This window comes from Castanea sativa, chromosome 7 (assembly GCF_040712315.1).
Source record: "Castanea sativa cultivar Marrone di Chiusa Pesio chromosome 7, ASM4071231v1".
Classification (NCBI taxonomy): domain Eukaryota; kingdom Viridiplantae; phylum Streptophyta; class Magnoliopsida; order Fagales; family Fagaceae; genus Castanea; species Castanea sativa.
Window position 1 is genome coordinate 4150683 of NC_134019.1, and position 144179 is coordinate 4294861.

General features: G+C 33.3%; 11 protein-coding genes, 1 non-coding gene and 1 pseudogene across 21 annotated transcripts in view; 7 read left to right on the forward strand and 6 right to left on the reverse strand.

Moving 5' to 3' along the window:
- The window catches only part of LOC142644715 (putative disease resistance protein At4g27220), a 19848-nt gene extending 18136 nt beyond the window's left edge, over positions 1-1712 (reverse strand). Inside the window, exons 1-4 of the mRNA XM_075819291.1 lie at positions 1586-1712; positions 1359-1398; positions 210-350; positions 1-51 (exon numbers count right to left, since the gene is read on the reverse strand). The exon at positions 1-51 is cut by the window's left edge and continues 44 nt beyond it. The gene's annotated coding sequence lies outside the window, so the exon portion shown is untranslated. The remainder of the gene's footprint in view (positions 52-209; positions 351-1358; positions 1399-1585) is intronic.
- An 8999-nt stretch (positions 1713-10711) lies between these two features.
- Positions 10712-19390, forward strand: LOC142644752 (putative fructokinase-6, chloroplastic). The gene is made up of 7 exons (XM_075819325.1): positions 10712-11202; positions 13365-13573; positions 14355-14567; positions 15048-15245; positions 15377-15514; positions 16372-16488; positions 19049-19390. The coding sequence occupies exons 1-7, from the start codon at positions 11055-11057 to the stop codon at positions 19181-19183; spliced, it is 1158 nt and encodes a 385-aa protein (XP_075675440.1). The 5' UTR covers positions 10712-11054; the 3' UTR covers positions 19184-19390.
- A 3100-nt stretch (positions 19391-22490) lies between these two features.
- Positions 22491-22745, forward strand: LOC142642217 (polcalcin Ole e 3). The gene has a single exon (XM_075816556.1). The coding sequence runs from the start codon at positions 22491-22493 to the stop codon at positions 22743-22745; it is 255 nt and encodes an 84-aa protein (XP_075672671.1).
- Positions 22746-23516: 771 nt separating this feature from the next.
- Positions 23517-27967, reverse strand: LOC142642101 (putative serine/threonine-protein kinase PBL7). The gene is made up of 6 exons (XM_075816452.1): positions 27164-27967; positions 26818-27075; positions 26557-26732; positions 26367-26446; positions 26097-26244; positions 23517-24129 (listed from the first exon to the last, which is right to left on the reverse strand). Exons 1-6 carry the CDS (start codon positions 27681-27683, stop codon positions 23776-23778), a joined length of 1536 nt encoding a protein of 511 aa, XP_075672567.1. The 5' UTR covers positions 27684-27967; the 3' UTR covers positions 23517-23775.
- Positions 27968-38730: 10763 nt separating this feature from the next.
- On the reverse strand, positions 38731-43632 carry LOC142642462 (F-box protein CPR1-like). The gene is made up of 4 exons (XM_075816823.1): positions 42141-43632; positions 40894-40995; positions 40140-40229; positions 38731-38990 (listed from the first exon to the last, which is right to left on the reverse strand). Exons 1-3 carry the CDS (start codon positions 43331-43333, stop codon positions 40196-40198), a joined length of 1329 nt encoding a protein of 442 aa, XP_075672938.1. The 5' UTR covers positions 43334-43632; the 3' UTR covers positions 38731-38990; positions 40140-40195.
- A 9503-nt stretch (positions 43633-53135) lies between these two features.
- On the reverse strand, positions 53136-57216 carry LOC142642443 (uncharacterized). 2 transcript variants are annotated; one of them, XM_075816791.1, is made up of 3 exons: positions 54711-57216; positions 54416-54525; positions 53136-53612 (listed from the first exon to the last, which is right to left on the reverse strand). In XM_075816791.1, exon 1 carries the CDS (start codon positions 57148-57150, stop codon positions 55024-55026), a length of 2127 nt encoding a protein of 708 aa, XP_075672906.1. In that variant the 5' UTR covers positions 57151-57216; the 3' UTR covers positions 53136-53612; positions 54416-54525; positions 54711-55023. The 2 variants fall into 2 exon arrangements, with proteins under 2 accessions (XP_075672906.1, XP_075672907.1); XM_075816792.1 differs by lacking the exon at positions 54416-54525 and having other exon boundaries at positions 53137-53612.
- Positions 57217-61753: 4537 nt separating this feature from the next.
- LOC142642917 (F-box protein CPR1-like) lies at positions 61754-69844 on the reverse strand (annotated as a pseudogene).
- LOC142605439 (small nucleolar RNA snoR2/U65) lies at positions 64194-64324 on the forward strand. Its single transcript, XR_012839059.1, has one exon. It is a non-coding gene; the product is annotated as a small nucleolar RNA snoR2/U65 (small nucleolar RNA).
- Positions 69845-73414: 3570 nt separating the features above from the next.
- LOC142643870 (zinc finger BED domain-containing protein RICESLEEPER 1-like) lies at positions 73415-74604 on the forward strand. Its single transcript, XM_075818598.1, has 2 exons — positions 73415-74297; positions 74405-74604. Exons 1-2 carry the CDS (start codon positions 73415-73417, stop codon positions 74503-74505), a joined length of 984 nt encoding a protein of 327 aa, XP_075674713.1. The 3' UTR covers positions 74506-74604.
- Positions 74605-79371: 4767 nt separating this feature from the next.
- On the reverse strand, positions 79372-87751 carry LOC142641994 (small ribosomal subunit protein mL103 (rPPR7)-like). Of its 8 annotated transcripts, XR_012845569.1 has the most exons (4): positions 86038-87751; positions 80206-80261; positions 79904-79955; positions 79372-79717 (listed from the first exon to the last, which is right to left on the reverse strand). XR_012845569.1 is itself a non-coding variant. In XM_075816330.1 (2 exons), the coding sequence occupies exon 1, from the start codon at positions 87616-87618 to the stop codon at positions 86038-86040; it is 1581 nt and encodes a 526-aa protein (XP_075672445.1). In that variant the 5' UTR covers positions 87619-87751; the 3' UTR covers positions 79374-79717. The 8 variants fall into 8 exon arrangements, 6 of the variants coding, with proteins under 6 accessions (XP_075672445.1, XP_075672448.1, XP_075672446.1 ...); XR_012845568.1 differs by lacking the exon at positions 79904-79955 and having other exon boundaries at positions 79373-79717; XM_075816330.1 differs by lacking the exons at positions 79904-79955; positions 80206-80261 and having other exon boundaries at positions 79374-79717.
- Positions 87752-94948: 7197 nt separating this feature from the next.
- Positions 94949-100687, forward strand: LOC142642697 (uncharacterized). Of its 2 annotated transcripts, none has more exons than XM_075817110.1 (4): positions 94949-95215; positions 96031-96491; positions 96592-96913; positions 100289-100687. In XM_075817110.1, the coding sequence occupies exons 2-4, from the start codon at positions 96320-96322 to the stop codon at positions 100359-100361; spliced, it is 567 nt and encodes a 188-aa protein (XP_075673225.1). In that variant the 5' UTR covers positions 94949-95215; positions 96031-96319; the 3' UTR covers positions 100362-100687. The 2 variants fall into 2 exon arrangements, with proteins under 2 accessions (XP_075673225.1, XP_075673226.1); XM_075817111.1 differs by having other exon boundaries at positions 94950-95215; positions 96081-96491.
- A 7553-nt stretch (positions 100688-108240) lies between these two features.
- Positions 108241-109981, forward strand: LOC142642511 (putative transcription factor bHLH086). The gene is made up of 5 exons (XM_075816879.1): positions 108241-108882; positions 109117-109218; positions 109317-109382; positions 109526-109591; positions 109692-109981. Exons 1-5 carry the CDS (start codon positions 108241-108243, stop codon positions 109812-109814), a joined length of 999 nt encoding a protein of 332 aa, XP_075672994.1. The 3' UTR covers positions 109815-109981.
- Positions 109982-133805: 23824 nt separating this feature from the next.
- Positions 133806-137263, forward strand: LOC142643711 (uncharacterized). The gene is made up of 2 exons (XM_075818419.1): positions 133806-134376; positions 136167-137263. Exons 1-2 carry the CDS (start codon positions 134048-134050, stop codon positions 137020-137022), a joined length of 1185 nt encoding a protein of 394 aa, XP_075674534.1. The 5' UTR covers positions 133806-134047; the 3' UTR covers positions 137023-137263.
- Positions 137264-144179: the final 6916 nt, after the last annotated feature.

A 144179-nucleotide genomic window follows, 5' to 3' on the forward strand; every position in this document is an offset into this window, starting at 1 on the left:
AGAAACGCACTAACTGAAGCAGAGGAGATAATAAAGCGGCCGCAAACCTTCCTGCCAAATGTATATGTTTGTTTCGTGAGAACATGGAAATTTGTAGTCAAAAAATCAAAAACATATAAAGCACAAGCATTAAATGTTAAAAATACTAAATACTAAAATATGTAAAACTGTGCCATTCGACAAAAGCTTTGGAAAAGAAAAGTGATAACCTTTTCTTATGTCTTTGTGTTCATATTTGAGTCTGTTTTGCAACTGGGTAAAACTAAATTCAATGTCCAAATTGTCCAACTGGGTAAACTGGGTTTGATAGCTCTCAGTCACGACCTTGATCAGATTTTTCTTAGTAGAACCTGACAGTGGACATATAGCAATGAGATTAAAACATGACAAGGTCATCGGTTTCTTTCTAAGCCCAATGAGAAGTAGATCGAACAAACAATACCATATGATGAAAAGGTGAGTAAAGTACCAATACAAGGAAAATCACATGGAAAGGGGGGGGGGGGGAGCTTTAAAGAAGTCTTCTTTAAAACTTTTTCTTCCACTCTATCTTTCAATAAAAATTTGTCACATGTCCACCTAATTAATTAAATACTACTATTAATTAATAACGGTAGCATTAATAAGTCAATAATGATAGTATTTAATTAATTAGGTGAACACGTGACAAGTTTTTATTGGTGGAGTATAGAGTGGAGTAGGAAAAGTGTGACAGAAGATTTGGACTCGCTTTAAAAGAGATAAATTACTCCAGAAAGGAATGGTTCTCTCCGTTTGCTTTCAAATGGAAATGATTAATTTTACAGTAAAAGATTAAAATTTTCATAAATCTAAAGATGTACAAGGTACTATCACAGTGAATCATCCCTCAAATAACGAATAATGAGTAAATTTAAATGTCTTAATTTCACATATTCATATAGATTCATAAAAAATTAAATCTAATTTATGAAACGTTTCTTCTCCATCTTATAAAAAAATGGAAACGATGAAAAAAATTGAATTCCTTCTTTACAAAATGTTTAACCCTAAAAGAACAATTTTTCTGTCCTTCGATTTTATTTTATATTAAACCATAAGCAGGTTAAAGAATCAAGTAATGACCCTGTACATAAAAGAAAGGTCACGTTTTCTTTTACCTGAACGAAAATTTTAGTGAAAAGACAGCTAAAATAAAAAATAAATAAAAAGAATATATTAGAGTTCCTTCTAAAATTTTACAATATAATCTTGTAAATAAATAAAAACATGTACAGTCATCTACTCCTATAAATATCTACAAGATCTGCTTCAAGTAACAACCTTGTTTATTTAAAAAAACACATAAAAGGTTGAATAAGACCAGATCTGGAACTTACCTGAGAAATGTGGTATTCTCAGACAGCAAATCTAACATTCCTAAGAACCAAAATGTTACAAAGCATGAGACCATAGAACATTTTAAAACAACCCAAAAGAATAAATATTTAAAAGGTGGTTACAGATTTGTGAAACAGGAAAAATATGTATGTATGTATGTATATGTGTGTGCGTTAGAGAGAGAGAGAGAGAGAGAGAGAGAGAGGAAAAAAGGAAGAAAATGTACCATTGAGTGAAAGTGAGATCGCTTGCAAGCCAAGGAAATGTGATCTAAAAGCTCCACCGATTTTCTCTTTTTTTTGGTTTTTTTTATTTTGCTTTTTGTGCTTTGCTTTGCTTTTGCTTTTGCTTTTGTTTTTGTTTTTGTTTTCTTTCAGTCTCACTTCACCGTACCGTACTCTCACATCAAAATTATATCTGAAACTGAAAAAATAAACCAGAATTTAGATATTGGAAAAGGATGTGGTGTGGACGGACTCACAATACAAAGCGTGGAGTGTTTTTTTTTAGGCCGTTGAAGTAATTTTGACCAATTTAAAAGGACAAAATACAAGAGAAGAATGCTTAAACTACTCTAAGTTACTGTGTACAGGCTAATAAATTAATTTTTAAATTTTTTTTATGGGTGACACTTAAACGATAAAATTTGTATTATTTCTAGCATTATTTAATGTAGATAAAAAAAGACCATGAACTTTGGTTTGCAATATGCAAACTGAACCATGTGCTAATAATTTTGTATTTGTATTATTTCTAATATCATTTAATGTAAAAAGGGATCATGAAATTTGGTTTATAGTTTGCAAACTGAATCATGTGTTTACAAATGGTAAGGTTCGAATACTTTGTCTAACCCGCTTAGGTTCGACTCTCACTACTAGCAATTCTTCATTAGTGGGCATTTATAAGGATTGGCTTGCAAATCTTAACCTAAGCACTCTGTCCTTGAGCTAGCGTAACTTAGCTAACCCTTATTTTTTTTCTTAAAAAAAAATAGACAATTTTTACATTATTGACTTGTGAGGTTTAATAATAGTCTAACTTAACTCCAATTATCCATATTTTATCTAACTATACTTGATAAAATATTACCATATACAATACACGTATTGTATTTTAAAATAATTTATTTTTATAGGAGTGGTTACACACCATGTGACTCTTTTGTTATCAGTTATAATTTATAGTTAACAAAATTAAAAATAAGGACTCAATTTAAACAATTTTTAAATCTCAGAGTCAATAATACAAATATTTTTTAGAAAAGTCAATAATACAAAAAAAAAATGATAACCCAAGCTCCAAGTTCATTTGATTAAAAAATAAATAAATAAATAAAGGTATTTTTGCATTTGATTTGATCAATCTAAAGCCAAGAGTTGGAAAAAGAAAGAAGATCAGACGACTGAGGATGATAGCGTGTGGTGTGGGCGAGTGCAGGGAGTTGTCGCTGTTGGATAAATGAGGAGGGTGTGTGTTGGGGGAGAGTCCCCAGTGCAGTTACTCTTTATTTCGAAGCATTGTGAAATTACTTCCTTGCCCTAGTACCAGAACCTTTTAGTCCGACGCGCGTTAATGCGCGTGCGAAATCTGAGCCTTATACTTGGAAGTTAGTGCGTTGCATGCGTGCATGCGATTACAGACACGCTGGACTGAGCGCGTGAGTGTGGGGAGGAAACAGAGGTAAAAGTTGCGATGGACTTGTGTACTAAATCTAAAAAAAATGATGATGCTCTGCCCCGCTCCACCTGTCCTGCTCCCACGTTGTATTACATGGTCACAACAAAATCGCCGCTGCAAAAAAAACTCATAAATGTCTGAGTCCGATAGCTCTAATATTTTCTTTGTATATTATCCTTCTTTTTATTATTATTTTTTCTTATTTTTTAAATATATTTTCCTTTTTTTAATAACTCAATAGTTATAGTTACATTATTGCCATAAAAAAATAAAAATAAGGTTAAAATATATTAATAATCACTAGCCTCATTATACATGCTTCACGCGTGTGATAAGACTTTTTTTTTAGTAAAAAAAAAACGTGCAAGGTTTTTTTTTTTTAAAGAAAAAAAAACCTGTGTTTTATTATATATATAATTTTTATTTTATGAATCTAATTTATAAGTGGATAAAACAATTTGAAAATTGGCAAAGGAGTGGTCCTATATTTTTAAACAATGTTTTAGTGGGAGTTAAAATTACTTTTTTACCAGATTATCCTTTAGTTTTGTCTCTACTTAAATATAGGAGTATATAGGCAGTTTTGAACTAAAAAATGAAAAATCTAAACAGAAAAAGCTCCTTAAATCGGAGTATAAATAGATAAACCAAAAAATAAATAAATAAATAATTTCATATGCACAATCGGTAAAGTGTGATATTGAGAAGTAGTTTATCACTTGCTCAACGACACTAATTGCCGCATGCAGTTTGGTATTGACGTATGAGTGTATTCCATTTTCTCACCCCCTTCCCATATATATATATATATATATATATTTTTTTTTTTTCACAAACCAAAACTTACTTTTGCTACTTTAATATAGTATTTAAAATACTTGTATAGTAGTATTTTTGGTATTTAGTGTCTAAATACTAAATATTTAGTATTTAAAACACCTAATGCTAGTACTCTAATATTAGGTTGACTAGGATTTTTTATTTTTTATTTTAAAATTTTGTTTTTGTTAAGTTTTTGAGTTGGGTAGTTGCTAATTGGGCTAGGCTAATTAAAAGAGAGGGTCTAAGTTTTTGGAAGAGTAGGGCTAGAGATAAAAATAATATAACCATTAAAAAAATTTCTTTTTTTTTCTCTGGGCTAGGGGGGCCCAATTACTTTTATCTTTTTTTTTTCTTTGGGCCCAAGGGGCCCGAGCTCTCCTGTAGGTCTGTCCCTAGTTTGATTTGGATTAATAATTAGTTATTTTGCAAGTTAAAATTGATTTTTTTAATAATCCATTTAGAATCTTAGATGCTAAACTATGAGACTTTACTAAATTTTGTTTATTTTTTTTATCCTTTTGGGTTGACAAATTTGTAGTTTTGTAGTATTTACTGTTACTATACTCATGTTGTGCCACCTCATCTACTACGTCATTAGCCATATAATTATTCATTTTCTAATTTATTTTATATTCCTAAATTTTCTTGACACTATTAAATATATAAATATATTGACTTTACACATTCATCTTGAACGGTTTTAAATTTACATATAATTTTGTCTTTACATACTTATCTACTTTAATTTAGATGTTTATAACTAAAAAATAAAATCAATGAATAATTAAAAGCCGAAAACAATGTTTATACACATCTATCTATAGTATATATCAAATAGAAGTTTTGCAATAAATTTTACAAATTTCTTTTTGCACCACGTCATTAACATCTTCTTTTTTTTTCTTTTTTCTTTTTTGCAATTTGTACTTTATTGTTCAACCTTTCATCTTCTTCAACCAGTGTTTTCTTAGTTCAATTTTTTTATCTTTTCCAATCATTGTTTTTTTTTTAATTTCATTTTATTCCTTTATATATTTTTAAATTTTCTCCATTTTCTTAAATTCTACCATTTTTAAATTTTCTCAATCGATGTCTTTTTGAATTTTCAAATTTCAACCTTTTTTTTTCTCGCTAATGGTGTTTTTTGTTATTATTAATTTAATTGTCACATCACATTTGTTTCTCTTTTTGACAAATTTGTATTGATTTTTGTGCATATTTATGTATTTTGGTATTCTAATTTTTTATCACAAGTTCTTTTTATTTATCCCATTGGTTTGATTCAGGGGCGGACCTAAGATTTTAAGCTAGAAGGGGCGAATTATAAGAAGAAAAAAATATTCAAATAGGTATCCATATAGTACTAACAAACTATTAACCAAGATCAATACACAAAATCAATGATTTTTTATACATTAAGATGCAATTATCTACCAATAAAGATAAAAAACACAAAATAATATTGTTCTTAAGAACATCAATTGTTGCAAAAATAAAAATAATTTTTTTCACAAACAAAAACTTACTTTTGCTACTTTAATATAGTATTTAAAATGTCTCGTATAGTAGTGTTTTTGGTAGTTTTTGTTCTAAATACTAAATATTTAGCATTCAAAACACCTAATGCTAGTACTCTAATATTGGGTTGACTATGATTTTTTATTTTTTATTTTAAAATTTTGTTTTTGTTAAGTTTTTGAGTTGGGTAGTTGCTAGTTGGACTAGGCTGATTAAAGGGAGGGGTCTAAGTTTTTGGATGAGTGAGGCTAGAAATAAAAATAATATAACCATTATTAAAAAAAATTTCTTTTTTTTTTTCTTTGGGCTAGGGGGCCCAATTATTATTTTTTTTCCTTTTTTTTCTTTGGGCCGGGGGGGGGGGGGGGTAGAGCCCCCTTGGCCCCCCTATAGGTCCGTTCTTGGTTTGATATTTTGATTTGGATTAATAATTAGTTATTTTGCAAGTTAGAATTGATTTTTTTAATAATCCATTTAGAATCTTAGGTGCTAAACTGTGAGACTTTACTAAGTTTTGTTTATTTTTTTAATCTTTTTGGGTGGACAAATTTGTAGTTTTGTAGTATTTATTATTGCTATATTCATGTTGCGCCACCTCATCTACTACGTCATTAGCCATATAATTATTCATTTTCTAATTTATTTTTATTCCTAAATTTTCTTGACACTATTAAATATATAAATAGATTGATTTATTCATCTTGGACAGTTTTAAATTTACATATAATTTTGTACATATTTATCAACTTTAATTTAGATGTTTATAACTAAAAATAAAATCAATGAATAATTAAAAGCCAAAAACAATGTTTATACACATCTATCTATAGTACATATAAAATGGAAGTTTTGCAATAAAATTTTCAAATTCCTTTTTGCCCCACGTCATTAACATCTTATCTTTTTATTTTTTGTAATTTGTACTTTATTCAACTTTTCATCTTCTTCAACCATTGTTTTCTTAGTTCAATTTTTTTATCTCTTCCAATCATTGTTTTTTTTTTTAAATTTCATTTGATTCCTTTATATATTTTTAAATTTTCTCCATTTTCTTAAATTCTACCGTTTCTAAATTTTCTCAATCGATTTGATTTGATTGGTTTGATTTGATTTTATTTGGATTAATAATTAGTTGTTTCGCAAGTTAGAATTGATTTTTTTTAATAATCCATTTAGAATCTTAGATGCTAAACTATGAGCATTTACTAAGTTTTGTTTATCTTTTAATCCATTTGGGTGGACAAATTTGTAGTTTTGTAGAGAAAATACTCTTAATAGTTGTATTAGTACCCTATATTGCCACTTATTTAGACAAAAAAAAATATTAGTCAAACAAAAATAATTGGATGAGTGACATATTTTAACTTTTGTAATTGTATTATTGTGGGGAGTAAAAAGACCCTGATGGGGATGTGGGCCTTTGGGCCATGCTAAGGAAGGCCGACCTGCTCTTGGTTTTAGAACTTATTAGTACTACGGGTCGGCCCATATGCCGAGGATCCGAGGATCCAGCCGAGGGTGATTTTCCCCTCGGACGGACATCGGAGAACCTGGGATTTCATTGTAAAGGTTAGGGAATGACACGGTGAAGACCAATGGTTGAAGGGGGTAAACCCTTGAATGTCCTAGAAACATCTATGTTAAAGAAATACCAAAGATAAAGGCTGCCACCTCCACATTAAAGACCCTGTACCTACCACTCTGGCCGCATTAATGGGGAAGTGACACCTGAATAGTGGAAGGGAAACTTCTGGTTACTATTCAAAGGCATTGAGAAAAGAAATATCTAGGCTAAGGGGGAGTTGGGACAACACGTGTACAAAGTATCAAAAAGAGGAGTATTTAAGGAGTAACCTAGAACAGGAAAAGGGACGGACTTTTTTGTAATCAAAAAGAAAAAGAAAAAAGAAAAAGAGATAATTTAAGAACAGCTCTCGGCTTACGTCTGAGCAGGTTGATTAACAATATTCCTTGTTGTGTCCAAGTGTTTGTAATCTTTGGCTTGTCATTTAATCCTCAAACACTTCTAACCTGGGTTTCAAGCCCACACTCTACAAATTTATATTGTTTAAGGCTCATTGGGCCTGAGCCTGTAACTGTTCTTGGGGCCAGGTGCAATTGTGCACTTACAATTATTATTATTATTATTATTATTATTATTATATAAGGATGCATATAGAAACTTAATTAGTAGATTTTGCAAATAATTTTTTATTTTGTAAAATAATCTCAATATATTATGAACGAAAAATTGTTTTCCTTATTAGTCTAATTAATCATTGTTAAGCGACGATTGATATGACATTTTCTTTGCTTGCATAGCATTTTCATATGGGTATGTTTTGATTTGAAAATATTTATAATTGTATTGAGATAAGCACTATATTTAAAAAGAGAGAAATCATGATCTTACTTTGTATACTTCAAAAAAAAAAGTTTAGGATTAAAGATCCATTAAAAAAATTTAATGGTGGGAAACTTTACTTTTATCATTCATTTCTGACTATCGTTATTGGAAAAACTTAAATCCCCCTCATTATTCTATCACTAGAAAATTATCTTATAATATGAGTAAATGAAAATTTAAATATAAAAATAAAGTATATATATATATATATAATTTTTGTTTTAATAGAGAACAAAGAATTCATTATTTAAAGAAAGAATATGACATTGTTTATTTTAGAAAAAAAAAATCATTGCCCTTTGTCAATTTGGTAAAGGGTGTTATATATATATTAAAAAAAATTCTTAATTAATAGTTTAATACATCTAAAATTAAATTCTCTTATGAGAAAAATGCTTTATTACAGATTAGTAATCCTCATATATGATTTTATGAATATTTTCAAAAATAAATTATATTTTATTACAAAATAATTAGATATTTCCACGCATCGTGCAAAGTTGCAACTAGTTCTATATAAATAACCCATGATTTGATTTTTTTTTTTTTCCTCCCACTTTACCAGGGGATCAATCAATCCATGTATATGAGCTTATTAGAAAATTGGGGCATGCTCTTCCAAAGGTATTTGCATAATGTTGTGAACTTGTGATGGTCAACACTTAACTTCTTTCATTGTTAAATCATTGAAACTAGTGTTGTTACGCATTTCATGATCGTAAATGGTGTTCCTTGTGCTTACAAAATTTCCAGACATAAAGCTTGTAGTTGAATCATTAAATAGCAACTGGCTTACTTTTCCTTTTATTCATTGTGTGATACACTCATGTAAAAATACTAGAGTTTGTGTAACTTTTGCTCTTCCTTACATGAATCTGAATATATACGTGCATTTTTACAATGATGATATTGCTTACATTAGCATTAGTCCTGCTGAAACGTTCTTATTCTGATTTTGGGATATGTATTTGCTTCCATCTACAGAATTTTCAGGGCATCCTTGCTCTTCAAATTCTCATGTGACTCATCCATCAAACATATTCAACTAAAATTATTTCATATGATAAAATTGTGGAATATTCACTGAAAATTAATGCTGGTTATTCACAATGCTTCTGATAATATTATAAATGCAACAAACATTTGTATTAGTTTTTCTATACTTGATGCTGCATGTCTTTACTTATGTAGGGACTTTTTAATTAATCATTCTAATTTGGTTTTATGTTATTTATCGTTGCATAATCTCTTTTGGTTCTTTCTTCTTTAAACAGTGTGAAGGAAAATGTTGGGAGTAAAGTGTAGTTCAATTAAACATATTATGCAATAAATAGTACTAAAGTATTTGGTTTTACTTTTGTGCAAAGAAGTGGTTCTTGTTTGCATTGCAATTTTTCCATGGATCACAATCATCACGATTAAATCCATCGATGGAACTTAGGAATTTTTCCTAAGGGGACCAAAACATGAAATTTTCTTAACCATTCAAGAATAAGAAATGTACTAAAATTCCAAGCTAAATTAATATATGGAAATAAACATACCCGTTAAAATATCAATTAAATGATTAAATTCAACATTTTTTAATAATTTAAATTTTTAGAACAATTGATAATTTATCAAGATATCATAGCACGCGGTATTGAGTTTGAATATTGTCTCCATTCATGTTTTCATTTACAAAAGTTAAAAGTTTCATGTGTTTGAACTTTTAAATGATTATTATATGTTTGATGGCTAATAGGCAAATACCATGAGTTTTATGAATGCCAATTACTAGAAAAATTTTGCACATAATTTTCATTTCACTTGGCTCGGCATCTGATGATTCAATTTCCATTCTTGTAATCACTGTATAGTGAAACACATACATACTATTTCAAAGCTTGGAACCGAGCGCACATTAGAGCTAGGGGCAGCAAGAAGTAGAAAAAGAGAGAGAAGCAGAGAATTGAGAGAGCAAGGAAGGCAGAAAGGAGAGAGAGGCAAAAAAATATGAGTAGTGGAAAGGAGAGAGAGGCAGACAAATGTTAAAGCAAGGTCTCTAACATGCCTTTGCATGGTAATTCAATGACCAAATCAAAATGCCTAAAACTTAGACAATGTGAGAGCAATAATAAGAAGAGAGATACAGACAAATGTAAATATAGTAAATAATATCCAATTAATACAAAATTTGATGTGTATTAAAAATATAAAGAACATGTAATTCAACTGTTAGACTTTCAAAATATATAATAATAATTATTTTATTGAGTAAAGTTACAGCGTTAGACTACAACTAATTTTGTAGTTAAACTTTGTTTATTTAAATATTCAGTTATAAGCTGGTTGAAACCCATTAATCATATTTATTAAGACAAAATTTAACTACAAAATTTGTTGTAATCTTAGGTTACAACCTTACTCAATATTTTTTTTATTGGAGGTGAATTTTGACAAATCCACCATTGAAAATTATACATAAAATATAAGCTTATAGATTATATAGTAAATAATATCCAATTAATAAAAATTTTGACATATGTATTAAGAACATAAAAAACTACAATTCAATAGTTAGACTTTCAAAATAGGTAGTAATGCGTATTTTATTAAGTAATGTTGTAGTGTTAGATTACAACTAATTTTGTAACTAAACTTTCTCCATTTAATTATTCAGTTATGAGCTGGTTAAAACTCATTAATCATATTTATAATCAGTCTATTACATCAATCTAAATATTCAAGTGTTTTAGCATTTTCCATCTATAAATATTCTTGAAAAAGTTTTTGGCATAGTTTAACTATTCATCAAAAAGTCCACATGGCAAGAGCTAACCCAGTTAACGGTCCAAAAAAGCATTAAGAAAATAGTAAGTGAGAGAGACAATAAACTGCTTTTATTATTCTCCCACTTTAGCTTTGTCCCGTATAAAGTATTGTACGCAGGATCAGTTATCCAGTCCAAGTGTCCAACACTGTTTGCTGTTCTGTTCTTCACAACCTACGACAAAAACAAAAGCCAATCTTCCTTCAATTTCTCGGCAATTCCAATGCCAAATCTCTTGGCACAAACCCTTTATCCGAATCTTCCTTCATAACCCATCAATTTCATCGCCTTGTCTATACTAAAAACTCAATATTATCATATAGTCAAACGCTGATCCCACTTAAGTGCTTGTTAAATTTTTGTGTTTTTTTTTTTTTCTTCTTCAACCAATTATTCTCATGCCCAGAAGTGCTTTTGAGGAATCAAGATTATTCTGACTAAACTTTTGCTTGTTTGATGGCTCTTCATTTAAGTGTTTTCTGCTTTAGCAATACTGTGGCCTCTGGCCCCCACAATGGAGTCAGATTTTTCAGTCAACGGACTGTCAAAGCTTCTGGCTTTTCATGTCAACCGTTGGCTCCAATTTCTCGAGTGAATTTGAAAGGTACCCTTTTTTCTTTTTTGGGTAGAACTTTCTTTTTTCTCTTTATAGTTACAAAAGACTAGAGGGTTGTTTTAGTTTGCTCGGTTTTGTGTATGTGTGTTTTGGTCTGTGTATTTGGATTGGCAATTTCATGGCTGATCTTAATATTTACATTGCTTATGAACAATAAGTCTAAATGGGGATTTTTTTTTTTTTTTTAAGAAAGAAGAAGAAGAATTTATACACATGTTCTTTAGTCCAGCAGCACATGAGGGAAATAGATTACAGGTTCCTAGTTGGTTTTGGAATCTCACATTGGCTAGAAGAATAATAAGGAGGTGAATAAATTAAGAAGTATAGAGGTGCTCTAGTTCCTGTAAATAGAGTGGTAGTGTAGCTTTGTTGTGTGTGAGAGAGGTAGAAGACAAAACTTTGTGTAGTTAGAGAGTTACCTAATTTTTGTGTAATGTGTGAGTATGAGAGTTAGTGTGGGTATATTGGGGATTTGGGTTATTTTATGTTTATGAGGTTTGTGTGTAGTTAAAGTTCCCATTATTGATAATGGATTTTTGTTTGCATTGTTCATTGATGTAGGCATAGAGTTTGTCAAACCACGTTGAACTTTGTGTTGCCTTTATTGTTTTGTATGTTTTTCACAACTAATTAGTATCGGAATTTTCACTATCACAACACATGTTTTGCTTTTATAAATGTAAATGTAATGTAATAAGTGCATTGAATAACTAAAGGACAATCTTTAAGATGGGAGAAGGTAAAGAGGCTGAATATGAAGAAACGGTGATATGGTTATTGCAACTGCCCCTTGTTTAATGGATATTTAATCAGAACTTCTTGTGCAATTCTAGGACTGATATTCTTTGATTTTGAATGAACCAAGCTGGGTGAAAGTAGATGGAGATGTGGCTGGGGGAGCATCTAATACACCTATTTATGGGGAAAGGAATAGAGAAACGTAGACTCCACCTATTTATGAATTTTAGATGACAAAGGGGAGAAAACTTGAGAACATCAACATTTTATGAGGATTTCTAGTTAGCATATAATTATCGTCATCCCGTCCACTTTCTAAACAAAAGAGAAGCTGCATTAGAAGATTTTGAAGTAGAAAACTAATGACAACAAAATGCATGGTTATCAATGTCTAACAGTTGAGAACTTAATTCGGAATGTATGGACTGACTGACCAACTCTGTAGAGAGGATAAAAGTTCATGGTTCACTGTTGAATGTTAAAGAAATGTGGTCTGATTAGTTTATTTCTGAAAATAACTTGGACTTAATAGGTTTAAAAATTCAGCATTGGGTTTGTTTTTTGAAACTGAAGTCTCATTATTCCAAATTCCATCATCCTTCTTCTTATTTTATATTGTTTTCCCTGAATATGAGCATGTGCAATTACTATTATGTCAAAAAATAGATTAAAATTTTTAGAAAGTTCATCTAAGTTGATCTGTTCTCGCTTATTCTGTTTATGTTGCTCATTTAGATGAGCTTCAATGCCAAGTTTCTAAGAAGTTCTTGCTGGAGGAACATAGATTGCCTTTGTCCTGCATATCCTGGATCCTATTAATTCTATAAGATTACTTATATTCTGTAACTTAAAAGTTCAAACAACATGGCTTGTAAAAAAAAAACCAATGGGCAATTGCCATTCACATAAATCCTTCCCCCTCTTTGGCCTTCAAAGTTCTCACTTGAATATTTGCTACTGAACCATGATCCATACTGATGGCAAGTAGAGAAAAGGAGGGGATACGCTTTTATCTCACAGCATTTATTTAGTCCTTAGCTATTTTATATGACTGATATAATATTTCAAGCATGCCCATACATGTTAATATAATCAATAGTTATATGAGGTTTTTGGGTTATATTTTGATATATTAAAGTCACTGTGCCCATGGTAAACAAATTAATTCATAAAGAGTTAGTTGTATGTGTCGCCCATTTCTATCTTTTTTTCCTTTTTTTTTTTGATAAGTCACCCATTTCAATCTCTTTATTTAAATCTTTTATGTAGCCAATAAGGCATGGCCAAAGGGGTAGGCCAGATAGAATCAAAACTGTTATAAACTGACTGTTTTAATCATCTAGTTCTATGTGCACTCCTTTTTTTCCCCATGCAAACTGAACTTCTCTGTTGTTAACTTTTATGTGTTTTAGGCAAAGCATTTCCAGGTGATGGGGTACCTGAAACCAAGGAATCCTCCCTAGTGGTTTGTTTTGGGGAATTGCTGATTGATTTTGTCCCAACTATTAGTGGGCTTTCATTGGCTGAAGCACCTGCATTTAAAAAGGCTGCCGGAGGTGCACCTGCTAATGTTGCTGTTGGAATAGCTCGTCTTGGTGGCTCATCAGCTTTTATAGGGAAGGTATATTTTTTAATATTGTGTCTACATGTTTTTGGTTTTCATGGTTTGTAAGGTATAAGAGAGCAGAAATAATCAAATGCTCAAGTGATTATGTAGCCTTTTTACTTGAAATCAGCTTCCCCATAGTCTCTTCCCTTTTCTCGGTCTCCACTGTATATGTCTGAATGTGGTAGTTTGAAGAAAATCCTATCTAACACTGGAGTTTTTATGCCTAAAGTAGCAACTTTATCATTAATGTCCAGCCCATGACCATTTCTGAAATTTTCGGTCTGCCTTCTTTAATAAATTTTTTCTACCAACTAAACATAAGGTCTCTGTTTCCAATGATTTTGTTGTATTGTACTCGTGGGTGGCTCATGAGATTATGTTTCAAGCACACGGGTTTTCTTTTTTTCTTTTTCTTTTTGGGAGAGGGGGGTTTTGGTTATGATTTGGTGTACAGGGAAAAAAAAAAAAAATCTCACCAACCACAGTAATGTAGTCCCTGAATGTCTTGCTCATCCATAGAGCAGGATTTTAGGAAATTGGCCATGGGATTGATCAGTTAAATCAGAAATCAAAATATTAGGGAACTGTCCAAGTTGGTGATCGGGAAATTTCTTGTTCCTCAATAGAGTGAAATTAGAAAACTGGACCATCAAATGCTCATGTACTTTGCACTTGTTGAAATTGATGCATCCAAACCTGTTTCTTATATACTTTTGGAAAAGTTATTTGAAAAACAAATCAATTTATCATCGATATTATCTTGTAACCTTAATTTTTTATGCAATGTGAACAGGTTGGTGAAGATGAATTTGGGTACATGCTTGCAGATATATTAAAGCAGAATAGTGTGAATATTGAAGGGATGCGTTTTGATCCTGGTGCACGAACTGCTTTAGCATTTGTTACACTTAGGAGCAATGGGGAACGTGAGTTCATGTTTTTTCGTAACCCTAGTGCTGATATGTTGCTACGAGAGGCTGAACTTGATTTTGATTTAATTAGGAAGGTAAGTTAGATTTTCTATTGTAAAACAAAACATTATAAATATATGAGAGTTGATAGAAAGAAAGTTTGCAACATATATCTCTTAAGCAAAAGGTTATAGATTATATCTCATATGATAAGTTGTTAGATTCAAGAATGCTATTGGTTACACTTAAACTAACTTATTTCACTTACAAGCAATCCACATAATGTAATGAGGACCCTCCAATTTTAAAATTCTTATTATGTCATTTCTGGAAACATGTATATATAGACATCCTCTTGGTAATAAAAATTATAAATAAATAAATATATAAAAAAGGGGTTTGTTTCCATACGGGGCCACCATGTCATGTGCCACTTTTCTGTGCTCAACATTGACACCCGGGTCTATATTTTTGTCCTCATTACATGAATCTAAAATTGTTTCCAAAGTGTTTGCCATTTTTTTGTATTCGACTCATTGGGTTTTCCTGCTTACTAACCCCCTATCCTGTGGCAGGCAAAAATTTTCCATTATGGTTCTATTAGTCTTATAACTGAACCATGCAAGTCAGCCCACATTGCTGCCGCAAAAGCTGCAAAGGATTCTGGTGCAGTTCTTTCATATGATCCAAACCTGAGGCTTCCATTATGGTCTTCTGCAGAAAGTGCCAGGGAAGGGATTTTGAGTATATGGGAGATGGCAGATATTATCAAGGTATCCATCCTTTTAGAAATGCAGATTATGTGTTTTGGGATTCACAATTGATTTTTCTTGTCCCTTTTCTAGAAGGCTGAGTTACAAGGCAATGCAAAGATTGACATCTCTGATTATTTCAATGAATTCAGGTGAGTGAGGAAGAAATTTCTTTTCTAACGCAAGGGGAAGATCCATATGATGATGCTGTTGTTCGTAAATTGTTCCATCCAAATCTTAAATTACTCCTTGTCACAGAGGGCCCAGATGGTTGCAGGTACTACACGAAGGTAAGCTTTGCCAAAATTCTTTTTTGTTTTGCTACAAGAGAGGATATTTTCTTTTTGTCAATGCATGGATCTCTCTCTCTCTCTCTCTCTCTCCAAATGTGTGTGTATGTAATAAGTAATGTGGTTTTACTTGCTACTGCTTTAACTCTAGCTCCTTTGAAAGTGAAGATGCATTGAAGCTCAATAGAGGAAAGTTAATCAAGATATCTTCATAAAAAATAACTCACTAGATCAACAATTTGGAGGATAGACAGTGCTTTATTATCCTAGATCGAATTTGCATGAACCTTGGAGGAAAATGGGAAGACAGTATCATGTCATGGGTGTGTGTGTGTGTTCTTCTCTGAATAATGAGACCTGGGACTTGCTGGACTATGGATTAAAGAGATGTATTAGTTTTCATTGGCAGAGATGATTAGAATATTACCTTGGTAATGGTCAGTGTGCAGGATTTGTTGTCATCTGCCAACTATTATCCGTATTCTAATCTCAAGTAGTAGTCAAATCATTAAAAATGTGAAGATTTACCCTATATTTAATTTGCAAAAGTCTTATATGATGGGTAAAAAGACAAAGGATCAACTTCTATGAGTTTGAGTTTGTTCATACGGCATTCCATTTTCCCATACTCCATAGGGTCTTCTCTAGCAAGAAACGTATGGTAGCTTAGAAAACCCTGGAGAAGTTATATATTGATGAAGTGCTGCCATAAATCAATATATAAGTGGTCTTATTATGTGCAAATCTAATGTTTGCAATTCTTTGTATTATTTTTTTTTTACAATAATCATGATAGTAGTTATTAAGTTTTCTAATAATTGTGAATTTGAAATTGCATGATGTATATTTCTCTTCAGAACTTCAGCGGGAGAGTTAAGGGTTTGAAGGTAGATGCAGTGGACACCACTGGTGCTGGGGATGCCTTTGTTGCTGGAACGCTATCCCAATTATCTCTTGATCTCTCTTTGCTTCAGGTACTGCTTTTCAGATACAGATGCCTAATATGCTTCCTTCAAGTCAGTACTTCATTATCTTTATGTATATCTGGAATAACTATTTTGGTTTTGAAATGATTTGTATATTTCTATCACATAATAACCTCTTGCAGACCTTGTAGAAACGGAAGCCATATGCACTGAGTACTTAAAAACTTTTTATTGGATTAATATTTTTAAAATTCCACTATTAGATTCACTCTCTTTGTTCTAAACACAGACGGCAAATTTCATCAATATGATATTATTTTGTGTATAATTTCAAATACAAAAAAGGTTAAATTACATTTGAGTATTCCAACTATTGGAAAAGGTTATTAATTGTGTCAATTTAGTCCCTCGACTTGATTTTAAAAACTGAGGGACTAAATTAAAAAAATTAATAATTGAGAGATCAAATTGACATAATTATAGTTGAGGGACGAAATTAGTAATTTAACTTATGAAAAACTTGAAATTCAAGTATTTTATAAATGAGATAGCTATTGATCTTCTAATAATCTAGATATTTTGCAAGAATGGAGTTGTAAGGAGACAAATGCAATATAATGGTGGATTTATCAAAAAATTCATGCAATAATAATTTATAATTTATTAAGTGGTGTAATATTAAAAAAAGTTATACCAAGTGTAAACTTTAATCAGAATTTATACTTAGTAATAATTTACTTTGGAAAGGTTATATAAATCAATTATAGCAGCGGAGGGCTATAAACTAATAATATTTTTATGATAATATAGTACTGTGTGGTGTAAATATTATTGTAATCACATTTATGTTACCATAGAGATTACAACCTCCACGTAGTTGTTAAGTACGGTACCCTCGCTCATAGCTGCAGTCTTGGATCAGCAAACCCTGATTAATGGCCTTTGCAACACTCTCTTCCCCCCCTCCTCCCGAAACGTAAATAATTGCAAACATGTGCAAAAGCAAAAGCCCTACCAACTAAATGCTGCTCCTGATATATGTTATGTATAAGATGGCAGATATATTTAACGTATATTTCATGTAGATTGACATGATGAAGGTTTCAAATTATCCTGTTTCTGGAATAATTAAGCATGCTCTAAATAGTACTACTGCTCAGTACCCTATTTTAGGGAAAAGTTTCTCTGGGGATCTTGTGTCTTTACTAAACAGAGAAACATAAACCCCTGCAATCCCGACATCAGAACTGATTGCTAATGATGCCTAAAAAACTCCAAATTTTCAAGTCCAGCTCTACATGAAAAAATTCACATCAGCCACCAAGCATATATAAGAACGAAAAGGCTGTCCGTGTAAGAATTTCTTTTTATTCTTTTTTTTTTTGATCTCCTTAAAAGCTCTAAATCTTCAGTTTTAACTCTACATGAAAAAAATTTACATCAACCACTAAGCATATATCAGAACAAGAAGTCTGTCCTTGTAAGATTTCCTATTTCTTTCCTGGCAAATATGGTGCTCAGCTGCAGCCAAAGCAACCGCTTAAATAATAAGCCGCTCTAGACTAGCAGTTCAACTGATGGACTTTTCAGTTTCAGACTGCGGCTGCTTATTGATACCACTGCTATTCGTTAACCTCTTCCAATTGCATCGGTGAAATTGCTGGAGAACACAAATAGTATATGCTTTCTACAGAGTCGCCTAAGAAACAAATGGTAGCTTTTGCAAGAACCAGTTAGTTTTTTTATTAGCAAATTTTAAGTTGGAGGTTCATAGATATCTAGTTTCTAAACAAAAATCATACCCGAGTATGGAGCTGCGGACAATGAGTTTATGCCAATTTACCTCAGGCAAATGATCTCTCTTAACTGCACTCTCTGATTTTACGGAAATTGAACCTTAGACTCTGATACACATTCTATAAAAGCAGCATTAGGCTCAAAGTTGTGTCACGCTGCAGTGATCAGTTGTAAAAACTTGAGTAAATTTCAATCTGCAGTTCTGCACACACTCATTTCCATTTCCATTACTAACATTGCTGACTTTATCTGTACTGACCAACTTCTCAATGGTAATTTTGAAATGCATGCAAAGATTTCATTTTTGGTACACTAGTACAACATCTTTATGATTTTGTTACTCTTTAGAAGGCATCTTTTAACCCACGTGCATCACTCACTAGCCCATGGGTGTTCATCATTCACCAGATACCTTATATCATAAGTAACTCTTGCATTATGGTGAAATTGGCATGAATACCGCATCAATAGGATAAATTCCATATTGAGAGTTATTTGGTGTTTTTGTTGAATTATTTGAATAATCTTCAGACACCAATGATGATGTCTTTTTTCCAATTTTAATTATTTATTGTAAAAAATTAGTGTGCTTTGCTTGCTTCTTAACCTACAAGTTCTTTCTTTAACATTGTTTGCAATATTATCTTACTCGATTCTCATATTCTAATTCTTACCATGAACAAGTTTGAGTCCCTAATTTGTCGCATTGGCTAATAGTCTTGGTAAATTTGCATAACTAGGATCTCCTTTAACAATGATGCATTTTTATATGCCACCGAAATAAATTGATGTATGTGGTTTTGAATTGCAGAAAGAGGACTTACTGAGAGATGCTCTCAAGTTTGCCAATGTTTGTGGTGCATTGACTGTGACGGAGAGAGGTGCAATACCAGCTTTGCCAACTAGAGAAGCTGTGCTGGATGCTATGCTTCAGTCTGTAAAATAGATTTACATTCCAACATCTGTTAAGTACCTTCTTGTGTGGCTATTTGTTGGAAGATGATGATGATAGTACAGAATAAAGCAAAATTTCAGAAGAGATGAGTTAAGTGTAACATCTGAAATTATTTTTATTGAGCAGATTCATAGATCTTGTATAAGAGACTTCAAAATACAAATAATATGGTTGGTGTGTTTGTGATTTCTGGTAAAACACGCATCCATGCTGCCCGTTCATCTTCTTTATTTTCACTGAATTGAACTTGATGAACATTTTCACAAGTTGTTGAATGACTTGCATTATATGCTTGACCAGGTTTTTTACACGGTTAGGTATGCGTACGTCCAAAGTGACCTCCAGGGCGGGGGGATCCAGTTGGCTATGTTCAACACATTAACAAAATAGTCTAGTATAAATGTTTAATGATGTCATTTTCACTTAAGTAGGCAATTTCCTTCACAAGGACAGTCATGATTCCTGGGAAGAATGGTGGCACTGGTCTGTAAATGCATTATAAATATTGACACGGCATGTGATGTAACTCTTTCCAACCAAAGTGTCATATGCAGTGCAGCAACTACCTTCCCTAACATCAGAGATTTGGGGCACTTGGGTCTTTTTAACCCTTATGTTATCAAAAAATGCTCATGAACATTGACAATGTTTTACATGGGAAAGTATCACCTCCAATTCACTATCATTTTTAGTGCAACATGTGTCAATTATTTCATTTTTAAATGCCATGTCTTATAACTACTCAACTACTCAAAAATTAGAGGATTCAATAAGAGTGGATCTTATCTTATTTTACACTAGTAGGTTATCTCTAGAAAAACGGTATAACTAGAGATATACAACAGTGACTCGTGTTGTGTCATCCTGTTTTATACTAGTAGGTTATCTCTAGAAAAACGGTGGAACTAGAAATACACAATAGTAAATCGTGTTGTGTCATGGTGGTGGTAAAAATTACTATGACAAATACAATGAGTGGGCCTATTTTAATTTTACGAGGTCTTTTATAGCACACCAAACTATGATAGTCTTCACATCAATAAATTCAGGCCTTCCTTTTAACTCAGAAGAGGATAAAACCAATTTTTGGGCCTTGGGACTAAAAAAGTGTTAGGTAAAACCAGCAATTTTCTATCAAACCCAAACTTCTCACCCTCTTGGCGGAAGCAGACTCAAACCTGAAAACAGCAGCAACACTTTTCTTTCATATTGATATATCTAACATTTTATAGTGAAAATCAGATTGAGCTCGCCCAAGTATGCATATGATTTTTTTTTTTTTTTAGAGTTTCAACTTATGGCGTCCATTCTTGATAATAGCTCTTTTATGATCGGACCAAGTCACAGTCAGATTTTTGTTTAGACAAGAATTGAATCTCAAATCTCTTATTCAACCATCAAATACTTTACTAGCTGAGCTAACTGGAGCCCACATAAATTTAGTACAACCCAAATGGGGTTGGCCTCTCCTCTTAAATAAAACAATAAATTTAGTGACAATTTCTTTTTAATTTTTATAATTACTGAAATAACATATGATTGGTGTCTAGAAATCAATAATAAAAGAGATATCAATAATTCCTGCACATGAAAATTGTGGGGAGTAAAAAGATCTTGATAGGAATATGGGCCGTTGGGTCTTGCTAAGGAAGGCCGACCTGCTCTTGAGTTTAGGGCTTGTTAGTACTTCGGGTCGGCCCATACGCCGAGGATCCAGCCGAGGATGTTTTTCCCCTCGGACTGACACCGAAGAACCCGAGACTTCATGGTAAAGGTTAGGGAAGGACATGGTCAAGACCAATGGTTAGAGGGAGTGAACTCTTGAATGTCCTATAAGCACCGATGTTGGAGAAATATCAAAGATAAAGGCTGCTACCTCCACATTAAAGGCCCTGCACCAACCACCCTGGCCGCATTAATGGGGAAGTGACACTTAAATAGTGGAATGGAAACTTCTAGTTACTGTTCAAAGGCACTAAGAAAAGAAATATCTAGGCTAAGGGAGGAGTTGGGGCAACACGTGTATAAAGTATTAAGAAGAGAAGTATTTAAAGAAGGACCTGGAACAGAAAGAGGGACGGACTCTTTTGTAATCAAAAAAGAAACAGAAACAAAAAGAAAGAGATAATATAAGAACAACCCTTGGCTTACGTCCGAGGAGGTTGATTCATAACGTTCATTGTTGTTTTCAAGTATTACTAGTTTTTTGGCTTGTCATTTAATCCTTACATACTTCTAACCTGGGTTTCAAGCCCACACTCTACAAATTCATATTGTTTAAGGCTCATTGGGCCTGAACCCATAACTGTTCTTGGGTCTAGGTGCAATTGTGCACTTACAAAAATGATATTCCTACCTTAACAAATTGTAAAAAGCATTAAATGTCTTAGAAATAAAATTATATTCCTCCCCAAAATCGATGTAAAGTGGAGCCAATTTATGAAAATTAATGTATGGTCCTACACTCCTACTACCACGTGTAATGAATATAATGGAAAATTATGTAAGACAACCCAAAGTTCAAATCCTATTTCCTTCTTCTTTTTTCATTTTTCCAATTAAAAGACTCAATCTTAGCGAAAATTGCGTCATTAAACAAAGAAAATGAAAAAGTTGTTACTAAAACTTGTATTTCACCTAAGCAACCAATTTCAATTTTTTGTCAATCACTTTCTTATTTTAGATTTTAAGTGAAGCATTCTCTCTCTACCATCTCTGTTCAATAGCTGTCAAAGTAAAATAGATCATTAATTCAATGATGTCCCAATTTTCTCTATTTTGTTACTGTCCATAATAAAGGAAATGAATAACCGCGATGAACAAAATTCATAAATTTAAAACTTTAAATGACAAATTAAATGCTTAAAATTTAGTATGAAATATGATATAAATTGCTGGTGATTTTATGTAATTAACCCTAAATAATAATAAATTAATAATGGATGATGATTTTGTTTCTGCATCCTAATCTGAAAAGAACATAATCCAAGTCATTCCTTCCATTCCATATCTCCCACCATTCATCGTATGACTGATATAATCTCGTTGTTTCTTTTTACCTTAATTTGGCAACCGTTGGAACTTAGGAAGTTACATTCTTTAGGTGATCCAATCCTTACGCTAAATCCCCTAGCTTCATGGACTACCTTACCCTTTGGAAAAAAAATCTCTTTAAAATCCAAAGACTTAATGCTCCAAACTCTACTCTCACACATTCAATTGTAAACCAAACACCCCCCCCCCCCCCCCCCCACCAAAAAAAAGCAAATTTAGAAAACTATCACAACAACAACACACAATGGCTGATAATGCACAGGTCAAGGCTGAACATGAACGCATTTTCAAGAGCTTTGATGCCAATGGCGATGGCAAAATCTCTTCAACGGAGCTCGGGGATGCCCTCAAAACACTTGGCTCAGTCACATCCGAGGAGGTGAAACGTATGATGGCCGAGATTGATACTGATGGTGATGGGTTCATTTCATTCCAAGAGTTCACTGAATTTGCATCTGCAAACAGTGGCTTAATGAAGGATGTTGCTAAGATATTTTAATGTATCTCTTTTCATATTTTTTTTTTTCTCCCATATATTCTATATGTTATTCATTTGCATGACACCACGAGAGCCATAAGGAGGCTATTTGGATGTTTATCAAGATAGAATTGTTTTTATAGTTGAACTGTTTGAACCTACTGATTCAAATATAAACACAGTATTCTTTTTCTTAAACAAGTGGTTCCTTGGCCCAAGTAGACTTTTTTCTTTCCTTGGTAAGCTACACTACATGGAAATGTGCTATAAATTGTGTGCATGTACGTCAAACAAAAGGACATAATAGAAAACTACTTGTGGACTCCTGTGCAAGACTGATCTTTTTCTTTTGCTTAAAGTCTCGTGACTCTCGTCCTACTTCATCAGTGTATCCTCATCTTATCTTTGTCTTTATACTTCAAATTAGTCATGCATGATCTAATGCATTTGCCTTCCATGCGTAAGACGTAATTGTTTTATTTTTTGTTTTGTTTATTTACAGTTGACTTGATGCTAGCCATTGTTTGCGAAAATGACAGCATATTGTGCTTCTGAATGATTCCTCTCTGTTACCAAATAATGAATATTATCATATTTCGATTATCTAGAAAGTACAAAACCCTTTTCATGTTCCATTTTCCAATGCCTTTGCAAGTTTCAGGCTTGCAGATTAAGTCTTAAATCTTACATAATTTCTTTTCTTAGTTGAAACAAGTTTCTGAATAATTATCTACCTATGCAAGACCGTCTAAAACATGTCACAAATATATCAATCATAGACAAAACAATCCAAGTACCAATTATACAACCACGTTTCAAAAATCTTGTGAATTGAGGTTCATGGGAACTCTGGACTTGAAAATCTATTACACTTTTCCCTCTGAGAATAGGGGCAGGTAAAATGGAAGATATGTACACACCAACCGTTTGTTAGAATCCTATACCTATACACAAATTCAACAATTTTCCAGTTCTAATTTCTAGCACTCTCATCAAGCAAAGCTACATAAAAATTAATGGGAAATTTCCAGAATGTGCAATTAATAATGCTTCAACGACAGAAAAAGTTATCATCGTCCTCAAACTCAGAAACTCCTAGCATTGCCAAAGCTAAGTGACTCCTCCTCTCACTATTTGTTTGTTGTAAGTGAGAGTAACAATCAATAACGCATCCATTTCCCAGAAAACCAGACTTCTTTCTTTTAGAGACAACAGGTGATTCTTCACCTTTTAATATTGCAACAACCTCACCAATGCCTGGCCTCCGAGATTCTTCGTTAGTTATGCAGGAAGCTGCAGCTGCGATCATCTGTGCTATTTTATCTGAATTTTTCAAAGTACATTTGAGCCGTGGATCAAGCAACTCTTCAATGGCTCCTTTCCCTTTCTGCAAAAGGGGTTTTGCCTGCAAAAACAGTACCAAGTTTATCATTTCCAATCTTCACTTTCACAAGTGTATCAAGCAGAGACATAACAATAAGCACTTGAATGCCCCACCCCACAAAAATTAAACACCCCCATAGATGTGGCAAACCCTTTTGCAAGCAAATAATACCTTAAACAGAGATATACTGCCTATAAATACATAGAGTTGTTTAAATTTATATCTTCGTGTTTAAACACTGAGTGAAATTTCATAGAAATTATGCTCATGCACTATATTCATCGAAAAAGATCTAATAAAGTAGAGTTTTTTTTTTTTTGCTACAGTAAGTTTTTAAGGGGTACTAGCCCCCAGAATCGAACACCTTGAGCCAAGGAGCTTGTGGTTACTGAAGTAGAGCTTCATAGCAATTGAGAAACAACCATTCAGTCAGTCAATCTATATAAAGTCACAAGTTTTTAAGTGAAGAACGCTCTGTAATCACAATTGGTTCATGCTCACCACATCATTTTATTCTCAGATTTATCCTAGTCAACTTTCAAAAGTAATAGGTTTATATATTCTGACCCCCACAGCATAAATGCCATGGAACTCAGAAGGAAACGTACAAAAGTAATACTCCTAGATTGGATGCTTTATGAAGTTTTTGGAGACATTGTTCTCATACATGGTTTCTATTTGCAAACACTAGTCAGTTGCTTAACTGTTAAGAGAAGCACAATTTATACTTCATCACTCCTTTTTTAACTCCAATCAATTGGATTTAAACCCATAACATCCAACCTATAATGCCACAAGGTCAAGATACCCATAAATTTTTACTTCATCAAATTCCATAACCTCAAGATAGAGGCTTCATTTGTTCCAAGAGAATAAAAATAAAGTATAAAGAATGCTTCAGATTTGTCCGATGGAATATTGAGCATTATATGTTTTGAACATCAAATCATTTAAGTAAATTACCCATGCAAATATAGCCAGGCTATAAATCTCATAAATAAATGAAGGAAGATGCAAATACTAATAAATTTGACAACTTTATAAGTTTATGATATTTAGTCCAGTAAAAAAATTAGTACGATACAAATTTCTAAATCTAAAATTCAAGATCTCGTTAATTCTAATGTGAAAACTACATTGTGTTAGTCTTATGTCATAATTTGTTTGAAGCATGAAAGCTGTGTAGTTTAAATGTTAAAAACACTTCCTAGCCTTTCAGGAATCTATAAGGCACGATTCATGAAGAAGCTAAATATTTTTGAGCTATACAAGTTAAAATAACATAATTTTAGGTTACACCAATTACAAACATTCAAGTGCAGTTAGAACAAACTTTAGGTTACCGAAATGAAAGAACAGCTTGTTTTAAAGAAAGCCTTATATTCTGTATAAATGGTGCCATCACTAAAACTAAAACTGTACAATGTGGGTATCTCTGGGATTCTACAATACAGAACAGATGGAATCTTTGCTTCTGTGTGGACTTTAAAGGAACACCAAAACTTTTTTGCTTTAATATACAAAATTCAAGGTGCAGCACCAACTAATTTGGCAGTGCACAAATAATCCCATACTCTTAGTCATGAAAAGATTTTTTATGAAATTTAATCTCTAATTCTCTATACATGTAGGTCATATATGCTGTGCACCATTTATATTGGTCACATATGCGTGCAACCTTAAAACAAAGAAAAAAATGTCCTATCACAATAACAAAACACTACTCAAAATCGACCAATGAATAAGATTATCTACTACATCAGAAACCGATGCAGTGTTTTGACTCCATTGCTAAAAAAAAAAAGAAACCTTTATCAATTAAATGGCCCACATGATTAAATCAATATATCTATTGGTCATTTGGGCTATTGTCACAATTAGCTATTAGGAAAACTTCCTTTTCCCCACATCAGAAGCAAATAGGGGACACTCACTGTAACCATCACAAAGTCAAAGGCAACTATAAAAGAAATTGAACTTTAACCTACCCATAGGACCAAATTCTCCTCCCCCGGAGGCCTTCTCGCTTCAATTGGCTTCCGGCCAGTTATGAGTTCCAGTAGAACCACTCCAAAAGCATATACATCGGTTTTATCAGATACTTTCCCATGCTGGAAGTACTCAGGAGCCAAATAACTGTGCATATGGTATCAATTCAGTTAATGGAGAGAAAACAAGACTTCATGTAATAATCAACCAAAAAGATTTCCTTTCTTTATGCTTTTAGAACATTATAATAAGTTTCCTAGATAGCATACCCAAATGTTCCTTTGACAGTTTTGCAAAGGAAAGGAACTGAAGGTGCAGAAGTCCATGTAGCTAATCCAAAATCACATAACTGTAAACACCATTAACACATATAACAATCCATCAGAATGAATTGTATTTACCATAGAACAAATTGAGTGTGATACCAACATGAAATTTAAAAGAAAATAGCCCTTTTACCTTGGGTATCTTCTTTGAAGAAAGAAGAATATTAGAGGGCTTAATGTCTCTATGAACAACACATCTCTCAGTTCCATTATGTAGATATGCTATTGCCTCTGCAATCCCTATGGCAACCTTATACCTCACAGACCATGGAAGTGAAGAACCACCTTTTACACCCTTCTTCTTCTTCCCTGCCAACGTGTATGTCACATAATCAATTCAAGTTCATCAAATCCAAATCAAATTCCCAATAAAAATACAAATATAAGAACATACCATGCAAATGGCGCTCTAAGTTTCCACCAGAGACATACTTATAGACTAAGAAAAGACCCTCTTCTGGATCAATACAAAAACCCACAAGAGGAACAACATTTGGGTTGTGAAGAGAGCTAGCAATCATCAATTCTCTACAGAATGCCTTTGCAGCCTCCTTATCTTCCTTGTCCAATTTCTTAATTGCCACAGCTGTCCTCAAAACCCCAACTTTCCCCCTAAAAACACAGCTCAAAGCCCCTCTTCCCAAAACTCTGCCTACCCATCACAACAAAATCAATCAGAAATCTCATACAATATAACATAAACCAAATTTGATCCAAACAAAAGAAACCCATTGAAGTACCTTTGGAGAAATTGCGAGTAGCCGAAAGAATTTCACCATAGCTGAATCTGATAAGAGTATTGGCCACAGGTGATATGCTTCTCTCCAATGACTCAATTCTTCTCCACTTAAGCTCTTTAGCTCGAGACTCAGTCATTCCATTATCCAAATTCACCATTAAAACAGTAGCAGCAGTTGAAGAATTCATGTTCAATGACTCAAGCTCAACCTGAGAGCAAAAACTGAACCTGAAAGATGAGTGCACAGATTGTGGGTCAGCATTTGTCAACTCTGCACCACACCCACCAGACTCTGCTAACAACCATGCCTTGTTGTGTTCCAAATTCTTGTTCCCACCATTGTTGTTGAGAATGTCAGCCTGGCTCTGGTTCTTGCTAGAGATTCTCCTCAGGCGAGCTGGGAGGAAACAAGATAACCCAAGTTGCCAAAACATCTTTCTCAAAATGTACTTGACTTTGGGCTCATTATAGTCAGAGTAGTCCTCACTAGAGCTAGTGCAAGTGCCTTGATAAAAACCCATTTTTTTGATATTTGAAGCAGATCTCAAATCTCAATGAGAGGAGCACAAAAACCCAGAAACGAATTGGGAAAAGAAAGATTAAAGAAAGAAAAAAAAAAGGTGAAAGCTGACAGCTTTGCTTGCAGGGTGGGAGAGAATATCAAGAGAGATGTGTATTTGGTATAGGCTATATGTATGTATATAAAAATGGAATTTTGGTTAAAGAAATGTTACATGGTAGTGGGATAACAAGAAAATGTAGGGTGGAGGGGTGTAAAGACTATGGTCCCCAAAGAAGATTTCATACGAAAGACAAGGAATGGTTTATCACTTTATACATATATTATATGGGTTTGGTTTGTAGGTGGTGCAAATATTCTTAAGGTAAGTTGATTCTTTTAGAGAGAGAGAGAGAGAGAGTGAGTGAGATTCTTAAATCATAATGTTAATGGGAAAAAGTGGACAAAGAGTAACCCACAAAATGGTACCATTTGTGCATAATTTGGATGGTGACAGAGGAAGGAGAGAGAGTTGTGGGGACTACCCAAGTTTAGGGAAAAGGAGAAGCTTGTAGCTTTTTTTGGGATTTTCTTGCAAGATTGAATTATGAGATTGATATTAGTATTACTCAATAATCACCAATGAGGAGAGAGATTGAGTAAGGATTTTTCATTTTTATGGTACATAAAGGAGGTGGTGGCCTATGTTTATGATGATGGGAGGTGGAAAAGGTTGAGGTTGTGGCTTTGGGAGATTCTTTTAGAGAATAAGTAGATAACTAGTACAAAAATTATACTAAGATAACTATGTAGTTTGGTGACTGGCCACCGCCATCCAACCCCCCAACAACCCCACTCTTAGAGTCTTAACAGCTTAGCTTAGCCTTTATAAGCTTGGAAAATGAGCCCTTTTGATAATTGACCTTCTTCACAAACCCATAGCTCTTGATTTCCTAGAGCTTTAAATTTTAACAGCAATCAAAATTCAATTTGTTGTGCCCAAATATGTGTATCAAATTTGTCAATTCAACTACAAAGTTATGTTCCAAGGACATGTTAGGTATAATAGGTCCGGTATTAGAATGATTATTGATGATTAATAATTATTCGATTATTTAATTATATCTTCATTACAATGACTAGTTATTTATTACGAATAACTATTATTTAAATTGAGGAATAATTATTCATTTTCCAAGAGGACTGTAATAGATCTTCCTTAACACGTAACAAATTGTAAAGTTTTCCACAAAAGAAAAAAAAAAGTTTTCCTCAAAATAAAAAAAACAAATTGTAAAATTAATACATTTCCAAAACTCTAAAAATTATACGCATCACCTTTTACAAAATTTCCATATTTAAAAATTATATCAAAATTTTCATTTCGTGTACGAAACGTGTTCCAATTAATGTTGTATTCAATCTTTCATATTTATTCTGATTATTACACAATTTAATTAATATTCCAATTTTAATTTGATCGTATCTCATCTCTAGTTATATTTGAATACATCTAATCCTGATTGTATCTAACAATTATAATATGCAGATAAAAGAGTGATGTTAAGAATACTAAAAAATTTACTACCCAAATCTTACAAATTGATTTGTACATTGTCACAAATTAAAACTTTGCTACACATACAATACCAACTAATGAAACACTACGAATATAAAATGTTTTACATTGTCACAAATTAAAACTTTGCTACTACTTAATATCCGAATTATAGTTGAAATTATATTATTTGAGTTAATTTACATTTATGAAATTGTAAAAATTAGATTCACCAACCTTATATTATTAAAAATTAATATACTAAAATATTGTTTGTCCCTAAAGTTTGTACTAATTTTGTTTTTTGTCCCTAAATTTTTTTTTTTTTCATCTCTAAATTATTGAAAATATTATACTTTCTAGCCACTTGGGTCAAAGTTCACTAATTTTTATTTTAATAGTTTAACAGTTAAGGAAAAAGTGATTTAAACTCCTGACATCTACGACAAAAAGTCCAACAAAGTATCACTTTACTAATGTTACCTAAGCCATATTCAAGTTAGGATCTTCCTAAGTTTTATTTTATTTTATTTTATTTTATTTGAGTTAAGGATCTTCCCAAGTTGATTCCTAGAGTAGACATACAAACATAATGAGTGGCGAAAGTATTAAAGGAAAAGATATAGAATTCAAATCTTGAAAAAAAAAAAAACCAAATAAATTCAAATTGAGACAAACAAAGAAAGTTGATTAGTTGGAGAATATTTCATCAAGTCACTACTTAAGTACTTATTAAAGTGCCTTATTCATGAAAGACTAAGTTTGAAGCAGATTATGCTCAGGGACCAATTCCATTTAAAGGAAAAAAGGAATTCATATGAAATGATCATATCTCCAAAAAAGAAAGAGTCATATCAAATCTAAAAAAGAAAAGAGAATCCATTGGTAATTCTAATATTCTTTTTTTAGAAAAAAAATCTAATTGTCTTAATCATAGGATTAGAGTGCAAGTGTTGAATTAAAATCAATCATGTTACTGATCACTGATTAGACATTCAATTTTTTTTTTTTTGGGGGATAAGACTAGACATTCGATTAAATGGGCAACAGTAGAAGTTGGGCACTCTCTCTCTCTCTCTCTCTCTCTCTCTCTCTCTCTCTCTCTCTCTCTCTCTCTCTCTCTCTATATATATATATATATTATCTAAATTGAATTTCAATTGGAGTCACCCTCTAACAAAAATTTCAATTGGAGTCTAATTGTGCTCCATGTGTCAAGTTTAATTTTTAATTTTTGTGGCAAGTGAATTATTGGATGCAAAAACAAAAGAATTTAAATACAATTAAATTCTTAATAATATATATATATATATATATATATATATATATATATATATATATATATAATGAGAAACCATCACATATTTAAAAAAATTTATGATTAAAAAAATGTGTAAACTAATACCATGAATAATTTTATTTTCTAAAAAATAAAGTAAATTGTCTATGTAATTGTGTTTTTTTTTTTAATTGTACATGTGCATATGTACAAAGTTACACATTGGTTGGTATAATTGGCCAAGCTTCCTTAAAAAAGAAGTGTTTGAAAAATAAAATGAAAAAAAAAAATTCAAACAATACCCTTTTTTATTTTCTTAAGAGTAATGAGTTCAATTTATGGGTACATATAGGGACGGAACCACAAGGGCGTCGGGGCCTAGCCGCCCAAACCAAATAAAATAAAAAAAAGGAAAAAAAATTGGGCCCCCCTAGCCGGCTAGCCCAAAGAATTTTTTTTTTCTAGAGTTGTACCTCACTCTTCCAAAGATTTAGACTCCCTTTCTTTTAATTAGTTTATCTCAACTAGCAACTACCCAACTCAAAAACTTAACAAAAATAAAAATCTTAGCCAGCCCAGTATTATAGTACTAGTATTAGATGTTCTAAATGGTAAATATTTAGTATTTAGAACACCAAATACTAGGAACACTACTATACGAGACATTTCAAATGCTATATTAAAGTAGCAAAAGTAAGTTTTAATTTGTAAATATATATATATATAGCAACAATTGATGCTCTTAAGAAACTATATTATTTTGCATTTTTTTTCTTTGTTGGTAAATGGTTGCATCTTAATGTATTAAGAAATAATGATTTTGTGTATTGATTTTGGTTGATAGTTTGTTAGAACTATATGGATACCTAGTTAGATTTTTTTCTTCTTATGCTTTGGCCCCCTAGCTTGAAATCATAGGTCCACCCCTGGGTGTATATCATATAGTTGGGTATATACATGTGAGTGAAAGTTTCACATTGAATAATGACAACAAATATAAAGTGGTTAATACAACATAATTAAGCTCAAATTCATAGGTTTAAGTTTGTGGGTAAAATGATGAAAAAAAAAATTCAAACAATACCCTTTTTTATTTGCTTAAGAGTAATGAGTTCAATTTATGGGTGTATACAGGGGGGCGGGGGCCTAAATAAAAAAGAAAAAAAAAATGGGCACCCCTAGCCGGCTAGCCCAAAGGAAAAAAAAAGAATTTTTTTTAATGATAATATATTTTTTTTCTAGAATTGCACCTCATTCTTCCAAAAACTTAGACTCCTCTTTTAAGGCCCTCAGCCCCCTGCCCAAATAAATAAATAAATAAAAATTTGGGCCCCTCTAGCCAGCTAGCCCAAAGGGAAAAAAAAAAAAATCATAATATATATATATATTTTTTTTTTTCTGGAGTTGTACCTCACTTCTCTAAAAACTTAGACTCCCTCTCTTTTAATTAGTCTCTCCCAACTAGCAACTACCCAACTCAAAAACTTAACAAAAATAAAATTTAAAAAATAAATAAAAATCTTAGTCAGCCCAGTATTATAGTACTAATATTAGATGTTCTAAATGGTAGATATTCAGTATTTAGAACATTAAGTACCAAAAACACAATTGTACGAGACATTTCAAATGCTATATTAGAGCACTCACAACAATGGTGGTATATTGTTATATTGGTATTTTTTAGCTCCTTAAATATCAAAAAGCTTGCTCCAGCAGTGGAGCTAAATCTATTTTTTTTTTGCTCTCATGAACAGTGCACATCTATCAATAGATGTGCACTGTTCATGAGAGCTAAAAATAATAATAATTTTTTATTTCAGCTTCCGATTAAAATAATCCCAAATCCCACCGTGCCTCTCTCTCTCTCTCTCTCTCTCTCTCTCATCACATCTGAACCTCATCTCTCTCAACTCCGAAGCTCGACGTCACCGATCCACTGCCGATCAGCCTCAGACCTACGCCGCCGATCCGCCATCCGCCTCAGACCCACGAGTAGAGCGATGAGATCGAAGCCAAGAGAGAGTTGTAGCGTAATCGGAAACCAAAGCATCGGCGACTCACCTCAAATCGAAGCACTCCGTTTCGCTTTGCACTCATCATCACTATCTATGATCATTGATTGATGATTGGCGCAAGTCTCGTCGGCCGGTACCAAATCGAACGGAGAATCGGGCATGGGTTTCGGTTTGGCTGTGTTGAATCCACTGTGTTGCCTTGCTCTGATTTCGATCGTGAAGGATCGAGCCACGCCGTTGGCAGCAAAATCGAGCGGTCCGTATCAGTTAAGGCTCGATTCGTCGGTGAAGACCATGAAACCGTGCCCCTCGGTGCAGGTACCGTCCACCGATATTGAATCGGATAGAGTATCGGGCATGCGTCTCGTCCACCGATACTGCAACCCTGCCCCTCGGTGCCGTGTTGATTTTTCTAGGTTTTTGTTTTGTTATTCTTCACTGGTTTTGATGGGATTTGATGGGCACGATGGGGTTGTGGTTGTACAGTAATTTTTATGGGTTTGACGGTGGTTGTTGTTGTGAGTTGGTGGTTAAATAAAATATTATTTTATTGTAGTGTTTATATTATTTTATTCTGTTAAAAGTTAAAAATAGCTCCACTGCTATAGAATGTGAGAAGGTAAAATAGATAAAATAACTTTTTGTGTAGCTAAAAAGCTAAAAATTTAGCTCCACTGCTGTGGATGCTCTTATAGTAACATAAGTAAAATTTGGTTTGTAAATAAATAAATAAATAAATATATATATATATATATATATATATATATATATATATATATATATATATATATATATTTGTACACATATTGCAACAGTTGATGCTTTTAAAAAACAATATTATTTTGCATTTTTTTCTTTGTTGGTAAATGATTGTATCTTAATGTATTAAGAAACAATGATTTTGTGTAATAATCTTGGTTGATATTTTGTTAGTACTATATGGATACATATTTGGATTTTTTTTCTTCTTATGCCCCCCCCCCCTCCCCCCAAAAAAAAAACTTGAAATCTTAGGTCCACCCTTAGGTGTATGTCATATAGTTGGGTATATAGATATGAGTGAAGGTTCCACATTGAATAAGGGCAACAAATGTGAGTGGTTAATATAACATAGTTAAGCTCAAATTCATAGGTTTAAGCTTGTGGGTAAAGTGATGGCCCTATATGTTATATTATTAACTATTTAATTAAAGTCTTCTCAACGTGTTATCTTCTCAATAAGTAGAATTAGAGCATGTAGTTTTGTAGATTTTTTTTCTTCTTCTTCTTCTGATTTGTGGATTTTGAACTTGGGTATAATTCTCATCATATTTCAATTTTTAATTAAAAATAAAAATAAAAACAAAACGAGAGAGGATTCATGATCCACGCTTCAAAATTGTGAGTATAATTTAAATTTTGATTTTAAGACTGTAGGGTTAGTAATAATAGGGAAGACTCAAGCCAAGCTCAGCTAGCTGTACCTTAGATTATTTATTGGCAACCATTAATAATCACAAAAGGACCCAATTAGGTACCCTTAAGCAATCAATCAGTGATGTAGATGATGGCCAAAATATTGGGTGATAATGAGGGCTCTGGTATGGTTGGTCACTTCTAACTTCTAATAATAAGTTGTCAAAACACAGAGAGTTAATTGGACAATCATGCATGAATGCTCTTGCACGTGTAGTAGAATTAGGTGCTCAAAAAGGACCTATAGGTAGCTACCAAGAATAATGATCATCTTTAAAACTATAAAACTTTGTCTATAATAATACTCCCCTTTCAAGGTACAAAATCAAGAATAGATACATGGCACATATTCAGTGGTTGTGTTGATTCCAATTAGGTGAGAGAGAGAGAGAGAGAGTGTGCAAATTTTTCTTTTCTTTTTTTTTTGTTCAGAGAATGCTATATTAAAGACTTTTCTGTTTTTGTATAAGTAAACATTAATTGTGGAATAAAAAAAACATTAATTGTTCATCTACCTAGCAAAAAAAATCAACAATAATTCTAACTTTATTTTAAAAATCTTTTCCTTTTATTGCAATTTGGTTTGGATTTTTCTATTAACTCTTTGGGACATTTTTAATACAAATTCAATACCAGCAGCTGGTTAAGGTGTGCGGCCAAATTCATGGCTCTTTTTTTTTTCTTTAATTTAATTTTTTTGGGTTAACAGTATAAGGGTATTTTTTTTAGTTGAATAGTTGGGTGAGGAAGTTTTGAATTTTGAATGTTTTTGTTAAAAAAACTTAAAAAGTGTTAGTTGAGCTACCTGAATTTTGCGGTATTTTGACTATTTAGTTGGCGGTAAAAAGTACTCAGATCACAATTATGTGTTATGAATCCAACTCTTATATAGCAAAGATAAAAGAAAAAAAAAATTGAAAGAAATTTTATTTAAAAAAGCAAAACTTGAAACAACATTGTTTTTGTGGCCTTGATGGAAAATTCTTTAAAGGCAATGAATGTAAAGATCATATTTATAACAAAATTGACAAAAAACAAAAACCACAATTTATTTAAACTTTACCATTTTAGTCTAAAAATTAAAAAAAAAAAAAAAGAAAAAAGAAAAAGAAAGAAAGAAACTACCTTGGGCTTCTTGGTGGTATTTGATTTAATGAATAACTAAACAGAAATAAATAAATAAAGAGAATAGCATAATAGGTCAAAACTGTGTACATGTTAATGGTTAAGGCCCAGGATAAATCGACCAGAAAGAATGGAAGGAAATGTCGTTTTGGGACAAAGTAGCAGATACAGTATCAACGTTGGTTGTGTGCTTCCTTGCCCACTGACATTACATTTTCCAAATCTTGTAAATATTAAACCAGTCTGCTAGCTTCCAAGCTCTTAGTAATGAATCTGCGTTGAAAATAAAAAATGTAAATAATTTCTTTCATAAAAAATTAGCCATTAAATTATGAATTTCATTTAGCTCTTTCAAGCCATCGAATAAGAGATCTGAGATTTGATCTCCATCTATAAAAAAACTAATTAATATTTTGATATGATGATAAAGAACAATTATTACAAAAAGAATGTCATAAATTTAAAATTTTCTTTTAGCTTGAGATATCCCAAATAAGTATTCATTTTCTAGAAGAAAAACATTAGTCTCTTTATTTTTTTTATTTTAAAAAATTCATAAAAGATCGTGCCTTACTCCTCTATAATACCAAGTAAGCATTATTTTAAGGTTTCATTTTGAACCCAAGACTTATTTTGAGATGCACAAAGCATTCTTTTTTATTTATTTATCCTCCTATACATGTCTAATTATACTTGTGTCGTTTAGCAAAATTGGATCAATAGTACGGTTATGCTTAATGCTTGAGCAACCTCCTACACTTGCCTATGCAATTCCAGTACATAGAACTATTTGATTGTACATATTTCAAAATTGGATTGTGTCGTTTAGCAAAATTGGATCAATAGTACGGTTATGCTTAATGCTTGAGCAACCTCCTACACTAGCCTATGCAAATCCAGTACATAGAACCATTTGATTGTACATATTTCAAAAAATAAATTTAAAATATTATTCTATACTTTTTTTTTTTTTTTTTAGTTTCAACCTATGACGTTCACTTCTAATGATAGTTATTTATCATTAAACCAAAACATCAATGATTTTTTGTATAGGTAGAGATTGAATCTCAGATTTCTTATTCAAGCATCAGAAACTTTACCAGTTGAGTTAACTAGAACCCACCTTATGCCCATTTTTTTGTTAGTGAATAAATACTTTATTGATTGTGCAAGAGAACAGCACAAAAGGACCTGGACCTGGACCTGGACCTAGGGCCATCTCCTTCCTATAAATGCCGGTTTAGATGTAGCAACTTTGTGTAAAATATGCTAGTCCAGGAATGGAGCAAGTATATTATTAGTGATAGTTTTAATTCCCTTTTAACAATTGCCTATATTCCTTCTGCCCCTTTAGAGCAACACCATTGAATGTGGACCATGTGCTATAGGGAGTCTGAGTTTCTATGATTCTTCTTCTATTATCAGGAGGAAAAAAGGCCTATGGTTCTCCAACGCTAGCTGATGCATTTGACCTCAAAGCACAATTATGGAGATGCTTTAATACAATTGATTATTTACTGTTTAAAATTCCTAGATTAAAAAAAAATGAAATATATTAGAATTGTCTGCTTTGACTCAAGCATTTATGTGCTTATGGTTCAATAATTGTTTTGGGATTAACTTTAATGATTTTTATGTTCCCTATACAGTGTGGATCACATCCGAGTTAGAACAATAGAACCACCGTTTGTTCTCTTTTGTTTTTGTTTGTTTTTTTTTAATTGGGCTCCGATTTTGATTAGGTTCTTTTTATTATTATTATTTTTAAATAATTATAAAGCACAATATTATTATTAAAAGCTAGACTAAAATCACTTATTACATGGAATAAACCACTTATTTAAGCAAAAGCATACGTAGCCAGCTTGAGCAATACAATTTGCATCCCTTCCATCCCAAACTAAAATCACAAGAAACAAATCTACCACTAAGCTCTAAAACATTGCTCAATAGTGTAGATATAGACCACTCTACATTAGACAACCTAGACTTCAAAACATCAAAACAAGTTTTAGCATCTCCTTCCACGATGATTTTGTGAAATTCCTCAATATAACTGTGAGGCCCAGAGTATGGCCGTAGCTTCTACCCGCACTGGGTCACAAAGAACATGCTGCCTAGCCCAAGTAGATGTGACCTTAACTTTTTCATCTTGACCCACCACAGCCAATGTTGTGAATTTATCCATGATAGTCCCATCAACATTTAGCTTCAGTGCTTCACTATTTTTGTTGTGGGAGGTTTCCATGGATTTTTTTTGATAAATTTCAATCAATTGACAAGGAAAGGAAGAACACTAGTGGGTTTTTTGTCTAGAAACTTGGACTTGAAATTGTGCTGGATCTATATCTAGTATATATATATTCTTGCCTTCTTGTTGATGTTGTTGATGATAACTGGAATATTCACCTTTTTTTTTTCTTATGAGCAACAAAGTTCTTGAGATTCCAAATGAACTCAAGAATTAAAACCATAAACAAGGTATACCGATGAGAAATGAGAATCTTCCTTTGCCCACCGAGAATGCCCCATTAACTGCATTGGAAGATCTAAGAAAAATCTTATTGTGTCTTGAAGGTTGGATATTGTTTTACTATCAGTCATGATTAATTAGAGCAACCATAATTTGACACGGCCATAATTAAGGAGAGTCAAATGATCACTTAATGTTGCTATATGTTATTCTATCTTTTAACTTTCCAAAAATTACAACATATTGATATTATTCAAATTCCCACTCCTCTAACTATCAAATTATTAATAAATAAATAAATAAAAGTCCCAACAAAGCAATGTTGCAAATAGGGCTTTTCGAATTCCTCCCATTTCCCTCAATTGAACTCACTAAAATCTTTTTTTATTATTTGTAATTTGATAATTACAATGGGAAATGGATGATTTAAATCCTAAATATCTTAAAAATATTAGGAAGCGCAAACTAATTGAATTATAAGGCTTTGGATGAATCCACTAAAACTCTAAAATACTAATGGTATGCTAGTTTGATCCATGGATAAATCAAGAATCATATATATATATATATATATATATAAGCAAAACATTGGTCCTAAACCTAGAGAAGAAGTCAAAGTCTCTTCATTTGAGGCCTGTTGATAAATTCCCAAGAGAAAATGTGAGAAGTGTAGGCTTTGTTCATATCTGGGGATATAACCACAACACATCACATTATTGTTTGAAAAAGGGAGGTCTGAGACTTGTTCTCACTTAATATTGAGTTGTCTTTTTGCATTGATTAGAATTTTAACTCAATCATCCATCATTGAGAATTTGCCACACATTTTCGAGCAATTGATGAAAACAAATTTAAAAATACATGGCACAAATTCAATGGTTGTGTTCATTCCATAGATACCTTTAAACCCATTACATAGATACAACTCTTATTAGATGGTAAAAATACACCCCCTCCTTCCTGTCATCTTAAATGTAAATATCCTAAGATTAAAAAAAAACAAATTTAAAGATAGTTTCCATAGAAACCTGTAACCCCATTACATAGATATAACTGTTATCTAGTTCATTCACTATAAAGAAGAAATTTAACATACTAAGATGGAAGAAATTTGACATGTGAATACATGTGCGCAAACACACACAATGCAAGCATGGCAGACAGTTTAGCGCTTAATCATTTTATAAACAAACTGAAACCAAACTACATATCATCCAGAATTACAAACATAGGAGTGATGTAGCCTAAATGAGTTTAACGAAGTAAATTCACATAATAACTACTACAATCGATTTTGACATAAAAACTAATGCCAATACTAAGAAACTAAACACCATCAAAACGCTTTGTTGAATATTTTCTTTCCCTGAGTTAAAGTTTGTTACTTACGTACAACTCATCATCAAGCATGATTTCAAAAGGTCCTGCAAGAATTTAAAAACTGTAAGAGCATTCTTGTTCATGACTTAGCATAAGATAAAATAATACTAATCAGTTTAGTAATCATATAGAAAAACAAACACTAAGATTTGCCTTAACCACATGAACATGTGCAACAATGGGGATGGGGGACTGGGGCAAATGATCTATGAAGGTTCCCATGACAAGAATTATATAATAAGAAGATATCTTGCTACTTAACTAGGGACAATTGTAAAGAGAAGACTGTTCCAAAAGAAAATACGGGAGTAGAAATATTGTAAAAGTTCATAGTAATAGAAAGAACACAAACACAATATGAAATCAACTGTTAATTACAACCAAAACAAATAATTTCAAAGTAAAGCTCTAGATAACCACAAATCACTATTATGACTATGAGACAAGTTTTGTATCATCCATCAACGTACTCTAAAACTCTAAGTGATACATTGCTGGATGCAGGGTTTTTTTTCCCAATCCTTTTTAATAGTATATCCTTAAGCGTTCAATGTTTTATGTGGAGGGTGTTGTCCCTTGCTCAACAATAATTGATCACTTGTGTTCTCTACATTCATAGCATCAATGTCCTCTTTCTCTAAGAGAAATATTTTAACCATTCTCTGAGGGATAACTTTGATCTAAAGAACCAAGTACGAACATTATCACTATATATGATGAAAAGATTTTCAGCTTATAAATCACATAAGAAAAGTTGCCAACTTAGCTTCTTGGTAGATTTTTTTGGGAGTGGTGTTATATTTGGATTGAGTTTCACCTTCACAAGGGATGAGAGGAATGTCTATAAGGATTGATTTTTCCATCAACATGTTTTCATTTATAGAAAAAGAAAAGCCTAAAAAGATGCTAACTACCATGAACTTTCAGAATGATCCCTTCCAAGTAAGGGAATATATTCATCAGTGAGCACAGTGGGGCAAAAACTCTTGTATGCTTGCATAGAACAAGAATTATCACACAAATTTAGCGCTTATACACATTTAAAGAAACATTAGTGACCAAATGTTGTAAGATGAAGACAATACACACAGAGCACTGGCAAGCATCTTCATCCCAATGCATGGCGGACATGTCTCAAAAAGAGTTATTATTATTATTTTCCTAAACACTGGGAATCCTATGTTTGAACTCACCAAGTTAGGCCACTCCATTTCTAAGGAAAAGTATGAATGCTGTCCCAGAGAAAGCCTTATGAATTCCTGCCTCCAAGGTTGCTGCCTTTCCTGTACATAGAAAGAAGGCCTTCAATTTAATGTTTCAAGTGAGGCCATCTGATCAACAAGTCCATTTGGTTTTGTCTCTTAAACTCGCTATCATTGCAGGATATTAACATAATATTTAAATTTTATGTGCAATACAAATGACTAGAAAAATAAAATTAAACTTCTGTTGCCATTTTTTTGTTGTTGACAATTTGATAGTTATACTGTTATAGAGGGGGAGGGGGAATTTAAACCCAAGTTCTTCTAGGTGACATATGTTGCGGTTTGAATGTATCCAGCAAAGCCCTTATTAGATGGTGAAATGTAATATCCAATCCCACCCTATCAATGTAAATATCCTAAGATTAAAGAACAGGTTTATAAGCAGTTTCCATAAATACCTTTACACCCATTACATAGACATAACTGCTATCTAGTTCACTGAGAAAGCATAAATTTAACACAAACACAATGCAAACATGGCAGACACTGTTTTGCATCTACTTCATACAATTGTGTAATAGAAAATACTAAATCATTCACAGATGAAGAGAGGGAAAAGAAAAACAATGGAAGGAAACAAAGTCAACAAAACAAAAGCATTTTTACTTTATTGGGATAAAAATACTCAAATTAAGCCAAGGAACGAAAGTTAAAAAATATTAATTCAAGAAGAGGATTATACCTGAGTTTGGAGCGTTTGGACCAAGAGCGATTCTGTGTTTTGCATCTCGAGAAGAACCAGAACCTATGGATCTTATATAACATTGGTCCACAAATCTGTATTCTGCAATTACATTTTTATTTTTATTTTATATTTACTTATCCGGGGGAAGGAAAAAAAAGAAGAAGAAGAGGAGGAGGATTATAAAAAAGTCATTTTCAATTCTTAACCACCCAAAGGTTAGGAACCTCATGTGTAACTAAACATTAAGAAGTTGATGCATTGGGGGGATTGTGCAGAGGAAACACTAAGCTGAAATTAGAAGTTAGAAGTTGGTAGTATTATGATATGTACTTCCTGTGCTATGTTGGGATGCATGTCTTACAGGTATATGTGCAAATTACAAGTGTTAAAGAAGTCAAGTGATAGGCTGTTACTAGTAGAAACAGTGATGTCAGCTGGTTATTGTTAGAGGTGTTTGAGGTAGTCAGTTAGTTGTTACAGCTGATTAAGTAATTAAAAATTGATCTGCCAATTGTATTGCTGTATAATGATCAATTGATGAATAAACTAGTTTTACCTTTTAGTCTTTCATTCTCTCTCTCTCACATCTTAGGAGGCAACGCTACCCTCAAATCTAGCCATCGCCTTAATTTTCATACTCTTAACTACCCAATGTCCAAGATCCTAACACCAAAGCTAGCAATGACAAGTGGTGAGCTGCCTTCTCAATGAACATGGCTCTATGGGAATGTTTGCGGTAAGAAGATAGGCATCTAAGGTAGTAGAAGATTTAAAATGTACAAGCATTATCTTAAGCATATACAGATCATAATTGATAAATTAAGCAATTTTTTAATAATCCCAAGAGAACACAAACATTTAGTACAAGTGTGAAAACATGAAGTTAAAAGAGGCCACCGTAACATTATCAAGAAAGAATAAGTTGAGTACATCTATCTTTAACCAATATAAGTGGCAGGAAACATGATACTCACACAGTCCAAATATCTTCAACCAATTGATAAATAAGCATGCTAAAAGTTCATAACCAACACAAACCACTTTGTTTTCTCAATATAACCAAAATCAACCACAACTTTGATCAGCTATCTATTCTAAATATAAAGCCACTCAATTAAGGTAATCAATCAACAATAAGAACTTATAGAATTACATTCATATTGAACTCATAATCAAAGCCAGGTATATATGAAGAGCAAAATGGAAAACCACAAAAATAAGCTTGACAATAAAATTTATCTTGCCTGCTGTTGTTCCTCTTTCTTTTCTGTCTTTTCCCTTGTTGGTTGGGTTTGTCAAGTAGAACTAGGCTCTCAACATAAGAATCAACAAAAGTATATGCACATCCACGAATTCTAAGATTTTTAAAGTCTTTGGTCTCAAGGTCTCGTGAGATGAGGTATCCTCCATACAATTCCAGGATAACCTCACCACTCTTCCTAAAACCCTTAGGTATACAATGTGACCTTGGTACGCCCTCTACGAGAAATGCATCAGGCAAAGTTCTAATTTTGGTCCATGATGACGCATCTGCATAGTCTTTCATCACCCAAATACTGAGACGGTGAATAGAAAACCCCTGTTGAAACAGGGCAAGGGAATTCCCATACGCTGAAATAGACACCCTCACCCAATACTCATCTCCATTTTGATCTGAAAGTTTCGGCAGCGCTATCTCACGGAAGACCTCGTCCCCCAAATCAAACACCATAACAAAATTAAGAAATTTGTTCCCAGTCTTCCTCAAAGCAACCCAATGCAGAGCCCCATTGACAAAAGCCTCCGGCTCACGACCTCGTGCAGCACCTATAGGAGGTGAAGCAGTAACCATTCTCCATTTTCCAGTGGAGAGTGAGTAAACCTCCACCTCCGGTGGAGACTTACCCTTTTGGCCTTTTTCTTTAAGAGTCACAAACCTCACCACCTTATAGTCATTGGTTTTGGAATCAAATCCAAACCCAACAGTGGCGTCGTAGCCACCATGTGAAAAGAAGGTAATATTGGGTATAGGAAGTTTGACAAACTTTCTAACACAAGGGTTCCAGAGAAAGAACTTACAAAGGTACCCATATAAATCATCAGCAAGGAAGATGAGGCCATTACAAGTACCCACTACATTAAATATTCCATCAAAGCTTGGACCATGAAAAGGGAAGTCATCAAACCTGGTGTACTCATTGAAATCTTGGTTGTCAAAATGCAAAACGTAATGTTCTTTTTCCGAAGAGCAGAGTCTGAAGAGGAGTAGCGGGTGTTTGTTGTTGTTGTTGGAGGAGTGGTGGAGATGGTTGGAAATGAAGGTTGGGTTTTGGATGAGAGATTTCCATGTTTTGCAGACTGCTGTGCATGTTACTATGGATTTTATAGGTAGGCGAAGGAAAACATTGGTCAAGATTTCATGAGGTAGAGAGTCCAATGTAGATAAATTGTCTGACATTGCTTCCTTCAACCTTGAAAAACAGTGAAAATGGGTACTGAATCCACAAATGACAAGTGACCCAGATTTTTGTTTTTCGTTTTTAGTAGGAAAGTGCGAGAAACAAAAAAATGAGAGTAAGAGAGAAACTCACTTTCACTTAGGTGAAAATGGAGAGCGAGTTGGATCGGATGAAAATCCCTATCGTCTAAAAACAGAACCACGACTCTGTTGTTGTAATAAAGAAAACAATAATGGCGTTGGAGATGGGTTTAGGTGTGGGTTTGGTCGTAGTGATTGATTTTGGGTGTGAGTTTCTTGTATTTTGGCTATGGTGGTGGTGTGGTGTATAAGTTTCAAGTAAAGTAGTAGCGGTGCCAAAAAAAAAAAAAAAAAAAAAACTAAGAAGTTAAAATAGATTATGTGGCTTTTTTTTGTGTTAAAAAGTTAAAAATTTGCTTTCATGCTCATATATATATATATATATATGAAAATGCTAATGGATATTTTTAGGATAACGGTTAATAATTCATTCTATTCCATTCCATTCCATTCCTTTGTCCCAAACGAGGCTTAAAAGTTGTGTCAAAACTTTCTTAAAATAGATTGTTAACTATTACCTTAAGGACACCCGTTAGTATGACCCATATATATCAAAAGTTTTGACTTCAAAATTAGGAAAACATTTTACACCATTGAGAGTGATTGGGTACACATGAAATTACGGTCAAACTGAAAATAAATTTCTGTTGACTGTAAAATAGAGGCTTTACCTCAAAATAAATTTCAGTTGACTGTAAAATAGAGGTCCTATCCCAGCAAAACCAATTACATAGCCATTTTACCTTCAACCCATTTCTACCCTCCTTCACAACTCAGCAACCCAGAGAGAGAGAGAGAGCAATAAATCATCACATAATAAAAATATGTTAGTGATTAACCCTAATAAACGTGATGTTGCTTCATTCATAACAAGTTATGTTAATATCAATAATTATGAAAAATAGTGTAACTAATGTTACTCTATTTATTATCGCAAGGTTTCATTTGGTTTAGCTTTGACATGTAAACCTTTCTTTCTTTTTGTACCTAATTATAATAGAGATCCGGAACATATACCATACCTCATACACCCATTGGCAACATATAAGCTAAAAAACAAGGCATTAAGCTAGTAAAATTGTGATGATTTGGGAATACATATACCAGTTTGGACAAAGGGTGCATCAACTTGAACAACTTCAAAACTATACAACATGCATCAAAGCTCCTAGAATATGTATGTAGCAATATTTCAAAGTTAAAATCATAACAATTTGTTTATAGTTGTATAGATATGACACAATAAAGCTCGTTGTTGTCAGAGGAAGAGAAGGAGATGAGGAATTTGAAGATTGATTTACACCAATTGTTGTAAATATTGTGTGAGGGGCAAACAAGTTTGAATAGGGAGAGAGAGAAAGATGGTCACAAGCCAACAACTAAAGAAAATATGATGGATACACTTATTATAGTTATTTTGAAATTTTATTAGAGAAAAATGAGAAAACACTCTTTAATCAAATTAATCATTGTACTTCTAATTTATGAGTCCAAATCTTCTGTCCCACTTTTCCTGCTCCACTCTATACTCCATTAATAAAAACTTGTCACGTGTTTACCTAATTAATTAAATACTACTATTAATTAATAACGGTAGCATTAATAAGTCAATAATAGTAGTATTTAATTAATTAGGTGAACACGTGTCAAATTTTTATTGGTGGAGTATAGAGTGGAGTAGGAAAAGTGGAACAGAAGATTTAGACTCCTAATTTATAATTATACCTCTTATCAAGAGTTTTGTAGTTAAGTGGAATAGTCTACTCTTTTTTATTAGAAGAACCGGATTCGAATTCCCCTCCTTATTATTGTACTATAAAAATAATAATAAATCTTTGAATTTTAATAAATACCCATCTCATACCTTCACACCTTGTGTTACCATTCCGTTAATGGACAATAAATGCAAGCATTTAATAGAAAAATTAATTAAAAAAGTATTTAAATAAATTTAATTAAAAAATACTTTTATTGCTAATTAATTTCTTTTCTTTTCTTTTCTTTTTTCTCTCCATTCATGGTGGCACCATAGCCCAACTACCAGCGCTGAAATCTGTACCCAACTAGCATTGCATCTAACCATTATCTTTATTGATAAATTACACACCTCAATGAATCTCGAACATATAACCTCACATTCTGCGTAACACTTATTACGAAGAGGTATCAATTAAGCCAAAAATGATTTGCTCAAAGTTGAGAAAACCATTACCAAATTTCATTGATTTCATAGCTGTTGAAAGATTGAATTATTGCAATATGGAATCTATAATGCAAAAACTGTTTGTATTTGTAAACTATTGATTACAAGAATATATAGGTTATTCTTATCGTTATTCATCCCAACATTAATTTTTTTTTTTGAAATAAAATAAATAAAGGACTTTTTTTCTTTATTAGGCTACGAATACAATGAATGGTTCAGCATAACCAAATTTGCCTTAGAAACTTCCCCATATATGAAAGCCATTATAGCTCAAGGCTTTTGCTGATAAATTGATGGACAATTTCTACACGACATGGATGGAAGTAAGGAACACCTACAAATTACGGCGGCCATGGAATATCTTTCATATAGAGTTTTTTTCATTCTCGCTTTAAAATCCAATGACAACATTACAATCATTACTAGATCAATCCTCACTTCTTTCCAATTTCCGTTTAGAAGATAGGAACCTGGTGAGATGACAAGTTTCCAATAAATTCAGATTGCCTACTAAAGCTCTCAACAAACAAATAAGAAAGTAAGGATATCAACCCCACCTAATAAAAAATTTATGAAAATAATGAGGAACAAAAGTCACTAAAAAGAGACTACCCAGAGGAGCAACGCATATAACTATAAGAAAAGTTAACAATTGCTCTAAGAGCATTGGTTTATATATGCATTCATGCATAACAAAAATGTCTAGATCTGATCAGAACACGTGAAACACTAAAGTGAAATTTTCTTTCTTTCTTTCTTCTTTTTTTTTTTTTTTTTTTCCTTTCTTTTTTGATAAGTTACTATTAAGTGGAAAGTTGGAACAACTGGACTAGGAGCCCTCTAGACTTCAGAGAAAAACAAGGATACCATTTTCCTTCAACTAGAAAGTTGATAATGTTTGCTTGCTTCCCAAGGGAGATAGGATAAATGAAAAACTTTTTCGAGACCCCATGTTCGTAGCAAGTTATGCACTTCATAAACCATTAAGCTTACCTTTGAACTCCAGGATCTTCATCTATGCCAAAGGCATGACAATTTATAGGTCATGCCCGCCAAGTACATTTTTTCAAAAAAATAAATTCATTTCATTTTGGACACATACAGTTTAATAATTTAACTACCCTCGCACAATCACCAAGTGGTTTTCGGAGTCACGACGAGATTCATATATTGCTCCCATCAATTTAAGCATAAACCACCACTCATTTCGCCTCAATATCTTTGATCTTTGATGACACTTGAAGAAACCTAAGACATTAATAAGAGATTCAGGTAGCTTTAACCAAATCACATTGGATGGTAACATGCTCATCTAGGAATCTATTGTAGCAAACTAAGCCAGAACTTTTTGATTAGCGACAAAGTCTGAAAGTCTATGACGCATGACTCTGAAACCCAATATCTCCATAGGGTGACTATTGAGACTAATGAGCATTTTCCTGAGAATAGCTTTACTTACAGAACCTGGAATTCCAGTCACAACTGTGTTCTCATGCCAGCCTGGACAAGCATTATTTATTAGGTGTTCCAAATAAATAGAGAGATCATTTATTTTTCTGGGACACTAACAAGACTTTAGGTATCAGTATTACCTTGCTGCTTGAAAGAAAAATCAAAGATTTACCTACCAATGGTGATGTATTTCATCAGGCCAATTACAGGGAAGCACTAGAACCTAAAGGAATGTAACCCCGACTTTACTAGGGGTTCCTGAAGTCATAATTCATGTAAGCCTAGTTCTCCTATTGTGCTTAAGTTTCTAAGGTAAGCAAGTTTTACTCTCAACCATGACCTAAATGGGGGAAAACAACAACAACAACAAACAAAAAGGAAAGAAAAGAAGCCAATTCATGAACCTAAAAGAATATATATCTGTGGTGATTGGAGCATATACACTCGAATCGAAATTAACATAACGAGTATTAAATTGTCAGAAAAGCTAACAAATAAAACATTGCATGGAGTAAAAGGACTCATTTCAAGAAAAGAATTAAACTCTCACATGACAAAGAGCTTCGAGCTGAGTTCTAGATTCTGAAATATAACACAAAAAACATTTTTAAATACTATATAACATTTTGATAAGTAAAATACCAAATTAATATTCACCAATCACATTTGTTATATAATTATCTATTATGCTATAACTGATGCCTCAAATAGATAAGTTTCAAGCTTAATCAAGAATAAATCACCAAAAGATGCATTGGTGCACAAAAATCTGAAAATGAATAAAAAATTATTGGATTGGAAGCATGAAACTCCAAATGAAGTGCAAGAGGACAAAAAGATCCTACTATATTTTCTTCTAATGTCTGCAAGCTAGTTAATGAAGCACTTGGTAGGAAAAACAAATAAGGTATTCAAACAAGCACATTAAAAGCAACACGAACCACATGATATTGGAAAAAAGCTATAACATGAGAAATAAATTTAAAAAAAAAAAAAAAAAAAAAAGGAAAGATGTAACCAAAGGTAACCCAAATAAACCAGGAAGATTATGAGATAAGGAGTTAATCAACCAACAGTAAAAGGACTAACCACTACAAATGGTACATACAAGAAGGAAGAGAACTCACAACTAATGTAGGGAAACGTAAGCCTAAAAGAAATTTTTTTATTTTTAAGAAAAGAAACCATTAGTCCCTTATCTTTTATTTCTCTATGTTATATTTTATTTATTATTATGTATTTAGTATTACAAAATGTCATGTAACTAGCAAGAGACTCTTAATGAAGTTGGGTGGTTAGAATCTAATTGTTATATGTAAGATAAAGGAATAGGATTCTATGGTTACTAAAGTCTATTATAAAAAAGCCTATGTTATCTTTAATTCTGTTATCTTTTTCTTTGATTTAATCTTGATTGTTACTAAAATTTCTTCTTAAAACCTTCTTCTACATTAGACCTAAGTTCTCCTCACCAAATAAACAATCATGAGACTTAACAGTCCACACTGGTAGTGCCACTAATTTGGAATCCAATTCACCAGTTATAGGTTCATTAAAAGAACTTATATAAGAAAACTAATCTTTGTGTGTGTATATATATATATATATATATATATATAATGAAATTTATTGAACCAAAAAAATGATCACCCAAGTCTCCAAGGTGTATACAACTTGGGACCGAAAACAATCAAACACTCAAATAACAAACATCTATCCAATCACAAACCAAAAATTAAGAGTGACTTCCGACAGCTAACATCCAATCCAATAAAGTTATAAAGAAAAACAATTTCAGTTCCACTAAAGTCCTTTCTCAATCTATAAAGCCCTGGTAAAGTCATTCCATAGATACCTTTAAACCCATTACATAGATACAAACCTTATTAGATGGTAAAAGTACACCCCCTCCTTCCTATCATCTTAAATGTAAATATCCTAAGGTTAAAAAAAACAAATTTAAAGATAGTTTCCATAGAAACCTATAACCCCATTACATGGATATAACCGTTATATAGTTCATTCACTATAGAGAAGAAATTAACACACTAAGATTGAAGAAATTTGACACACAAATACATGTTCGCAAACATGCACAATGCAAGCATGGCAGACAGTTTAGCACTTAAATCATTTTTATAAACAAACTGAAACCAAACTACATATCATCTAGAATTGCAAACATACGAGTGGTGTAGCCCAAATGAGTTTAACAAAGTAAATTCACATAATAGCTACTACAATCCATTATGACATAAAAACTAATACCTATACTAAGAAACAAAACACCATCAAAATGCTATGTTAAATCTTTTCTTTCCCTAAGTTAAAGTTTGTTACTTATGTACAACTCATCATCAAGCAAGATTTCAAAAGGTCCTGCAAGAATTTAAAAACTGTAAGAGCGTTCTTGTTCATGATTTAACATATGAAGGTAAAATAATACTAATCAGTTTAGTAATCATATAGAAAAATAAACACTAAGATTTGTGGTTTTGAGATATACAAATTAGGAGATACTCCAAGCCTTTACCACATGAACGTTAGCAACAATGGGGATGGGAGACCGGGGCAAATGATCTATGAAGGTTCCCATGACAACAATTATATAATAAGAAGATTTTTTGCTACTTAACTACGGACAATTGTAAAGAGAAGACTGTGTTCCAAAAGAAAATGCATGATTTATTAGGTGTTCCATATAAATAGGAAGATCATTTATTTTTCTGGGACACTAACAAGATTTTAGGTATCAGTATCACCTTGCTGCTTGAAAAAAATATCAAAGATTTACCTACCAATGGTGATGTATTTCATCAAGACAATTACAGGGAAGCACTATAACCTAAAGGAATTTAACCCAGACTTTACTAGGGGTTCCTGAAGTCATAATTCATGTAAGCCTAGTTCTCTTATTGTGCTTAAGTTTATAAAGTAAGCAAGTTTTGCTCTCAATCATTACCTAAATGGGGTAAAACAACAACAATAAACAAAAAGGAAAGAAAAAAAGCCAATTCATGAACCTAAAAGAATATATATCTGTGGTGATTGGAGCATATACACTTGAATCGAAATTAACATAATGAGTATTAAATTGTTAGAAAAGCTAACAAATAAAACATGGCATGGAGTAAAAGGACTCATTTCAATAAAAGCATTAAACTCTCACATGACAAAGAGCTTCAAGCTGAGTTCTAGATTCTGAAATATAGCACAAAAAACATTTTAAAATACTATATAAAATTTTGATAAGTAAAATACCAAATTAATATTCACCAATCACATTCGTTATATAATTATCTATTATGCTATCACTGATGCCTCAAATAGATAAGGTTCAAGCTTAATCAAGAATAAATCACCAAAAGATGCATTGGTGCACCAAAATCTGAAAATGAATAAAAAATTATTGGATTGGAAGCATGAAACTCCAAATGAAGTGCAAGAAGACAAAAAGATCTTACTATATTTTCTTCTAATGCTGCAAGCTAGACAATGAAGCACTTGGTAGAAAAAACAAATAAGGTATCCAAACAAGCACATTACAAGCAACAAGAACCACATGATATTGGAAAAAAGCTATAACATGAGAGAAAAAAAAAAAAAAGATGTAACCAAAGGTAACCCAAATAAACCAGGAAGATTATGAGATAAAGAGTTAATCAGCCAACGGTAGAAGGACTAACCACTACAAATAGTACATACATGAAGGAAGACAACTCACAACTGATGTAGGGAAACGTAAACCAAAAAGAATTTTTTTATTTTTTAAAAAAGAAACCATTAGTCCCTTATGTTTTATTTCTCTATGTTATATTTTATTTATTATTATGTATTTAGTATTTCAAAATGTCATGTCACTAGCAAGTGACTTTTAATGAAGTTGAATGGTTAGAATCTAATTGTTATATATAAGATAAAGGATTAGGATTCTATGGTTACTAAAGCCTATTATAAAAAAGTCTATGTTATCTTTAATTCTGTTATCTTTTTCTTTGATTTAATCTTGATTGTTACTAAAATTTCTTCTTAAACCCTTCTTCAACATTAGACCTAAGTTCTCCTCACCAAATAAACAATCATGAGACTTAACAGTCCACACTGGTAGTGCCTCTAATTTGGAATCCAATTCACCAGTTATAGGTTCATTAAAAGAACTTATGTAAGAAAACTAATCTTTATTCAAGAACACTACCTTATGCAAAAAACATAAGGCAGAGAGATAAGTACAAAGAAAACTAAGCTTTATATATATATTGAACCAAAAAAATGATCACCCAAGTCTCCAGTATGTATACAACTTGGGACCGAAAACAATCAAACACTCATATAACAAACATCTATACAATCACAAACCAAAAATTAAGAGTGACTTCCTACAGCGAACATCCAATCCAATAAAGTTCTAAAGAAAAACAATTTCAATTCCACTAAAGTCCTTTCTAAATCCTTAAAGCTCTGGTAAAGTCATTCCATTGACCTTTAAACCCATTACATGGATACAACCCTTATTAGATGGTAAAAATACACCCCCTCCTTCCTATCATCTTAAATGTAAATATCCTAAGATTGAAAAAAAAAAAAATTTAAAGATAATTTCCATAGAAAGCTATAACCCCATTACATAGATATAACCAGTATCTAGTTCATTCACTATAAAGAAGAAATTTAACACACTAAGATAGAAGAAATTTGACACACAAATACATGTTCGCAAACACGCACAATGCAAGCATGGCAGACAGTTTAGCGCTTAATCATTTTTACAAACAAACAGAAACCAAACTCCATATCATCCAAAATTACAAACATAAGAGTGGGGTAGCCCAAATGAGTTTAACAAAGTAAATTCACATAATAGCTACTACAATCCATTTTGACATAAAAGCTAATGCCAATCCTAAGAAACAAAACACCATCAAAATGCTCTGTTAAATCTTTTCTTTCCCCGAATTAAAGTTTGTTACTTATGAACAACTCATCATCAAGCATGATTTCAAAAGGTCCTGCAAGAATTTAAAAGACGTATGAGCATTCTTGTTCATGATTTAACATAAGAAGGTAAAATAATACTAATCAATTTAGTAATCATAAGAAAAATAAACACTAAGATTTGTGGCTTTGAGATATACAAATTAAGAGATACTCCAAGCCTTTACCACATGAACGTTGGCAACAATGGGGATGGGGGACTGGGGCAAATGATCTATGGAGGTTCCCATGACAACAATTATATAATAAGAAGATTTCTTGCTACTTAACTACGGACAACTGTAAAGAGAAGACTGCGTTCCAAAATAAAATACAGGAGTAGAAATATTGCAAAGTTCATAGTAATAGAAAGAACAAAAATACGATATGAAATCAACTGTTAATTACAACCAAAACAAATAATTTCAAGGTAAAGCTAAAGCCAACTAGATAACCACAAATCACTATTACGACTATGAGACAAGGTTTGTATCATCCATCAACATGCTCTAAGACTCAAAGTAATACATCTCGGGATGCTAGTTGAGGGTTTTTTTTTCACACCCCTTTTTAATAGTACATCCTTAAGTGTTCAATGTCTTACGTGCAGGGTGTTGTCCCTTGCTCAACAATAATTGATCACTTGTGTTCTCTTCATTCATAACATCAATGTCCTCTTTCTCTAAGACAAATATTTTAACTATTCTCTAAGGGATAACTTTGATCTAAAGAACCAAGCAAGAACATTATCACAGTATATGATGAAAAGATTTTCAGCTTATAAATCACATAAGAAAATTTGCCAACTTAGCTTCTTGGTAGATTTTTTTTTTTGGGAGTGGTGTTAGGATTTTGGATTGAGTTTCACCTTCACAAGGGATGAGAGGATTGTCTATAAGGAAAGGCCAAATAAGGAAAAGTTACATAGCAGAGAAACAACCACCCAAATGGGGGAAAAGTGAAAGAAACTAGCTGCAAAAGTTAGCAATCTTCATAAGAAGAAAAAATATAACCAAAGAACCACCATCTCTCGCCAAGCAACACTAACAAATTAGCATGGATATCATTGCCTTTTTCACTAAGCATCGCTATCGCAGATCTCATTGCAACAATAAAAAAAATCACTCCTAGGAACCAAAGATTGGTTTTTTCCATCAACATGTTTCATTTAAAGAAAAATAAAAGGCTAAAAAGATGCTAACTACCATGAACTTCCAGAATGATCCCTTCCAAGTAAGGGAATATATTCATCAGTGAGCACAGTGGGGGAAAAACTCTTGTATGCTTGCATAGAAGAAGAATTATCACACAAATATAGTGCTTATACACATTTAAAGAAACATTAGTGACCAAATGTTGTAAGATGAAGACAATACACACAGAGCACTGGCAAGCATCTTTATCCCAAAGCAAACATGTCTCAAAAAGAGTTATTATTATTATTTTCCTAAACACTGGAAATCCTATGTTTGAACTCGCCAAGTTAGGCCACTCCATTTCTTAGGAAAAGTATGAATGCCGCCCCAGAGAAAGCCTTATGAATTCCTACCTCCAAGGTTGCTGCCTTTCCTGTACATAGAAAGAAGGCCTTCAATTTAACGTTTCAAGTGAGGCCATCTGATCAACAAGTCCATTTGGTTTTGTCTCATAAACTTGCTATCATTGCAGGATATTAACATAAAATTCAAATTTTATGTGCAATATAAATGACAAGAAAAATAAAATAAAACTTATGTTGCCATTTTTTTTTTGTTGACAATTTGATAGTTATAGAGGGGGAGGAGGGAATTTAAACCCTGGTTCTTCTAGTAACGGTGATATAAGTTGCGTTTTGAATGTATCCAGCAAAGCCCTTATTAGATGGTGAAATGTAATATGCAATCCCACCCTATCAATGTAAATATCCTAAAATTAAAGAACAGATTTATAGGTAGTTTCCATAAATACCTTTAGTCCTTTACACCCATTACATAGACATAACTGCTATCTTATTCACTGAGAAAGCATAAATTTGACACACACACACACACACAATGCAAGCATGGCAGACACTGTTTTGCTTCTACTTCATACAATTGTGTAATAGAAAATATTAACTCATTCACAAAAGATGAAGAGAGGGAAAAGAAAAACAATGGAAGGAAATGGAGTCAACAAGTGTTAAAGAAGTGTTACAGTTATATGTGCAAAAGTACAAGTGTTAAAGAAGTCAAGTGATAGGCTGTTACTAGTAGAAACAGTGATGTCAGCTGATTGTTGTTAGAGGTGTTTGAGGTAGTTAGTTAGTTGTTAAAGCTGATTACGTAGTTAACAATTGATTTGCTCAATTGTACTGCTATATAATGATCAATTGATGAATAAACCAGTTTTACCTTTTAGTCTTTCATTCTGTCTCTCACATCTTAGGAGGCAACGCTACCCTCAAATCTACACATGTATAAGCATGCTAACCAACACAAACCACTTTGTTTTCTCAATATAACTGAAAACAACCACAACTTTGATCAGCTATCTATTCTAAATATAAAGCCACTCAATTAAGGTAATCAATCAACAATAAGAATTTATAGAATTACATTCATATGGTACTCATAATCAAAGCCAGGTATATATGAAGAACAAAATGGAAAACCATCAAAACAAGCTTGACAATAAAATTTATCTTGCCTGTTCTTGTTCCTCTTTCCTTTCTGTCTTTTCCTTAGTTGGTTGGCCAACCCATGGGTTGGTTGGGTTTGTCAAGTAAAACTAGGCTCTCAACATAAGAATCAACAAAAGTATTTGCATATCCACAAATTCCAAGATCTTTAATCTCTTCGGTCTTAAGGTCTAGTGAGACAAGGGATCCGAAATCCATATTTTTTTTTTGATAAGTAAGAATGATATATATACGAAGGGTTACTCTATGCCTGAAAAAACATAGAGCAACCTAGGAGATACAAGAAAAAGAAAACAAAGAGAAACAAAGACAACAAGAAAATTAGGAAGGGAAAAGGGAGCAAAGAAAAGAAGGGAGGGAATCACTAGACGTGAGTCCCCACGCGCGCGACCAATCAAAGAGAGTCCCACTGAAAAAAACAAGCAACTGTTCACTAGAGCTATCCAAATCCTCAAAAGTCCTCCGGTTACGCTCCTTCCAAATACACCAAAGGATGCAAAGCGGGACTAAATTCCAGATCTGAGATGAATGCTTCCCCAACCAATTCCACCAACCAAAAAGCATTTCAGGAATCGATCTAGGCATAACCCAGGCCAAGCCAAAAGTTAGGAAAACAAAGCTCCATAACCGGTAGGCCATATCACAATGAAGGAGAAGGTGATCTACCGTCTCTCCACTATGACGGCACATAATGCACCAATCCACAAAATCCAATCTTCTCAATCTCAGATTGTCTCCCGTTAGAATCTTATTCCAAGCTACACACCAAACAAAAAAAGAAACTCGCCTTGGGGCCTTTGCTCTCCAAATAGCTTTCCAAGGAAAGATAGTAGAAGGAGAATTTCTCAATTTGTTGTAGTACGATCGGATGTCAAAAGCTCCATTAGACTTCAATTTCCATCTCATCCGATCTCCAACATCCATAGGAGGGGTTATAGAACCCAACATACGAAGAAACCGCAGCCCTTCATCCATCTCCCAATCATTAAAAAATCTACTAAACCGAACATTCCAAACTCTTCCATCCTCCGCCCCCTGCCTTTGCAAAGAAGCTTCAACAGAAGCCTCCTTCACAATGGCGATGCCAAACAACCTTGGAAAAGCCAATTGAAAAGGTTGATCCCCATGCCACCCATCCTGCCAAAACCTCACCCTGTTCCCCAAACCAACCACAAACTGACAATTTTTGCTGAAATCCTCCCAACCCATGCGAATACTTCTCCACAAACCACACCCATGAGCTCCCCTACCCAGTTTTGAGGTCCATCCCCCCCAATCTTCCCCATATTTTGAAGCTACAACCCGCCTCCATAGCCGACCCTCTTCCTTTCCAAACCGCCACAACCATTTCCCCAACAAAGCCTTATTAAAGGTAGTGAGTTTCCTAATCCCTAAGCCACCATTGGCTATAGGCGCACAAACTTTGGCCCAACCAACCAAATGCATCTTGCTCTCTATGAGATCTGCATCTGCATAAGCGAAACTTATAATTTTGGACCATGATGACGCATCCGCATAGTGTTTCATCTCCCATATAATGAGACAGTCATCCTCCTGTTGAAACAGGGCAAGGGAATTCCCATACGCTGAAATAGATACCGTCCTCTTCCAATTCTCATCTCCATTTTGATCTGAAAGTTTCGGCAGCGCTATCTCACGGAAAACCTCTTCCCCCAAATCAAACACCATAACAGAAATAAGAAGTTCGTTCTCAGTCTTCCTAAAAGCAACCCAATGCAGAGCTCCATTGACAAAAACATTCAAATCAGAAGAACGTGCAGCACCTACAGGAGGCAAAGCAGTAACCATTCTCCATTTTCCAGTGGAGAGTGAGTAAACCTCCACCTTACCCCTTTGGCCTTTTCCTTTATGATACACAAACCTCACCACCTTATAGTCATTGGTTTTGGAATCAAATCCAAACCCAGCAGAGGCGCTGTAGCCGCTACGTGAAAAGCAGGTAATATTGGGTATAGGAAGTTTGACAAACCTTCTAACAAAAGGGTTCCAGAGAAAGAACTTATAATGGAAGTGATCAGACATATAATCAGCAAGGAAGATGAGGCCATTACAAGTACCCACTACATGAAATGTTTCGTGATAGCTTTGACCAGGAGGAGGGAAGTAATCAAACCTGGTGTACTCATTGAGATCTTGGTTGTCAAAATGCAAAACGTAGTGTTCATTTCCATTTTTTACAACAGTCAACTTATTAGTTGCTTCGATGAGCTGCAAAGAGTAGAGTCTGAAGAGGAGTAGTGGGTGTTTGTTGTTGTTGTTGGAGGAGTGGTGGAGATGGTTGGAAATGAAGGTTGGGTTTTGGATGAGAGATTTCCATGTTTTGCAGACTGCTGCGCATGTTACTATGGATTTTGTAGGTAGGCGAACGAAAACATTGGTCAGGATTTCATGAGGTAGAGAGTCCAACGTAGATAAATTGTCTGACATGTTTTTTTTTTGGGGTGGTGGGTTTGGATTTTCTGACTCGGCTTCTCTGAACGACCGATCCCGGAAGCGAAGAGGAAGAAAGGAGAGAATTTATATAATGGAAAAAAGAAACTCAAGTGCGGCGTCACGGTGCCTATTCTAAGGGTTTCGTGGTGGGCCCAGAAATGGTTTGCAAGTGTTTTTGGAGGAGAAAATAGTAAAATAAGCATAATTTTCTAACTATATAGTTAGTTGTTACAGTTTGTAAACTATATCTTTTACTAGCATCTCGAGTATCAGAGGCTCGATTTTGAGTCAAAAATCGAGTTTTTGAGAGTCGATTTTTATGTCTGATGTGGCATTTTTTTCCACGTGGAACCACCTAAAAATCGAGTTTCTAAGACTCGATTTACAAACCCCAAATAAAAAAAATCCAAGTCTTTTGCCATCTGAAATCCACAGCCATCAAAATCCAAAAAACCATCAAAATTCATCCACCATGTGAAGATCAAGACTGAACAGAACCCAGCACGCACAAAAAAAAAAAAACCATTGCCCAGATCCACGGCTGCCTGGGTCTCGCCGGCCGGGGTCACGCGACCTGAGGCGCGCCGGCTTGGGTCGCGCGACCTGGGCGCGCCGGCCTGGGTCCGCGTGGGTCGGCGGCGGCTGGGCGTGCAAAGGAGGAGGAAGAAAGGAGCAGTGAGAGTAGTGAGGAAGAAAGCCGGAGTGAAACGCAGAAAATGGAAAAAATAAGAAGGAAAGAGGGATAGATATAAGACATAAATCGAGTTTCTAAATCTCGATTTCCAATTAGACGCCACGTGGAAAATACGCCACATCAGACAGAATTAGACCATAAAAATCGACTCTCAAAAACTCGATTTTTGAACCAAAATCGAGCCTCTAAGACTCGAGATGCTAGTAAAAGATATAGTTTGCAAACCGTAACAACTAACTATATAGTTTGAAAATTATGCCTATTTTACTATTTTCTCCGTTTTTGGATAATATAGAGATAGAGAGGCGTTAGTTTTAAGCTAGTGTTTTTTTTTTAATGGGCTTTTGGGTGTGTTACTTTGCTGTAGAGGTAGGTGGGTGACTGATGTGTTGGATTGGTCCATGAGGCCCAACAGCCAATGAGAATCAATGCTAAAGGCATTTTCCAATCCAATAAAGTTCTAAACAAAAACAATTTCAGTTCCACTAAAGTCCTTTCTAAATCCTTAAAGCTCTGGTAAAGTCATTCCATGGATACCTTTAAACCCATTACAGATACAACCCTTATTAGATGGTAAAAATACACCCCCTCCTTCCTATCATCTTAAATGTAAATATCCTAAGATTAAAAAAAAAAAACAAATTTAAAGATAGTTTCCATAGAAACCTCTAACCCCATTACATTGATGTAACCGTTATCTAGTTCATTCACTATAAAGAAGAAATTTAACACACTAAGATAGAAGAAATTTGACACACAAATGCATGTTTGCAAACACACACAATGCAAGCATGGCAAATAGTTTAGCGCTTATTTTTATAAACAAACTGAAACCAAACCACATATCCTCCAAAATTACAAACATAAAAGTGGTGTAGCCCAAATTAGTTTAACAAAGTAAATTCACATAACAGCTACTACACAAATCACGAAAAAAAGACTACCTAGAAGAGCAGCACATATAACTATAGGAAAAGTTAACGATTGCCCTAAGAGCATTGGTTTATATATGCATTCATGCATAACAAAAATGTCTAGATCTAATAAGAACACATGAAACACTGAAGTGAATTTTTCTTTCTTTCTTTCTTCTTTTTTTTTTTTTTTGATAAGTTACTATTAAGTGGAAAGTTGAAACAACTGGACTAGGAGCTCTCTAGACTTCCAGAGAAAAACAAGGATACCATTTTCCTTCAATAGAAAGTTGATAACGTTTGCTTGCTTCCCAAGGGAGATAGGATAAATGAAAAACTTTTTCGAGACCCATCTTCGTAGCAAGTTATGCACTTCATAAACCATTAAGCTTACCTTTTTAACTCCAGGATTTTCATCTATGCCAAAGGCATGACAATTTATAGGTCATGCTCACCAAGTACATTTAAAAAAAAAAAAATCATTTTATTTAGACACGTACAGTTTAATAATTTAACCATCGGCGCACAATCACCAAGTGGTTTTCGGAATCATGACAAGATTCATATATTGCTCCCATCAATTTAAAGCATAAACCACCACTCACTTGGCCTCAATATCTTTGATCTTTGATGACACTTCGAGAAACTTAAGACATTACCACAGAGGACCTGTATATTATATTTAATAAGAGATTCAGGTAGCTTTAACCAAATCACATTGGATGGTAACATGCTCATCCAGGAATCTATCCTAGCAAACTAAGCCAGAACTTTTTGATTAGCCGCAGAGTCTGAAAATCTATGACACAAGACTCTGAAACCCAATATCTCCATAGGGTGACTATGGAGACTAATGAGCATTTTCCTGAGAATAGCTTTACTTTTAGAACCTGGAATACCAGTCACAGCTGTGTTCTCATGCCAGCCTGAACAAGCATGATTTATTGGGTGTTCCAAATAAATAGAGAGATCATTTCTTTTTTTGGGACACTAACAAGATTTTAGGTATCAGTATCACCTTGCTGCTTGAAAAAAAAAAAATCAAAGATTTACCTACCAATGGTGATGTATTTCATCAGGCCAATTACAGGGAAGCACTATAACCTAAAGGAATGTAACCCAGACTTTACAAAGGGTTCCCGAAGTCAAAATTCATGTAAGCCTAGTTCTCCTATTGTGCTTAAGTTTATAAGGTAAGCAAGTTTTGCTCTCAACCATTACCTAAATGGGGTAAAACAACAACAATAAACAAAAAGGAAAGAAAAGAAGCCAATTCATGAACCTAAAAGAATATATATCTGTGGTGATTGGAGCATATACACTCGAATCGAAATTAACATAACGAGTATTAAATTGTCAGAAAAGCTAACAAATAAAACATTGCATGGAGTAAAAGGACTCATTTCATTAAAAGCATTAAACTCTCACATGACAAAGAGCTTCAAGCTGAGTTCTAGATTCTGAAATATAACACAAAAAACATTTTAAAATACTATATAAAATTTTGATAAGTAAAATACCAAATTAATATTCACCAATCACATTCATTATATAATTATCTAATATGCTATAACTGATGCCTCAAATAGATAAGTTTCAAGCTAAATCAAGAATAAATCACCAAAAGATGCATTGGTGCACAAAAATCTGAAAATGAATAAAAGATTATTGGATTGGAAGCATGAACTCCAAATGAAGTGCAAGAGGGCAAAAAGATCCTACTATATTTTCTTCTAATGTCTGCAAGCTAGATAATGAAGCACTTGGTAGGAAAAACAAATAAGCTATCCAAACAAGCGCATTAAAAGTAACAAGAACCACATGATATTGGAAAAAAGCTATAACATGAGGGAAAAAAAAATGGAAAGATGTAACAAAAGGTAACCCAAATAAACCAGAAAGATTATGAGATAAGGAGTTAATCAACCAACAGTAAAAGGACTAACCACTACAAATAGTACATACATGAAGGAAGACAACTCACAACTGATGTAGGGAAACGTAAGCCTAAAAGAATTTTATTTTTATTTTTAAAAAACCATTAGTCCCTTATCTTTTATTTCTCTATGTTATATTTTATTTATTATTATGTATTTAGTATTACAAAATGTCATGTCACTAGCAAGAGACTCTTAATGAAGTTGGATGGTTAGAATCTAATTGTTATATGTAAGATAAAGGAATAGGATTCTTTTTTGATAAAGGAATAGGATTCTATGGTTACTAAAGTCTATTATAAAAAAGCCTATGTTATCTTTAATTCTGTTATCTTTTTCTTTGATTTAATCTTGATTGTTACTAAAATTTCTTCTTAAACCCTTCTTCTACATTAGACCTAAGTTCTCCTCACCAAATAAACAATCATGAGACTTAACAGTCCACACTGGTAGTGCCACTAATTTGGAATCCAATTCACCAGTTATAGGTTCATTAAAAGCATTTACATAAGAAAACTAATCTTTATATATATATAAAATGAAATTTATTGAACCAAAAAAATGATCACCCAAGTCTCTAGGGTGCATACAACTTGGGGCCGAAAAGAATCAAACTCTCAAATATCAAACATCTATCCAATCACAAACCAAAAATTAAGAGTGACTTCCTACAGCTAACATCCAATCCAATAAAGTTCTAAAGAAAAACAATTTCAGTTCCGCTAAAGTCCTTTCTAAACCCTTAAAGCTCTGGTAAAGTCATTCCCTTATTAGAAGGTAAAAATACACCCCCTCCTTCCTATCATCTTAAATGTAAATATCCTAAGATTAAAAAAAAACAAATTTAAAGATAGTTTCCATAGAAAGATATAACCCCATTACATAGATATAACCATTATCTAGTTCATTCACTGTAAAGAAGAAATTTAACACACTAAGATAGAAGAAATTTGACACACAAATACATGTTCACAAACACGCACAATGCAAGCACGGTAGACAGTTTAGCACTTAATCATTTTTACAAACAAACTGAAACCAAACTCCATATCATCCAGAATTACAAACATAAGAGTGGTGTAGCCCAAATGAGTTTAACGAAGTAAATTCACATAATAGCTACTACAATCCATTTTGACATAAAAACTAATGCCAATACTAAGAAACAAAACACCATCAAAACGCTTTGTTGAATCTTTTCTTTCCCTGAGTTAAAGTTTGTTACTTATGTACAACTCATCATCAAGCATGATTTCAAAAGGTCCTGCAAGAATTTAAAAACTGTAAGAGCATTCTTGTTCATGATTTAACATAAGAAGGTAAAATAATACTAATTAGTTTAGTAATCATATAGAAAAATAAACACTAAGATTTGTGGTTTCGAGATATACAAATTAAGAGATACTCCAACCCTTTACCACATGAACATTAGCAACAATGGGAATGGGGGACTGAGGCAAATGATCTATGAAGGTTCCCATGACAACAATTATATAATAAGAAGATTTCTTGCTACTTAACTAAGGACAATTGTAAAGAAAAGACTGTGTTCCAAAAGAAAATACGGGAGTAGAAATATTGTAAAGTTCATAGTAATAGAAAGAACGCAAATACGATATGAAATCAACTGTTAATTACAACCAAAACAAATAATGTCAAGGTAAAGCTAAAGCCAACTAGATAACCACAAATCACTAGTATGGCTATGAGACAAGGTTTGTATCATCCATCAACATGCTCTAAGACTCTAAGTAATACATCTCTGGATGCTAGTTAAGGGGTTTTTTCCTACCCCTTTTTAATAGTACATCCTTAAGTGTTCAATGTCTTATGTGCAGGGTGTTGTCCCTTGCTCAACAGTAATTGATCACTTGTGGTCTCTACATTCATGACATCAATGTCCTCTTTCTCTAAGAGAAATATTTTAATCATTCTCTGAGGGATAACTTTGATCTAAAGAACCAAGCAAGAACATTATCACAGTATATGATGAAAAGATTTTCATTTTATAAATCACATAAGAAAAGTTGCCAACTTAGCTTCTTGGTAGATTTTTTTTTTTGGGAGTGGTGTTAGGATTTTGGATTGAGTTTCACCTTCACAATGGATGAGAGGATTGTCTATAAGGAAAGGCTTCCGCTGCCTACAGCCTCTTGCTGCCTCCAAATAAGGAAAAGTTACAAAGCAGAGAAACAATCACCCAAATGGGGGAAAAGTGAAAGAAACTAGCTGCAAAAGTTAGCAATCTTCATAAGAAGAAAAAATATAACCAAAAACCATGGCTGAACCACCATCTCTCGCTAAGCAACACTAACAAATTATCACGGATCTCATTGCCTTTTTCACTAAGCATCGCTATCGCAGATCTCATTGCAACAGTAAAAAATCACTCTTAGGAACCAAAGATTGATTTTTCCATCAACATGTTTTCATTTATAGAAAAATAAAAGGCTAAAAAGATGGTAACTGCCATGAACTTCCAGAATGATCCCTTCAAGTAAGGGAATATATTCATCAGTGAGCACAGTGGGGCAAAAACTCTTGTATGCTCGCATAGAAGAAGAATTATCACACAAATACAGTGCTTATACACATTTAAAGAACCATTAGTGACCAAATGTTGTAAGATGAAGGCAATACACACAGAGCACTGGCAAGCATCTTCATCCCAATGCAAGCATGGCAGACATGTCTCAAAAAGAGTTATCTTTATTATTTTCCTAAACACTGGAAATCCTATGTTTGAACTCACCAAGTTAGGCCACTCCATTTCTAAGGAAAAGTATGAATGCCGTCCCAGAGAAAGCCTTATGAATTCCTACCTCCAAGGTTGCTGCCTTTCCTGTACATAGAAAGAAGGCCTTCAATTTAATGTTTCAAGTGAGGCCATCTGATCAACAAGTCCATTTGGTTCTGTCTCTTAAACTTGCTATCATTGCAGGATATTAACATAAAATTCAAATTTTATGTGCAATATAAATGACTAGAAAAATAAATTTAAACTTATGTTGCCATTTTTTTTTGTTGACAATTTGATAGTTATAGAGGGGGAGGGGGGAATTTAAACCCTGGTTCTTCTAGTAACAGTGACATACGGTGCGGTTTGAATGTATCCAGCAAAGCCGTTATTAGATGGTGAAATGTAATATGCAATCCCACCCTATCAATGTAAATATCCTAAGATTAAAGAACAGATTTATAGGTAGTTTCCATAAATACCTTTACACCCATTACATAGACATAACTGCTATCTTATTCACTGAGAAAGCATAAATTTGACACACACACACACAATGCAAGCATGGCAGAAACTGTTTTGCATCTACTTCATACAATTGTGTAATAGAAAATACTAACTCATTCACAAAAGATGAAGAGAGGGAAAAGAAAACAAAGGAAATGGAGTCAACAAAGCAATACATCTAAGCATTACAACTTTATTGGGATAAAATTACTCAAATTAAGCCAAGGAACAAAAGATAAAAAAATATTAGTTCAAGAAGAGGATTTTACCTGAGTTTGGAGTGTTTGGACCAAGAACGATTCTGTGTTTTGCATCTCGAGAAGAACCTGTGGATCTTATATAACATTGGTCCACAAATCTGTTTTCTGCAATTACATTTTTATTTATAATTTATATTTACTTATATGGGGGAAGGGAGTGAAAAAAAGAAGAAGAAGAAGAGGAGGATTATAAAAAATTCGTTTTCAATTCTTAACCACCCAAAGGTTAGGAACGTGATGTGTAACTAAAAATTAAGAAGTTGATGCATTGGGGTGATTGTTCAGAGGTAAAACTAAGCTGAAATTCGAAGTTAGTAGTATTATGATACGAACTTGTTGTGCTATGTTGGGATGCATGTCTTACAGGTTAGTATACGTGCAAATGTACAGGTGTTAAAGAAGTCAAGTGATAACTAAAATGGAGTTGATAACTAGAGATGTGATTCACAGTTTGTGGAGGGGCCAACATGTCGATTGGTCTTATCTAGGCTCTTGCGGAGCTTCTGGAGGGGTGTTACTGATGTGGGATACACGAGTTGTGAATAAAGAGGAGGAAGCTGTGGGGCGATTTTCAGTTTCTTGTAGATTTACTAGTGTGTCAGATCAGTTTGTTTGGGCGTTTACTGGTATCTATGGTCCTAATTCTGTGAGAGATAGAAGGTTCTTATGGGAAGAATTATTTGGTTTGAATAGTTGGTGGAATGTTCCATGGTGTGTGGGTGGTGACTTTAACGTGATTAGGTTTCCTTCTGAGCGTTCTGGTTCAACCTCTTTTACTGCTGCCATGCGGGAGTTCTCCAATTTTATTTCTGAGCAAGGTCTCATTGATATTCCGCTTCAAGGGGGATCTTTCACTTGGTCTAATACTCGTGAAGTTGCTTCGAAGGCTAGGCTGGACAGGTTTTTGTTTTCTGCAGATTGGGATGATAAGTTTCCGTCTGTTTCTCAACAACGCTTGCCTAGGCTGTTATCTGATCACTTCCCGATTGTTCTTGAGGGTGGTTCCTTTCAAAGCGGTAGGAGGCCATTTAGATTTGAGAATATGTGGCTAAAAGATGAGGGTTTCGTGGAGAGGGTGTGATCCTGGTGGGCATCTTATAATGTCCAAGGAGCTCCGAGTTTTGTGTTGGCCTATAAATTGAAGCTTTTGAACAATGATTTGAAGAAATGGAATGTGGAGGTTTTTGGAAATGTTGAAGATCGGGTGAGAAAATTGTGGCAAGAGCTTCATGATTTAGAGATGATTGAGGATAGTCGAACTTTAGTTGTGGAGGAAAGGCTGGAGTTTGAGAGAATTCGAGGTGAATTAGAAAAAGTTACTTTGATGGAGGAAATCTGTTGGAGGCAGAAGTCTAGAGTCCTTTGTATTAGAGAGGGAGACAGGAATACCAAATTCTTTCATCGTATAGCTAACTCTCACAGAAGAGTTAATTCCATTGATAGGCTTATGGTAGATGGTGAATTGTTTTCAGATCCGGAGGCTATAGCTGGTTGTATCTCTCATTTTTATAGGCAGCTATATGCTGAAACTGTGGCTCATAGACCTTTACTAGATGATGTGGAGTTCTCTTGTATCTCAGAGGATGATGCATTGTGGCTAGATAGGCCTTTTGACGAGGAAGAGGTGTTTGGGGTGATTAGTGATTTTAAGGGTGATAAGGCTCCTGGCCCGGATGGCTTTTCTATGGCGTTCTTTCAGTCTTGTTGGTGTTTGTTGAAGGCTGAAATTATGGCAGTGTTCCAAAATTTTTATACTCAGGCTGTGTTTGAGAAGAGCCTTAATGCTTCTTTCCTTGCTCTTATTCCCAAAAAGGTGGATGCTGTGGAGATCAAGGATTTTCGGCCTATTAGTTTAGTTGGTGAGATTTATAAGATCATTTCTAAAGTGTTGGCTAATCGTCTCAGAAGGGTGGCACATGGGCTTATTTCGAATTCTCAGAATGCATTTGTGAAAGGTAGACAGATATTGGACTCTTTTTTGATTGCTTCAGAATGTATTGATAGTAGATTGAAGTCAGGTATTCCGGGAGTGTTGTGTAAGTTGGATGTGGAGAAGGCTTATGACCATGTGAGCTAGGGTTTTTTAATGTATATGCTTCAGCGTTGTGGGTTTTCAGAGAAATGGAGAAAGTGGATAATGTGTTGCATATCTACTGTTAAATTCTCCATTCTAATCAATGGTAGTCCTTCTGATTTTTTTGGTAGTTCTAGGGGGATTCGGCAAGGGGACCCCTTGTCTCCGTTGCTATTTGACATTGTTATGGAGGGGTTGAGTCGTTTGTTAGATGTGGCTGTTACTTCTGGTCAGTTCTCAGGCTTCTCTGTAGGTAATTCAGCTGGCAACTCGGTGATGGTGTCTCATCTTTTGTTTGCTGATGACACTCTTATTTTTTGTGATGCTGATTCTTCGCATATAGCTTGTTTGAGAGCGATCCTAGCTAGATTTGAGGAGGTCTCAGGCTTAAGGATTAATTTGGAGAAATCTGAGTTGGTTCCTATAGGGGAGGTCTACAATATGGATGTGTTGGTGGAGATGCTGGGTTGTAGGCTATCCTCTCTTCCTTTGAGATACTTGGGGCTACCGTTAGGAGCTAAATTTAAGGAGTTGTCAATTTTAAATCCTATTTTGGAGAAGATGGAAAGGAGATTAGCAGGGTGGAAGAGGTTGTATCTATCTAAGGGGGGTAAGGTAACTCTTATTAAAAGTACTCTTTCCTCCTTACCTACTTACTTCCTTTCCCTTCTGCCTCTTCCTGGGAAGGTGGCGAATCGTATGGAGAAGTTACAACGAGATTTTTTGTGGAGTGGTCTTAATGGTGACTCTAAATTACACTTGGTCAATTGGGCTCAGGTTTGTAAGCCGTTGCAGGTTGGAGGGTTAGGTATTAGACGATTGAGGAGTTTTAATGCTGCCTTGCTAGGAAAATGGTTATGGAAGTATGGTATGGAGACCGATGCTCTATGGAGGAGGGTTATTGCAGTGAAATATGAGAATGATTGGGGTGGTTGGTGCACGAAAAAGGTAACCAGTGCTTATGGTGTTAGTTTGTGGAGACATATTAGGAGTGGTTGGACACGTTTTTCTAAACTTCTTATGTATGATGTGGGTGATGGTACTCGAGTGAAGTTTTGGAAGCATGTATGGTGTGGTGATCGTACTTTCCAAGAGGCTTTTCCGGAGCTCTATTGTATTAGTAGAACAAAGGATTCTTCAGTAGCGGAGGTTATGTGTTGGTCTGGTGGGAGGATTCATTGGGATGCTAAATTTCGTCGTCCTCCACAGGATTGGGAACAAGAATCCTTTGATCGGTTTATGGATATGGTCTACTCTTCGACGGTACGGGGTTTGGGTCTGGATCGGTTGTGTTGGAAGCCAGCAAGGAGTAGAGGTTTTGAGGTTAGAGGTTTCTATCTTTCTTTCTACCCTCCTACCACCTTACCCTTCCCTTGGAAGTTGGTTTGGAAATCAAAGGTTCCTCCAAGGGTAGCTTTCTTTTCATGGTCTGCTTCTTTAGGTAAGATTTTAACAACAGATAATCTTCGCAAACGACGTGTGCTAGTTCTGGATTGGTGCTATATGTGTAAGAATTGTGGGGAGTCGGTGGATCATCTTTTTCTTCATTGCCCCATTGCTTGTGAGTTGTGGTCGTTGGTGCTTTGCCTATTTGGAATTTATTTGGTTATGCCTCAGAAGGTTATTGAGTTGTTTGAGTCTTGGCAGGGTAAGTTTGGAAGACATAGAAACATAGAGTTGTGGAGAATTGTGCCTCATTGCTTGTTATGGTGTATTTAGCGCGAAAGGAATGAGAGATGCTTCGAGGGCTGTGAACGCTCTATACTAGAGATTAAGTCCTTATTCCTACACACTCTCCTCGATTGGAGTGTGATTTTTTGTCATTTTTCTTGTTCTTCCCTTCCTGTTTTACTTGATCGTTGTAATCTTGGTTATTGATTTATGCCCCCATAATACATTCCCAATATACTCGGGTTGGCTGTTCTTCATTTTTTTTAATAAAATTTTCGTTACTTATCAAAAAAAATATATATATAAAGCCACTAAATTAAGGTAATCAATCAACAATAAGAATTTATATTCATATCAAACTCATAATCAAAGCCAGGTATATATGAAGAACAAACTGGAAAACCCATCAAAATAAGCTTGACAATAAAATGTATCTTGCCTGTCGTTGTTCCTCTTTCTTTTCTGTCTTTTCCTTAGTTGGTTGGGTTTGTCAAGTAAAACTAGGCTCTCAACATAAGAATCAACCAAAGTACATCCATATCCACGAATCCTAAGATGTTTAATCTCTTGGGTCTCAAGGTCTCGTGAGACGAGGTATCCTTCATACATATCCAGAATAAACTCACCACTCTTCCTAAAACCGACTGGCCTCGGTATACATTGTGACCTTGGTATGCCCTCTATGAGACCTTCAACAGGCAAAGTTATAATTTTGGTCCATGATGATGCATCCGCATAGTCTTTCATCACCCATACACTGAATCTGAGACAGTGAAAAAAAAATTGCAACAGGGCAAGGGAATTCCCATACGCTGAAATACATACTCTCACACATTGATCTGAAGGTTTCGGCAGCGCTATCTCACGGAAAACCTCTTCCCCTAAATCAAACACCATAACAAAAAAAAACAAGTTCGTTCCTAGTCTTCCTAAAAGCAACCCAATGCAGAGCTCCATTAACAAAAGCATTCGAATCAGAATCACGTGCAGCACCTACAGGAGGCAAAGCAATGACCATTCTCCATTTTCCAGTGGAGAGTGAGTAAACCTCCACCACCGGAGGAGACTTACCCTTTTGGCCTTTTTGTTCAAGAGTCACAAACCTCACCACCTTATAGTCATTGGTTTTGGAATCAAATCCAAACCCAGAGGCTTTGGAGCCGCCATGTGAGGAGAAGTTGAAATTGGGTTTAGGAAGCTTGACAAACTTTCTAACACAAGGGTTATAGATAATACTATAACAGTGCCCATATGAATCATTAGCAAGGAAGATGAGGCCATTACAAGTACCCTCTACACGAAAAGGGTCGCAATCAAACCTGGTGTACTCATTGAAATCTTGGTTGTCGTCAAAATGCAAAGCGTATTGTTCGTTTTCATTTTCTTCAATTAGTCTGAAGAGGAGTAAGGGGTGGTTGTTGTTGTTGGAGTGGTGGAGATGGTTGGAAATGAAGGTGGGGTTTTGGATGAGATATTTCCATGTTTTGGAGACGCACGTACAAGTTATGATGGATTTTACAGGCAAGCGTAGGAAAACATCAGTTATGATTTCTGGAGGTAGAGAGTCCCACATCGATTTGGAGACTTCTTCAGAAGATAAGCTGTCTGACATTGCTTGAAGATACTGTAGAGTAAAAGACAGTAACAGTGAGAAATAGGTACTGAATCGAAAAAAAAAACCAAACAACCCAGATTCTGGTTTTTCGTTTTTAGTAGGAAAGTGCGAGAAAAATGTGTGCTTGTGTGTGAGAGAGAGAAACTCTCAGTCAGCAGAAAATGGAGAGCGAGTTCATCTTCCATTTGTCTCTCTCCGTAACTTCCAGAATTAAGCTCAATTACATCCGCTACAGTAACTATTTCCTTGGGCGTACCAACCAAGCTGTAAAGCAAAATTTACGAGCATCACTTCACTGTCAAAGACAACTTCCAACTTCCAATAGATTCTCAAAAAAAAAAAACTACAACTTCCAATAAGCTCTGTCAGAAGTAAAAAGCAACTAAAATAATCTTTCATTTTTATTATAAAAAAAAAAAAAAAAAAAAGGGGCGCCGCTACGATTATGACATCACATATTCATTTTGAACAGGTATGATGATTGCAACGGATCTAATTTTACAAAACATCAAACAGGTGTTACACCTAAAAAACAAATACTAATATGGATATCAATTAAGTTAACTGGTAAAATTTCTAATGATTAAATAAGAAATTTGTTTTTCAATTTCACCTGCATTAAAAATCAATCCATGTCACCACCATACACCTTTAGTGCAGTGGTCACTCCACGAGTATAAATATTTGTGGGGTGTAGAGGGCAAGAGCTGGGGTTCAAGTCTCCAAGAGTAAGTTTCACACACATATACATTTAAATTAGGCTAAAATAGAAATTCTACCTTTTATATAAAAAATAAATAAATAAATAAATCCATGCCTGATAATATAGGATAAAAGAACTATCATAGGTCACTTCCTTCCTCTGGTTGTGTTTCCATGACAGTGTACCTATCAGACACGTCCTTGCCAAGAGAAGGATTAATTGTGATCCCAGGTGCCCTTTATGCCGAAGTGAAGATGAATCCTTAGTCCACATGCTTAAAGATTAAGGATGGCAATTTAAATTCGACCTGCGGATACCCGATCTAGCCTGACTCTAATGGGCCGGGTTTTACCCGGACCGATAAAGAATAGGGTCGGGTATGGATTAAAAAAAAAAAAAACCCGAAGCGGGTCCAGGTCGGGTCCGGGTTTTATAAAAAAAATCCATACCCGACCCGGATAAATACCCGGTTAAATACCCGGTATATTAAATTACTAAAATACCCCTTATATATATATTTTCTGATTTTGTATTGTAAACCCTAAGTCTCTACTCTCTACTCACTGCACACACACAGCCAGCCGCCTCTCACACTCAGCCCTGCCCTCTCGCCTCTCTCACACTCAGCCCTGCCCTCTCGCCAGCCGCCCTCTTGCCTCAGCACACAGCCCTCTCGCCTCAGCCCGCAGCTCTCGCCTCGCCTTGCCTCAGCACAGATTTGAGGTATGTCTTATGTTCTTACATGAATTGTTTTTGCGTTTTGAAAAGCTCTCAGCTGGGTTTGATTTGGTTTTGTTCAATTTTGTCGTGTTTTGGTTTGTGATTATTGTTTATGATCTGGGTTGTGGTTGTTGGGGAAATTTTTTCAGAACAGGGAAAAAAGATTGGATTTTGGAATTGGGTTTTGAATTATTGGTTATGTGGGCTAGTTTTTATTTATTTATTTTATAGTTTTGATCCGATTAGCTTTTTGGGTTTCATTTGGACTTGTTTTGATTTGGGAGTGATTGAATTTTAATTTTGACGTGTTTTTGTTGAGAAAATCATAGATATAAATGCGATTTATTAATTAAAAGATTTGATATTAAGTTTCAATTCATCACAATAATTTTTAATGTTTGGCTGCTGGACATGGCATCAATATATGTTTGTTTGATGTGATTATTGGCATTGTATTTTGCTATGTTGACCTAGGCAATCTGAATACAGCTCCTGTTCGGTTGTCGATTTGTTATGTTGATGGTGATGAGGGTATCATTAATAGCAAGTGTAATGTATGTATATCACACATAATCCAAAGTGACACCATGTTTTCAAAAAAATTTCTCAACATTCATCTCCTGCCTTCATGTGATCCTCCACAACTAACTAATACAAACGCAGTAAACTGAAAACCAAGCAAAACACAGTACCTTACATTTATTTATTTATTTTCTTCTATCAGCAAAGAAAATGAAACCGAGAATATACCAATCAATTAGCAACTCCATGTCCCTTAAAATATCCTAAACATATTCGAAAAACAGCCAATTTCTTAATATATCATGACCTTATGGATTTCCTATGAAATTAAACTTAATATATCATGACCTTAAGGATTTCCTATGAAATTAAACTGACCCTACCTTCTTTCTTCTGATTAATCCTTGTTTCAAATGTCTTTAAGAAAAAAAAATCCCAATTGATAATTTTTTGCTTACTGATCCCAATTGATAATTATATCATATAATTACACTGCTACACATATGACCCTACAAAAAATCACTTCAAAATTATTAGTCTATCAAGTAATTCATGTCACATGATTTTGTGTTTGTTGTGAATGTAGAGCCTAAAACGGAGATGGAAAAACAAACAAATCTAGTTCTTCCTCGCCGAGCGGCTCTCCCTTGAGAAACAAATCTAGTTCTTCCTCGCCAAGCGGCTCTCCCTTGAGAACCGAACGTTTTCCTTTGCCAGCTATGCGGTTTTCTTCACCATTTTCACGTTCACCCTCACCATTGTCGCCTGGCAGCTCACCCTCAGGATCACCATCACCTTTATGTCCATTAAACAACGAGTAAGCATTTGGAATTTGTAGTTAATCATGTTTAATTATATTTGGGTTGATAGAATTTGTGAATCTATGTATTTATGAATTTGTGCGTATTAATCAATGAGTATGTCACATAATAAATTTAAGTATATTTGTTGTGATTCTAATTCCTAAACTTTTGAACCAATTAGGAGTCCAAAATCCCCAACGGTGGACTTAGGAGAAGACTTAGAGTTAGAGGAACAAGAAGGGGGAGAAGGAGAGCGAGAGCGAGAGCCTACAAATGAGGGCTTGGAGTGAGGAATAATCTTGCTCGTATGGTCATCCTACATGAATACCTCCTTTCAATAGTTGACCACATTGGGTTTAGAGAATTTGTGGTTTCTCTTCAACTGTTGTTTAAACTTGTCACAAGAAATACTTTGAAGAGTGACATTCTTAAAATCTATGATAATGAGAGGGAGAAAGCTTTGAAGATGACGGACAAGAATGGAAGTAGGATGGCAATTACAACTGATATGTGGACTTCAAGTAACAAAAAGAGGGGGTTTATGGTCATTACCGCTCATTTTATTGATCATACTTGGACGTTGCAAAGCCGAGTTTTAAGGTAATTTTTTTTATCTATAAATTGAATGTTAAAGACTTTACATTTAGAATGTTTATTGAGTTATGTTATAATTATTCCCATTATTTTTTTAGTTTTGTTTATGTTCCTTCTTCACACACAAAAGATGTCCTTGCTGATGTCCTTGTTGATTGCTTTTTAGAGTGGAATATTGATGGGAAGTTGTCTACAATAAACGTTGATAATTGTAGTACTAATGATGCTATGATAAGACTTCTCTTGAATAAGCTTGATACTAGTTCTCTCATGTTGGGTGGGTCTATGTTGCATATGAGATGTGCTGCACATATTTTGAATTTAATTGTTCAAGACGGGTTGTCTCTTATTGGTGATGGTATTGAAAGGATTCGTGATAGTGTGATTTATTAGACTAGATCACCAAAAAGGAGACAAAAATTTGAAGAAAATGCACGTCAATTGCGTGTTCAATGCACCAAAGAGTTAGTCTTAGATTGTAAAACTCGTTGGAATTCAACTTACTTAATGCTTTCTACTGCATTGATTTATAAATATGTTTTTCCTCGTTTGGCTAAACGTGAAACATCTTATTCTTCTTTGCCATATGATCATGATTGGGAGTTAGCTAAAGATATTTGTGGGAAGTTGGAGTTGTTTCATAGTGTGACTGAGTTTTTTTCAGGTCGTAAGTACCCCACAACTAATATGTATTTTACTTTGGTGTGTGAGTTGAAAATTGCATTGAATGAATGGAGTTTGTCTTCAAATGAGATGATAGCTACAATGGCAAAAAGCACGCTTGCTAAATTTAATTCTTATTGGGCTAATGTTAGTGTTGTTATGGCTGTTGCTGCTATCTTAGATCCAAGATATAAGATGAAATTATTGGAGTTTTATTATCCTAACATTTATGGTGATAATTCAAATTTGGAGATTGAAAAAATAAAGAATCTTTGTTATGATTTGCTTGATGAGTATGGAGATCTAGATGAGTCCCCTGCAAATAATGAAGGAAGTTCTCATATTCCTGCAAGTAGTGCTTCAAGCCCTGCGGCTCAAATGAAGTTTAGGTTGAGTGGGGCAATGTCATGTTTTGATTTGTTTGTGAACAATAGTTCAAAGAAACATGGGAGTGCTAGAATGGAATTTGATTATTTCATTGATGAGGGAGTGTTGAAGAGAAGTGAAGATTTTGATATTTTGGGATGGTGGAAAAGTAATGGTCTCAAGTATCCTACTTTACAAAGGATTGCAAGAGATATTTTAGCCATTCCTGTCACAACTGTTGCTTCAGAATCTGCCTTTAGCACTAGTGGGAGGCTTTTAAGTCCACACCGTAGTAGGCTACATCCCAAGACTATAGAGGCAATGATGTGTGCTCAGAATTGGTTATGGAGTGAAATCAACGGTTAGTGATTGTCTAATTTTTATTTATGAAATCAAAATTGTATTTTTATATTTGCTTGTTACAAATTGATGAAGTTTATTCCATTTTTTAATTCATTGTTGTTGTAGGTTCTTCAACTATGTCTGGTGATTGTGATTTTCAAACAATTCTTGATGATGGGGAGCCTAATGAAGAGGATGGGAGTTGTGTCACAGTTGTGGATGATTAAACATTTTGTAATAATTTAGTAGCCGTTTTAATTTCTTAGACTTGTTAGATTAATTTGTTGGTTTGTAATTATTCTAAACCATTTGCAATTTCTTAGTCTTTTTAATTTGTTGATTTGTGGAGGATAAAACATTTTGTAATTTCTTAGACTTGTGAGATTTATTTTGTAGTTTTTTAAGTAATTTATTGCCATATAAGATGATTTTGGGTGCCATATAATGATATAAATGGAAGTAAATGATTTGGCTACCATATAACAGGGCAAATTTTGGCATTTGGGTCATGTTAAATGACTTGAATGGGCTTGAATTTAGGGAAAAAAATTTAAAGGGCTTCAAATTTTTTTTTTTTGGTTGGGCTAAATTTGGGCCCAATAAGTTAAACGGGGCCCGCGGGGCCCAGCGGGGCGGGTCTGGGCCCCGAGAAAAAAACCCGATTATTATTCAGGCTGGGTGCGGGTTTCGGGTCTTGGCCCGCGGGTCGGGTCCGGGTATGCAAAAACCCGGCCCGAACCCGACCCGTTGCCATTCCTATTAAAGATTGCCCTTTTGCCTTGAATCTTTGGAGATAGGTTGGAATTCCCCGTCCATTAATTTGTACATTTCAGTTGGAATGGCTAAAAAGAAACTGCTTAAGCAGCAATCAGTTTTAAAGTAATGGGATTCCTTGGAGCACTTTATTTTTGTTTACTGTTTGGGAGATTTGGAAGCATAGAAATGGAGTTGTTATTTATAACAAACCCCTTAATTTTAATCTCCAACACTCGTGCATCAGACTTGCAAGTTGCAACAGAACATTTCTTCTATGTGAGTAAACAGCAGAAAGGAAAACACTTCGTTGCCTCTCGAGTGCATTGGAAGAAACCGCAAACAGGCTGGTTTAAGTTGAATTCTGATGGGACATCGATGGGAAATCCGGGGAAGGCAGGGGGTGGAGGCTTGATCCGTGACTCTCAAGGAAAATGGGTAAGAGGTTACATGAGGAAGATAGGCATGGCAACTAGCGTAGAGGCAGAATTTTGGACTTTGAGAGATGGTTTAATATTGGCATCTCAACTGGGGATAGACAACATTGAAGTGGAACTTGACGCAAAAATTGTCTTAGACCTAGTTTGCGCTAGCAGTACCCCTAACAGATATTATACCCCTCTTCTAAATGACTGCAAGACATTGCTCACTCAGTTCCAGGGCATGAGGATCGGGCACGTTTACAGGGAAGGGAACAGATGCGCAGACATGCTTGCTAAGGAAGGCTGCTGTTTGAATGAAGTCTTTGTAGTTATTGAAAAGCCTTTGTCAAATGAACTTTGTATTTTGCTAGATGCTGACTGTGCTGGATTGTATTTCCTAGGGCTTATAGCCAACTCTGTTTGTTAGTTTATGAACTTATCCGTTTAACCAAAAAAAAGAAGAAGTTAAAACTCTCAAATAAAAATAAAAATAAAAATAATCTATCTATCAAATGTCTCATCTCTTCTATCTTTTAGATGGAATAATTAGAGCAACCACATCAGTCTATTTATAATCTTCTAAAATAGAAAAGTATAAATTTTACACATTTTGAGCAAAAAAACACTCACATCAATGGGTGTTAAAATGTGTAAATATTTCTATGAGCTACAATAACCACGTATATTTACACGGTTATGTAGCTCGTCTATCTATTAATTTATTATTTGTTTCTCTCTCCTCACCTCACTCTCTCATTTTCAGCTTCTACTCTGACCTCTCTCTCCGGTCCCTCAGTCTCTTAGTCTAGCCTCCTCCATTCCCTAAGAGCGAAGCCTTCCTCAAGCTCCATCTCCATTGGAGGCGTCGATCTTTGTTAAGCTTCATAGTGCTTCGTCGTTCACCTAGCTTCGCCACCAGCTTCACCGTCGATCCATCACAGTGCTTCGCCATTCACCCAGCTTCGCCGCCAACTTCACCGTCAATCTCCGTGTTTGATCAATGGGTTCGATCTCTCTGTCAAGCTTCACAGTGCTTCGTCGTTCGCTCAGTTTTGCCGCCAGCTTCGCCGTAGATCTCACTGTTTGATGGTGGCTGTGTGGGATGTCTTGGTTCTATGAGAGAGATGACAATGAGGAAAAAATGAATATTTTATTGAATAAATGTGTAGAATAGATAAACTGATGTGAGTATTTTGTAAAAATGGGTGTGTAAACTAGAAAAAAGTAGGTTTTAGATGTGTAAATTTACAAAAATTTTGCATGAACTGATGCCAATGCTTTTAACATTGACAATCTCTTGTGACAAAAATTACTAAGTACTCCCTATTAATTAAAAGTTAATAGTAAAATTAAAATATAATTTAAAATAGTTTTCTCTAGCTATTGTATAGGTATCAACCAAATAGGATGCGTTTTTTTTAAAGACCATAATGATGGTTGTTTTGTTATTTATCTGAAAATACAAAATAGAATTTGATATGATATGAATAAATAAATTGTAGTAGAATTTGGATTGTAATCAAATTAAAATTTTATTAACATAGAAATTATAGAAGAAGAAAATAAGAATAAAAAATTATATATATATATATATATATATTTTTTAAATCTATAATTTAGTTAAGCCACTTGACGTAATCGCAACTTTTAAGCTTAACTTTTCTTATATAGTGTACGGTGTACAGGCAAAAGCTACCTTCATTTGGTCCCCCAATTGGGGAAGGCCCATAAGCCATGCCACCCATGGGTTTGTTCCCCACCCCCACCCCCAATTCAGCCCATGGACGGTCCAAAAGCCTTGACCCGTTGATTAGTCTCTTGGTACCTAAATGCACCTTGGATACTCCATGGTCGGCTAGGGCACCGACGGTGTTTAGACAATCCTCGCTGGCCTACAAATGCCTTGGGAGATTGGGCTATCGACCAAGTTTTGGTGGTTAGCACTAGTTCCAATGTGATAACTCACATTCCCAATAATATTTATTGGTTGTCAAGAATAATCAACTTAGGCCTTACCCGCACAAGTGGAGTCAGATAGCAATGATGATTCCACCGCTAGCCTCAAATATAAATATCAAAAGGAAACATGAGAGAGGGGTTGAGCAGTTTTGTGTGAGATTCAAAGTTAACCGAGCACGTCCCATGAGTATTCTTGCGTGTATTTGGTTCCTGAGCCCACCTAGGGACTACCTTAAGTAGGATACTCATTATCCGCTTTATAAATAAATTGTGAGCCCAAACATTAGGTTTAGTTAGGTGTGGAAAATTGGATACGCACATATAGTATGTGATGTGATATGATATGATAATATAATATGGGGTGATCTGGGGCAAGGGCTTGATGATTTTAAAACACCACTCTGAGCAGCCTAGCCCAAATTGAAAGGATAAAGGGCCTAAATTGTACTTTCATCTAATATTTATTTTGTTAGTGTGAATTTTTATTTTTTTCAAAGCCGAAAAAATAAATTATATATAATAAAAATAATCACATAATAATTGTGATGTTAGTGATTAACCCTAATAAATGTGATGTTGCTCCATTTACAACAGTTCATGTTAATATTAATAATTGTGAAAAGTATTGTGTACCTAATATTACACTATTTATTATCGCAAGGCTTCATTTGGTTTAGCTTTGACATGTAAACCTTTCTTCTTCTCTTTTTACCTAATTATAATAGAGATCCTGAGCATACACCATACCTCATATAGCCATTGGCAACATATAAGCTGAAAAACAAGGCATTAAGCTAGTAAAATTGTGTGATGACTTGGTAATACATATAGCAGTTTGAACAAAGAGTGCATCAACTTGAACAACTTCAAAACTATACAACATGGATCGAAGCTCCTAGAATACGCATGTAGCAATATTTCAAAGTTAAAATCATAACAATTTGTTTATAGACATGACACAATAAAGCTCGTTGTTGTTGGAGGAAGAGACGGAGATGAGGAATTTGAAGATTGATTCGTACCAATTGTTGTAAATACTGTGCGAGGGGCAAACAAGTTTGAAGAGGGAGAGAGAAAAAGAGGGTCACAAGCCGACGACTAGAGAAAATAAGATGGATCCACTTTTTATAGTTATTTTGAAATTTTATTAGAGAAAAATGAGAAAACACTCTTTAATCAAATTAATCATTGTACTTCTGATTTAAAATTATATCCCTTATCAAGAGTTTTGTAGTTAAGTGGAATAGTCTACTATTTTTTATTAGAAGAACCGGATTCGAATTCCCCTCCTTATTATTTTACTATAAAAATAATAATAAATCTTTGAATTTTAATAAATACCCATCTCATACCTTCACCCCTTGTGTTACCATTCCGTTAATGGACAATAAATGCAAGCATTTAATAGAAAAATTAATTAAAAAAGTATTTAAATAAATTTAATTAAAAAAAGAGAAATAATATGTCCACAACATTTTCACAACATTTTTACAACAAATCCTAAGTGACAGGATGTTACTCGTTGTTATTGTTGGGGCAAAAAAGTAATCTTAGTGTTAGGTTCAAATTTGAACCAATAACAACTAACCACCTATGATTTGTTGTAAAAATGTTGTAAAAATATTGTGGACGTAACACCTCTCATTGTGGCACCATAGCCCAACAACCAGCGCTGAAAACTGCACCCAACTAGCATTGCATCTTAACCATTATCTTTATTGATAAATTACACACCCAATGAATCTCGAACATATAACCTCACATTCTGCATACCACTAATTAGGAAGAAGTATCAATTAAGCCAAAAATGATTTGCTAAAAAATTTGAGCAAATCATTACCAAATTTAATGGACTCCATAGCTGTTGAAAGATAGAATTATTGCAATATGGAATCTATAATGCAAATACTGTTTATAATTGTAAACTATTGATTACAAGAATATATAGGCTATTCTCATCGTCATTCATCCTAACATTTTTTTTTATTTTTTGAAGTAAAATATATAAAGGACCTTTTCTCTTTATTAGGCTACGAATACTATGAATGGTTCAGCATAACCAAATTTGCCTTAGAAACTTAGCCACATATGATAGCCTTTATAGCTCAAGGCTATTGCTGATAAATTGATGGACAATTTCTACAAGACATAGATGGAAGCATGGAACATCTACACATTACGCTGGCCATGGAATATCTTTCATCTATGGTTTTGTTCATTCTTGCTTTAAAATCCAATGACAACATGACAATCATTACTAGATCAATCCTCACCTCTTTCCAATTTCCGTTTAGAAGAAAGGAACCTGGTGAGATGACAAGATTCCAATAAATTCAGATTGCCTACTAAAGCTCTCAACAAACAAATGAGAAAGTAAGGATATCAACCCCACCTAACAAAAAATTAATGAAAAAAACGAGGAACAAAAACCATGAAAAAGAGACTAACTCGAAGAGCAGCGCATATAACTATAGGAAAAGTTAACGAATACCTTGAGAGCATTGGTTTAAATATGCATTCATGCATAACAAAGATGTCCAGATCTGATCAGAACACAAGAAATACTAAAGTGAATTTTTTTCCCTTTCTTTTTTGATTAGTAATTATTAAGTGGATAGTTGAAACAACTGGATTAGGAGCCCTCTGGACTTTCGGAGAAAAACAAAAATACCATTTTCCTTCAACTAGAAAGTTGATAATGTTTGCTTCCCAAGGGAGATAGGATAAATGAAAAACTTTTTCAAGACCCAATGTTCGTAGCAAGTTATGAACTTCATAAACCATTAAGCTTACCTTTTAACTCCAGGATCTTCATCTATGCCAAAGGCATGGCAATTTATAGTTCATGCCTGCCAAGTACATTTAAAAATAAATAAATAAATTCATTTCATTTTGGACACATACAGTTTAATAATTTAACTACCCTCGCATAATCACCATGTGGTTTTCGGAGTCATGACAAGATTCATATATTGCTCCCATCAATTTAAGCATAAACTACCACTCATTTCACCTCAATATCTTTAATCTTTGATGACACTTGAAGAAACTTAAGACATTACTCCAAAGAACTTGTATATTATAATTAATAAGAGATTCAGGTAGCTTTAACCAAATCACATTGGATGGTAACACGCTCATCCAGGAATCTATCCTAGCAAACTAAGCCAGAACTTTTTGATTAGCGACAGAGTCTGAAAGTCTATGACACAAGACTCTGAAACCCAATATCTCCATAGGGTGACTATGGAGACTAACGAGCATTTTCCTGAGAATAGCTTTACTTTCAGAACCTGGAATTCCAGTCACACCTGTGTTCTCACACCAGCCTGAACAAGCATGATTTATTAGGTGTTCCAAATAAACAAAGAGATCATTTATTTTTTCTGGGATACTAACAAGATCTTAGGTATTAGTATCACATTGTTGCTTGAAAAAAAAAATCAAAGATTTACCTACCAATGGGGATGTATTTCATCAGGCCAATTACAGGGAAGCACTATAACCTAAAGGAATGTAACCCGAACTTTCATAATTCATGTAAGCCTAGTACATTCTCCTATTGTGCTTAATTTTATAAGGTAAGCAAGTTTTGCTCTCAACCATTACCTAAATGGGGTAAAAAACAGCAGTAGCAACAACAACAACGACAACAACAAAAACAAACCAAAAGGAAAGAAAAGAAGCCAATTCGTGAACCCAAAAGAATACATCTGTGGTGATTGGAGCATATACACTTGAATCACAATTAACATAATGAGTATTAAATTGTCAGAAAAGCTAACAAATAAAACATTGCATGGAGTAAAAGGACTCATTTCATTAAAATCATTAAACTCTCACATGACAAAGAACTTCAAAGCTGAGTTCTAGATTCTGAAATATAGCACAAGAAACATTTTAAAATACTATATAAAATTTTGATAAGTAAAATACCACATAAAAATATTCACAGATCACATTGTTATATAATTATCTATTGTGCTATAATGTTCTGATGCCTCAAATAGATAATTTTCAAGCTTAATTGAGAATAAATCACCAAAAGATGCATTGGTGCACAGAAATCTGAAAATGAATAAAAAATTATTGGATTGGAAGCATGAAACTCCAAATGAAGTACAAGAAGACAAAAAGATCCTACTATATTTTCTTCTAATGTCTGCAAGCTAGATGGTGAAGCACTTGGTAGGAAAAACAAATAAGGTATCCAAACAAGCACATTACAAGCAACAAGAACCACATGATATTGGAAACAAGCTATAACATGAGAAAAAAAGGAAAGATGTAACCAAAGGTAACCCAAAATAAACCAGGAAGATTATGAGATAAGGAGTTAATCAACCAACAGAAAAAGGACTAACCACTACAAATAGTACATAAATGAAGGAAGACAACTCACAACTGATGTAGGGAAACGTAAGCCTAAAAGAATTTTTCAATTTTTTTAAAAAAGAAAGCAATAGTCCCTTATCTTTTATTTCTCTATGTTATATTTTATTTATTATTATGTATTTAGTATTTCAAAATGTCATATCACTAGCAAGTGACTTTTAATGAAGTTGGATGGTTAGAATCTAATTGTTATAAAAGGATTAGGATTCTATGGTCAGTCACTAAAGTCTATTATAAAAAAGACTATGTTATCTTTAATTCTGTTATCTTTTTCTTTGCTTTAATATTGATTGATACTAAAATTTCTTCTTAAACCCTTCTTCTACTTCAGACCTAAGTTCCCCTCACCAAATAAACAATCATGAGACTTAACAGTCCACACTGGTAGTGGCACTGATTTGGAATCCAATTCACTAGTTATAGGTTCATTAAAAGAACTTAAAAATGAAAACTAATCTTTATATATATATAATGAAATTTATTGAACAAAAAACAGAATCGCCCAAGTCTACAGGGTGTATACAACTTGGGACCGGAAACAATCAAACACTCAAATAACAAACATCTATATATATATATATATATATAATGAAATTTATTGAACAAAAAACAGAATCGCCCATGTCTACAGGGTGTATACAACTTGGGACCGGAAACAATCAAACACTCAAATAACAAACATCTATCCAATCACAAACCAAAAATAATGAGTGACTTCCAACAGCTAACATCCAATCCAATGAAGTTCTAAAGAAAAACAATTTCAGTTCCGCTAAAGTCCTTTCTAAATCCTTAAAGCTCCGGTAATTCCTCTTCCCTTAAATACACTACATCAAAGAATGAGGTACAACCATAAACTGAAAATTCCCAAAAGCTACAATAAATGCAAGAATATTTTCTCGAGGTAACATAACCATCTTAAACTTTCCATAATTTGTATCCTCAGCCCACCACCCATCATGCAAACAAACTACTAAAAACTCAATGCACTTCAAACTAAAGATTATAGACCAAAAATTGCAATAAAAGAGTAGTAAATTCTGTGTGTGAGCATGTATTCTTGCAACTGTACAACCAAAAGGTATTCTTTCTCTAGAGAACAAAATGACAAAGTCTTATACATGAAAAAGAGGATGTTAATGTAGACAGATAAACACAATTCCATTTCTATAGAATGTCAACAAAGAGACGGATAAAACACAATTTCTAGTAGAACCTGCATTCTACTTCTAAATTTACTATCTTCTAAGTTTTAGAGACCAGGTAACTAGAAGTGCTTATGCTGAGATGAGACACCTAAAGAATCAGCCATTCCAATGTAAAGGCTCCATTTGAGGCAGTGGCATTATTTCATTTGAAATCTAAACAATGCAATAGTTGCATCAATGATGCAACCAATATGTGTCTCTATATATGTGAGGAAAAGTTCTGAAACACTTAACTCCAAATTTTAACTAATAGAAAAGAATTGGACTAGTCCGTTTTACAAGTTGCAGAAAGGAGTTGGCAAGCAAGGAAGGACAAGGAATGGAGTCCCTCTTCCCTCTCAATTTTTTTCACATGTGAGACTTGATTGATCTTGCAGCACGGCACCACCCTTACAATTGAAATCTCAATCATTGAGGGTAGAAGGTCTTGCACGGCATGCTTCCGTTTCCTGGTTTTGAGTTCCAGATAATAAACAATTTTGATTTTTGATTGAATTATTGCTGACCTTGTGATAAAAAGATGCAAAGCAGCAAAAAGCTTTTGAAAAAAAATAGCAAATAAGAAAATAATTCAAAAATATGGTCCACTTTTGATGTAGGATCTAATCAGCACCTTCAAAGGCTATTTTAGTTGCTAATAAGTCTTAGTTTTATGTCCCTTTACAATAAAAAAATTGCTGCTCAGATTGAATTAAATTTTCTTAAGCTTTTATTATTTCAGAGGGTAATCTGGTACTGGTAGTTTCCATACTTGCTTGAACGGACTATAACAGAGGCCCATGAGTCTAATTTTATATTTTGAGTCTTTGTTCTATTTTGTTCAGACAGTTTCTAAAATGGTTTAGAAGTTCTTTAATTACTTTTTCTTGTGTTAGGAATCATAGCCTATTTTTTTTTTATAAGTAATCAGAAAGCTTTTATAAATGAAAGAAAGAAAGACATACAAGAAGTTCATGATGATGAACAATAATAAGAGAAAAGCTACTAGGAAACTAAGCAAAGAGAGGACAAAAACACAGAGAGATCCAATCTTTCATATTGTTAACTCAGAGAGAGATTGAATTTAATAAAGTTCTAGCATATTGTTAACCTTTAAGGATGCGATTGCCTAGAGTTTATCACCCTTTGCTTCTCATTCAATTCATGGTTACATCATGCAACCATCAAATTTCCCAAGAATCAGTTGAGATCCAATCTTTCATCACCTAACCATTCCCAAACCCTTAAATATCCAACCTTATACAAGAAACCTTCAAGAACTTATCAAGAATCCTAACTTAGACAACATCAAATTGGTATCAGGGCCCACTAAAGCTGCTGTCCTACATCAAATACTCTCTTGCACTCAATAGCCATCAGACTGTCCCAGCACCTACAATTTAATTCAACAGGTTTCAGGTTCACTTGAGCTATCACACAAGACTTGCCATATTGTGGGTCTCAAAGCTTTTCTCTTTGCAGATTTGAAGCAGAAAAATAGCAACATTTTAAAGGTGACAGGAGTGTACAGATGAGAAGTCACTAGATAGGAGCCAAAACCAGTAGCTGCTTTAATGACATAGTCAACTGAAACATGACTTTTCCCCCTTCCAGAAAATGGTTGCAGTGCAACAGAGAGCCAAAGAAAAGGTCTTAAAACTACTTCCAGTCTCAAAATAGTCAAAAACTAGGTGCCAAGAGCGTTGTAGCTAAATTGGCACTTCTTGGTGTTTCCAATGGAGACGTCTAGGTTCAAATCCCCCCTCCCCTAACTATGAAATCATCACAAAAAATAGGGTCATAAACTGGGTAAATTATCTGGTTTCCACAATTATAGGCTTAGGCCTGATTTGTGTTTGCAGAACCTTTATAGCCCTTCAGCTAGGCCTAGCATGCTGCAATCAACAATCAAAGGGGAGTTTCAAACTAGAGATTGGATTGGATAAATTCAAAGCGAAAAGAATGAACCTAGAAAATGGTTTTATGAAAGAAACAACCTTTAAAGGTAAAGAGAAAATCAGATGTTGCATTTTGAGCTTATAAAAGAAAGCAGCAAAACCTTTGTTTTGGAATTTCTAGGAATGGTAGTTTCACATTCCTAATGTCCTCAATGATAATATCTAATAAACTATATGAGGCACAAATTATATACATTTTTCTTGCTCCTCTTTCTCAAGAAATTGCCAAACAGATATCTAAGATCATCCCCTTTTTAAAAGAAATTATACAGTTGCTTAGTCTCAAAAAGTCATCATACTCTTTTTTAGATTACTGAATCCTATCATGCTGACTTCTTCAGTAGGTCTAAGCTCCTTTTGTAGTAGTCTGTTTGAGGTACAGGTTTGGATCCTGCACAACCACTTTGGGCTCCTTCGCAAGCTCCATAACCAAAGCTACACTGACTAGAATTAGCTGATGAATTATCAATTTAAGAGTCTTGAAGGTGTATTTTCTCTACTGCTATATATTCCTGGATGAAATTGGTGATATGAAGTAAATAACTAAAAAGGAAGTATTGTATATGGCAGAATTTATTAGCAAATGCACAAAGAGACCTTCCATGGTCCTCACAAATTTCTTCCTCTTAAGATTATTGATCTATTAAATGTTAAAGAAAGTGCTAATCTGTTAGATTAGTAACTCATTTGATTCAGTCCAATGCATTCTCAACTATTTGTTAGCCTTTTTGATAATTTAATTCTGGTTCTCCTTAAAGAAGGAGACTAGTCATTGCCACTAAGCTACAAGGCTCTTGACCTCAAGTATTTATTACCTTGTTTCCATTTTATTGATTTTTTTTTACTTTCAAGCTACACAGTTCTAGTATAGTTTAAAACATGGGAAAAACCTATAGATATGCACAAGAATACAATATGTACATCATGCACCCTATCTTTTTAAAGGAAAGAGCCATAATGTGAAATGATCTGACAAACTTCCATACATGGACACAACAAAGATAAATCCAGGCCCATGGAACTTGCATGTATCATTGAGCAAAAATATCAAACTCTATACTATTTGGAGACTGCCTGTAACTTACCTAATGATATTTCCACTTTCTGAAAAGTTCCTCATACACTAATGTCTTTCTGGCTTTGTTAAGGCCCTCTTTCAGCTTTGACAATGTGGAAGAGCTCACCTTGATTCTTCTAGCAATCATATCCTCAGCATACTTAACGGCTTCTGGGAGCCTATTCATATCGCGAAGCTCCACAACCAAGCGATTCCCAGTCTCTTCCAAGTCAGAATCATAGTTCTCAATCATACATTTCCAAATTTTTATAGCCATAACATATTCCATAGAATTCAAATAACTCCTAACAGCTAAAGCACAATTAGCACAGTCCGGAACAAACTCATTCTTAACCATCTCATTAAACACAACCGTTGCATCCCTCAACCGCCTGCTCTTCAACATGAATTGAAACAGCACATTATAAATCTTCGAATTCGGGAAAATCCCATTTAAAACCATCTCATCCAACAACTTCTTCGCGGTTTCCGTATCACCACAAGTACAAAACAAAGTAATAACGCAAGAATACATTTCCAAATCAGGGCTTACATGAAAAGCCATACCGCGATCACGATCACGAAGCATTACATCCCAAAGCATAGCAGCCCCACGAGCATCACGTTTCTTAGAACACGCTTCAAGTGCTACCTTAAAGAACTTCAACCCGGGATAACACCCCTTTTCCCGGAGAGTATAAAACAACTTAAGCCCTTCATCAAACTCATTAGGCCCGGCCTTCATCAATGTAGTCAAGAACGAATCATAAGCCGGGACATTATTCCGGTCCCAACCAATATCAAACAACATATCACCAAATGTCTCTCTGGCACAAACCACATTGGACTCATTCTCCCACCCCTCCAACAATATGGCATAAGTATCCATATCGGGTCTAACCCTTTCCCTCGCAGCGTGCAGGAACTCAACTGCATTGATGGTTTTACCATCTCTACATATCGCGCTGAGCAAGGAATTCAGCGCCACCACATCACGCGGAATGCCGTACTGTTCCATGACCTCGAAAGTCAGGACAGCATCCTGAACACGCTCGGCAATCACATAGCTACTGAAAATGGAAGCGAAGGTGGCAAGGGACAGCAACCTCTCTCGCTTCATAGACTTGACGGCGTCCCACATAGCGTCGAAAAGGGAGTTCTTGCCCAGCAAGTCGACGACCAGATTCCAGGCGTAGGGGCTGTGATCGTCGTTGAGCTGGTGGCCGCACCAGCGGAAGAACTTGACGGAAGGGCCAGGGAAGGAGTAGGAGAGCTTGAGGACTTGCTCGACGTCGGCCTGGGTGACCCGGATGCCGGTGTCGGTGAGAGAAGCGTCGATGGCGTTGGACTGCGTGGTGGCGATGATTTCGCAGAGGAGTTTGACTTTTGGAGGGAGGTTTGGGGTGTCGAGATAAGAGGAGAAAGTTGGACGCTTTTTGGGTTGTTGTTGTTGTAGTTGTAGTTGTTGTTGTTGTTGGGATGGTGAGGAGTTTTTTGGGTTTGAGATGTTTGAAGAGGGATGGTGTTTTTTGGGTGACTTTGAAGGTCTGTTGTCGTTGTTGTTGTTGTTGTTGTAATAGGGTCTTTTGTTGTTCTTGTTCTTGCCCATGGTGTGTTTTTCTGGGTTGAAAAATTGGGTTTTTTTGGGAGAAGGATTTGAGAAGAAGAGGAAGAGGAAACCTAGGTGTGTGGCAGTGGGGGGAGGAGACCAGAAGTTGAACTGGAAAATGCCAAAATGGAAAGTGAAACTCGTTAAGGGTACGTTTGGATGGGAGGATTGGAAATTTTTTTATTGTTTGATTGAAGAGAAAAATGAGGAAATAAAAAATGTAATTTGTATAAAAATTGAGAGGGAACATTGTATTTTTATTAAAAAAATTTGTATGAATAGACACTTCATTTAAAAAATAAATTTCAAGAGTCCAAAAAATTTAGAAAATAAGAAAACGTAATAAATTTTTTTTATAAAAAATGAACAAAATGACAATGACAAATAAATGGGGAAAGAAGCAAACTTGCTAGGGGCATAATAATTACCATTGCTGGGGGCAATTTTGTCCAAAAAAAATTCAAAAACTTTTGCTCGTTATTTTCCTTGTGTTTTTTTCCTCAATTTGTAGAAATTAAGCAAAACAGTTTAGTCTAACCAATTTTCTCTCCCTTCCCTTTCCAACGGACTACCCTTTCTATCAAATTTGTCTCATGTTTCCACTTCCTTTTTTCCATCCTCCCCAAAATAATTCTAGCTAAACAAAACATAACAGTCAAACCAATTTGAGTTTGCATTTGTAGGGTCTAACTCATTCTTGAGAAGGTTTTTTTTTTTTATAAGATAATACAAAAGCTAAAAATGTATAAGATAATACAAAAGCTAAAATGTAAAACTCAGCACCTAAAGTTTCAGTATAATTCATTTGAGTTTTATAACTTGGTTTTGTTCATTTCAGTCTTCTAAGTTTTAAGTTTATTCAACTAAAACCTCTTCGTTAACTTCCGTTAAAAATTTTAAAAATAAATTTCTAAAAATAATTTTTAATCATTAATTGGATTTTTTTTTAATTTTAAAAATTTGAAGAAAAAAAAATTAAAATTTTGAACAATTAACTGCAACATTTAATAAGAATTGATGGAGAGATACTAATTGAATAAACTTAAAACTTAGAGTATTGAAATGAGTGAAAAGAAAGTTAAAGGATTGAAATGAATTCTAGCGTGAAACATAGATGGTGACCTTCACATTTTAGCCTAATACTAATATAGGATAAAACTTAGACTACTACATTATTTTACCTAAATATTTTCAAGTGTTCAGTTGCACCTCTTGAAAATTAAATATTTTTAGATATTTGGTTGTGTTTATGAAAATACTTTGAAAAACATCTATTTATTTTATCACTTCCAGTTCCGGCTCAATAACTTTGGGGGCCTTAGGCGAAAATTTTAAATGGGATCTTTTTTATTCTATTAAAATTTTTTATTTAAAATCTATTTTTTTTGCTTTTTAAGATGCAAAATTACTAATTGATTATTACAAATTTTCTAAAGCCGTGACTACTTTATACTTTAAAGTCTAAACCTGCACAAATAAAAATTAATTTATTATATGGTTCAATAAATTAGTATCACTAATGTAGAGACACGATTTGCACCTAAGCCCAAAATAGGAAGGGAATAGGCCAAAGAATCCAATACAATGAATTTGTAGAGAGTGGGTTAGAAATATAGGTTCTAATGAGTTTAGATAACAATAACAGTAGGCCAATATCACAGTATGGTGAAGATGGAATAGTTTGTATAATGAAAATTGTCATCAGACTCAAGCCGAGGAGGTTGATTCTTATATTTCTTTCTCTTAAGGACAGATTACAAATTTTGTTCCTCAGTCTACAGTCTTTTTCACTCTTTTTCTTTCGATCCCCCTTTTCTTAGGAACCCTCTTCTATTTTATACCTCATTCCCATTCTCATTTCCTCCCTCCACATGTAGATCTATATTGCTAGTGTTGATACTTGTCCCATCAGTACCTTCCTGAAATCTTTAGGTAATAGCTACAAGGCTGAAAATCACTGTTCAGATATCATTTCCTCATTAATGCGGTCAGAGATTTGGATACAGAGCATTCAATGGGGTGGTAGCAGCTTTCTCTTTGATATTTTATAGTCGTTCCTTTGCTTTGTACTCCCATGAACACATATTCTCATCAATAAGACCTACAAGAAGATCATTCTAGACAACAAGACGTACCATCTGACCTTTGCTTCGCTTAGCCAAAGGGACACCCCTCCTCGGACTACCTCCCTTAACTTCTTCGGTCGCAACTTGCTTGTGGACCTTTAGGTCTGACATCTTCATTACTATTAATCTGTCCTCAGACAAATGAACACCCTCGGACAAAGCTCATGGCCCAATATGCATTTTTAGGTCTTTTATCCCTACAACTATAATACAATTGAGTTTATATGATATACATTAAATTATTAGGTAATGTGATAATTTATAATAATCCATAAAGTAAAAGCTTGCATAAAAAAAAAATATTAATTTGAGTGGGTATACATTGGGTGTGGGTGGGTTACTGGGTTAGTGAATGTGTAGGCAGTGTAGCTGTGTAGGTGGGGGCTAGCTAATAGCTATATGCGGAGATCTCTTGCACTTGCACAGTAGCTATGAAATTTTTTTCAACTTTTTTAGATTATAAAATATTATATACTCAACCATAGAGTCCTATTAGGCTATCATTCTATCAAGTATCAAGTTGTGCAATGTGCACTGTCACTATGGAGTGTGATAGTGAGCAGACTGTGCATTATTTTTTTTTCTTTCTTTTTAATCTTTTGTAATTTAGGATAGTATTGGGCCTTTTTAATGCATTTTATTGACTAATAAAAGGATTAATTTTTTTGTAATTAAAATATATATATAGATAAATATTATATATATAATATTTTTTTACAAGTGAGGGCCTTCTTTTATTTGGGGTCTTAGGCAATTGCATCATTTGCATTCATTGTTCAGCTTGCCTTGATCACTTCCTCACATTTTCTTAACTCTCAGACAAATATATAATAAACAAATTCCAATAAAAAATCCAAAAAAAAAAAAAAGGTTAAGAGAGAAAGAAAGAGAATGATGGCATAGGGTTTCCTTATCAACTGCACTCCATGGTTCGGTGAATGCGAATGCGAATGCGAGTGGGAATTATTTAGAGACATCGACTATAGCAAAGAATAAGATTGAGAACGTTTAATGGCCACTTGACTCTAGAATGCTGGTGAGGGCCTCGTCCACTTCATTTTGGAGGAGCAAAGGTGTTTGTTTGTTGGGACTTACTAGACAGAGACAGATAACTATGGAGATAATAATTTCCAATTGACGGTGGCAGAGTAGGGCGAGGGTAGTGGTGGAGAATGGCAACATTGATGGCTGGTATAGGACAACATCATTGATGGCTAAGTGGGACAATGATGTTGACTACTGGGTAGGAGAGCATGGGTAGCATGAAATATTGAGTTGTGCTAGTAGCACCAAAAATGGCACAACTTTGTGCCACAACTCGCCACGTGGTGAGTTGTGACTAGTGAAAGAGTGTCTGTGGACTATGTGGAGACACACTTTCACCAATTGCAACTCGCCACGTGACGATTTGTGGCACAAGACTGTACTATTTTCGGTGGTCCCAGCATTTTCCATGATATATTATGACAGCAAGTCTAGATGTTGAATATTTTATGCTAAAATGCCTTCTATTTTACAATCAACTTTAAAAATATTTTCATGCTTCAAGAAAAAAAAAAAAACGTTAAAATATTTTCAATATGGCGATCATTTTTCAGTTACACCAAACACCTACAATTGGGGAAATATATATAGATGAAAAAAATGTAATTGCGGACTGTAGACTAAATTGTATTTTATAGCTTAAGTTTGTATTCAATTTATTTTTGTCTAAATTAAAAAAATAAAACTTCTTTTTTGGTAAAGAAAAAAAAACCAACAAACGGTTTTTCTTTATTGCAGACATGAATCGTGTGTAATAAGACTAATATATTTTGTTGTAATCAATTAGGTTTTTTTTTTTTTAAAGAAATCATATAACATTTGTTAGAGTGGCATTACTATTACCTGAAAAGTTGAATAGTTAATACTTCCTAATGCAATAGCCAATAGGCATAAATGCACTTTTAGTCCCTACATTTTGGTGTTTTTCCATTTTAGTCCATACATTTTAATTTTATCACTTTTAGTTTCTAATTCAATTAACGCGTTTCATTTTGGTCATTTCCGTCAGTCAATTGACGGAAATAGCTGAGGTGGCTGCCAGAGGAATTAAAATATTATAAAAAATGCCACATCACCCATGACACATCACCATATAAATTTAAAAAAATTAATTTATTAATTTTAACTAAATAATAAAAATAAAAATAGAATTAAAAACTAAAATTTACATGAATTAAGATTGTTCTTCATGTTCTTCAAATTGTTCTTCATTTTACAACTTATTCTTCATATTCTTCCCAAATCAAACCCAGCAACCAAGAACTCAAACCCATCACAAGAACACGAACCCAGCAACCCAAGAACTCAAACCCAGATTACTAGGACATAAATGAAAATAAGAAGAAAAAACCCAAATTCAACACCTCAGAGATCATGAAAACCCAGCACCATCAGATCTACCACAAATCAAGATCATCTCATGTTCTTCCCCAAATTCTAACACAATCAACACTGAATTCTCAGCAAAAAAAACTCATAAATCCAGTTAACAAAATATCAAAAAATTAAACAAAATATCTCAAAAATTAAACGAATTCAAAACACAAAAACAAAGAAATCTTCATCTCCAACATCAAGTCCCTCTCTCTCAGCATCTACTCCGTTCTCTCTTTGTCCGACTTCAGCCTCTCTATCTTCTTCCTCATCGCGCTCAACTCCTCTGCGAGCGACACGTCCAGAGATTCGATCAGAAGAATATGAAGAACAAGTTGTAGCCAAACATCAACCGGAGCAATCACAAATGACTAAATCACAAAAGGGAAGCAACAAATTAGCCAGCCGGATAGAGAAAAATATCAACCAAAAATCACAAAAAAAAAGGTAAATCTGAAAACCTCTGTTTCATATGTGTGTATACACTCTTTGATACATGTTCACAAATCCTCACAAACACAGAACATGAGCACAAAAATCCCAGTACCTTACCCTCTATCATACCTATGTTGATCAAAAGCTCACGCGCTGCCACATGTGATCTCACGCGTCGCCACGGCCACAGTTCTTGGCAGATCCGTGAAGCCTTTATCCTCCACAATTCCACGCATTGTCCTAGGCAGTAGATCGAGAAGTTGAGTTCTAGGTTCTAGAGAGAGATCGGATAAATATGAAGTGTTTGGCTTGAGTTTAGAGAGAGAGAAAGGATGAGAGGTTGCGAACCACCATCGTCGTGGTCGTGGCGGCTGGGCTTCACGACATAGCTAGGAGGCTGTGCCTCGTTTAGATTGAAGAGAGGGTGAGACCGATCCAGAGCGAGAGAGCTTATAGGTTTCGGTTTTAGAGAGAATTTGAGACTGGGATGTGAAACCACCGCCGATGGTGGCGGCGATGATGAGCTTGAAAGGCTTCGCCATGGTGGTCTGAGACAGAGACAATTCAAATCGGAGATTTCGAGGTTGAGATAGTTGGTTCGGAGATGGAGAAGACCACCGTGGTGGTGGTGCTGATGATCAGAGTGATGAGTTCAAGGTATTGGGCCATGAAGGCTCGAGTGTGAGAGAGAAAGAGAAGGCTCTGTAAAATGAAGAACAAAAGAACATGAAGAACAATCATGAATTTTAGTTTTTAATTCTGTTTTTATTTTTATTATTTAGTTAAAATTAATAAATTAATTTTTTAAATTTATATGCTGATGTGTCATGGATGATGTGACATTTTTTATAATATTTTAATTCTTCTGGTAACCACCTCAGCTATTTCTGTCAGTTGACTGATGGAAAGGACTAAGATGGAACAAGTTAATTGAATTAGAAACTAAAAGTGGTAAAATTAAAATGTAGGGACTAAAATGAAAAAAAAGTCAAAATATAGGGACTAAAAGTGTATTTATGCCTAGCCAATATGGTCCATTCGATTCCTCTTTAACAAGTGCATTTAAGCATCTGTTCACATTCCTAAATATTTATCATTATTTAGGAAACAGCAAAACAACCAATTATGAATCCATTAATTGCCACTCTTGGAGAAAACAAAAAACGTTTGGTTTGTTTTAACAAAGAAAAAAAAGGGTGTTTGTGAATTCCGAGTATAATTCTAACACGTGCACGTAAATTCTCCATATTTCCTCCTTAGAACGCGTCAAACTATAGGAACAAAACAAAATGTTTCTAAAAAAATAAAAAAAATTAATTTTGTCTCTAATATTTAAAATGTTGGATTTAAATTCTTAACATTATATGAGTCTTCAAAAAGGATTTGGTGTACATATTTTGCTTACATCCACCAACATTTCACAAATTAATAAATAGAAATTACCACACACAATCTTAAATTCTTAACATTATACCAATATTACTATCTTTTCTAAAAAAAAAGCCTCTACATAATCTCAAAAATTACCCCTATTAATATATATTCATCTATATATTTCAAACTATTATTAAAGAAAATGAAAGGCATATAGGAAAATTCAAAAAAATCATTGTAGTAGATTACGTGTGTATTGATTGATATAACAAAAATAGTATTCTTATGATCATTCTCATTAAGAATGCTAAATGCTATAAATGCTAAATTTTAACATCAAGTTTGTAAAAGGCACTAAAAAGCAAGTTACAACAAACATGCTAAACTTAAAAAAAATATAATCTGAGCTACAATGAGCTTTCATCTTTGAAAGCTCACTTAACTCCAATCTTAAAAAAATATTATTATTTTAATACTTGTGGTGGAAAATGTAGTTTGTGCCGTTGTTTTTTATTATTTGAATGAGTAGATTATATTATTTTAAACGAAATGGTAAAAAATAAAAACTTTAATAATATGTGTATTGTAAAATGAGTTGTTAAAATTAATAAAATGACTTTTTGAGATGCTAAATGCTAAAATTTTTAAAAATTTTGATATGAATGCTCTAATTCAACGTAGTTTTAGGTTTGAATTTTTTAAAAATTCAATCCACTTTCCCGTTTGGTAGTAGTGTAGAAGTTTTAAAAATGATTGTTTAAAATACACAAAAATATTATGTCTAGTGTTATAGGAAAACGTGTGAGAAGTGTTATGGTAGTTTTTTTTTTGTTGAAGTGTTATGGTTGTTTAAACATTGAAAGGGTTTGATTTTCAATTACGAAATTAATCGTTTTCTGTTCTGTACAGGAAATTAATAGGTTGGTCTTACTTTTACATGCATCTTTATAATAACATTCACTCCTCCCGAAAATGACGAAACAACAGACCTCTCAATTGCTTTAACACAAACACACACAGACCTCTCTCTCTCTCTCTCTCATTTCTTTGAACACAAGCACACAGTCACGGACACAGTGAGCTCACTGCTCTTTGGAGATAGATGATGGGTTCTTCGTCCTCTCAACCCTTGGAAATTGAGAAAGTGAGCTCCAACTTTCCTCAGCCTCAGCTTTCAACTCAGCCTCTGCTTCAGCCTCAGCCTCAGTCTACCTCTACTTCTGCAGCACAGTCCTATTCTTCACGTAAGTCTAAACTTTGCTGGGTTTTATTTCATTTTTTGTTTTTTCATACATTTTCCTTTTTGGGTTTTGATAATTTAGTCCTTAGTACTTAAAGATACGAGCTTTTGAAAAATTCTTGCTTGTTCTGTCCAATTTTTGTTGTTGAACATTTTAGATTTTTTTTTTTTTTCCTGAGCAACCAAAGGGTGTCTCAATATCTCTGGCAAAATAATAAATAAGGGAATTTTCCTGTTTTCTGAGTGGAAATGGTGCTTGTTTATGCTATACAATTTGTTGGACTCTGTGGATGAATAAAGGGAAAAGAAAGATCAGAACTTGGGATTTGATCTTTATGTAAAATAGCTGTGTAAACTCAAATTTTACATTTTGTTAGAAAAATCAAAACTTGGGATGTGATTCTTATGTAAAATGGCTGTGCAGATTCATATTTTAATTTTTATTTGCTTTGGGGTAGGTGTTTTTAGCAAATAAGTGTCATCAAACAAACAAAACCCCATCATGTGCTAGATCAACATATTTAATGTGTTTTTTAGGACCCAATCTGTCTTTGGTAGTGTACTTGTTCAAATAGGGGTCTAAGTTCTTGATGCTTTTAATTCCCATGTACAAGATGATGTGTTTGCTTAAAGAGTAGACTAGTTCACTTCTATTGTTATTGTAATTTAGCAATTTGTGTTCCTTTAGAATTTCCCTTCAAGGCTTCTTATAATATTGCACAGTGCTTTCTCATTGTTGACTTGTGTTTAACCCATTTGTGTTTCCCTTCAAGGCTTCTTATAACATAAACAATATTTTGCTTGAATTTGTTTTGCTAGCTGTTGTACAGAAGTATTCTCTAAAAGTTATGTGGATGGAATTTGTTTAGGCCTTCCAGAACCAGTGATGCACAAGAACCGCCTTCAGGAATACACACAAAGGTCGGGCATTCAGATGCCAATATATCAAACTAGAAATGAGGGAATGCAACATGCACCAAAGTTTAGGTCAATAGTGGACGTGGATGGATGCCTCTATACCTCTCCAAACACTTTTTTCGCTTAGAAAAACAGCCGAACAAGACGTTGCCAAACTTGCAAGTCTATCCTCAATGAGTTTGCTGTCAAGATGAACCTGGAGAAGCCTACTTACAATACTGTTAAGCTAGAACAAGCAGGGTTCCTTCCAGTTTTCATGTCTACTTTGGTTTTCAACGGTTTATATCATACTGGTGAACTTGGTAGAAGCAAGAAAGAAGCTGAACAATTGGCAACACGTGCTGTTATTATCTTTCTTTTGGGTATCTTTTTTCTCTATGATTATTATAAAGTTGTCTTTAAACTATTTACGCCTTGTGTGTTCTAAACTTTGTGTGGCTACTAATTGAGGATATAATGTAGGTAATTCTAGGTCGGGAATGGTTCTTTCTGAGATAATCAAGTCTAAAGACAAACTCTATGCTGCATTGCATAAACTGAAGGATACAAGCCATGCGAATATCAGTGTTGTACCCCAGGCTGTTGGAGTTAGCACAGGACAAAGTTCTGGGCAAGTTAGCCATGAACTCATTGTATCAAAACCTGAACCATCTCAAGCAGTGAATTTGCCAATTGAATTTGTGCCTGCTGTGTTACCAGAGCCTTCAGATGTAGGTCCAAGTTCCTTGAAGAAGCGCCGCAAGAATAAGAAGAAACCTAACAAGAAATTGCGGTCTGACACTCCGTATGTTTTAGTCTCTCTCTTTTCATGTTTGGCATGATTCTTGTCTTATTTGCTGTAGGTTTCATTCGCTTGGAAATATTACTATTTTGGCTACTTCTATCTAGTGGAATACTTTATCATGAATTTCTCTTGAATCACCTCTCACTACAACAAAAAAATGTTTATTACAACAAAAAAAATCGTTGCAATAACATCGAAGTTATTGCAATAGTTTATGCGAAGTGTTGTAATAAAATTTGAGGTAATAATTTTGTGCTAAAAATTTTTTTGTTGCAATAAACTTTAAATATTTTAATGAAAATTTTGATATAATAGTATATTTTCTATTGCAATAAACAATTTATTACTTCGAATATCTTGTAGTAATAGGCTATTATTTCATGAATTTTATTACAATAGATTGTAAAGAATTGACAAAAATAATTTGGGTTCAAATTATTGCAACGGTATATTTATTGTAATAGTTAATTTTTTTCATATAAATATATTTTTTACAATAGATAGTAAAATAATTGGAATTAGATCATTGTAATAATATATTAAAAAAATTGATTTCTGCAATTTAAGTTATTGCAAAAAATTTTCTAAATTCAATTTAGTATTAAAATCTCTATTGCAACTGAAAATTATAAATTATTACAACTAATTATTATTAATGTAATAATTTAATATTCTTAAGTTACTATTACAACGACTTTTAATTTTTAGATGTGATATTATGTCTAATTCCACTATACTAATTTTGTTGTATTAACACTTGATGTAATAGACTTATTTTGGTGTAGTGTCTGTCTCTTTAACCCATTTATTGGCCTGAATGTCCTTCATTGATGGTAGAGTTGATAACCAGATGTAAGTCTTCAATTTTAGCCCTTTTCCTATGGAAATAAAATTTCAGAAATAATTCTCTTTTTTAAATGTAATTCATATTTTTGAAATAACGCTGCATTTATATACCTGATTTTCTTACCTTTGATCCTGACAATAATTTTCTGGGAGCTATCAATGGAGCTACTGATTTCAAAATATCTTTTCGTCTAATCCTGCAATGTATTTTTCAAAAAAAAAAAAAAAAATGGTAGACACAAACTATAATAATCATATCAACAAACTTGTTAGCAGGATGCAATGGCAGCTTTTAGAACCTAGGTAAAAGGTTTGGGATAAATGTTATGAAATCTGAAACAGGGGCATCATTGTCATACTTAATTGAAAAAAATATCAATAATATTAAATCTGTATTGTTTCCAGTGTTATTAAACGTGTGCTTGGGCATGCTTAAATCTCAAAGCTCAAAGCTCAAAGGTCTAAGTGCTTTGCTTCGGAGAAGCAAAGCTCTTCCAATGAGGCATGCCACAAGCACTCTTTTTTTGGTGCTTTTTGGAGAAGATGAAAGCATGCCTAGGCACAATTTAAAAAAAAAAAAAGAAAATTAAGGAATCACTAAAAATTAACACTCATTTTGAAGGAAATGACACCAACCATTGATTGATCATAGAAACACCATTCTTAAGATTCTATACACAATTTTTTGTTTACATATCAAAAGTTTTACTATTCTTTTGCCTTTTGCTTTTATACTTTACGATATTTTAATTGAACCATATACTTCATTTGTATCATAGCTATTACCATTATGTATTTTTATAAAGCAGAAGAGAATGATAGAAGATGTTATGTGTATATAAAGCAGAAGAGAATGATAGAAAATGTTATGTATAACTATATATGTGACAGATGTGTGGGTATTGATATGGGTATGGGTACTATACTGGTACGGTGATACAACATTTGTTAAAAAACTTAGGGTACAATACATCGGGGATATGTGTATTAATTATTTATTAAATATAATTTAGTTATATATCTTTATACATTAGTAAGCATTTATTTATATATATTTTTTAACATATACCAATTTAAAAGTAATAATGGATTGTAAAGTGAATCCATGACCATCAAATAATGTTTAGAATACAAACTAAGATTCAAATAGTAAATAAAGGATAACTAGATAAGTGTTCAGCATTGTAACCAATATATAAAACACAAATAAAAATTCTTACAAGTTTGGGCTATCTCTTACTATCGGGGGTTGGTTTACAACGATATTCAAGTCGTATCACGGGTGTATCCTATATGTATTGGCACTTAAATAAATGTTTGGGTATGTATTTAGATGTATCCGTAATGATACTGTTACTATACGTATCAGATACGGGTATGTGAGCAAAAATGGAGTATTTGTGCATCCTAATATGTCTATGTTATTATTATGTTGTCCATTGATAGTTATTTTCAAATTTACTATATAAAAATTTTAAGAAACTGTAATAATATATGTAAAATTTCAAGTTACAACCTTTCTGCAGTGGCACTATCCTTTGAACTAATAGACTATATTACTAAATTTTACTTTATTAACCCTTTTTATTCTATGTTATGTATCTTTCTATTAAAGGTTATTCATTGATTTTTTTTTTAATTTTATAACTTACCAATCACACTAACACACACACCTGCACATGCACACTACGACATAGCTATGTATTTATGTATATAAACAATTTTGATCCAGTAAATCAAGCAAAAATTGGAAGATGTCCATCTTCAGTTAATAGATTTCTTTGTTAGGTTTAAAAATATTTGTAATCTCACCAATATATGTGAAATCAGTGAGGCCCTATCTGTGTTGATGGGGCAGCACACAATCACTCCTCTCTCTCTCTCTCTCTCTCTTTATATATATATATATATATAGCATAGGGCATTTGGTAAATTTTGTTATTGTTTCTGCACTATGAACCAGATTCTGAGGTTGAAGTTGCTTTATGGTTTAATACTTTAATTGGATCTATGTAACTTTATTGTTCCCAGTTAGGATCTATGTAAGTTTCTTATTGCTAGTTACTCCTTTTATAAAAAATTTCCACGTCATGCTGTTGTTGATTAGTCATAAAGCTGATTTAAGCTCTTTGTATCTTAGTGAGGAAACAAAAAAGATATTTTCATGTTCTATGGTTATATTAGACTAACACGTAAATTAGATATTTGGATGTTCTTTGGATGATCATTGAGGTCATAAATTAGATATTCACATAAGAAAGAGCTCTATCTTACATTTCTCTCAAATTACTTACAGGCTTTGTTCTGCAAAAGTTCGCAAATTCCTCACTAATTTTAAAAGCTTTCTTCACTATCTCTTTCTCAGTTTTCTAGGCATGTGTTGAATATCATTGAAGCTGGCACGCATCTTTCTTTCTCTCTCCGCATTGCAAGCGCATAAATCTATATGTGCATATTTCCATATATATTGCTGTTCTTGTATATATAGGTGTTTATGTTGCTTAATTGGGAGTAAATTTGTTGTTACAGGTTGTCAATTGCCGTCTTTCCTATGACTCAAGCCCCAATAACTCAAGGTCCACCCTGTTCGGTAGCCCAATAAAGAGACTTGCTCTGATGTGTATGTATTGTGTATATATTTAGTTTAGGTTGGCTTAAAGCTCTCATATTGGGTTTAGTAAGAAATTAATCTCTCGCCATTTTGTGCTTTGGAAACTTGCTCTGTAGTGTTAGTTTATAGAAGTGTATATATTTGTATATATTTTGTTTAGGTCGAATCAAAGCTCTCATATTGAGTTTTGTTAAGCATTAGTCCCTCCCTGTTTTATGCTTAGTAGTTAAAATACTTTATTTGGATCTGTGTTAACTGTTTGATACCTATTGCTATTATGAAAAAACCTGCCACATCATGTGGTTGCATCTTGCTAATTTTGTTGTTTGTTTCTTGTTTAATGTCCTAGGGGTCATTTAGAAGGTATTAACATTTGGGTACTGATCATTCGGATTGCTTCTGATGTTACTTCCATATTACTATGCTTTATTATGTGTGCAACATTTGAACATTAACATGATTCAGAAAAACATGACCAATGTTTATATGCTATTGTTTGGAGTTTTTGTAGAACTTATTTCAGTTGGAAATCAGTTCCACATTATGTTGCAATTTTTTGTCTGCGTTGTGTTTGAATTATCTTGTGTGAGTGCTGTGTCAAGATCAGCACTTTACAAGGAACAAAATGCAAAATGCATTTATGGTGGTAAGCGTTAGTGCTATTCAGTATAATGTGCATCACGTCAAAGGCACGTCATAGCGAACCAAACGCCCTTTTAGAGTATTTGAGAAAATTAATTGGACTTTTTACAATATGAGAAATTGATTAGGCTGTTCTCATAAGTTTACTCTCTCAAGGATATTCTTGTTTCCTATAACTGAGGCCACCATCCAAGTCCAGCTCTTGCTGGTACACCATATTCTCCTTCCCGTTGCAAGTGTTTCACTGCAGAACCCATTCCCATTGTGTTCATTCACCTCAATAAAGTCCAAGATGGAAAGCCTGATTCTCTTCCCTTGTGACACCCTTTTTCACATCTGAAATCATTCTTTTTATTTAAATTTTATAAATGAAGAAGTCATAATTTGTATTAAAACTAACCAACTATGCAACGAACACAGACACAGTAGGCCAATTTGGCCATAACCAATAGATAACAAAAAGTATGTATACCCTCTGTATCTTCACACTTATTTTGACAAAATTTCATAATTGTTGTTCACTGATATGGTAGATTGTTAGTGATAAATAAAAAAGTAATAGTGGTGGATTTTAATACAAACCACGATAAGCTTGCCAACTTAATTGTTGTGTAAAATGTGAAATTTTTTCGAGAATATAACATGAAACCATTTATTGTAAAAGTTTTGCCATGTGACAAGTGACAACTCTCCCATTATTTGTATAGTTGTATATAACACCAATGATGAAACCTTTATATAACCAAGTCAATTATACTATGATCTAAGGGGTATTGCCTTTGCAATACCGCTAAGGGGTATTGCCATTCCTTCAGCCCTTGGATAATTTTTTATTTTTATAACTTTCCTCACACTTAGGGGTAATTGCACTACATCCATATCCAATCCAATGCAACACCTATTGAGACACATGAAAGGACAAATGCACGAGGAAAAATTCCTTTGCAATAAGTTAAAAGGATCCATGTAGACTCTTGGAGCATCTCTAATAGATTTTTCATTTTCTCACATAGAAATTTTTTTTTTAAATTTCCTCTACTTACTTTTTCAAATATACTTTCCAGCAAAATTTATATTATGTCTCTATTTCATTTAAATATTTTTTTTACTTTATTATTTCATAACAGCTATATTTTTCAAATTTCTCAATTAGTTATATTTTTCAAATTTCTCAATTAGTTATATTTTTCAAATTTTATTGTAATTCAAATTTTATTGTAATTCAAATTTTATCAAATTTGTGTTTGTCTCGTGAAACTTCTTTAAAATTCCATGTAATTTTGAAATTTATCAAATGCATCTTATAGTTTTGAAATTTCTCAAATCTATGTAATTTGGAATTAACTTATTATAACTAACTTGAAATTCATTAATTTTTTTCCAAAAAGGAATTTATTAAACTTTTGCAAGGTTTTTATTTTTCAAAATCATTAAATCCATCAATTTATAAATTCTCAAATGCATCTTATAGTTTTGAAATTTCTCAAATCTATGTAATTTGGAATTAACTTATTATAACTAACTTGAAATTCAATAATTTTTTTCCAAAAAGGAATTTATTAAACTTTTGCCAGGTTTTTATTTTTCAAAATCATTAAATCCATCAATTTATAATTTCTAAGTTTTAATATAAAAAAAGGTCCACTCTTTCTGATCTTAATGTTTGGGATTATTATTATTCATTAAAAAAAATATTTTAGATCAACCCCACCCTCTTCATCCACCACCCATTTCATTTCAGTTTTACTCTCATTATAGAGAAATTGCCATTCCTTTGCAAATTGCTTCCGCTGCACTTGTCCCCTTCATCTGTCAGATTGGTCCTTTGTAGCCTTGTCCAAACAAGTTCACCTCAGTCATATCTTGATTATCGTGCTCAAACTTAAAAGTGAAACATGGATCTAGTTTCACCACAATTTAGCATTTTTGAGTATTTGTTATCACCAAAAAGTAACAATTGTTCGTCTGAGATAGTTTAAATTTTATGACCTATTTTACTTAAAAAATAAGTTAAGTAAAAATATAATTGTACATAAACCATGCACAAGTTGGTTTAAAAAATAAGTCAATTTATTAAAATAACTCATTAACAAATACTCTAAAGATATCCGTTAATAGAACTCATTCAAAATTTTCATTACTTCTCCCTGGGATCATTTACTCACTCATTGATTGAAGGACAAAAAATAAAGACTTTTGGCTTTCGATAAAATGTTATTGATCAAATTCTTTAAACTCTCATGCCTACTTAGGCAGCAAGGACTATATACATATACAGTGTGTATTATTTCAAATCCCCATATAAAACAAAATACTAGATGAATATGAATATTGAGATCCTATATACAAAACATACACAAATTTCAATATAAGATACTCAGAATGGAGAAACCCAAAAGGTACAATAAGCATCTTATCGGGACAACCAAGAACTATAGTTTTCATCAACTTCTTCAATCAAAAGCTGTGAGCCTGTGACATTAACAAACAATAATGTTCAATAAATATTTAAGAATTTAATTGAGAATCATTAGGAACTTAAACTCGCCAGTTGGATTCATAAACCCGTATAGAGAGACAGAGCACATTAGGATATCAAATTCTCAGGTTGTCATTAATGACTAAATCTTTGAGATAAGGTAATTAAACCCGGCAATAATAAACATGAAGTGTGCATTGTGGTAAGGGTTGCCAAATTCATCACTAGAGGAATAACTCAAAACTCCTTAAAACAAGGGATAGAGTTCCTCTGTCAATGCCAGCTTGCTGCTTCACCCCATTCAATTCTTCTTGTCTGGACAACAAAACATGAGGATGATAATCTTCATTGGGGCAGTAAATGACATATATTTTTTTGTCTAAATAGTAAATGATATAGGTGTATTTTTTTTTATTTGATGGATATCAGGGGTTGGAATTCCAGATTCATTAATCAAGAATAAGAGATTTTTGAGCAATATTAATTTGTCTCAGCTTTTGCAAAAATTCTTGTCTATTTTGACATAAGAATATAATTTTTCTATTTTATATACTCATTTTTAAAAACACTCCATATCAGATGATGTATTTTATACTAGATCTTATTAAATATTAATTTTTTAATTTTTTTCACACATAACAATCATCATCTACACTCTTCCTTCATCATCGGGATACATAAAGAAAGAATAAAACAAAAGTAAAGGGAAATTATTAGTGTCAGTGTAACAATCATATATTCTTACACAATTTTACATGGACTGATGTAGTTATTCTTATCAGCTGAGCTAACATTAACATACTAATAAATGATATATTTAAAGAACATTATTAATTTATCAGCTGAGCTAAATTAATAACTTATCAGCTGAGCTAACATTACTATATTTAACTTGCTTCAGCCTACCTTACACAAACTGTTCTTTATATCATTTAACTGTTCTTTAAATATAGTAATTATTAATTTATTACTACAAGTTATTGACTATAAGCAATGTTTAATTTGATTCGGTTTGTGTCTAAGTAGGGTGAAGCAAGTTTTGGCTCTATACGGCAATAGGGGCATTTTAAAAAGGGTTTGCTTGCATCATATTAATATATAGTTTGCTAAAGTTCAGTAGTGCATGCCTATTTACTATTTACTATTTAAATCTATGATTATATCGTTTAATTAAGATACAAATATTGATATAAAGTCAAAGTGGTAGTTGTGCTGGAAGCTGTGGAAGGAAGGAATTTATAGTCGATCGGAGTCGGTAACTGATAACGACATGTTAATTTGCTCACTCATTTCAGAACAAACAAAAAAAATATCATCTCAGAAATATCATAGCACACATCATACTCACCTTTTGATCCTCTTCGAAACCAATTTTTTGGGATAAATTAGATTATGTTATTTTGAAGTTTCACGAAAATAATGCTACAGATACAATGTTTTTCAAAGTAAATTTTATAATTACTGAAATGGTTGATTGTGAATGGTGAATAAAACGTGATGGATCCATGAGTATGGTGAATAAGTTGTTTTCATCACTCATAGTTAATTTTACTGTTCATGAATTGAAGCTTTCCAAACACTAGCTTTAGGCAATGACACTCCTAAGTCCTACCCTTGAGGTTTCATAAAGGAAGTTGCTTATGTATAGTATCTAAGAGGTTCCTAAATCAAGTTCAAACACACGGCTACATTGACTAATGCAATGCATATAGTAATTATCTTTCCTAATGAGAATTAAATTCAATATAATTATGTCTTTAAATTTAATTGAGAATCCTAAAGATTTGCATTTATGAAACTGTATCTAAGTTATACCATTTTACAAATGCAATAAATAAGCGCATGTCGTTGGACCATTACTTCCTGGTGGAATATTTATTACTTTATTTTAAAAATATTCTTATACATTTATACATACTTTAGAGTGTCATTTGTCCACAAAATTGAGTGAGTGTTGATTTGCTCATAATTAAGGTAGGAATGTTTAAAAAAAATGAAATATCGTTAGGTAAGTAAGAATTTTATTTGTTGCATTTATACAAACTTCAATGGGCATGTGTCATTTCTTAAAGTCTTGCACTTACAAATTTACAATAAACTGAGATCATATATAGTTTTTAAGTTTTTATGGTCTGTATATGGACATTTTGCATCATGCAACATAAAGGTTTCATCTTGTTAAGTTGTTTATCATGTTCCAAGTGCTTTTTCACTGATAGTTACTCTCTTCCACGATACCATGCATCGCACGTAGATCCTAGCAAATTAACAACCTTCAATATACCAGTACTAGGTTTAACAAATAACAATGCCCGATTTTGATTGTCAACACTACTTCACATCAATGGAGTTTACACCATCCAATTATTTCTTTAAATGCCCAATGAAATATGGACCAAATTCCTATCATGATGATCGATACATATCTTTGTTTCGTGGCTCCTAACCTAGGTGGTTATTTCGGTTTATGCATATTCAGTAATTATATATGAATACATATTTTGGTGATAATCTTTATCTTTGAGTTATATATAACTCATGAGGGTTTGAAGGTGCTTGATTCGGTGAGATCAAATAGTTTGGAACACGAACTAAATATTATTAGTGATGTGCTGTATTAGTTAAATGGGGAATTAGGCTGGGTTTTGCTCAACTCACGACCCATGGAGCATTCACATTTATTATTGATGGGAGCACTTTACAACATTAATTGAATAAAATTAAAAAAGTGGGTGATTAATGTGGGAGTAAAATGACCCAAGCAGGTATTTGGGCCTTTGGGCTCTAGCAAGGAGGGCCGATCTGCTCTGGAGTTAAGAATTGGTTAGTACTACGAATCGGCCCATACGTCGAGGGTCCGAGGATACAGCCGAGGGTGAGCTTCTCCTCGGACAGATCCAAGAGGATTTGGAGATTCACTACGAAGGGCAAGGCAGAATTCTGGAAGGACTGTTGGTTAAAGGGGGAAACCCTGAGCCTTCGAGGTACACCGATGTGGGAAAAATATACCAAAAGCAAAGGTTGCCACCTCCACATTAAAGACCCTGCACCTACCTCCCTGGCCGCATTAATGGGGAAGTGACCCCCTGAACAGTAGGACTGAAACTTCTGGTCACTATTCAAAGGCACTAAGAAAAGAAATATCTAGGGAGGAGGGGGTTGGAGCAACACGTGGATAAAGCATCAGGAAAAGAAGTATTTAAGAGGGATGAACGCCAAAGAAGAAGGGGTGAGAGAAAAACAAAGAAAAAATTAAGAATTGTAATCTTTAAGAAAGAAAGAGAAATAATACAGGGAGAGTCCTCGGCTTACGTCCGAGGAGGTCCATTTGCAATTATCGTTTATTATTTACAAGTGTTTGTAACTTTTGGCCTGTTATCAAGTTCTCAGTACTTCTAACCTAGGTTTCAAGCCCACACTCTACAAATTTCATTGTTTAAGGCTCATTGGGCCTGAGCCCGTAGTTGTCTTTGGGTCCAGGTACAATTGTGCACTTACAATTAATATAACATGATTTGACTCAAATTCATAGTTTTAATCTTTTGAATTAAGTGATATTTGTATATGTTATATTAACTACTCAATTATATTTCATAAAAAAAAAAACTCTTACTTGGAATCCCCTCAAGACTTCTCTCCTTAACAATTATGGATTTGAATTTCAGTAAAACATTATGTTATAATAGAATAAGTGCAAGTGTGATATCCCACTATTTGAAAAAGGGTTAATACTGGTACACGTTTGTGTGCAATAACAAGTGTGAAATAAACACCACTTATTTAAAAATGGCTAAAGTTAAATTACCTCCTTGTTTCTAACATTTCTTTTCTTCAAAATTTAATACAATAGAACATCATTTTATACAGCTTTTCCTTCGTTATAAAAAAAAGAAGAAATATATAAACTTGGTATTAATCCTATTGTAAAATTGTCCCAGGAAGGATATGATATTTAACTGCATATCATATAGTTGACTTACTGATTTTAGTTTCCTATTCTTTCTATTCCAAAAAAAAGAAAAAATCAGGCAAACATGTGAGAGTTCTGTAGGCAAAAGCATCTTCTGCAGAAGATGCGCTTAAACTTGGATACAATTCACTCTTCTGGATGCAGTAGCCATAACCATGAATCCATTAAAAACAATTCATAACCACGAAAAATATCCATGACCAGCTACACTCCTACACACAGAATGTACATATAGTATTAAAAAGAGTAGGTGTCCACGTGCCCAAGCAAGAAGGAAACAATGGAGGAACTATCCTGCAAATTTGTCCAGGTTCCCGAAAGTGAGACTAATTTACAAGATGGGAATCTCTGTGAAGACGTGGTATACCAAAAGATCCGCCGAGCTTTTTGCTAGTTTACTCTCAACTTTTTTTTATTTTTAAATCTCCAATCTATTATCTTCTGCCAGCTAACAATCCCAATACAAAAACTAATTGTATAATTAATGGTTAGCAATTTCATAACACCTATAATTTTACACACTTTCAACGACCATTAAGACTTTCTAACTACTATAAGTCATGATTTTTATAATTGTTCTTTGTTAGATTAAAATACAATACAATAAATTCCATCACCATTAATATAATACAGTGTAAAACACCTATTGTATTTAGTTTATAAGTCTCTACAAATAGGCCCTCCCACAGTTGTAGTCATTCTAAATCTTGCCTGTCTGCTTGAACTGGCCTCAGTAGCTCCAATTCTAGCTAGTTCATTCCTATATACTGTCTTTCTCAATGGCTCTTGCCAAGGACCGAATGCTACACGATTCATGCATGGGCTCGGTTCATCAATTAGTCCCAGACCTTTCCTCACCAGGACCTAATTATGCAGTTGATGATGATGAATGTAACAAGGTGGCGCTTCAAGAAGTAGCCGGGTTGGAGAGTACTGGGTTTGTCAAGAATGTTGGCATGAATTCTAACGCGTTTGTGTTTAGGCCAACACATTATCAACCAGCTCATGAAGAAGCTCACTCGTTGATAAACTTCAAAAACGGGTATGGTAATGGTAATTTTATGCATAGTAGTTGTGAATCTTTGCTTAGCTTTGAGCAAAGTGAACGTTCTTCTCAGAACAGTTTCTTGAAAACTAATAATCAAAAAGTAGAGTACTCAATGTGGGAGGGAAATTTCAGCGATCAGAGTTACCAACGGAATCAAATTAGTTCGAAATGCAGCAGTGAGCCTCGCCTATTTGCGGAGTTCAATTGTTTTCAGACAGCTAGCAATTACAGCTCCATCACTAATACCACAACAAAAGAAAACCAGCATGAGGATGGTGCATATGGATGGTTATACTCAGAAGAACCTGTGGACACTGATAGCATTCATGAGTCTGGAACACATGATACAAGCTTCCACAAGCGGCCTCATATGGTAATTTTTCTTCTATTTTGCCTTGCACTACACAAATAATTAGCACTAATTATTGAGTATTTTGGGAGTTCAATTTGGTCCCACTAATAACTTCGTAATGGAACCATAATTCATGTAAGATGAGAGAGTACCGCATTTAGTTACTCTATAAATACCTTAATAATCCTTTGGTATAGGGTTGTAGACATAAATGGTCTAACTTAGAGTGAAATTTACTCTTCTTTTTTTGTGAAGGGAGAGAGCACACAAGCTTCAAAGAACCAATTCACCAATGCAAATAAGAAGCCAAAGCCAAAGTCAAGTTTGTCAAAAGACCCGCAAAGTATTGCTGCCAAGGTTTGCCTCAATCCTAAGTTAACCTGATATCCATACATAGTTTGAGTGCAAATTAAGCAAAATCAATAAGTGGTACTGAAAGAATGTTTGTCTTTCAGAATCGAAGAGAGAGGATTAGCGAGCGGCTTAAAGTACTACAAGAACTTGTACCTAATGGTTCCAAGGTGATGAGCATTTTCATTACTACTTCCCATTTTGTGTATTCTTGCTTCTTTACTTTAGACCTCATAGTTGAAACTTTTCACTATCTTGGAATGTTGGGTTTCTATTGAATTTTCTATCTAATTTTTATTTTTGCCTTATACAGGTTGATCTTGTAACCATGTTAGAAAAAGCCATTAGTTATGTCAAGTTTCTTCAACTTCAAGTAAAGGTGTGACTTAATTATAAAGCCATTTTTACTCTCAAATCCAAGGCCTCAAATCATTGAAATTAAAACGTATATATGGCTTTTCTTTTTCTTTTGGTTTCAGGTGTTGGCAACAGATGAATTTTGGCCGGTTCAAGGTGGGAAAGCTCCTGATATTTCTCAAGTAAAGGAAGCAATTGATGCTATTCTCTGCTGTCAGAGAGACACAGACTCAAGCTCAAAGTAATGGAGTTAAAACTGAAGAAGAAGAAGAAGAAGAATACAATAATATAATCCAAGGGCAACTTGAGAGGCAAAGGAAAAGCTTTGTTTTGACATTTAGCATGCTCCAGTACAAAAAAGAAAAGAAAAAGAAAAAAAAGATTAACTAATAGATTACATTTCCTTTTCTTTTATATCTGAAGCTCATGTAATCTAATTATGCATTTCTATATGCAATGAGAACCGAGACTGCAACCTGGTCCAATTTTATCTATGTATTTTGTTGTTACTCTATAATTTAGAGTATGCATGATGGTCCTGTTATTAGCTTTATATTTGCATTTTGAATTTCTGGTACTTTTGGTTTTAATCAATATTAACTTAATCTCTGACATATGGCTGCAAATCTTAAGGATAATTATATCTCCTGAACAACATCATAACAAATATAACAAACGGCCGATAATTTAAAATTTGTAACCATGCATGGGATCATACTTTTGAACACTGCTGTTGAGGTTAAGCATATAATATGTAAGAATGCATGACAATTTGATCCGTCCAAATTTGAACATAATTTTAAGTTCTGATATATAGGTATGGTTGTTCACCCACTGAACACTACCAATCATAGCTGACTGGCAGTGGTGGCCTCTAACAAGGTCATCAGGGGTGGTTGGAAGTAAATATTTTACTAATAAATTTCACTTTTGGAATGTGTTTCGAGCATTTATGTTTCAAAATTTTCATACCATTTATATTTGATTTGTTTTCACATTGGCCATTTATGTTTTAAATTTTTCAATTTAAAACGTAAATGGCCAAATAGAAAATTGAATCAAACATGACAGACTAAAATATAAATTTTGTAACTTAAATTGTTGAAATGAAAAAAATCTTAAACTTTAAAGGTCAAAAGTGCACTTCAGTCTAACTATTTGAAGGTCGATGAGTTCAATGTAGTAGTCAGTGACAAGTTTTGAAAATAGCTTAAAAACTGACAACATAACCCCCCAACAAAATCATATCTTTTGTTCTCCCTAACAGAAATAAGATCCCTCCACACAAAAAATCAAATCTTTCATCACCCCCTCCCATAACACCACCGCACCTTTGTCACATTCTCTCCTCAAAACATTAGATCGATCAATCCACATCTAATTGTGTGCGGGTGTTTGTCAATGAGATATATTGGAAATTATAAGGAAAACCAATGGAAAAACAAAAAATGAACTAGGTTGAGAGGCATGAATACATTTGCCATCTTTAAGATGATATTTACCCCCACTCGATTGAGTTTACTTGAAGGTTCTAGAAAAATCACCTCTAGGATACGACTAAGCCCGAACTCTACAAATTGCTAGCAACCTTAAAGAATCTTGTGAATTTCTCTCCAATGGCTAGTCACACTCAAAGGATTTGTATATGCTTTTGAAAGAATAAAAACTATTATATTGCTCTAATTTTGTGAATATGGTACACTATTTAGACACAATTAAGAGTTTCCCTTGAAAGGTCACATTTAAAATGCCACTTTTGGTGAAACAAGCCTTCTAATGCCTTCTAAAATGTTGCATTGGTTGTTACAAGTGTTTTGAAACTCAAAAGACACATTTTCCATAATTTCTCCAAAATTTTGTAGAAAATAGTTTCTACAGTTGTCTTGCTCGAGCATGCCTTAGTATTCATCACTTGAGTGGCCATTGAGCAAGCTCATGCTCAAGCCCGCATATACTTGCTTGTGCCTGCCTATCAATCACTCGAATCCCACTATACACTCGATCAAGCAGGTTCACTAAAGTGTTGATTTGCACCCTTGGTTTCCCTATTGGCAATCTCAATGTACTATAGCAGCTATAGCTTCACTTGAGCGACCCTTAGGCCAGCTTAAGCGAGACATTGAAGCATGATTTTCTGCTTTTCATTCTTATTTTGTTTCATTGTTTTACTTCCAAAGTAAGATTACTAACATATTACAACCTACATGTATAATAAAAAATATACAATTGGATCGACATTCATAAGGCTCATTAAGAATGTCACTATTGCTAATGGCTCAGATTCTCTTTCTTTTTCTTACCCAATATTTTCTGCTTTTTAACCTAATATTTTCCTATATAAAGCCAACTTTTCTTGCACATAAAAATTAGGGAGAGAGAGAGTTTGCCATATATGAAAGAAATTAAATGGTGTATTATATCATTCCTAAACATAAAATCCTTCCCTTTGCTTTTAGAACCTTGAGCCTAAATTTATTTCGTGCAAAACCACAAAAGTTCTTAACTCTACCAGTGATTTCACTGGTGTTTCCTTCTGAAGAGCTCTTTGGAGTACTGAAGCCTACTTATACTTATTGGAAGTTTGTCCTATAAAGTTTGTCCTATAGGAGACTACGTAGAAGAACTCCAAAACTTAGGGGCCATTGTCGTGGAAGACAAGCATGTCACATGTTAAGGTCACATATAGAATTTGGGGTTACAAAAATATTGTTATTGTAGATTTATTGTATAGAGTGGTTTTTCTTTTGAAGAGTTTTTCAATTGTTTTCACTTTGTCACCAAATTTATGTGTGCCTTTATTGTTTTTGCTTCTTTTTGTTGTTCTTATTGCTTTTGGATTTTTGTGATAGTTGTTGTGATTGTTCAATCTATCAAATTGCTAACTATGAGCTTTATAAAAATTAATCCGTTGCTTAAAAATTTGGGATCTAAATCAAAATTTTCATCCAAAATTATCAACTACCCTCATAATTTAGTCACAAAATTTTCGCTATCTCAAGTCTCAACCATACGAACGTCTGTATAGAAACCAATTAATTTACAATAATATTTACCTGAAAAACACCATAACATACTGTAACAAAATGTATTTTTGGGACGAATATTTGTGGGGAAAACAAGTTTTAAGAAGATACTTCACAAAGAGAGTGGGTCAACAATTCCGTTCAATTTGTACCATTTGCCAGTTCAACAATATATATTAAATTCTTGAAAAGAAGTCAGCATGCATGTCCTTCAATTGTTTTGATTGAACAAGTCAATCTCACTTAACTTATTCATTCGATCTCCACCAGTATTAATTATAAAAAACAATGAACGTTGGGAGATAGAGGATTGGAATAGTTATAACAAGTCCTTAAAATCTCTCTTTAATTATTCATTCCCCACCAGTATTACTCAGTATTTTCTTTTTGACGTGTTTCTATAATTTCCTCCTTTTTGTTCAAAATACAAAGTACACACACATTGTAAAGCGATTTCAGCACAAAATCCACAAAATTAATACTTGGTGAAATTGGCACGTAAAATGCATCCAAGAAAGGAGTCTAGTGGTGGTGGTCTACTAGGATTAAGACCAAAGAAACATGCATGAACATGATCCATATATGATAGCACTTCAGATCCAAAATTTGAAGAGGGTCATGGTTTTTGGTCCCCTCATCGATACCGAAAGTAATTAAGCAATAGTTCTCTATCAATAAAAACCAAAAAAAGTTAAAGCAATAATTCTTCACTTTTGCGGCTGTGTTTCATTTCAGTCATTATCGTGCTTCCAGAATGTACTGCCACTTTACTAAGAGCTTTTTTTTTTTATAGTTCAATAGGTGACTCTCATGATATTTTTAACAGATACGTTCGTAGTTTAAATCATTCCTCTCTATAATTGCTGCTTGGTCTTCGCCTTGCTGTTATGATTTCTGGCCATGATTAATATGGTTGATCTCTCAGCCTATTTTATTATGGAAAAAAAATGCCTCCAAAGCAATTTGAAACTATTTTCTTTCAATCCACTACATGACGATTAAAGAGATCATTTATATGTATACGTTCTCATGTTAAAAAGTACATTCGTAGTTTAAATCATTCCTCTCTATAATTGCTGCTTGGTCTTCGCCTTGCTGATATGATTTCTGGCCATGATAATGGTTAATCTCTCCGCCTATTAATATTATGGAAAAAACATACCTCCAAAGTAGTTTAAAATTATTTTATTCCAATCCACTATACGTCAATTAAAGAGGTCATCTATACACAGTTTTAGTCATATAAATATTTTAACGAGCCATATGATTTATTTAAAAATAATATACATGAAGTGTTATAAATTACTTCGAGACTGTCCTTTTATTCAAACTGAACAGGAAAGATGCATGTACTGTCCTTTGCTTTGTATGCAAGTGTAAAGCACCCGTACAGATTTTTTGTTGCACTGTCGATGGTGAGAAGTAAAAGTATTAATTTCAATTGAGGATAAAGATTTTTGAGATCTATGTATCATGTGCTGTTTATCTTCCACTTATTTTTAGGGTAGCCCTCAAAGAAAAGGGGACCATATTTGTCGCGCGTGACTTTCAATAGGGATCACATGGATTATCACATGCCAAAATCCCATAAAATGTGGTTTTTAATTTTTTTTGGTTGGGAACCATAATATATATATATATATATATATGTTTCTATACAGTATTTAAATTCTCAAAGAAACTCAAATTAAATGTACTAACCGAATGTTATCAACGAAATCCAATATTCTATTCATCTCTCTCCATATATGATTCGATCATCACCACTTAATTCTATGATGGACATGTTAATTAATAATCTCCAATTGAATTTAGAATTCTGTAATTTTTGGAGTAAAATAAATTATTACTCATTCTTTTGGATTAATTAAACAAGAAAAAATTAGATGTTAAAAATGTTCCAATTACCATTGGTGATGAAAACTAAAAATAGCTTTCCAATGAAGATTTACTCGTAAGTCGTAACCTCCCTTGAAATATAGGACTTATTAGGAGGGTAAAAATTAAAAAACAATATTATCTTGTGTAGCAGATGAAAGTCATTACCTAAGGCTTATACATAATTATATTTGTGGACTTCGTGCGTATTTCACATGAAAAGTCCATTGAGTTTAATTATAGGCTGTATCTCATTACTTCAATTTTTCTTATTTGTCATCTTATTTTATTATCATAAACAACAATCTATCTTTAATCTATTTTATTCAAATGTCAAGAGCCTATAATTTAACAATATTACTTGATCTCCTTTATAAGAAGAATCATGATTCAAATATCCTTTTTTTTATTTTTTATTTTTTATTGTTGTAATAATCAATAAAGATGGAAAATAAAATAAGTATGTTACAAAAACAATAATTTTCTGAATTTGGGTAGATTATTGGCTTATATGACTTAGTGGGTTGCCCAATCATTATTGTTATTATAATTATCATTTTGGTTTTTGTAAGTGATTTTTTTACCCAAAGTTGAAGGGGAGATTTTGATTAAGTTTATGCAAGCCTGTTGATATGGGTAAATACCTAAAAAGTACTATAACCTAAAAAAAGTTTTTAAGCATAATTACAAGGACTAATGAAATTATTCAATTACAAAGGATCCCTTTCATAAAAGCCGCTATTGGATATTATTTTTTTGCATGATAAATTTCCAGCTCTACCATAATTGATATTGCTCCGTACTTGATGATTTTTCATTCTAAGAAAATAAAATTTCTCTAATAGATTTGCATTATTTAGAATCTTAAGATTGACCCTTGATTTCTGTTATCTTTCTCATATCTTCCGTGGATCTGTCTGGAATTCCATGCAGGCATTTACTGTTTGGAGAGATTGTGATGTGTCTCCTTATCAGCTAGAACTTCAAATTCTCCTGTTTCCCCTTGTTTGGTAATCTATATTATTTTATTGCCAAATGATTGAATTGTGTTTCTGGACAATACTTTAAATTACAAGATAAGAGTCATATATGACCAAGGACCACTTTCATTGAAAGTTTTCACATACAAAAAATCAACTAAATTTGTCAGATGCCGCCCCTTTATTTTAGACTACTAGCTACGTATATATATATATTTTATATAAATATTCATCTCGATCTAACTGTGTTTGAGCTCGATTCCATACTACGTGGTCTCCATTTTCGATTTATGGTGTTAAATTTGTAGTAATTGTTTATCTTAAATTTGTCATTTTCGAAACAAAGATTTGTCAAAAATAAAGCAAAAGCATGTGACCTCCATTTGAAATCTGGATTAAGTAGGTTATTAAAACAGAAGAGATTAAATTCCATTATTATTTTAATTAGGTTATTAATTGTATTATGCTCTCTCACATTGGTGTACCTAGCTGTACCTCCATTCGAAATCTGGATTACGTAGAAGCTTCCCATGTGACCTTATGTTAAAACTAGAGGAATGACGTAGATTAAAATGTTTTTCCCAGGAAAAAGAAACTATGTTCTTGATTGTTTGAGTATGTGCATATATATTTTCCTCCAAAAACCATGGAGCTTAAACAGAAGCCTAATTTGTAATCCTAAAAAGGAATGGGGGTAGAGTTCAGAACCCATTATTAGAAGAAACTAAAGATAAATTTAGGTGTAATAGATGTATTAGCCTATTAGTATAGGCTCGAACTCAAGATGGAAAATTAATGAAATCTTGAGATTTGATAAGGTTGAGAAAATTCCTTGAATTAAGTTTGGCTTTGTGATAGTGGTTTGAGGAAGGTAATGGTTTTGCAATGTTGATGCAACTTCTAACAGTGGCTTAACTATACTAGAGAGTTTAATTTGACGGCAACAATGAGAAGCCAAAGAAGATGAACATAGCGTAGAAATATCGAAGAAGACAAAAATTGCTTTTAAGGGCAGAAAATCATGACCACAAGAAGGTGACTCTGATACCATGTTAGAAATAATAAATGAATAATATTGTATTTCACAAATAATAAAATATACACGAGTGTCTTTATATAGGCGACAGAGTGTCTAGTACAAGTAGAAAATTTGGCTTGCACTCAAAGAAAAATTAGACTTGGACCTATACTAATGGACTAATATATCTCTAACATTAGGAAATAATAAGACAGCTAGCTGTTAAGCATGTAATAGCACATGAGTGAGATAAAAGAACAAAAAATATATACACTACTACAATTATTAAGAAAATTGAGAAATGCAGGTTGGATTTTTCATATTTGTACAAATTGAAGTATATGGACCCCGTATCATTATGGTCATCACATGCACGTGTGGTGAGAAGTGAGATACTGCATTAATTGCAAACTTACAACATGTAGATAACAAATAACAATTGAGTGGTTGAGTTTGAGGGCCAGCTTACATATTATGAGTTATGACTTCTAAGTATGAACTCAAAAATGTATATTTTCTTTTGTCCAAACTTAATTTGGAACATGGAAAACAGACTGGTTACTATTAGCATAGATTTTAAATTGGTCCCGTGGGTTCGGTTGTATTACTTGAGTAGGACTTATCAGGAGTTATGAAAATTAAAGTTTTAATCAATTAAAGAACTTAGTGTACTGCTTTTGTGTATGCTCATTCAAGTGCTCAACCACCCCAGACTCCAAGATGCATATGAAATATCATTGCAAATATAGACAAAAAAATCTACAGTAGTTCATCATAAAGATTTGAATTTAATTGTCCATATGACTGATTTCTTAACGATTTTGTTTTATTAGTGGAAAATTAGTTCATCATAAAGATTTGAATTTAATTGTCCATATGACTGATTTCTTAACAATTTTGTTTTATTAGTGGAAAATTAGGACTTCTTGTAGCTAATTAATTATCCACAAAAAACAATGATCTTGTTCATTCTTTTTTTAAAAGAACTTTTAACTTTTTTATTGTACACTTTGTTTTTTAACAATTCATCTCCTTTTTTAAATTTATATTGAATTAGAAAAAAAGAAGAAGAAGCACACTTTCAAGAAGAGGTATTTCATTTTCAGTACCCTTCATAGGTTTAAAAACTAAACTAGGGAAATAAAATAGTTACATAGGATAAAGACTAGGTAAATTTGAGGAATTGGGATGATGGGCTTTTGTTTTGTAAATGTTAAATGATGGTTACTAGCATACTAGGAAACTTCCATTTCTATTAAGGATATAATTTTGGTTCAAACTTTCCCTAACCTACAATTATATGTGGCAACTAAAATGAGAATCTACATGTACTTTTAATCATACAACATATTTAATGGCCATATATACAACTTGTTTAAACAACTTTACAACAAATGATCAAATATGAATAAAAGAAAAGATAACAAATTTACTCCTAACATTTCTTTTTATTAGTAGTAACGCATCCTCACAAAAAAGTTTGAAATCATAAGGTACACAGAATAAAAAACTAAAACTAAAAGTGGAAAAGTACATTAAAAGCAATACAGTATAAAATTAAACACATTTTGGGGGTGTTTGGTAGAGTAGTTTGAGATGAGATTTTTGTAGTTTTTTGTAATTTTTTAAAATATGTTTGGGTGAAAAAGTGTGTAGAAATATGTGTAATGTTGTTTAAAATGTGAAAATGTGAGTTTGAGATTACTCACCAAACAAGTCCTTTGTCTCTCGTGAAATAAACATCAACTCCATTTTTTTTCCCTCTCAACTCAAACTTTCTTTAACATGAAAAATTGTTTTTATTCTTCTTAAACTAAATTGTGCAAACATTTCCTACATTGCACCCGATTTAACCTAACTTTATACTGATTCTTCCAAACTCTTAAACTATTAAGATATGACAAATTTAATAATTTAACCACATAATTCTAAAATGATCCACCATCTCCTAATAATATAATGCTAGGGCATTAGTTAAGTGACTCAACTTTTCTATTTGACAATATAATTGGGTTAGTAAGAATAATTTTCATAGAATTATAAAGCTAGTTTAATTTACAGACAAATCTATTGTACAATTGACTTCTTGACTCCAAGTGTCAATCATGCATTGAACTCATTTTGGAAGCTGAAGATGGATATAGTTTAAGTGCATGAGCTGTTTATAATTCCACACGTAATTAAGTTGCATGAACTCATTACCAATCCCGCAAGCCATGGGATGTCATGTATATATTCAAAAAAAATTATATGACAAGTCATTTTTTTATATATTTGAACCGGTCTTCACTGTCTCCATCTATGCAAAAAATTCTAGCTGAAAGTCCTCAGGGGAATAATGTCATGTGCAGGATTGGATCATTTCCAAAGTCAAATTTTCATGTGCAGAAAATATATGCCTTTCTATTCTCTGTATATGGTTCAAGAACCAGGATAACCATTAATTCAGAGACCTCGATCCTAATTCCTAGCCAAGGAATTAAGTGCCTTAGATTTCCTAGATGTATTTTGTTTGAGCTTGAAGCTGTTGCTTGAGGGACTTACTTGATTTGTATCCCAGACTATGATCTATTTGCTAATCGTGTTGTTTAGTTGGAGTAGCTAAATATAGGTTCAAGCAAACTTTAGGTTTTCAATTGCAATTAGTTTAGAGGCACGACAAATTTCACAATAGCTTGAGGTGGAAAATTGTTAAAGGTAAATAATAAAATAATGTCGATATAGACTTCTATAAAATTAAAAAATAAGCTATCAACTCCGTAAGTGTGAATTTAATTTATGAAAACTATCATGTCTGTAGCATTAATCCCTTGCATATGTTCCATATTTTGAAGTGTAACAATACTTTTTTTTTTTTTTATAAACGAAAGTGTAACAATCTACGACTTAAAACACTCGAAGATGTTGCCATAGCAGCCAGCAAAATTTTCAGTAGACAGCATAAATTTGAGGTTTAAAATTTTAAATTCATGACATTTTATACCTCGAAAGAATAAGAGGGTGCGAGCCCAAAAACCAAAGTCCTTTGGCAGTGTTTTCTTTGCTTCCAGCATTTGGTGTAAATCCATTTTTTGTCTCACATTTTACCAAATAAACTTTTTTTTTATTTATAAATAAACCAATTTACCCAATAAATTAGCTTTAAAAAAAAATGACTTATTTATTAGCTTACTTTTCCAAATATATACTACCGGAAATAACGTGAATGCCATTTGTAGCAATTTTTTTGCTTCCAACTATTTACTTAAATCCACTTTTTGTTTTTACCTTTTACAAAGTAAATTAAATTTTTTTAAAAGAGTCTGATCAACAAATGTCGAAATGCATTAGTTAAGGTGGAGTTTTCTAATACAATTGACCAACTATTTTTTTAAGAGATAGCACAACATTCTATTAAAGAGATATTTGTTTATTTGCTTTTACTAAATACAGTTAAACTTATTCGTTATTCCTTCTTAACAAACGCAATCAAACTCCCGTTATTATTTTTATTTAAAAATTAGCTAAATTAATTCTTTTTGTATCATATTTCAGCAAATAACTAGGGGATGCCAAACTCAATACTATATAATAGGGTCGGAAAGCTAGACATCTATTATTCTAGCAAGTGTGTCGATCTCCAGATATTGTGAAAGAAATGTACTTGTTGGGCAAGAGGATAGGTTGGGCCACAACTAAGTTTTGCAACCTAGCTCCCAATAATGTTTTGAATGTATTTAGGGCCGAGATACGGGTTTAGGGTCGATTTACTTTGATGATGCATACGGCCTACTCAAAATTCTGAAAGCTCTCAGGTCCAACTGTCCAAATTCATTCAATGAGAAATACCATATGAATTTCAATCTCAAATCTAGACAGATTATTAGGTTGACATATAAAAAATAATCAAATAATTTTGGGGTACTCTTCATATTATACTTTCAATATAATTTAATCAACAAATGGGGGCGGTGAAGGTCCTCTATAATTAGTTGTCTCCTAGCTAGATACTAAAATCTTGGTATAAGATAAGCAATAATTAAAAGTTTCTTCCTTTTTTTGGTCCCTCTTCCCTTTTTGTTGTAACTATCATATATGACGTAACCATCACATGACGAGATTTATATATATATATATATATATATATATATATAAAAGCTCATAAATTGGTTCAATTTACTTATTATGCGGTGATCATGTGATTTTTTCATTCATAAGAACTAATGGAGGTTAGTTCTAGAGCTAGGGGTCAATTTGATGGATATGAAAATCTTATAGAGTTATAAGAAAGAATTGAAACCCAAATGGTGGTTTTTGCACCTAACCCATAAGTCTATGAAGTTATGAACACAACTTTTCTCACAATTTTTCTCATAACTTGCTGAAAAGTGGTAGATAATCACTTTTACAATAGTCCACCATTTTTTTTCACCACTCATAGTCAAACTATTATTTCAACAAATTGTAAAAATAGTTGTGTCCTAACCTTATTGACAAGAAAATATTCCAATAATTTTTTATATAGTGAATAAAATCAATGGCTAAAAACATGGGTCCGAAGTTTTTATATTTTAAAAAATTATATTTTTTTTGCTGAATAAAAAAAAGAAAAAAGAAACCATATATTTTTGAAAAGCACAATGATAACAATTTGGAAAATGAATTGGTTGAAGTATTAAAATATATATTTAAAAAATTATATTTTAATACTTCAACAAATTCATTTTCCACATTGTTATCATTGTGCTTTTCAAAAATATATGGTTTCTTTCTATATGCGGAATGAATACATATAGTTTCTTCTAGTACACTCTCAAATTCCATATTAGCCCTCCAATTTTAGGGGCAAACAATAACATCTATACCGACAACTAATTGCTAATTAATTCAAGGAAATTGTCGGCCAGAGAAACTTTCTCCTAATAACTCAAAGGCATAGATATATGGGTTGGTCCCTTAGCTTGACAAGTTTTAACCTTTGTTCCTCTTCTTAATAAAGTTTATTAGCTAGCTATGCAATAGTAATAATAACAACAAAACAACATCATCATTCTCATGCTCACTGCTCACATTCTACGTATGGTTGCATTAGTCTTGTCACTAATTAAATTAATTAACCATAAAAAAAAATTGATCACACCATAGATGTGACGTGATTGCTATTTTAACCACACATATTGAGCATTTTGTTGTTGTCATATTGAATATTACTGGAACTAGTTAGCAAACAAAAAGTTTGTAAAAACAAATAAACAATAAAGGAAGCTTTCTTATTTTAATTAAGAAAAGGAACAAAATAACACGAAGGAGAATATTTACATGATCCTATTCCAAAAGATAAGCCTTGTTGAAAAATCACTTGAAGGCCAAGAAAGGAACCTAATAAGCATTTTTTTTTAATCTTTTACTTTATCCTTTTATGCAATATTGGCTTTATGCATGCAAAACTTAAACTCTCTTCTTCTTCTTCTTCTTCTTCTTCTTCTTCTTCTTTTTTTTTTTTTGAGAAACACATTTTTTTTAGAGAGTTTCAACTAATAGCGTCCGCTCCTAATGATAGCTCTTTATTATCAGACAAACACTAATCGGTTTTCGGGGTAAGCTGTGATTGATTTTTAGATTTCTTATTCAACCATTAAAGTCTTTACTAGTTGAGTTAATTGTAACCCATAAAAGTACAAAACTTAATATCTAAGAACTCACATGTGGCCAAAAGTTGAGGAGGACCCACGAGTTTGATAATTTTCCTCCAATGGGGGTGGCTTTCTATATATTTAATTAAGCACATTGTCCAGGTTATAATCATGATCTATCCACTACAATCTAACCGAGAACGATATTGGTCATCATCATTATAAGAAAATTTTATCTTTGGCTTCTTCTACATTGGTCTCCTAAAATTCAAAAGTTGGGATTCATAATGAGATATTCAAATTAGACAATATTTTGTCCACATATAAGGGGATTGGTCAGGACTTAGGAGCCAATGCGGTTATGAATAATGACAGAAATTACCATAATGATTAATTACTTTACGACTCTCAGTACAAGGAGGATGCTCATTTTGCAGTCTATGTAAAGTTCTAAACTCACTCTATTCCAAATAAGAAAACGAGTGTTTCGAATTACATCTTCCAATGAACAAGAACCGTGCGAGTTTCTAGGTAAGTGCTATATGCTTTGAAAATCAGTTAAGGTACCTATAAGAGAAAATCTGTTATGCTTTGAGCAAATTGGCACCTATAAGAGAAAAAATTTATAAAAAATATTCTGTTGTTCCGTTGTCCTATATCCAATCAAGTCTATTTTATGACACATAAATGAAATTAACCCTAAAAACTTTGAGAGAAGGTTGAGACTACCAAATTCTCTAAGAGAGAAAATCTCTTGTAGTCTCCAAACACTTACAATTACTTTGTGTTGATGGATTGGTGTTGGAAATCATAAAAGCTATCCCAAATGGTCTTGAAGTATTCAAGAGATCGGTTGCTAGCAAGAGTCATATACTTGTACATCTACATAGAACTAGATGTTTTATAAGCGTATTGTATCACAACTATCTTCATCAGTGGATTCATTTTCTTGGCTAGTGACCTAGATAGTAGATAGTTTTTGTTTGTTGCCAGTTTTTCTCTTCATAACTACATCTTGTGTTTGGGTGTGTGAGTTGGGATTTGCAATGATTTTGTGCTATCCATGCAGTTTTGTAATTGGCTAATCAATTTATTTAGACCTAATTTGCTAAATGTGTTAAAAATTTAATAGATAGCCGATTCCACGGTTCTAAACTAGTAAATTCGATTGTGAAATTTTCAAGTCACAAAACATTTAGTTCTAAAAAAATGGACGAAAACATGTTTATGAAAACTTCAATCAATAAATTTTAGCTAATGTTCTAGTGAGCAATGAAGGGATACATGAGACAAGGCAGTGCTGCTAATGCTGATAGAGTAGGAAGCCCCTCTGAAATCATGTTGTGCCTTTTCTTTCATGAGACTCATGAGATCTCCGTTTAACCTTTTTTTATACTTTGTTTAAAAAAAAAAAAAAACAAAAACAAAAACAAAAGGGTAGAGCTAGAAGTTTTGATATGATTTTTTTTTTTTTTTTGAGAAACAAGTTTTAATATGATTGAATGGGGTGTCCCGTGATCTGGGTCTAAGTCTAAGGACAAAAATTGAAGTGACAAAAGTACGTATAATAATGATTTATTTTAAATCTTCTTTTTGGGGTTGTTTGGAATTTTTTTTTTTTTGGGTTAAAAAGGGAATTCTTTTTATACATTAATAATTCGATAATTCAACTATTGAAAAATAAATATAGCTTATCATAGCGATATCAAATTCCAAACAAAACAGAACACATTAAAAAAGAAAAAGAAAAAGAAAAGAATGTGGACAGTAATGGTATTCGGCGAGTCGCGGTTCAAGCTGGAGTCTTCCTTTATTAGCCAAAAAAGGTTTGCGCACGTGTTTGGCACACGGTTAGTCCACCCACCCACTGCCGTGTGCCGACTCAAATAATTTGTTGCAATCCTCTAGAGTACAATACAGTTGTGGTTAGATATTAGCATTAAAATCATATAAAGTGGAATCCGACTCTTTGTCACGCCATGTCACTCATGACCACATCAAATTCCCCACAATTCAACTTTGTTACTTCCTTATCCAAAAACAAGTTTCAAGTTTACGTTTCGGATTACGAGTCTTTATCAGTAAATTCAGACATCAATCGCTTTTTTTGTGTAGACAGAAATTACATCACAAATCTTTTATTCAATCATAAGAAACTTTATCAGTTAAATTAACTGAAACCTATAAAAAACAAAATTAACTTAGTTTGCGTTTGGAACGCATGTTTCCGTGCAAGAAAATATGGTAGGTCTCGTGTACTGTTATGAGATCCATAAGTACGGAATTCAACAAATTTTCATTTAAAATTGGATTTCACGGTACTATTTACATATTTAAAAATTATTTTGCTATAATGTTTCAGTTTTCAATTTTCAGTAATAAGCGGTATTCAAACAGACTCTTAGTTACTTGTGTTACTTTTAATTTTAGTTATTTAAAAGTATGTGTAAATTTGTATAAAACAGTACATGTGTAATAATTAGTTAAATACAACTATAAAAAATAAAAATAAAAATCTTTTTTATTCATTTACCCTTCATTTCCCTAAATGAGTCCTCTGCCCCGAGAGAGGCAGGTTTCCCTGGAGTATGATGTGAAGAACCAGGGAAAGCAAGAAAGAAATATTCATTGGCAAGATTTTTATTTTTTAGTTATTATTTTTCTATTCTTTCTTGAAGATGAGATGAGAGCATTGCGAGCTAGCTAGTTTGTCCGTATAGCAAGGCAAAGCAAAGACAAAGACCAATTTTTAGGCCCGGATAGGTTCTTGTGATGTCGATTTCTGGTGAAGTCATCTAAACACGTGTTCTTTGGAAAATATTTTGTTGCAAAGGGGCATTTAAGTCACTACCTATTTTAGAATCATAATCAATTCCACACTAATTTTCACAATTATCTTATAAATGTGATTGATTGTGACTGACTTTCTGTCACGTTCACATAAATTTTTTTTTTTTTTTTCTATTACTCACGGTCAATTACATTTAATACTTATGAAAATGGGTATGAAATTAGTTGTACTCTTATATTTTTTCTTAATTAAATCCAAACATGTGGGCCCAAAAACAATCTCTCAAAGACATGTATTGGTGTTGGAGATCTCCACATATCTAAGGCATGATTGTAGTTTGGCAGAGGATTAATAAAAAATAAGATTAAAAGTCGAATGGAAACAAATTTTCTCCCACTCTTATACTTATGGTTGGTTTCCTTAGATTTCTTATCACGATCTTTAGTGACTCGGAGTTAAACGGGTTTTAAAATTATTACTTCACCATTAAACAAATGTTTCCCTTTCTTTCTCACATCTTCTACCAACTCTTCTTCTATCACAATTCAATGCTTTTCCTCCACCAAATAAAATATTTTCCACATCAATTCCAAGTTCTCATCCATCCTTTCCCTCAAAACCAGCTAGGCTTAAAAAAACCCCACCCTTATGTGGGATCACAAACTTATACAATGACATGACGTAACTTTTACAGAACTGAATACCTACAAAAAACTTGACGTTTAAAGAAAGACCAATAGTGCATTGTGGAAGTTTGGAGATTAAAATGGTTATGCCTTCCCTTTGTTTAAATGTTTTAAAATTGAAGTAGGAGAAAGTGGAATATATTATTGACTTATGTTTGAATACTTTAAATATTAAATAGGGGAAATTAAAGAGGGGAGGGAAATGATCATATTAAATAAATAGATATAAATTGACATAATAAAGAAAAAATTGATAATTTTTTTTTAAAATATAAGTGGAACCCCTCCTCTCCCTCTACCAAATCTCTTACCCCTCCAAATCCCATCAAACCCTTCTCTTTCTTCTTTAAAAAACATCCAAGCTAGGGAACAATTAATTTTCATCCTTAAAAAGATTAACTTCATTCAATTATAGGGAACAAAAAAAGGTTAAATAAAACCTAAAATAATATTAGTAACAGTAAGAAAAAATGACATTACTTAAGGAGGTAATAAAGAGTATATTGTAGGATAACATAAAATGACAAATAAGAACACATATGACAAATCTTGATTAATATATTTGTAAGTGCACAATTGTACCCGGACCCAAAACCAGGTGATGGGCTCAGGCCCAACGAGCCTTATACAATGAAATTTGTAGAGTATGGATTTGAAACCTAAGTTTGGGATGTTGGAAGTTCAATTAACAGGCTAGAGTGCCACAATCTATGCAAATGATAAACAAGTATGACAAGGAGACCTTCTCGGGCGTAAGCCGAGAACGATTTGTATAAATATTCTCTTTCTATGCCAAAGTTTACAATTCTTAGTTCTTTTTAGCTAAGGAGTCGCGCCCCCTCTCTTTCCTCTCTCGTCTCTTTATATACTTCTTCTTCTTCACTGGTTCCTTCACGTGCCATACAAATCTTCCCCTTAGATACTTGTCCCATCCACCATCTTCTTGAAGTCTTCAACTAATAGCAAGAAGGCTGAATTCTACTGTTCAGAGGTCATTTTCCCATTAATGCGGCCAGGGAGGTAGATGCAGGGTCTTTCATGTGGTGGTAGCAACTTTTTCCTCAAATATTTCTCACATGTTCTTGTTTCTAAAGGGTGCTTGGATCACCCTTTTACCCATCAGTTTCTCCATAATCTTGCCTGTAACACATTTAGCAAGTCCTAGGGTCATTGCCGGGCCTGTCCGAGGAGGCACTCCTCCTCAGACAACTCCTCGGACCTCTACAGTACTGATTGACTTGTGGGCCTAGAGGCCCTGATCAAAACAAATTGGTACCAGCCAATCAGGCCCAAAACCCAAATGTTTATTCAAGAGCTTTCCCCCCCCCCCCCCCCCCACAATATTAATGATCTATAGCTAATCTCGAAGTTTTGGGAGGTAGTGTTGTTATATATATTTATTTGGCCACCACATGTGTCTGATTTGCAACAACCTATTTTATCTATAGTTTACAATAATAATCTATTTCATCAGAAAAAAGTTCCTAACATAAACTTAATTAGGGTTTGTTGTAGTATAGTCCATTATAACCAACAAAAATTTTAAACAATATATTCTTCACTCTCTTAACCTGAATTTCAGGACACTGCTGTTGGACTTTGGCTTATATTAAAACTAGAGTAGGGTTTGATAGGGTTTAAGTACATCTTAAATTTATATTAGCAAGCCTAGAATAAAAATAATACGAGCAACTTTAATCACAGAATCATGCGCCTTTTTGCTCTTAGTTTACCTATTCATCTATTTATTTGTTCCGGAATGAATATATCTTTTGTAAGTTTCTATTCACAACTGCACAAGTTGATGTCTCAAATTCTTCCTCAATGTCAACTCTCATGCGGTTGCCATGGATATATTTGATGCATTAAAATCATTATCAATTGCCATGCTTTTATATATATATATATATATATATATATATATATATATATATATATATATATATATATACACACACCTCACGTTGTCACGGAATTTAAAAAAAAAAAAAAAATATATATATATATATATATATATATATATATATATTTACCCATGCCTCGTCTCACGCTTAAAATGCGTATGTAATATACAACATAACTTAAAACGATAAACTACAAAAGTGATGATTTATCTAACAAATTGAAAGAAAAATACATGCATTTATTTTTATTAAAAAAAACACAACATTCATTGAACAAAGTAAGAAATAGTCTGATCAAATGTATATTGCATTTAGTAGTAGAGAGCTTTTCACCCCTTAAAACAAGTTGCAGTAAGAGGATTCAATCCTAAGTTTTTCGTATAGGAATTGAGTTCCATATAGTTCAATTAATTAGTAAATTTTCTTGTCATCAAATAATAGATGTGTTTGAATCTCGCTTATACCAAAATTAATTAGTGTTTTAACTTGATAATTGTACAGTCACCAAGTATAAAACCAAGGGTATGTGGGTCTTTCACCAAGTCAAACCTTTATAACACATCCCGACCTTAAACGTACGCATGCAAGGATTGGAGGAAAGTCACGGCTAAGTGAGCAGTCCAGGATTCCAGGGCACACAAATTTAGGTACAGTTGCACATTCATTAGGGTAAGGGAGACTCTCTTTGATGCATTGTGCCACACCAGTTCAAATATTCTGTTTCATTTTTTCTGCTCCACTCTATTATTCATTAATAAAAATTTGTCATGTGTTCACCTAAGTAATTAAATATTATCATTATTAACTTATTAATGCTACCGTTATTAATTAATAATAGTATTTAATTAATTAGGTGAACATGCGGTAAATTTTTATTGGTGGGGTATAGAGTGGAGCAGAAAAAGTGAGACAAAAGATTTGAACTCCCAAGCACTACCCTAGAGTGGTACCAGTTCATTCCTAAAATGGTGCTACACTGGGTATCCTTATTAGTAAGTAGTTTGCTTGAGTAGCATAGTATACGCGTCTCACTTTCAGGGGCGGTGCCACCTTAAAGCCACAGTTGTCCCAAAACCATCCTAACCTAAAATTTTTTTTTATTTATAATAATTTAAAATTTTTTATTTGTCTACCATTCGAAAAAAATTTGGGAACGCTCAATTTTTTTTATGCCAATAAAATTAAATTTTGCTCCATAATTTGTTTTACACATTCAGTAGATAAATGATTGTTTGATTGTGTATATTGAAAGAGATCTAATTTGTAGCATTGATAATGAGACTATCATGCACAGATTTCAAAATATGAAAACTCGTAGAAGATAATTGTAAACTTTATGTATTTGGGTGTTTTTTTTTAATTGTTGTTGTTGTCAATATATGAATTTATCTTTTTATTAGATTGTATAATTTATGCTTCTTAAAGAATACTTTGAAAAAAATTCTTGAAGCTACATTGCTCACCTTCAATGGCTCAAGGGATGGACAGCCCACGATCATGTCTCCCCATGAACATGGTTAGCATTGTCCTCCCTTTTCCACTCCTCTCCTTCAGCTCTCTTTCTCTCTCTTCTCGCTAGCAACTAATATGGTTCGACTGCAAGCTATTCTTTGGAGTATGCATAAAGTGCTAGCATCCGTTCTTGTACACGAGGTGTTTTTTTGAACCATAAAAGAAAGAACATTGGTCATATACTAGGTAGAAGGAATGAGAGGAAAAAGATAGAAAGATATACTAAGAAAGAGCAACATAAAAATTCTATTTCATTGTAAACATTTTTGAGCAATATTGTATGATTGCAAACTGTTCTTTAGACCATGCAAGCGCTAATAGAGTGCTGTCATTTTGTCCTTGTACACCAGGAGCTTTTTTGTATCATAAAAGAAATGACATTGGACACATACTTGGTAAGAAGGAATGAGAGGAAAAAGATAGAAAGATATACGGCGCAAGAGAAACAAAAAGCTCTATTCCATTGTAAACATTTCCGAGCAATATGAATCTGACAGTTGTAATGGTTTTTAGTCCATACTCGATGCCGTGGTTTTGCTTCCCCTTTCTTTGGGATTTTACACGTACTTTATGAGTCTATTTTCCTTAAGTAATTTGCATCCAATCTTCTTTCTTTTTTTTCTTTTTTCCTTTTCAGTAGAAAAATATCATTTTTAGCTTTAACAAATGTTATTTCAAATGTACCAGGGTTAGGATTTAGAAATATACACTTTTATAGCCTTTGAAAATCTAGGCTCTGTTTGGTGGGTGAGTTCTAACTCACATTTTTACATTTTAAATAACATTACACACATTTTCACGCACATTTTCACCCACACGTATATCAAAAACACTTAAACAGCATAACTCAAACTCCTCTCCCAAACACTCTCTTAATTTGCACGTATAATAATAAAGAGTAATCATCATGAAGGGGAAGTCATAAATTCAAATCCCATAATATCTATCAAATAAATTTCGTATAAGAAGACCGGATAAATAGCCATATGAGTCTGCCATTATTAAATCCATATTTGTTAAAACTACACCAACCATAATTGGGATATAATAAAAAAATTTCCTAAAATCTGGGAGGAAAAAGAAATGGAAGAAAAAAGTTTTCATTTACTTTATTATCAAAAAATGTTCCTAATAGCAGTTCCTAAAGAAAAATAAAAGGAATTATCTAATCATGACGTCTCAGTTTTTAATTGTTTGGTTTCCCATGAACAAAAAATAGAAAATAGCGGCAAAAAATATTATTGTTATCTTCTTAATGAATCGATTGATTTCAAGATAAATGTTTTAAAGTGAATTACAAAATTCTGTCGGTGCTTCTCTGCATTGCGACCTCATGTTAACTGAGCCGTCCTCTAAAAATCAGTTAGTAAAACAAATCGATTTAAAGGAAGATTTTATATATATCATAAAGATTTGAAATTCATAGATAGACCCACTCCAAGATAATTGTTATGTACCCTTGAGTCAAGACATTAATGATTTTCGTTTTAGTATACGCATGATTCAAAACCCGAGCCTCTTGTATGATGATAAGAGAATTGAACTAATTGCAAACCCAAAAACATGGCCTCCACACCAATCAATACAAGTTCTCTAAAAAATAAAATCAATATAAAAATAGTTCAAGCTCATAATTAATATGAAAAAGTTAAATCCAAGTTATTTGCTTGAGAATTGGGTGTAGTTTTAGCTATTCTTGAAGGTGATTCGGAGTTGGTGATTTATTCTCTTAAGAATGAATCTCTTTAGCTTCTTTTGGTCATTTGATACAGGATGCAAAAAATTTTAAAGAGTTTTTATATAGTATTAGATTTTCTCATGTTCATCGAGAGGGAAACTCTGTAACTCATAACTTTGCTAGGCATGTCATGTCACAAATTTTATAGCGTGAATGGAAGATGTTCCACCACACATCGTTTTTGTAATTCAAGTTGATTTGGCTATTGTTACTTAATAAAATTTATAGTTTCTTGTGAGTTACAGTTAACTTAACTGGTAAAATCTCTGATGGTTGAATAAAAGATTTAGGATTCAATGTCCGTCTATACCAAATATTGATTGGTGTCTTGGAAGTTGAAACCAACCCTTTAATTAGGTAAAATTTAGGTAAATTTAATTTGATAATTGGAGTTTGGGGTAAATGGATTTAAATTCTAGATGTTTATATTAAAAATACCAAAAAGTCTAATTGAGCTACAAAACATAAAGAAAATAAGAACTAAAACTAGTTCAATAGTTCTAGAGTAAAGAATCAAAAAGCATGAGAGTCGCTACCATCAGACTTTCATCTATGTTTTCATGAGCATTCCTCCTTTTCCACGCTTCTTTATTTCTCACATGTTCCATCATTGTGTTTTACATTCCCAAAAATCTCATTCAAATTATATCACATGCTCCCGTCATTTTACAATTATTAAGAAAGCGTTTGAGTCAAGCATTTTTTTTTTTTATTAAAAAAAAAGTTAAGGTAAAATCATGTATTTATTTTGAGTGCATTTTTATTTTCAAATTAATATTTATTAAAATTCACGCTATTTTATTTTTAATTTTTTATAATTTGATAGCTGAGGAAAGGGATTTAAACCCTAGATTCCCGTATAAAAAATAATAATAAAAAACCCTAGATATTTCTCTTAAAATACCAGAAGATAAAAATCAATTAAGTTACAAAACTCTTTGCAGAATTCAATTGTACCTAATTGCAATTTATTGCATGGATCCTTTTTAGTAAGAATTGGAGTGTTTTTTTTTTTTATGAGTTAATACATATTATTTGTCATTTATTGTTTACCATATTTGTTTGTCTTCACTACATCTATTTTAGTGCTATTTTGGATCTCTTTATGTGGCTTTATAATAAGTCATTTAAATATAAGTGAATAGATCTCTGTTTTCCATTGGCACATTCATCTTTCTTTCTTTCTCCTTCATAGCAAATAAATATTTTAAAAATTAATTCTTTTTAAAAATGATAAAATACACAGGACCAATGATGTAAAAGGATTCTTATGTTTTTTTATTAATAAGAATTTTTTTAATAGCTCAATTGTTAGGGAATGGAGATTTGAATTTTAAATGTCTCCATTGAAAACACTAAGGAGAATTAGTAGGAAAAAGTATTTTATATCAAATGATACCACACCATCCGTATCAAAACTCAATAAATGAGAGATATGTGTGTAAAAATAACTAACACTAACACATGTTTTTCATTTGTTAGTGAGATAGCTATTTTTTGATGAGGTGTCTCACATTTATTAGATTTTGATACCGTTGATATGGTATCATTTGATACCAAATACCTTCTCGGATTAGTAGTTGAGCACTTGAGTTACAAAACTCTTAGCTTATCAATAAAAAAATCTCCATCATGTTTATCTCCTAAAAATTTGCTTTACAAATCATTTTATTATCACATTATTTGTTAGAGCAATGTTAAAAAGTACTCTCTCATGTATCTATGTGTAGGATACATGCACGAGAGATCGTTTTGATTCACCTTGTGCTCACAAGCATAAACTAAAATTATCCTTCCCATCAAAAATTTCATTTCTCAAATTTTGCTTCTTTTATAAAATTTATACTTTAATCTAATCTAAGTGTATATGTGTGCGAAACTGTCTTCTGGAAACTTGAACACCAGCTCTTGCCCGGCCCCCACATTCCAGAAGCACTTATACTTGTGGAGTGACCACCGTACCAAGGATGCACGGTGGTCTCAAATTTTACTTCTAATGAAACATTTTTTTGCCATCACAAGAACCAAATTAAACAGATAATTACACAACAGTTATATTAATTTAGAAGCTATTGGAGGCTGGAATAACAATTAATTGAGTTGTACGCGAAGCCGTGAGTGGTGTTAGATTTAGAAGCTCTTGGATTAAAAATTTATTGAGTTGTCAAAGTTGTTAACCTTAAGTCAAATTACTTATTTAATGATTTATGTGACTTTTTATTTGTTTTGGGCAATATGAAGTAGTACATAATATTAAACACAAGCAGTTATATCTACTCTAGCATTTAATGAGTTATATAAGTTGTTTAGGTAATATAAGTTGATGTTTTTATCAGTCATCACATAATTGTTGGAGGAAAACTTTGTCCAAAAAAAAAAAAATTTGTTCGTTAGAATTATTCCAATTCCTCAAGTAATTCTAGAATCACACCCTTTATAACACCCTTTATCACACTATTTTTCACAACTATTTTATACAACAAACTATGATTACTTATGTGTCACTTTTACTTGAACCTATAAATTTTTTTCTTTTTTATTTACTAATAACTGCTTATTATGTTAGCAATTTTATATATAAAAAGTAATTTTCTTTTCTAGTTTCACTTACTAGTTTGAAAGAAAATTGTCAATTGGAGTCAATGTATTTGTTTCTAGAGCTACTTAGAATTTCCAAAGTTAAAGGCGGAGATAGATGCCATACCAAGGAAGGCATTGATCATGGCCAAAAGAGAAGGAAGTTTTCCCAATCACAAACTCTACGATAGGTACAAGACATTAGCTAACTTCATGGTACCTCGTAAACAGTAAAAATAAAATAATGAGTCCAGATCGGCCCACGATTTTACCATTCACGAGTCACAACGTAATAAAGTTGTGAAAAAATTTGTAGCACTAAACTTACTCATAAGATATATATGAATTTTATTTATTTAAATAATAAATAATAATATATAACTCTCATCAACCTTGCTTTTTACCGAACAACCAAAACCAACAACTGCCAAACAAGAAAGAAAAGCCGTTGAAAGTTGGAAAAAAAAAAAGAAAAAAAAAGCAGCAAATAAATAATAAAAAGCAAAACAACAACAACAACAAAAACAAAACAAAACAAAAATAAAAAAGAGAGACCACACTTCATTTCTTCTCCTACCTCTACCGTCCTACTCCTACTCCTATTCCTATTCCTATTCCTACCCCTCCAATCCCACACCGCTCCCCTCTCTCTCTCTCTCTCTCTCTCTCTCTCTCTCTCTTTATATCTGTCCTTTCTCTCTCTCTTTTTCATTCAATTCTGCATAATACATATACAGAGTAGATAGAGTTTGTGCAGTGATGGAGTCTGCTGCAGATAACCACAGCACCGACTCCAATTCCGAGGCCGACAACAACAACAACAACATGACCCGACCCATCTCCTCTTCTTCCTCCGCCGTCCAGCGAGCCCTTCTCTTGATCCAATCGGACGACTTGGATTGCAAGCTCCAAGCCGCCCGCGAGATCCGACGGCTCACCAAAACCTCACAGCGCTGTCGCCGCCAGCTCTCCGAAGCCGTGAACCCACTCGTCTCCATGCTCCGAGTCCGAGTCGACTCGCCCGAGTCATACCCCCAACACGAAGCTGCCCTCCTCGCCCTCCTTAACCTCGCCGTCAAAGACGAAAAGTAAGTTCGAATTTATTTATTTATTTATTTTTGATAATATTAAGATTAATTATTGTTCTTTGCTTCAGATTTCATTCTAGGATTTTGCGTAAAACTTTGTTATACCTTTTTGTGTTTTGCTTTTTTTTTTAATATTTAGTTATTTATTTGGATAAATATTAAAAATCAACCATAGCCATATAGGCATATACACTTTTTCCTCGGATTCATCAATTTGGTTGAAAAAGTTGAAGTGGTTGTTTGGTACAGTGTTCCAAGATTCTGTTGTTTAATTCTCTCTCTCTCTCTGTGTCTCTTAAAGTTTTATATTTTTCTCTTTAATCTTATTGGTTGATGAGAATATGGGCTCGAAAAGATAGACCAACAATGAAGGAAAAACAAAATACGCTACTACATTTTTTATTTTTTTAATTTCATTTATTCTTCAATATTATTTTTTTAAAAAAAATTCAATATTAAATATTCGAATGTGAAATAAAAATAAATAATGATTGACCCTTTTTTTCTTATAAATTTGTTACTGGACACTTTATTTTTATTTTTATTTATTTTTATTTTTGTTTTTTGTTTTTGGGTTTGGAAGGAATTGGATGCTTAATAATAATAATAAATTATGTGGTTGAAACTGGAAAGCGAGATCGGATTCCATGGTGGGTTTGGTTCACATGTTACTCTTCCTTTTGCTTTCTTTTTTTAATATCTTGTCTTTCAAGTTAATGTTGTTGTTGTTGTATTATAATGTGTTGTGGGTTCGCTTCTGTTTGCTGATGTAGAAAAAAAAAAAAAAAGCATATACCTTATGTGAGTTTGAAGGGTTCTACTTCTTTTTTTTTCACTTTTAATTTTACCCTTTTGCGTGTTTGTGCGTTTTACTTTTTTTTTTTTTCAAAGTTGTAGTATTTACTTCTTCTTCTTTTTTCTATCTTTCTTTCTTTTTCTTTTTCTTTTTTTGTCCTTTTTTTGGTTTATCCTTCCTCCCTAATTATCATTTCCGGGGTAAAAAGATTTATCTAAATAAAAGTAATGATGTTCCAATTACAACGGGTTGTGTTAACAATTATGAAAAATATTGTATTCTTAATATGATTTTATACCAACAACAAAAAAAAAAAAAAGTACGTAATACATACTAAGTAATGTTCAAGTATGGAAGTTATGTCCTTTTTTAGATGTTTTTCTAAACCTCATATCTCAACCATGGAAGTTATGTTCAAGTATTTTTTTTTTTTTAAATGAGAAACTTGTAATTTTATTAAGAAGAAGATAAATTTAATACATCATGAGTAACAACTGATTCAATCAGCGATGAATTTTTCTCTATCCATATTACATAAGTATCAAGTTTGTTATGTCGTTAGACTTGTGCATACTTATTCGAGGAAGTTTATTTAAGAATGAAAATCCTCTATCCCACACTTGAGTATTCTACTTTTTGCCCCCATCGACTACAGAATGTCATTGGATTTTTTTCCATCTTAAATTTCGGTTACTTTATAAGGAAACATGTGGTTGTTGTCCATTTGTATAGATTTTAGTAAAATTCCAGTTTTTGCATAGATTGTTTTCCTTTTTAGTTTCGATCTGCTCTCTCCTTGCTTTAAGGTATCCGATATTCAATCTCATATTGGACATCAAGAATTGCATAATGGACAACAATCACATGTTTCCTTGTTCACTTGACTGCTTGGATGACATAAATGATATAAAAGGATGATATAAGCAGATTTTGTAGACAAAATTAATTTAGACAGGGTTCAAAGGAAATTTAATACTTGTTTTTTACATTGCAGGAATAAGATCAGTATTGTGGAAGCTGGTGCCTTAGAACCCATAATTAGTTTCCTCAAGTCACAAGATTTAAACCTACAGGAGTATGCCACTGCTTCTCTGCTTACTCTATCTGCTTCAACCGTTAACAAGCCTATTATAACTGCTTCTGGTGCCATTCCTCTCCTTGTGCAAGTCCTTAAACATGGAAGCCCACAAGCCAAGGCTGATGCAGTAATGGCCCTTTCCAATCTCTCAACACACCCAAATAATCTTCATATCATTCTTGAAACCAAACCAATCCCTTCAATAGTTAATTTGCTTAAAAACTGTAAAAAATCTTCAAAAACTGCTGAAAAATGCAGTGCTCTCATAGAGTCTTTAGTGGGTTTCGATGAAGGCAGAATTGCTTTGACATCAGAAGAAGGTGGAGTGCTTGCAGTGGTCGAGGTGCTTGAAAATGGTTCTCTCCAAAGTCGAGAGCATGCAGTGGGAGCATTGCTGACAATGTGTCAGAGTGATCGATGTAAATATAGGGAACCGATTCTTAGAGAAGGGGTGATACCTGGACTTCTTGAGCTCACTGTTCAAGGAACACCCAAGTCTCAATCTAAAGCACAAATGCTCTTGCAGTTGCTGAGAGAGTCTCCATATCCAAGATCCGAGCTTCAACCTGACACACTGGAGAACATAGTGTGTAACATTATATCTCAAATTGATGGAGAGGATCAATCCGGAAAGGCAAAGAAGATGCTAGCAGAGATGGTGCAAGTTAGCATGGAACAGAGCTTGAGACATTTACAACGAAGGGCTTTGGTATGCACACCAACTGAGAAGCTGCCTATTGCTAGTTGTACTTCTGAAGTTTCTTCAAAATGATCGTTTTGGTTTACACCTTTGTCTTTTCCACATGGGTTTGTAAAATGTAACTTTCCATAGCATTAAAAAAAAAAAAAAAGTATAGTATGGAATGCCAGTCCAGGCCGTTTATGGTGGTATCTGGTGACTGGTAAATGTCAATAAACTTAAAAGTTTGTTTGAAGATAATTTTGTAGTTTGTTTGTAAAGGAACTTGCTGTATTAATAGTTTTATACAAATAGTACAGTTCTTCTTTCTCCATTTGTTTATGTACCATAATTTCCTTGTATGATGTGGGTGACCGATGCAGAGTTATAGAAATCATAGCTGAGGTTTCTGAAGTCCATTGATATTTTTTAATTGAAATGCATTCAAAGAAGGGTTTTATTAATGTATGCCGTTAGCCTTCATACATTAGTAAACCATTTTAGAAAATTTCTTATGAAAAATTAAAAAAGTTGTTAAAAAAGTTGGTAACTTTTTCTATTGTTCATAAAGAGTTTTTTAAAATGAATAATTAATGTTTGTTCTTATGAAAACTTAGATGAAAATTTTCTAAAAGAGTTCGTAACTTTTTTTATTTTTCATGAAATTTTTTTAAAAATAAATGATTAATCAGACCCAAGAAGAAAACCCAGATGAAATCACACAGATTCTAATTCACTAGAGGAAATCAGCTAGGACACCATCCGATAGTTATTTGTAAGTCATTTGATCACTCCCATCTGATGAATGATACAGATACAGTAATTCCTGAGGCTGCTTCTGGTTCAAGATTGATGGGCCTCAGGTCAGCATCTGTTTGTTGTTTGTTGAGTTGATCTTTGCTTTGATCAGTGTCAAAATTTCACTCATTGTTGGTTTGAATCCTCAATTTTTTGTTTTCTCTGTAATTGAATTTTCTAGAATCTTTGAAGTATGATTGATTCCTGAACTGACAAAAATAAAAGTTTGGTAGCCTGACCAAACTAGACTTGTCAGAGGTAGGAAATTCAATTCTTAAAGGGTGCATTCACTTGTCATTGCAGTTTAACGGTTTGTTACTTTTCTTGTTTACAAATCCTAAGGTAGGACTTGACCCACGTCACTTAACTTTCCTGTTTCGCAGATTTTTATTTATTAGTCTAGAGTCTAGACTTTTGTGGTTCCAGTTTTCACTTTTACCGATTGACACTGTTTCGTTTTAATTGCATTTTTTGTTGATTTTGTACCTTATGCTTTATGTATAGGCTTTGGCCATGTGAAGCTCGTGCAAAGCTTTTTGTTGTAATGTACAACAATGACATTTTTCAACCAAAAAAGAAAAAAACATTGACATTCTATCTCATATTGAGAAATGCCTTAGAAGCATTGAACTTATACTTACAAGGAGGTAGAAAATCAAGGAAAAGGAAAGGAATAAATAAAAAAATAAGTTTAATTATGATTTTGGTCCCTAATTTTGCCTCATGTTTTAAAATGGTTTCTAATGTTTTAAAAGTGCCTAACATTTTTGATAATACATTAAAATAGTCATTGTCATTGTCATTCCTGTTAACTTCTAATAGATGTTGTTTTAAAAAATGTTGAAAAAACATTTTAAAAAAACATAGATTTTTTTATAAGCTCTTCCTTCTGAATTTTCTTCACCTTTTCCAAGCTACCACTATCCTATACAGAAAGTGCTTCATCACAAATTACTTATTATATAAGTTGAATTATTTGCTTATTTTGTGTATTGCTTCTGTAAATGGGTCCAAACACTTATAACATGTTTTTTTAAAGTACTATCTAATTTTAATAACTTGACTTATATAAAACCATTTCATTTTTTCCTATCAAAATAACTCAACTTATTAGTATGAATCATTTACTCTCTGTTTCCTTTTCAGCCTCATTTTGTACTTTGGATTAATTTCTCGGATAAGTAAGGTAAAAATTATCCACTTAATTTAATTTTCTAAATGATGAATTCTAAATTTGTAATGTTATATGGACATAAAAGTGAACTATGGTTATCTAATGAAAGCCTTTAAGGAAATGGATTGATTTGGTTGGTATTATTAAATTATGTTAGGACATATGTGTTTCACTTGTTTAGAACATATGTCATTCCTTTATATAATTTGTTAATCCTTTGACAAAACACACTTTACTTGTAATTGGGTAGAATTAGGATGAGTTTTATACTTCAAGAAACTGTGTTTTAAGATCAAGTGTTGAAGTCATCAAATATGTCCAAGAAACAAGCTGAAAAGTGCAAGTTCATTAAATCTCGACAGCTAGCATGTTTCGAGATTTAAAGAGTTGTTCCAGCCCATGGCTTGACAACATCTCGATACCTCTATCTATTGAGATTTAAGAAAAACAGATTCTAAGTTCTGTTTTGATTCCAATCCGTGGATGTGTCTTTGGGCTTTCTTTTCTCCTAACCCTAGACATATAAAATGATTATTTTAAGGGCAGTCAAAGAGATACAAGTTGCACAAGCATTGAGAAATCCTTGTTCATGCAAATTGTGACTTGAGACGAAGTTCTTGCCCTAGTTCATCTCTCTTGTGAAGAAGTTGTTGTGTCTTTGCACCGTAGGGTTTTGTAACCAAGCATATTCTCGATCTTCATCGTGTGGATGAATTGAAGAACTTTGCAGCTGACAATCTTCTCTAGTTGGTGATTGAAGTCACGTACTAGGATCCGCGCAATTGATTAGTCACGTACTTGGGAGCCGTGCATCAAAAGGAGAAATTGTCACTACAGAACAAGTCCAATTGGGTATTGGGGTAAGGGTTCAACTGTAGGTTGGTAAGGTACTTGGGATTCCTTTACTTGTAACCGCTTGTTGTGATAATAGTGGAATTTCGAGAGTAGTGACCTTAAAATCACCCGATGGGGTTTTTGCCGTGTAGGTTTTCCCCATTCGTAAACAAATCACCGTGTCATTTAATTTATACTAAATACTTAGTTTATTTGGTGATTTGTTTGTGCTACCACGCTTTGCATGTTAATTTGATTAATTAATAACTTGGCTAATTAATCAACTTAATTCATCACAAGGAGTCAATTTGTTTTTGGCCTATCAAATTAGATCATCTGTAACTGGGAAATCAACCATGCAATTCAATTCTAAATAAAATCCTATGTTGTAACTAGATAATGAGCCCTGCAATTCTGCTAAAACCCATTGTCTAACTGAGATCTTAAGTTTCATTCACTGCTCTATCCACAGGAACAAAGTTGGAGTCTATTTGTTTCATTGTCCATATGTGATATGACAAACCGTAGCTCATCAAATCTGTTGCTCACTAGCATGTTTGTCTGCAATATTCATATGACTTAAAGTTTTGGGGAAGCACCAACATCTTTGGTTTCCAACATTAAAGTTTAAGAGTCGTCAAAATATGACTTGATTATTGATATTCAATTACACTACTGCCTAAGGACATAAGCAAAAAACACTGTTGTGGGTAGTATCATATAATGCCTAAATTTTGGAGATACTGATGCTAAGTTTGTTCCGATTATGCCCTCATTTAATTATATGGTTTGACAGATTTTGATTATGTTTTTATTTCATAGATTTGACTGTTTTTTACTTGTTTCTTCCCCCTTCCCCTTGGCCAGGGACATGCAAAGAGTGCACTGGAGCAGAAGTATGACAACAATAGATCAGAGGGAGAGATAATCAAGTTATCTTTGTATTTATAAAATTCTATTAAGAGAAAAGACAATGTAGTCCAAAGATGTTGAATACTTTTAATCAGTTATTCAAAATATTGTTATAGCTTTAGCTCTTTCATATCTTGCTATTTAATTGAGGTTGTTCAACAATTAAAACATGGAACAACATTTTAAAGTCTCATGTGGACAGTTTCGATTTTATGTTTGATTGTATCATATGTAAAGACATGGCCTGTGCGATCTCTTTTGAAAAATTGCAACTTTATGCAAATTGAAATAATGGGATTCAAATAATCACTCATAGAACAAGTCTTCCATATAAAAATAGTAAAAAAAAAAAAGGGTAAATTACAATAACCTACCCTGAGGTTTGAGGCATTACTAAACACATCCAAAGGTTTTACAAAATGACCAATTTGGTATTTAATCACTAGTACTGTTTGTGCACCGTTTATTAAACCATTTAGGCCCCGTTTAGTAGAATATCTTAAACACATATTTTCAGTTTTTAAATAACATTACACGCATTTTACACACTTTTTCACCCACACGTATTTCAAAAAACTACAAACAACATTATTCAAACTTCTCCACCAAATGGGCCCTTTATTTTTAAATTTTTTGTTTTCCTTTTCTTCCTTCTCTCCCTTCACGCCAGAAAATCTCTCTCTCTAACCTCTAACTCTCTCTCTCAAATCTCATAAACTCTCATGGCCAACATAGACCCATGCGCTACTAGACCTTTGCTCTCAGTGGATCCATCATCTTCTCAACCTCCATACTGCTGATTCGTGTTTCACGTGTCATCTAGGACCCTCTAGCTTGTAGATTGAAGAGTGGGTTTGGGGTTTTGAGGGAATGAGAATCAGATAGGGAGAAGATGTTTGTTGGTCTCGGGTTTTAGAGAGAAAAGTGAGATGAGAGATGAGAGGCCATCTTTGTGGTGGTGTTTGCTGAGGTTCACCGTGGAGGAGCATGGAGGCTTTACTTTGTTTAGATCGGTGAGGCAGAAGAGAGAAGAGAATGATTTTCAGTGAGGAGAGTTGCTAGTTGAGGAGGCTTATACTTATTATGATCGAAGATAGAATCATGGAGGCTCAGCCATGGTTGGTGTGTGGTTTTTGGAGAGAGCTCGAGATTGGAAAGACCTAAATAAAGGAGAGCTCAAATCCGAGGGATAGAGAGAGAAGAGCTCGGTGATAGTAGGGGCGAGTAGTAGATTCACTGCTTGTGGTGGCAGTGATGTTCGAAGATGGAGGTACTCAGGTGGTCGGCCATGAGAGTTTCAGAGATTAGAGAGAGAGCTGGAGGTTAGAGACAGAGAAAAGAAATTTCCTGGTGTGAAGGGAGGGAAAAAGAAAAGGAAAAAAAAAAGTTTAATAAATGATGCACAAACGATGTTAATGACTAAGGACCAAATTGATCATTTTTTAAAACCTTTAGATCTGCTTGGTAATACCCCAAACCTTAGGGTAGGTTATTGTAATTTACCCTAAAAACATGTTTCATATCACCACACATCGCATTACGTTTTCTAGGTTCCATATCATCACACACCCAACTTATTGATATTGCCTGTGTGATAATGGAGCCATCAAATGTGGAAAAAAGAAAAAGAAAAAAAGGAAACCATTGAATGTGACAAAAATACGATCATATTTTATACTGGTACTGCTTAATGTGACGATCAAACCATCAAACGTGAGAGAAAAATAAGGAAACCACTAAATGTGACAAATGTACAGTCACATATGATATTTTTACTAACATGAAGATGAAACTGTCAAATGTGAGTAAAAAAATTAGGGAACCACCAAATGTGACAAAAATATGGTCATATGTGATGTTGGTATTACTTAATATGACGTTTGAATCATCAAATGTGAGTAAAAAATAAGGGAACTACTAAATGTGCTAATGCGACGATAAAACCATCAAATGTGAGAAAAAAATAAGGAAACCACCAAATGTGACAAAGTATAATCACATGTGATATTGATACTATCTAATGTGACGATGAAACCGTCAAATGTGATGTTTTGGTAACCTAGTATAGCAATTTGCCTACTTATGAAATTGTACCCAAAAAAAAAGAAAAAAAGAGGAGGTGATATACTATAGAATTACCCTCCAAATGAAAACAACTAGGTCTTATTTTCAAAACCCCATTAAACCACTTTAGTCTTCAACCTAAGTAGGAAAAACTTTCACTACTCTAAGGGTCTGCTTGGCTAGGAGGATGAAAAAGTGGAAGGATAGAAAATAGGAAGGGGATGGAAAAGCGAGGAGATAGAAAATATTTTAGTTTTCCTATATAGTGTTTGGTTAGGAGAGTGGAAAAGTAGAGGGGTGAAAAACTTTTGTTGAGGTACAATTTTATACCCATGCCACATCCCCAATCCTCTTTGATCTTATTTATCTAGTCACCAAAAATACCTAAATATCATTCACAAACTATAATGGATCTCTATAATTATTTCCCATCTTATTACCTAAATTGGGTCACAATATAAAACATCACCAAAAAATGCCCAAAATCTCATATCTTATCCAATTTTATATTACTATTTGGCAAAGTCCAAAACTGGCCCTATGAGCCCAATAAATACATTCTATTTTATTCAAACCCATTCTCAAAGAACCATGACAATATCTATCCATTGATGACAATTTTTTTCACTCCATATGGAACTATTTTATTAACAACCCACGTCACGTCAACATTATCATAGATTTTGAGTAAATCTCCTTTAAAGCCTAAAAGAGCCCATATTTTATTCAACTACATGGATCTTCTACTTCATCAATATGTACCACAACATCATCAACATCAATGTATGGGATGGGCTTGAGCAATGATTCAAGCCAACTTATGGAAAATGGCTTTTCCAATGAAAGCCCATATTATACAAAATGAGACAAAGCTCATGGTTCAAGCCCATGACAAATCATCTTATTTTGAACTCATGATCCAAGAGCATGAGTCTCATTGGGAAAACTTTGGGAGTTGTGGTTTGGAGGGTCAAGAAGTATGTTTAGTAAAGTTCCACAGTTTAAAGTCGATAAAAGAAACATATTGCTTAGCATGTCTTCTCCAATTCCTTAAACTTTGGTGAGTTAGTGTGCAATAGGTGACATCTAGCAAACATCTCATATCATATAACACTTAAAATAATAAAACTCCGCGTTACTCTTTATCTAAAACTTAATGTTCATTATATAATAAAATTTTGAAAATCTGAATTTATTATTCCATATAAAATATATTACTATTTTCAACTAAATTCATCCCTAACACATGCCTAAATTTGATTGGCTATCTCTATTTTCCAAAATATAAGATATAAATATAAAATCCTAGCCAGCTGTTATATCAGCCCAAATATTCCCTTCCAGCTGCCTAACTTCAATATTAAATGCTCTGTTTGCTCCCTAAGATTTTGTTCATAATATAAAAGACCGTAATTATGTCTCTAAACCTCATTAAATATCAACCAATTAGTTCATTACTTACTGAAAT

Excerpts from the sequence above, each read along its gene's own strand:
- LOC142642697 (XM_075817110.1), top strand. The coding sequence starts at position 96,320 with ATGAACCTGGAGAAGCCTACTTACAATACTGTTAAGCTAGAACAAGCA. Across the intron at positions 96,492-96,591 it reads TGTTATTATCTTTCTTTTGG|GTAATTCTAGGTCGGGAATG; the intron begins GTATCTTTTTTC and ends GATATAATGTAG. Across the intron at positions 96,914-100,288 it reads AAATTGCGGTCTGACACTCC|GTTGTCAATTGCCGTCTTTC; the intron begins GTATGTTTTAGT and ends TTGTTGTTACAG.
- LOC142643870 (XM_075818598.1), top strand. The coding sequence starts at position 73,415 with ATGCTTTCTACTGCATTGATTTATAAATATGTTTTTCCTCGTTTGGCT. Across the intron at positions 74,298-74,404 it reads GTTATGGAGTGAAATCAACG|GTTCTTCAACTATGTCTGGT; the intron begins GTTAGTGATTGT and ends TTGTTGTTGTAG.
- LOC142644752 (XM_075819325.1), top strand. The coding sequence starts at position 11,055 with ATGGCTCTTCATTTAAGTGTTTTCTGCTTTAGCAATACTGTGGCCTCT. Across the intron at positions 15,246-15,376 it reads AGATGGCAGATATTATCAAG|GTGAGTGAGGAAGAAATTTC; the intron begins GTATCCATCCTT and ends CAATGAATTCAG. Across the intron at positions 15,515-16,371 it reads GTTGCAGGTACTACACGAAG|AACTTCAGCGGGAGAGTTAA; the intron begins GTAAGCTTTGCC and ends ATTTCTCTTCAG.
- LOC142643711 (XM_075818419.1), top strand. The coding sequence starts at position 134,048 with ATGGAGTCTGCTGCAGATAACCACAGCACCGACTCCAATTCCGAGGCC. Across the intron at positions 134,377-136,166 it reads CTCGCCGTCAAAGACGAAAA|GAATAAGATCAGTATTGTGG; the intron begins GTAAGTTCGAAT and ends TTTACATTGCAG.
- LOC142642217 (XM_075816556.1), top strand. The coding sequence starts at position 22,491 with ATGGCTGATAATGCACAGGTCAAGGCTGAACATGAACGCATTTTCAAG.
- LOC142642443 (XM_075816791.1), bottom strand. The coding sequence starts at position 57,150 with ATGTCAGACAATTTATCTACGTTGGACTCTCTACCTCATGAAATCCTG.
- LOC142642511 (XM_075816879.1), top strand. The coding sequence starts at position 108,241 with ATGGCTCTTGCCAAGGACCGAATGCTACACGATTCATGCATGGGCTCG. Across the intron at positions 108,883-109,116 it reads TCCACAAGCGGCCTCATATG|GGAGAGAGCACACAAGCTTC; the intron begins GTAATTTTTCTT and ends TTTTTTGTGAAG. Across the intron at positions 109,219-109,316 it reads CGCAAAGTATTGCTGCCAAG|AATCGAAGAGAGAGGATTAG; the intron begins GTTTGCCTCAAT and ends TTTGTCTTTCAG.
- LOC142642101 (XM_075816452.1), bottom strand. The coding sequence starts at position 27,683 with ATGGGTTTTTATCAAGGCACTTGCACTAGCTCTAGTGAGGACTACTCT. Across the intron at positions 26,733-26,817 it reads CTTAGAGCGCCATTTGCATG|GGAAGAAGAAGAAGGGTGTA; the intron begins GTATGTTCTTAT and ends ACACGTTGGCAG. Across the intron at positions 26,447-26,556 it reads CTTCAAAGAAGATACCCAAG|TTATGTGATTTTGGATTAGC; the intron begins GTAAAAGGGCTA and ends TGGTGTTTACAG.
- LOC142641994 (XM_075816330.1), bottom strand. The coding sequence starts at position 87,618 with ATGGGCAAGAACAAGAACAACAAAAGACCCTATTACAACAACAACAAC.
- LOC142642462 (XM_075816823.1), bottom strand. The coding sequence starts at position 43,333 with ATGTCAGACAATTTATCTACATTGGACTCTCTACCTCATGAAATCTTG. Across the intron at positions 40,996-42,140 it reads AGAAAGAGGAACAACAGCAG|AATACAGATTTGTGGACCAA; the intron begins GCAAGATAAATT and ends ATGTAATTGCAG. Across the intron at positions 40,230-40,893 it reads TCCAAACGCTCCAAACTCAG|GAAAGGCAGCAACCTTGGAG; the intron begins GTATAATCCTCT and ends TTCTATGTACAG.